The sequence below is a fragment of the Mesocricetus auratus genome, unplaced genomic scaffold (genome assembly GCF_017639785.1).
Source record: "Mesocricetus auratus isolate SY011 unplaced genomic scaffold, BCM_Maur_2.0 Super-Scaffold_6730, whole genome shotgun sequence".
Taxonomy (NCBI): Eukaryota; Metazoa; Chordata; class Mammalia; order Rodentia; family Cricetidae; genus Mesocricetus; species Mesocricetus auratus.
Genome location: NW_024429184.1, coordinates 74,162,139 through 74,306,317, shown reverse-complemented (window position 1 = coordinate 74,306,317; position 144,179 = coordinate 74,162,139). Strand labels below are relative to the sequence as shown.

Sequence of the window (144,179 nt, the reverse complement as noted above, 5' to 3'; positions counted from 1 at the left end):
CCAGAGACTACTGCAGAAAGGAGCCCACATCAGGTTCAGGGAGCTGAAGGCCATTCAGCCTGGGATGTGCTTGTTTTCAGTGATCTGTTCAGACTACAATCATCAGACATGCAGGAGCAGGGGAGGTCATTTAACTATGAGAACAAACACGTACACACACACACACACACACACACACACACACACACACACACACATGAACCCACCATGAGAGAGTAAACTTTTGTAAGGATAGGAAGATCATCACTGTCCTTCACTAACTAAAGAATTTTAGAAGGACATGGGCATCTCAGAAAGCAGTCTTTGGCCTGTTTAGAACACTGATGCTGGAGCCAGGGACTAGTAGGAGACCAGCAATCCCTGCACATGTACATGACCCAAATGTTGTGATATTTGATCACACTGTGGGAAGATGTGTCTCTGTCCTTCCTTGCCTGCCTAAGGCACCTTTTTTGGATTAACAAAGAGCTGACTGTCCAATACCTAAGCAGGAGAGGTTAGATGGGACTTCCTGGCAGAGAGAGGAACTCGGGGATAGAATCTGGTGTGAGGGTTTCAACAACCAAACAGGGGTGAAGTTGGATATACAGTACTGAGGAGAGGTAACAAGCCACAAGGCAGAACATAGGTTAATGAAAACACATTAATTTAAGTGTTAAGAATTAGCTGGGAACAAGCCTAAGCTAAGGTCAAGCTTTCATAATTAGTAAGTCTTTGTGTCATTGTTTGAGAGCTAGTGGTCCAAAGAAAGTCTGAGTATACCCAGACTCTGGGCTAACTCTTCCTCTCTGCTGGTCTTATCCACCCCTGCCAACAGCCTATGAAGTAAGCATCAGTGTAACAATGGGACAAATGAAGCCACTGTCATCACAAGCAACAATCAGAGATTTTCCACAGAATACTGCTCACTTCAATGGAAATTTACACGTCATAATCAACTATGGCACCTCAAGGTGGCTGAGGCAAGCGATGTTTTGGGGAACACAAAGAGATTTACTTAATCTTCTAGGATACATATTCACTGGTTTCAGACACTTGAAACAGGAAATACAATCACACCATGGGCAAAGGTGACCCTACTCAGACAACAGTTCTGTTAGAGAAGAATTGTGACAATCCTGGGAGGTGTACAGACTCTGTGTTTCACATAGAACAATGAGAAATGTCCTTGGAGCCTTTGAGAAGTCCTTGAGAAAGTATTTATCTCAGACAAGTAGACTTGAACCTGCAGCTTTTATTACCAGCTCCAGTTTTGTCTTATTTCGACAAGAACAATTTTGTTTTTAATCATCAGCATCCTGGAAACAAAGCTGAAAAGCAAGGGTTTCAGTCTCTCTCACTTCCACAGTCAGGGCTTAGATTTTTAATTTTCATTTTTAGAAGTATCTAACTATTTCACCATGCATATTTAGCTATGAAACTCGAACATTGGCTGAGAGTGATGAAGGTACACTCCCATAACAGGCAGCTGAGACAACAGCACTGCCACAAGTTTAAGGACAATATAAGCTACACAACAAGCACCAGCCAGGCTTGCATAGCAAGTCCCCATCTCAGAAAGAAAACAAAAGACTCTTTAAAGCTAAGTGACACTTTTTCCCTCCTTCTAAACAAAACAAGGACTTCAGAATATTAACTCAGAATCCATCCTCAAAGATCACACTCAAATTGCTGTCCACTATTCTTGTTCTTTCTTGTTTTTGTTATCTTCCCAATCAAGTTATGCCACCTGCTGTAGGAAGTTCAAGTGAATACTGCTAGTGGAACAGATGAGACGTACTGCTCAGGGCTGTGTGGAGCTTTGTTCAGGAGCAGCCAGTTCTGGACACTGGCCACAGTGAAAACGGAGTCAGAGTGGAATGAAGTCAGTCTGTATGCTGAATAAGCAGAAAGACAGGATGCTGTCAAGAGCATCAGGTGCAAGCCTTAGAGGGGTGGTACCCTCAGAATGAACCCGATGCTACTTAACAGAAAGTAGGCTTAAGCATTAAGGGATGTATGAGCTAGTTACTTGATTTTTATCCAATTTTGCCCCCAAAGAGAAAGCTTTGGGGGTATGTTCTTCAACTTCTAGATAGGAAAGGAAGTGATAGTGGAGATGGAAACATTGATCAAAGAGTCCTCACCTGTAAATAGGTCACAGTGAGGCTGGGCTTGAGCCTCACTTGTTAGGCATTTGAAGAATCTTACTTGGGATGCTTCTTAGAATCGGGAAGATAGTTCTTTTTGCAGGTAGTGCAGTTAGTTCTTGAAATTCCTAACTGTCTGTCAGACAGAAATGGCAATCATCATTTGGAGAATGAGGGACCTCCTCCTTTCTTCTGTCCACTTGGTTCCTAACTAGTTCTCTGTCCTTGATGGCATTCACTAAGCTTAGTCCAAGAAGCTCATCTTCTGGTGTCCTTTCTGATTACTGGTTTATGTGTTGATCTTTATGTCCTTTCTGTACTGGCTTCTCTGCCTCAATCCAGGCTCCACCAGTCATTCAACACAGTTCATTCATTAGTGCTTTGGTTCTTCTAGGGTTTGACATGTCCATTTTTAAATTGGTTTGCCAGTTTCCTCCAAATATCCAAATAGCCTTTCTGGTAGGGTTGCAATGAATCTAAGAACTGATAGGAAGTCACAATTACACACCATCTGACCCATGAACATTCTTTAATGTGTTCCACTAGGGCTGTGAGGTTTTACTTCATACCATACAGTGTGTCCAATTTTGTCAAATATTTCATATTTTATGGCAAATTTTAGTTTCTGGTTAGCAGTTGCTACAGAAGACTGTATTTTCTTCTTTCTATTGACTCACTTACTAGTCCTAAAGTGTTTATGTATTTCTATTTCCTACATATGTGAGCAAATGAACTTTCACATTTTTCTTTCTATTCTAAAACCTTCCTCTGTCAGTATCATATGTAACCTAGGATTCATGCAAACTGCAATGCTGAATATAACAAATACCACTGACTAATTTCTAGGAAAAACAACTTTCTACCATTTGGTCAAATGTCATCTCTAAGTTCTCAGTAGGTGCTCCTCATGATATTGAAAAATTACCTTGTGTCCATAGTTTGTAAGGAGTTTTTAGGGTTAATATAGACAGAATTTTGAGTCCCCAGTTCATGAAGAGACTAACCTAATGACAAAATATTAAGCTACACAAAATAAGGATGTCCTATGATATTTTATTGAGGGAAAAATCACTTAGGTGAGAAGCCAAGAAAGCCAAGAATCAAAGGTCCACACACTGCTCTCCGGGATGCAACCAGAACCCAAAAAGAGAGCATCTTCTTCCCCCCAGCTCTTTTATTCCCCATAATTCCTACATACCCATGACCATGCCCGAATAGGCATGGTCAGCACTATGGGTACATAAGATCTCTCCCTACACTAACTGCTCTACCAGAGGCCACGATGACTACCAGAAGTCAATGTAGGCCACCTGTCCTCGTACCTCCCTCACTCCATCCTCTCGCCGCAGTACCATATTCCCAATCCCCATCCCTTCTGATTCATCATGTCCCAGCCCCCAACTCAAGCAGAGACTCCCTGTGCAACAAAGGCCTATGCAGGATGCCAGAAGTTCAGGTAGGCTGACTGCCTACTGACATCCTCCACTCTTTCAGTGACCCCCACCCTTTCCCCAGGTCCTCTTCATATCCATGTCCATGCCTCCTGCTTGGGTGGAGACTCCCTGTTCTACCAGAGACCACAATGACTTCCAGAAATCCAGGAATGCTGTCTGCCTGCAGTTCACCCCTAATCTCATAGTGCCACAAGACCCTATCCCCAGGCTCCACCCCATGTGAATCACCATGCCCTGGACCCAACTTTAGCATACTCCCTGCTCAAGTACAGGCCACACTTGCCAGAAAACCAGAGAGGAAGAGAAACCAAAGAACAAAATACCCATCCAACAAAAACCAACTCAGAAATCAGCAATTAGAGCTATAAATGCCCCAAACCCAGAGGCCTAGACACCAGCATTAGCATAAGAACACAATCAATAACAGCAAGGGGCAATTAGTCCCCAGAGGAACCCAGCTATCCTAATTCAGTAAGCCCTGAATATACCATAACAACTGGAGCATAACAAACAGACCTTTAAAAACTTTATGAAGATGATTGAAGTCATTAAAGAAGAAATGAAAATATTCCTTAAAGAAATCAAGGAAATAGCCTCCGAAACAATACAAAGAAACCCTGTCTCGTAAAAACCAAAAAAAAAAAAAAAATCAAGGAAAAGACAAGCAAAAAGAAATGTATGAAATAAATAAATCCCTCAAGAAAGCAAAGAAAAATCAAACAGTTGAGGGAAACAAATAAAAGTGTGCATGACCTGAAAATGGAAACAGAATCAATAAAGAAAACACAAACTGAGGGAAACCTAGAAACAGAAAATCTAAGGAGGTAAACAGGAAGTACCGAATATAAGAGAGAGAACAGAGAATCTCAGGCATTGAAGGTATGAAAGAAGAAATAGATACATTAGTCAAGAAAAATGCCAACTCTAAAAAATTCCTGAAATGAAATATCAAGGAAATACCACACACTATGAAAAAGCCAAACATAAAAATAAGAGGACTAGAAGAATAATTGTAGCTAAAAGTTGTAGAAAATATTTTCAACAAGATCATGGAAGAAAAGTTCCCTAGCCTAAAGAAGAAGATGACTATAAAGTATAAGAAGCTTACAGAACACCAAATAGATTGAACCAGAAAAGAATGTCCCCTCTCCACATAATAATCAAAACACTAAACATACGAACTAGGGAAGACTATTAAAAGCTGCAAGGAAAAAGACCAAGTAACATATAAAGGCAGACCTATTATAATTAGACCTGACTTCTCTAAAATCCAGAAGAGTCTGAAGACTAAGAGACCACAGCTACTAGCCCAGACTACTATGCCCAGCAAAACTGTCAATCACCATAGATGGAGAAAACGAAATATTCCATAATGTCAATTTTAAATGATATATATTTACCAATCTAGTCCTTGAAGATACTAGAAAAAAACTCCAAACCAAGTATATTAACTACAACCATGAAAACACAGCAAACAAATAATCTCACATCAGCAAAAGCAAAAAAAAAAAAAAAAAAAAGGAAACACATACCACCACCAACAACAGCAGCAATGAAATAACAGGAATTAACAATCATTGGTCATTTCTATCTCTCAGTATCAATGGACTCAATTCCTCAATAAAAAGACACAGATTAACAGAATGAATTTCAAAACAGGATCCATCCTTCTGTTGCATACAAAAAACAACACCTCAAGGTCAAAGATAGATATTACCTTAGAATAAAGAATTGGAAAAGGATTTCTCAAGCAAATGAGTCTAAGAAGCAGGCTTGTGTAGTCATTCTAGTATCTGACAAAATAGACTTCAAACCAAAATTAATCAAAAGAGACAGAGAAGAACATTCCATGCTCATCAACAGAAAACTTCACCAAGATGACATTTCAATTCTGAACATCTATGCCCCAAACACAAGGGCACTCACATTTGCAAAAGGAACATTACTAAAGCTTAAATCACACATCGACCTTTCAGATATTAATAGTGGGAGATTTCAACAACTCACTCTTACCAATGGACAGGTCATCCAGACAAAAACCAAAGGGAGAGAAACTGGAACTAACAGACATCATGACTCAAATGGACCTAACAAATCTATGGTACAGTTCATCCAAAAAACAGAATATACAGGTTATACCTTATTCTCATAACTTCATGGAATTTTTTTCCAAAATTGATCATATACTCAGTTATAAAGCAAGATACAAGAAAATTGAAATAACCCCCTATGTCCAATCAAACTACCACAGATTAATGTTGGATTTCAGAAACAACAGAACAAACTACAAACTCTTGGAAACTGAACAACTACTGAATTACCAATAGGTCTAGATAGAAATGAAGAAATTAAAGACTTCCTAGAATTCAATGAAAATGAATTCACAATATACACAAACTTATGGGAAACAAAGAAAGTGGGGCTAAGAGGAAAATTCATAGCACTAAATGGTATATAAAGAAATTGGGGCAATCTAATATTAGCGACTTAACAGCACGCCTAGCAGCTCTAGAAGAAAAAAAAACACAAACACACCCAAGAGGAGTAAACTGCAGGAAATAACCAAACTGAGAGCTAAAATCAATAAAATTAGAAACAAAGAGAACAACAGAAACCATCAGTGAAACAATGAGTTAATTCTTTGAGAAAACCAGTAAGATACCCAAACTTTTATCTAAAATAACTAAAAGACAAAGATAGTATCCAAATTAATAAAAATGGACATGACAGGGAGACATAACAACAGACACAGATACCAAAGAAATTTTTTATTACTTTAATTTTAAATAGCTTGCTTCACATATCAATCCCAGTTCCCTCTCCCTCCTCTCCTCCTGCACCCCCTCAAGGTTCCCCCAAGCCTCCCACCCTATCCCCACTTCCTTCTACATAGGAGATATCTAGAATCTATCATTTCACTTAGGGCAGGGTCCAGGCACTCCCCTAAGAGTCCATGCTGAGAGTGCATCCCTCTTTGTGTTATGAACACACAAAGTCCGTTTGTATGCCAGGGATAAACACTGATCTACTGCCCAGAGCCCCATAGGTTGCCCAGGCCTCCTCACTGACTCTCACACTCAGGGAGTCTGGATCAGTCCCATGCTGGCCTCCCCGCTGTCGGTCTGGGGTCCAAGAGTTCTTGCCTGTTCAGATCAGCTGTGTCTGCTGGTTTTGCCAGCCCATTCTTTGCCGATTTGCTCATTGCTCCTCTCTCTCTGTCACTGGGTTCCATGGGTTCAGTTCAGTGTTTAACTGTGGGTGTTTGCCTGTGCTTCCATCAGTCACTGGATGAAGGTTCTAGGATTGCTATAGACATCAAGTTCATTATCAGGAATGGGCATTTAAGGTGATCTCTCCATTATTGCTTAGCTTGCCAGTTGGTGTCATCCCTTTAGATCACTAGAGGTCTCACTGGTGCCACATCTGTCTTCTAACCTATGACAACCCCTCACTCAACCTTCCTGTTCCCCCATGAGATAATCTCTCTTTCTCTTCTCCCCCCTCACTTCTTCCCAGCTCCCAAGCCCCCCCCCACCCATCACCATGTTCCCAATCTGTTCAGAAGATCTTGCCTCATTCCTCTTCTCTGGGGTACCATGCATACCTCTCATAGGTCCTTTCCTGTTTCCCAGACTCTCTGTCAGTGGAAGTGCAGAATGGCACTATCCTGATCCATGTCTAAAATCCATATATGAGTGAGTACATACAATGTTTGTCTTTTTTAGACTGGGTTACCTCACTCAGGATGGTTTCTTCTAGGGCCATCCATTTACCTGCGAGTTTCAAGATTCCATTGTTTTTTTTTCTGCTGAATAGTACGCCATTGTGTAAATGTACCACATTTTCTCTATCCACTCTTCAGTTGAGTGGCATCTAGGCTGCTTCCAACTTCTGGCTATTACAAATAAAGCTTCTATGAACATAGTGGAGCATTGTGCTTGTTGTATGAATGTGCATCTTTTGGATATATGCCTAAGAGTGGAATTGCTGGGTCTTGTGGTAGAGACAGCCTGCAACTGGGGAGTTAGGAGGTGAGTAGGTGACGCCCCTCTGGTCTCCCACCAGGGGCATCTGTTGAGCTCCTATTGGGACTGGCTGCAATGGAGGCGGGTGATAGGGAGGGGGGTCATCAGAGAGCAAATCCATTAGGGGGGAGTTAGGATCCGGGGGAAGGACGGGTTTGGGAGATTGTTCCTGGGTGAGGGTAGGGTACAGGGATGAGAAATAAGAGGGAGTTGGGGGAGCATAAGGAGGAGAAGGAGGAGGTGCCGTAGGAACAGGGAGAGAAGGAGAGGGTGCCGGAGGAGCAGGGGGGGTGGGGGAGGAGTGGGTTTAGGAGAGACAAAGGGAGCGACCCATGGAGGTGGGTCGTAAGCCAAGTTCTCCCAGGTTATGATGCAGGTGACCTGGTCTGGGTGCCCATGGGATCCTTTGTCAAAAATCTTCTCTTTGACCTGCAGAATAGTATCAAGATTAAAGGTGCCATCCCTCGGCCAACCCACATTAAAAGTGGGCCATTCCGAGGAGCAAAAGGTCTGCCACTTCTTTTTCTTTACGTCGGCCGCCTGGTTGCGGGCGTGTTCTCGAACCTCAGACCAGTGTCTTAGAGTTAGGCTTAAGGGGGTGGTTAGGGGCTGTCCCATGACGACTTCAAACGCAAACAAGAGACAAACAGACAGACACAATACAACAAGACAGCCGGTGACCAGACACGCTGCACGGTACCAAAAACAAAAATTCAGATGGAGACTCAAGAACCAGAGGCCCTTGATTCTCCGATAGAGGGGCGTATCCCTGAGATATGCCACGGGCTCCAAAAAGTCAAGCCCCTACCTCTATGTCCCCTGGAACGTCTTCCAGGGTGGCAGGGGAGAAGTCTGAGCTCGTCAGCTCCTTCTCAAGCCGCCCAGATACCGAGTGACCCGGATCCGAGTCGTACGGACAACAAAGCAGACACAGTTACCAACAGGGAACACTGATGCTGGCCAGCTTACCTCCCGGTGGGCTTCTGGTCCAGTTGGGCAGGGGTCTTCTGATCTCGGTGGGACCTCCAATGAAAGCCCCCCCAAAGGGAATCTTCCCAGCAGGAGACCCTCACCCAAAAATCGAGACAGAGCCACTGGATGCAACAGCAAGAGGGTTCTTTATTGCTCACACAGGTGCCTGCGGATGCTGCAGCACTTCGGGAGGCTGAGCATCCCGGGCTGGATTTAGTACAGCTTATATTTATTTGCATATGAAGTCCTGCGGACCTTGCAAGAGCAGCTCTCAATCAGGTCCGGCAGGCTTGATATGCAAAATGAGGTAGAAGGCGAGAGCACCGCCGATAGGGTACTCGTCTTGGTGATGTCACAGCTTTTGAATTTCGCGCTCTTAGAAAGGGCGCGGTTTACATGAGTGTGGCAGGGGTCTTTCAACCCAGTCACAAAAAGAGAAACATGGCATGTACTCTCTCATATATGGATTTTAGACATAGATCTGGGGAGTGCCAGCCTACAATCCCATGGCCAGAGAGTCTGGGAAACAGAACTTTCATTCAGTGGCTGATGGAAGCAGAGGCAGACTCCCACAGCTAAACACTGAGCTGAATTCAAGGAATCCAGTGACAGAAAGGGAGGACTGATGAGCAAAGGGGTTAAGACTGGGCTGGTTTAACCCCCAGAAACAGCTGACCTGACAAGGGGTAGCTCTTGAATTCCAGACTGATGCCTGGGAATCCAGCATGGGACTGATCAAGACCCCCCTGAACATGGGTGTCAGTGAGGAGGCGTAGGTAATCTATTGGGCCTTGGGCAGTAGATCAGTATTTATCTCAGGTATACAAATGGACTTTAGACTCCCATCCAACAATGAGAGATGCACTCTGACCCTGAACTCTTGGGGAAGGGTCTAGGCCCTGCCCTGGATGAAATGACAGACTATGGACACCCCCATGGAGGGCCTCACCTTCGCTGGGGAAATGAGGGGATATTAGAGGGGTTGGTGAGAGGGCATGGGAGGCGGGGAGGGAAAGGGAGAAGGACCTGGAATTGATATGTGAAGCAACCTTGTTTCTAATTTAAATTTAAAAATTAAAATTAAAAAAAGAAAAGAACTCTCCCCTACATGGGACGACACATTCTCTCTAGGGAATGTGGTAAAACCCATCTCCAGCGGCCTCTCAGCCCCACTTGGATGATTGGTACCTCAGTCTCAGTCTGCTGTGTCCTTTCATGTTGATTTTTTCCCTTGGGATCTTGGATATTTGTTATGCTCTTTTTTCTGCTTGCTCCTTAGAGTTGACGAATATACACTTTTACAGTTTTCATCAAATACAGAAAAGTGGTAACCACTGTTTCTTTGTTTTCTGGTCCCTCTCCTCTCACCCTGCACTGTGATGTGTCCCACCCAGTGCTGTCTCCACTCTCTTCAGTCTTCGTTCCCTCGCATTGAGTCTTTTTCTACTGTCTTCAGCATTACCATTCTTTTGTGCATTGTCTAATATGCTCTTGATTCACTCAGCTACGTGTTCCATTTCTGAGAACATCTCTTTTACCTCCAAAAGCCACAGTAAGGTATTTCTTGATCATTTTATTTCTCACTATCATACTCAACTTTTCTCTGCATTCTTGAGCACTTGGAACATATTTTAAGTTTTAAATCTTGTTGCTTATAAATATATCATTTTGTCATTTCTAGGTTTGTTGATCTTGAGTCAATTTTCTTCCCATAGTGAAAATTTGGGGTGTGTGTGTGTGTTCTTCTATATACGGTTTATGATGTTTTAAAATTTGATGCTGAGGACCAGTAAGATGGCTCAGAGAATAAAGGTGTTAATTGCCAAATCTGATGATCTGAGTTAAATCTCTGGGTCCACAGGGTGGTTGAAGAGAACGAATTATCACAACTATCTGACGTCTACATGCCTGTGGTGGCATACACATGACTCTCCCATCACACACACACACAATAAATGAAATAATTTTAAAATTCTAAACCAGATACTAAACATTGTAACTTTTATACAAAATACAATTCAGTATAGAATGTAATTTAAATTTGTGGAAATTTATATGTGCATAAAGTAGTATGCAAGATGTGACAAATCTGAAGATCCCTCTTTAGATCTCTAAGTTAGTCTTGTGCAGTTCCCTCCTCTCCATTATTCTGCCCTGGAAATTCTGTTTTGGTCTCTTCCACTAGGTGGAATTACTACTATTCTTTGTAATGTGGCTTGGACACTGCTTCCTTCTCTCAAAAATTGCACTCCTACACTTCCTGGTAGTCAGCATCTGAATGTTTTATTTTTACTTGACTTTCTAGTTAATTTTTGCAGGGAATTATGACAGATTCTGGGACAGCCCAATCCTTATTATCATGCCAATGTATATTTTGTCCTCTTGAATGTAGACCAGATCTTCCTTCTAAACAATATGATATTGTTTGTCAAACTGGCAGAATGTAGAGTCACCTAGGAGATGGGCCTCTGGCCATGTCTGTGGGGGATTGCCTTGACTGCATTAATTGAACTGAGAAGAACTGCTCACTATGGGTGGCACCTCTCTCCACCAGGACATTGGGCTAACTATGTAAATAGAAAACGGAACTGATTGACAGTGTGGATCCATTCCTCTTTGCTTCCTGATTGTGGATGTGGTTTGGTTAGCTGCTTCAAGCTCCTGCTGCTGCCTTGACCTTGGAGCTGTGAGCTGAAATAAGTCTTTTCTCCCTTAAGTTGCTTTTGTCAGAGTACTTTTCACAGCAACAGGATAATAAAATAAATTATAATGAAATTCAGCTAAGTTGAAACACTGCTCAAATGATGATGCCCATTTTGAGAGGAGGTGTTCTCCCTTCCTGAATGACTTTGAAGAAACAAAGTATCACATGAGCTTATACGGCAGCCAGACAACCCAAGCCGAGTGTTCTCTCCTGTCCTTCTTACAAGTTATTAAAATGACTGACCACTTGATACTATTCTACAATGCACTGAATTTCTGATCAAAATTTGAAAGAAATGGAGTCAATAACTCAAGCCAGTCACTGGCAATAAGTCAGACTCTTCTAATAATTATGCGAGTGTAAAAGTAGATTCCACCCCAAACTTCAGATGAGACCACATGATGGGTAATATGTTGATTGTGACTGTTCTAACTCATGGAAAATCTTAAATTAAAAGCTGGCTGAGGTGTTCCAAGACATGAGGCTATAAGACATAAGAGGCCCAGCTTCAAACTCTTCTACCTCTGATATTCTTTTAACCTAAGCAACCCACACTTTTTCCTCTATTCATTTGTTCCATTGGCTTCCAAGTTTCTCCTGTGTACATGTCTTTAATAAAGTTACTATTTAATTTTCTACTTTTCTGTCTATTTTAATTATTTAAAAAAAAAAGCCTAGTCACCTGTCAACCTCATGATTAAATGGACTTGCTCTCTGTTACAAATCTTTAGTTAGAGAAGCCCCAGTGATCTGATGAGCAGCATGACGAGCACAGCCAACAATAATGTAACACACATTTCAAGATTGATGAAAGAGAATATTTTAAGCATTTCACCACAAAAGCAGTGAAAAGATGATGGCTCCTGTAGTACAGAGGCACAGGTGCCAACAACTGCTTTTCCTCTCGTGTAAGCCTCCCATCCCCTTGCTGCTAGAGAGAGGAAGAGCAGCAGACTTCCGCTTATGTTGAGCCTGCTTGGTCATAACTGCAAAACCATTACAGAAGCAAGAACATTGTGAGTGTGAGACTGTGGCTGTGTTTTATTGATTATAGCTGTCTGCAACTGATTGACTGTCCTTTACAAAATCCACTGCAACCAGATTCCAAGCACCCTGCCCCAGCCTTCCCCCCCACCCCACACACACACAAGCAGTGCACTGCAAGCTCTGGTGCATGTTTCAGCTGTGCCAGCAACCCCACAGCATCATGCAAGATATCCCAGGTATGTTCACCTACTTTCTCCATCCAGTGCTATCTCCAGCAAACCTGCAGCCCTGGGTCTCACCTTGGTCTGGTTCACTGGTGCTCACCCTGAGGGAGAACTCAGCTCACTTCCTACTTGTCCAGTAACCACTGCAACCTCCAGTACCTGATTTCTGTATTCAGGAACAAGTCTAGACCTCTTGTTGGGATTCACTTGTTTCAAAGAATCCCATCTAGTTCAGTAGGGCAAACAGCTTATGTGCCATTGCTCTACCTGTAGACCCTTCTTTGTGAGCAGGCTCGATGTCCCAAGATGCACTGTTCCAGCCTCCATTAATGAGAACAAGGAAAGCAGGAAGCCTTCATAGTCAGTGAAGTACTCTGCAGTTCCTGCCTACAGAGATGCAGCCTCAGGGCAGGTAAAACCAAGGCATGGTTGTTTCCTGAAGTCCCCATTAGAGGATCCTGTTACACTTTAAAAATCAAACAACAAAAAAGTTCTTTAATTTTCCTTAATCCGTGTTTTCTGTATCCTCCTGGAAATCTACCACCAGGGAGATAAATACTCTGTTGTGTCCCGAGCAGCTTAGAGTTTCCAGAGTGAACTGGGCACAGAAACCCACAGAGCCTTAGAGCAGGGGCACAGGACCCCACAGAGCCTTACAGCACATCTTTACAGTTACTGGGTAATCAGGGTTCCTTTTTGAGGACTCTTAATTTTGTTAATAAAATAATTTAAAAACAGACTTAGATGGAAGTTTGAGGTCCTAAGAGAAAAACAACAGAGCAAACAAGTTATAAATCTCAGAGGCTTATGGGAGGAAGGGTCAGGTTAGAAGAAGAAAGGCAATCATGCTGTTTGCATTAAGAACCAAGAAAACATGCAGCTTTAGCAATGGGGGGTGGCATGCAACTGCATCGGGAAGAGGAGGAGGGACTTCAGAGGAAGAGGAGAATGACTAAAGCACCAAGGCTACCATGCTTGGAATGTGAACCTGTATCCAGAGAAGAAACAGAAAGACGGAAAATGAAAAGTTACAGTTTTTAACTTAGAAGTCAGAAAAACAGACAGCTTCAGCAGTGAAGACGTGCGAGCAAATGTGAGGGAGATGCTTCTAGACGTTGCAAGCTCATTATCTCACTAAGGAGATAGATAACTGTGCCTCCATCTTCTTAGCATGACTTCAGATTGAAAAGCTTTCCTGCCAGGGGATCTCCCTGCCAGGAGACTGACAAGCCAAGTTGGACAAATTTTTAAGGGAGAGGACAATAGTATGCAATGTTTTAGACCATTTAGAATGTTCCTGCTAATGTTCATTCACCAAGGTCAGTGGCAGAACTCAGGTTCTATTGCTTTGACCAGAAGGAAACTCTCTCTTTATGGGCCTAAACAAAGCCCTCCCAAATGATGTTACAGATCTTTTTTTTTTGCTATCAAATAGGACTGGAAAGATGGCTCCGCAGGTAAAGACTCTTCCTTTGAAACCTGACAACATGGGTTTGATTCCCAGCACCCACATGGTAGAAGAGAACAGTCCCACACAAGTTGTCCTCTGACTTCTACACATGTGCTGTGACATACCCAAACTGATACAAATAATAGCACTTATCACTATAATGTAAAAATGTTTTAATAAGTTTTTTGAGATTATAACACAATTGCATCATTTCCCCCCTCCTATTCCTCTCTTCAAACCCTCCCATGTGTCCTTCTTGCCTCTTGTCTTTCAAATTCATGGCCTCTTTTCTTTTTTGTGGTAGCTTGAATGAGAATGGCTCCCATAGACTCATGTATTTAAAGGATTGCCCTAAGGTTGGAAACTGTTTGGAAAGGATGGAGAGGTGTGTCCTTGTTGGAGAAAGTATGTTACTGGAGGTGGGCTTTGAGGTTTCCCAGAAAGTCCTTTCTGCCTCATACCTGTTAATCAAGATAGAAGCTCTCAGCTACTGCTTCAGAGTCATGCCTGCCTGCCTGCCTACCACCATGCTCCTGGCTATAATAGGAATGGATTTACCCTCTGAACTATAAGCTCCCAACAAATTCTTCTATTTGTTAACTTGGTCATAATGTCTTATTATACACAGCAATAGAAAAGTAGCTAAGATAATAGTTACATTTGTGTGTGCAAATAAAACATAAAACCTGCTCATTTTTATGTATATGCTTTCATGACTGACCATTGATACTAGAAAATCAATTGGTGTTCTCTTCCCTGGGGAAAACCTCCTCTCATACCCTTAGCATTCCTTAATTGCTTATAGTTCTTTTTCTTTTCTTTTCTTTTCTGTATTATTTTGGAGGTTGTCCTGGAACTCACTCTGTAGACTAGGCTGGCCTCAAACTCACAGAGATCCATCTGCCTCTGCCTCCCGAGTGCTGAGATTAAAGGCTTGCACCACCAAAACCCGACTTGCTTATAGTTCTTTGCATAGGACTGAGGTCTCCAGAGCTTTGCCCCATCCACAGGTTTTCCCCATCCATTTTGGCATGGTGACTAGCATCCTTGATCAGCTCATATTTGGGCAGTCATGTTGGTGAGACTTTATGGGTAGAACTTCTGATGTTCCTAGGAGACGCAATCTCGAAGAAAACTCCCTGATCCTCTGGTTCTTATACTCTTTCTGGTCTTTCTTCTGCAATATTCCCTGAGCCTTTGGTGCAAGTGTTTTGTAGATGTATCCACTAGGACTGGGCTCCACAACTGTGCATTTGATCAATTATGGTTTTCTATAATGGTTTCTGTCTATAGGAAAGAGGAGTTATCTTAATGAGGAGTGAGGACTACACTATCTGTGGAAATAAAGACAGATGTTTCTAATATTAGTGATTATGCTGGTTTAGTAAAGTGAAGGTTATTGGTTCTCCTCCAAGATCTATAATGTTTTGTGGAGTGGGGATATTTTTGGTTTTTTGTTTGTTTTTTGAGACAGGGTTTCTCTGTATAACTTTGGCTGTCCTGGAACTCAATCTATAGACCAAGCTAGCCTCAAACTCACAGAGATCTGCCTGCCTCCACCTTCCAACTGCTGGGATTAAAGGCATGTGACAATGCCACCTGGCTAAGTTCTACGATTTACCTGCACTGGTTTTGTTTTTTTCTCTGTTTGTTACAAATATAATTCCATGAATAGGTTGCCCTTTATTCTAGTGCTCTGTTGTTTCAATTGTGACTTCTGTTTATCTTTGGCTAAAATCCTATTGAAGGCTGACTTCCTGGACCCATAGCTGAAATTAAAAATGCAATTTATGATTCAGCCTTTGTGATTTAAATGCAAAGGCAGCACTGGAAATATTCAGGAACATTTAGAGAAGAGGAAAAATTTAGAAGTTGAAAGAATGGGACACCACAGAACTTTAATAGTCAGTAACAGTTCTATGTTTCCACAATGAAGGTCAGGAACATCCAGTGCATACAATGCTTTCACAGATAGTAGGACAGGTTAATATAAACTCTTTATACCAAGCTACTCCAGAAAAGGACTTAATGTGATCTCAAATAAAAGTGTCTCTGTGATGAGATTTTAAAAGTACATTATTAAATCTACTTTTAAAGGGCAGCTACTAGTTTTAGATATTTTACATTGGGTTAGACTTCTGAATATTGTATACAAATATTGTATATTGATACAAATTTGAAATTAATTTGTTAAGACATAGTGTACATACATTTCTAATCTTGTTCAAGGTATTGTACCTATACAGCTCATTTATCAATGTAATTCAAATTTCTAGTTCTTGAAAGTTATTATTATCAACTGTATAAGATAATAGGAAATGTAGGTTAGTGATTAGTCACCTATTACAATCAAACTTGCAATCACATTAGGTATGTTTTCAAAGTCAAACAGAAATATATTTTAGATAGACAGGTTGTCTTCAAACCTTTCAGAGATCTTCACAATATAGCATTTAAAATGTTTTAATAACACTGCTACTTTTTTATGCAATGAGACATGTCTGCTCCTAACAGCACCAATCTACTTCAGATAAGATGATGAGCATTGAAGAAACTCCACATGGAGTTTACTCTCTTTGTGGCAAAGGTAAGCCACTGGACAACAAAGTGTCCTTGCCTTGGCTGGTGACAGTATGCTATTCAAAATGGACAAACAGGACACCAAAGAGAGTGATGCAAAACCTTGCCAAGACAAGGTAGGACAGACCTAAATTCTGCTTCACAGAAAAGTCTGTCAGAGATGCTAGACCTATAGGCCGAAGATGAATGCCCCAACATTGCAGAACCTTGACTGTCTATTGAGCCAGATGTTTTTATCATTTCTCACATTTTTTGGAAGTTGCTTGCTCAAATGATGGGGGAAGTCCCTCTGTGTATATGTTTGTCTTACTGGTTGATAAACAAAGCACTGTTGGCCAATAGAGAAGCAAGATAGGTGGGACTAAGAGTTGGGGGTGGATTCTGGGAAATGTTGTAAAGAGGAGTTGCCGTGTGATCCTGGGAAGAGAGGACACATGAAGCTGGTGTCCTCAATAAGATATTTTTATGTATGTGTATGGGGGGGTATAGTTATTGGTTAATACTTAAGACAGAACTATCCAATGAGAACATTGGCTGACAGCATTGTAACTAACAGAGTCTCTATATGTTATTTAGGGTTGACATGACAACAGGCTGAAGGGAAGAGTTATCGAAACACTCAAACTTCCTGCTTAATCAATTAATAATATGTCCTTCTTGGGTCTCTGAAGGAGTTGAAGATAGTACAGTTATAGTTTTTATTGTTTACTAGACTCAGAAAAGAAACTCACTAAAGATGTGTAAAGTATAAATGGTTTGAAAGATATTAAAAGATAATTTGACATGCTAATTAGAACAAAAAGTAAATTAGGTACAAGACTTTGAACTCTCCAATTTAGGCTAGATAATGAAGTATTTTCTCTGAATTTGTCAAATGAAAATGGACTGAATATTGTTGACAAACTTATTGCCTGTATGTACTGTATATACTTATTATACTTATTGTATATAGTTTTTCTTATGCAAGTTGTAGCCTTCTTCTTTTTTATTAGACAAAAATGGGGAAATGTAGTGATATATTATTTATGATTTAGTAAGGCTTGATTGAGGATTCAGAAAAGCAAAGTCAGTGACAAGCCATAGAAACCAGGAACAGACCTTTAATCCCAGTAGCCAGAAGCTAATGGGTGGTGGTACACACCTTTAAACCTAGGACTCAGGATTAAGAGATGGACAGATCTCTGTGAGTCCAAGGCCACCCATATCTACACAAGATTGAATCAGTCTAAAAGAGAATTATGGTTCATGCCTGTAATCCCAACATTAGGGATGTATGTAAGACAAAAGTAAGGTCTCAGAGAGGCATTCACTCCACAGCCACCCTGAGGAGAGGTTACAGTTGGAGGCCTGGTGAGAGCATGTGGAGACAATATCAGCCCATTTAGCTTGATGTAGAGGTAAGAAATTAGTGGCCAATTGCTTTATTTTTCTGATATTCAGCTTGGAGCTTGAATACCAATATCTGTCTCTGTGTCTTTTACTTATTTGTGTAACAATAAGGCCCTATTGCCAAAAACAATACATAGTTGAGTCTTATAACACACAGCAATCAAGACTTAATTGACCTGAAAGTTTCATCCTTACTAGTTTTCATAGTTCTAGAAGTTGCTATGTGTGCTACCACAGGAGAAAAGCAATCATCAATCTTATCTAGCTGGGAATCCTAGGAAGTACTATAACAACCTGCTTAGCACGACATACCTACTGGTAGAAGAGTGACACAAATATCACAGGCAAAACCAACTATTTTCTGATTAGATTTAAGGATTTTGCACAAGATGGAACTCATGTCTGACACAGTTATGAGGGCCAATATCTTCTACCTAGAAAGATAATATCATTTCAGAAGTGCTATTAATTCTCAAGTGTGAATATTCGCCAGTTTCTTGATGTGAGCACATAGTGCTATTAACTTTCCTCTTGGTACTGCTTTCCAAGTGTCCTATAAGATTGGGTATATTGTGTCTTCCTTTTCATTGAATTTTAGTAAGTCTTTAATTTCTTTCTTTATTACTTTCTTGATCCAGGAATGGTGCAATTGTGCATTGTTCAATTTCCATGAGTTTGTAGGTTTTCTGCAAATTTTGTTGTTGCTGAATTCTAACTTTAAAGCGTGGTGATCTCATAAGATATAGGGGATTATTCCAATTTTTTTGTACCTGTTGGGGTTTGCTATGTTGCCAAGTATGTGGTCCACTTTAGAGAAGGTCCCATGTGGCACTGAAAAGAAGGTATATTCTTTTGTGTTTGGATGGAATATTCTATATATGTCTATTAATCCCAACTGGGTCATAATTTCTGTTAGTTCCTTTGTCTATTTGCCAAGTTTCTGTCTGGTGGTCCAGTCTAGTGGTCAGAGTGTAGTGTTGAAGTCTCCCACTATAACTGTATGAGGTCTTATGTGTGATTTGAGTTTCAGTAATGTTTCTTTTACAAATGTGGATGCCTTTGTGTTTGGGGCATAGATGTTCAGAATTGAGACTTCTTTATAATGTATTTTTCCTGTGATGAATACAAAATGACTTTCTTCATCTCTTTTGATTGATTCTAGTTTGAAGTCTAATTTGTTCGATACTAGGATAGCTATACCAGCTTATTTCTTGGGTCCATTTGATTGTAAAATCTTACCCCAAACCTTTCCTCTGAGGTAATGTCTGTCTTTAAGGTTGAGGTGTGTTTCTTGTATCCAGCAGAGATATGGATTCTGTTTTTGTATCCATTTTGCTAGCCTGTGTCTATTTATATGCAAGTTAAGACCATTGATATTGAGGGAGATTAAAGATCACTGAGTGTTAATTCTTGTTTGTTTCTGAAAGCTCTAGAACAAATAGAAGCAAACTCACCCTGGAGGAGGAGACACCAGGAAATAATCAAACTGAGGGCTGAAATCAATAAAGTAGAAACAAAGAAAACTATACAAAGAACCAATGTAATAGTTGGTTTTTTGAGAAAATCAGCAAGATAGACAACCCTCTATCCAAACTAAACAAAAGGCAGAGGGAACATCCAAATTAACAAAATCAGAAGTGAAAAGGGGGACATAACAATGAACACTAGGGAAATTCAGAGAATCTTCAGGTCATACTTTGAAAACCTATACTCCACGAAATTCAAAAATTTAAAGGAAATGGACAATTTTCTGGATAGATGTCACTTACCAAAATTAAGAGTGACAGTCTGCACTTCCACTGACAGAGAGTCTGGGAAACAGGAAAGAACCTAAAAGATATACATGGTACCCAAGAGAAGAGAAATGAGGCAAGATCCTCTTAACAGATGGGGAACACGGCGAGGGGTGTGGGGGAGGGGGACCTGGGAAATAGAGAGGGGGAGAAGTGGAAGAGAGAGTAGGATGTGGAGGAACAGGAAGGTCGACTGGGGGAGGGGTAGGATGGGAGAAGAGGGAATCATAGGTTAGAAGACAGATCAGGCACCATTGTGACCTCTAGTGATCTAAATGGATGACACCAATTGGCAAGCTAAGCAATAGTGTAGAGACCACCTCAAATGCCTATTCCTCTATTCCTGTTAGTGAACTTGATGTCTATAACCATCCTGGAGCCTTCATCCAGTGACTGATGGAAGCAGAGGCAAACACCCACAGTTAAATACTGAACAGAACCCAAGGAACCCAGCGACAGAAAGAGAGGAGCAAAGAGCAAATTGGCAAAGAATGGGCTGGCAAAACCAGCAGAGACAGCTGATCTGAACAGGAGAGAGCTCTTGGACCCCAGACCAACAGCTGGGAGGCCAGCATGGAACCGATCCAGACCCCCTGAATGTGAGAGTCAATGAGGAGGCCTGGGCTACCTATGGGGTCCTGAGCAGTGGATCAGTGTTTATCCCTCGAATACTAACAGACTTCGTGTGTCCATAACACAAAGAGGGTTGCTCTCTCTGCCTGGACTCTTAGGGAAGTGCCTGGGCCCTACCCTGAATGAAATGATAGACTCTAGATATCCCCTATGCGGAAGGAATTGGCTATAGGGTAGGAGGATGGGGGGATGGTGGGGGGGTGCGGGAAGAGGGGAGGGAGAGGGAACTGGGATTGACATGTAAAACAAGCTATTTAAAAATTTTTTTAAAGTTAAAAAAAAGATAAGAAATTTAAAGAGACATATAACCCCTAATGAACCAAAAAAGGCCCTGGGCCAGATGGCTTCAGTGCATAATTCTACCTGAAATTCAAAGAAGAGGTAATACCAATCAATGCTCCTCAAATTGTTCCACATAATAGAAAAAGGATCATTACCAAACTTTTTTTACGAGGCTACAATTACCTTGGTAGCCAAACCAAACAAAGTAACAACAAATCTAGAGAACTACAGACCAAATTTCCTCATTAACATTGATGTAAAAATACGCAATAAAATACTGGCAAATCAAATCCAAGAACACATCAGAAAAACTATCCACCATGATCAGGTAGGCTTCATCCCAGGGATGCAGAGATGGTTCAACATATAAAAATCCTTCAATGTAATCCACCATATAAACAAACTGCAAGAGAAAAACCACATAATCATCTCATGAGATGCTGAAAATCCCTTTGGCAAAATCCAACACCCTTTTATGATAAAGGTCCTGGAGACGTCAGGGATAACAGTAACAAGCCTAAACATAATGAAAGCTATATGCAGCAAACCAACAGCCAACATCAAACTAAATGGAGAGAAACTCAAAGCAATTTCTCTAAAATCAGGAACAAGATAAGGCTATCCACTCTCTCTATACCTCTTCAATATTGTACTTGAAATTCTAGCCAGAGCAATAAGACAACAAAAGGAGATTGAGGGGATATAAATTTGAAAGGAATAGGGCAAACTTTATATACAGATGATAAATGGGCTGAGAAAGAATTCAGAGAAACATCACCCTTTACAATAGCCACAAACAACATAAAATATCTTGGGGTAACACTAACCAAACAAGTGAAATACCTGTATAGCAAGAACTTTGAGTCTTTAAAGAAATTAAAGAAGATACCAGAAAATGAAAACATCTCCCATGTTCTTGGACAGATAGGATGAATATAGTAAAAATGGCAATCTTGCCAAAAGCAATCTACATATTCAATGCAATCCTCATCAAAATATTGGCACAATTCTTCACAGACCTTGAAAGAACAATACTCAACTTTATATGGAAAAAGAAAATATCCAGGATAACCAAAACAACCCTGAACTATAAAGCAACTTCCAGAGGCATCACCACCCCTGACTTCAAGCTCTATTATAGAGCTATAGTCCTGAAAACAGTTTGGTATTGGCACAAAACTAGACAGGTAGAATTGAACTGAAGACCCTGATATTAACCCACACACCCATGAACACCTGAACACCAGAATTGGACTGAAACAAAGACGCTAAAATTATACATTGGAAAAAAGAAAGCATCTTCAACAAATGGTGCTGGCATAAATGGATCCTTATCTATCACCATGCACAAAAGTTACGTCCAAATGGATGAAAGACAGCAACATAAATTCAGCCACACTGAATCTCTTAGAAGAGAAAGCGGGAAGTACTCTTGAATGAATTGGCACAGGAGATCACTTCATGAATATAACTCCAATAGCATAGACACTGAGATCAACAATTAATAGATGGGACCTCCTGAAACTAAGAAGGACACAGTCAACAAGACAAAATGGCAGCCCACAGAATGGGCTAATTTCCAAAATATACAAAGAACTCAAGAAGCTAGTCACCAAAACATCAATAATCCAATTAAAACATGGGATACAGAGCTAAATAGAGAATTCTCAACCGAGGAATCCAAAATTGTCGAAAGACACTTAAGAAACTGTTCAACATCCTTAGCCATTGGTAAAATACAAATCAAAACAACTCTGAAATACCATCTTACTCCTGTCAGAATGGCTAAAATCAATAACGCCAATGGCAGTTTATGCTGGAGAGGATGTGGAGAAAGGGGAACACTCCTCAGCTGCTAGTGGGAGTGCCAACTCGTACAGCCACTTTGGAAATCAGTATGGCAGTTCCTCAGGAAAATGGGAATCAGGCTACCTCAAGATCCTGCAATTCTACTCTTGGGCATATACCCAAAGCATGCACATTCATTCAACTATGTTCATAGCATCATTGTTTGTAATAACCAGTATCTGGAAGCATCCTAGATGCCCCTCAACTGAAGAATGGATGTAGAAAATGTGATACATTTACACAAGGGAGTACTACTTGGGGAAAAAATTGGAATCTTCAAATTTGCAGGCAAATGGATAGAGCTGGAAGAAACCATCCTGAATGAGGTAACCAGTAACAGAAAGACAAGAATGAAATGTACTCTCTCATTTATGGATATTAGACATAGAGCAAAGGATTACCAGTCTACAATCCATACCTCCTAAGAAACTAGGAAACAAGGAGTACCTTAGGAGAGAAATACATGGTCCCCCGAAGAAGGGGAAAGGGGCAAGAACTCCTGAGCAAATTGGGAGCATGGGGGGAGAGGGGAGGTAGGAAGGAAAAAGATAAGGGGAGAAAAGGAGTGGGGAGGAGAACAAGAGGGATCAGGAAAACTGAGTCAGGGGAGGGGAGAGCAAGGAAAGAGATACCTTAATAGAGGGAGTCAGTGTAGGTTTAAAGAGAAATTGGGCACCAGGGAAATGTTCAGAGATCCACAAAGATGACCCCAACTAAGAATCTAGGCAGTGGTGGAAAGTCCACCTTTGATACTGTTCCCCTATAATGAGATTGATGACTACATTAATTGCCATCCTAGACCCTTCATCCAGTAGCTGATGAAAGCAGAAGCAGACACCCACAGCTAAGCACTGAGCCGTACTCCTGGAATCAAGTTGTTGAGGGGGAGGGGAGATGAGCAAAACAGTCAAGACCATGCTAGAGAAACCTACAAAAACAGTTGACCCAATCTAGTGAGAGCACATGGACCCTACTCAAAAAGCTGGGGAACCAGCATTGGACTGAAAGAAGCCCTCTGAATATGGGTGCCAGTTAGGAGGCCTGAGCAGTCTATGGGACCTCTAACAGTGAAACCAGTATTTATCCCTAGTGCACAAATGGACTTTGGGTGCCCATTCCCTATGGAGGGATACTCTCTCAGCCCAGATACATGGAGGAGGGCCTAGGCCTTCACCCAAATGATGTGACAGACTTTTATGATCCCCCATGGAAAGCCTCATTATCTTTGGGGAGTGGATGGAGGGTGGTGGGGGGTTTGGAGGGACATAGGAGAATGGGAGGTAGAAGGAATAGGGTGGATTGATATGTCAAATAAGATTATTTCTAAATAAAAATTATAAAAAGATAATTTATAGTTAAGGAGAGTGGGAGTTAATTTTCTTTAAGGGTGTGTTCTCTGCCATGTCTAACATGCTCCAGGGGATGGACTCGTGCCCAAGAGTATAGAGGCAGTACTAATGGATTAAATGTGTTCCTTTTTTAAGAATGAGGACTTACTAAAACAACTTAAGAGAAAGATAAGAAAAGGTATGATTTTTGTGTTAGAATTCAGAAAAGGAAGTAGACTGGGCCATGCTGTGTGGGGCAGGTGCACTGACAAGTAAGAACACATTATGTCTCCAATGCTGTCATAATTCCTCCCAGATCTTTTGTCTTCATATGTGTCAACTTGCCTGTGCATGGTCTCCTAGACAGGTGGCTGTCAGGCCCAGCTAAACCCAGTCTCACAAGAGAAAATAAAAATATGAAATGTTCTAATTTTTGGAGTTGATTAGAATGTCATGCCTCCGTGAGGCCAGAGGGAGAACTCAGTTTCCATTCTTATCATCAGGCTTCAGCAAAGACCTGATTGCTCCACCTTCTTATATGACATTTTAAATCCAACAGAGCAGTAGCACAGCTGTTTCTCTTTCTAGAATTACTGTAGAATTTGGAATGAGGGGTTCAGAAGCCAAACATGAGGAAGGGATTCATCTTCGATGTCTTCCAAGGCTACTAATCCCTACCTAGCAATCCAAGAACCAGGGTTGAGTATACAGATAAGTGAGTGATTAAGGCAAGCAAAGCACTCAAGCCCCATTCTGCAGCAGAAGGCATAGGGCTTTTATCAGCTAAGCACAGACTCATGAGAAAAGTGCCTCACCCAGAAATTACCTGAAAATTTGGACTGGATAATGCAATATGTCCATCATAACATATGTAGTTATCTGCTGAAACCTTGCTTCTCCTATGTTTATGATAAAAGCAAGATAATGCAAAGTCAGAACTTTGGATGCTACCAAAAATTTCCAAATTCAGAACGACCTTATTTAAGGGACTATATAAGTGAGCTAGCCTTTGGGGGTTAAGAAGTGGCAAGACACAAGCCTCAAAGCTGTTGAATTGACTCAGTCCTACAAGAAAGTGCTAATATAGGAAGTGGGGTTCACTTGTGGGTACTAAATAGATGAACCCCTTTTTACTCTGTACATGTGTGTAGACTGAGGTGGACTGCTCACTCTGAGTCTCATGCTGCATTTTGGGCCTGGATACCCAGCAGATGCTAGAGTATTCTGTTTATGTGGGACATCCCTACCTGTTCCAACACTGCAAGGGCAAAAGAGAAGCCTGTCTGATTGCCTACCTCCTCACAAGTAAGCAGCTATCCATGACGGGCCAGGTAGAGCAATTATTCCTTATGATTGGAAGTCCTAGAAACCAAATTTTGGCTGTAACTGCTGCCTCATATTTACCTCGTCTATTTCTTTCTCCATCACCTAGTTGCCAAAGACTCCACTGTTGCCTCTCAACCCCTTCTCTTAGTTCTGTGAGAATCTTTTCTCCCCAAAATGAATTTGACAAAGACAGCCTTGGTTGGCTCTTACTCTAGTTCTGCATTTCCCTGAGTCTCCTTCCTAGCTGCATCAGAGAAGCCACACTACCACCCTCCTCCAATTCTAGTGTCCAATGTAGACATCCCTGGGGAACACTGCTCAAAGCCTTAACACCCCCTTAACCAAACCATCTGGTCAACCCCAGTTCTGTAGGTTTTTTTCTTAGGTGTCTAAACAATGGATTAAATCAGCAGTTCTCAGCCTGTGGGTCATGATCCCTTTGGGCTTGAGTGATTTTTTTCACTGGGGTCACATATCAGATATTTACAGTAGCAGAATTACAGTTATGAAGTAGCAATGAAATGATTTTATGGTTGGGAGTCACCACACCATGAGGAACTGTATTAAAGGGTTGCAGCATTAGGAAGGGTGAGGACCACTGCTCTGAACTTATCTGTTTAGTAAGGACAAGAAAGGGAACAAGTAATTTATCTGACTGCCTTTCCTATATAAGAGATAAAGTTTTATATACAAGTTTACTGTGGAGAAGAGCTGAGTTACTAGGTGATGATTAATGTTGATGGGCAACTTGATGGATTTACAGTCACCAAGGAAATACAGCTCTGGGTGTGTCCATGAAACTATTTCCAGAGAGTTTTAACTGAGCAGGGAAGACCCAACCTGAATGTAGGTCACCCCATCCCATGGAATGAGGTCCCAGACTGAATTTTAAAAAAGACAAAATGAACAGAACTGAGCATTCATCTCACTGTTTCATGGCAGTAGATGTGACCATTATCTCCATCTCCTGTCACCATTTCCTTCCTATTTCCCAAGGGGCTTATAGTTCCCTTAAGAATCTCAACTGCTCTGTAAACTTTTTACCCTTCTTTTTTGACACAGTAAAATGTGTTTCTGATGCTAAGAACCTATTTCTAGGAATCACTGCAAATGCTGGAACTAACATCAAATATCAAAACACAGGATGGAGAAACAGTCCAGTCAAGAGTAGTTCACTATACTCACCCACCTTACCTGCAGGTGACTGGTGTAGGACAGCACCAGACTCAACATTCCCATCTTGGCTCCAGAGGCCAGCACTATGTAACTCCATGAACATGCCTGAACAAGTCAGCTCTGGCAGTAAGCCATCTAAATGGCAGCTGGTACTCACAAGGGGTGTCTTTTGTGAGCTCCTCCTGTACTGTGTGTGGGGGAGGGGAATGACAATCCTCTTTGGCAAAAGCTATGGTTTTATCTGCATATGAGAACTAAAGGTCATAGTTTCTTGTTTGGGTTTTACATTTCAGACTCAGTATGGTTTTTAGTAAGCCATAAGCTTTCATTCCTTGATTCCTTGATGATTGTGTTATTTAGCAGCAACTTGGAGGTCAGAGATAAAGAAAAGCTTAGGAACTTTATTTCTCAGTTTCAGATTGCAAATACTCCAAAAATGTAGTTAATTGAGTAATATTAATGTGTAGAATTATTTCAGCCATCTTCCCCTTACAAAGAACAATTTTTATTAGAACAGTATTTGATCTGAACATCTATATTCTGAGAGTATGTTAAAAAGACAAGGTTTCACTCATATCATCTGATAGGAAAGGCCAGAACACCTGAAATTAAGAGGATAGAGCCACTTTTGTTCCCATCTGCTGTCCGCTCTCCACATCTGAACATCTCAGGTCCAGACTGATGAAGGAGGGATGATTTCAAAATAGAAATCAAAATTGTATCCATCAAGGACATTAGACGTGCCTTTGCATTTGAAGATGCTAAGAACCCAAGTCCAAGAAAATGTCTTAACATTTATGAATTATACTATCCTACCCTGAAATGCACCATGAAGTTCCTTTCCAGAATAGATTTCCCCCAATATAAAAACACTGCATGAATAAAAGGTTTTAGAATCTGAAAATAATTAGATATAGGCACAGCCTCCAGCCTTGAAGCACACAGAACCCTGCCCTGACAGCAATAGGATGCCATGCGCTCTGCTGAGACCAGGAAATAGGAAGAGCAGGGTCTGTGGGTACGCACTTCCTGGGCTTGTTGGCAAAGGGTCTTCCCATGCTTATATAAGGACTCAGTGTTACAGAAGCCATGCTTGTGACATTGTCATCCTCAGCACCTCTTTCTGGGGCTGGATATGTGAGCACATCACTTTTCTCTGGGCAAGCCATCTAGGTAGAAAAGGAAGTCAGGAAATAAAAAAAAAGGGATGGGCTCTGGACAATTTGCTATGCCCATATATGATTTATCTACAGCCACAAGTATATATTAGCATAAGAAAAACATAGATTAATTTGAGTTCATCTTAGGGGGTCAGAGAAGTGGGTCAAACATGAAATGCTGTGCTGTCCTTCACATGGTAATAGGCCAACAGCTCTGCTGTACACAGAATAGCTCTAGAGAGCAAAGAATGTCCTACTAAAAAGAGAAATTTTCAATGGGTTCTGGCCAACAGAGGAATTAGTAAAGCATCTTGAGTGTTTATTACTTAGCTTTCCACTTCTGCATTTCAGGGGGTTTTTATCATGTTTCTATTTTATAAATAATGAAGCTGAAGTCCAAAGAAATTTGATAGTGACTGGTACACTAAGGCAGAATTTATACTTAACATCAATTTTTCCATTAATGACACAAAATTTTAAAAGTCTTCATACCTTTTGGAAGGAAGAAAATGGAAGTCTCATCACTTGAAGGGTATGTGATTGTGTATCAGGGAAAAGACCGAAAAAAACAAAAACTGTCCAACATAACATATACCCCAGATTTCATTCTGAAGTCCACACATCTTTAAAATATAACAGAAACTCAAAGCAATTCCTCTAAAATCAGGAACAAGAAAAGGTTATCCACTCTCTCCATACCTTTTCAATATTGTACTTGAAGTTCTAGCCAGAGCCATACGACAGCAAAAGGAGATCAAGGGGATGCAAATTGGGAAGGAAGAGGTCAAACTTTCACTGTTTGCAGATGATATGATATTTTGCATAAATGACCCAAAGAACTCTACCAGGGAACTCTTACAGCTAACTAACACCTTCAGCAAAGTGGCAGGTTACAAGAACAACTCAAGAAAATCAGTAGCCCTACTATATACAGATGATAAAAGGGCTGAGAAAGAAATAAGAGAAACATCACCCTTTACAATTGCCAAAAACAACATAAAATACCTGGGGGTAACGCTAACCAAACAAGTGAAAGACCTGTATTGCAAGAACTTTGAATCTTTAAAGAAAGAAATTAAAGAAGCCCTCAGAAAATGGAAAGATCTCCCATGCTCTTAGCTAGGTAGGATCAATGTAGGAAAAATGGCAATCCTGCCCAAAGCAATCTACAGATTCAATGCAATCTCCATTAAAATCTCAACACAATTCTTCACAGACCTTAAAGAACAATAATCAATTTTGTATGGAAAAACAAAAGACCCAGGATAGCCAAAACAACCCTGTTCAACAAGGCAATGCCCAGAGGCATCACCATCCATGACTTCAAGCTCTATTTTAGAGCTATAGTCCTGAAAACAGCTTGGTATTGGCACAAAAATAGACAGGTAGACCAATGGAATCGAATTGAAAACCCTGATATTAACCCACACATGTATGAACATCTGATCTTTGACAAAGAAGCTAAAAATATACAATGGAAAAAAGAAAGCATCTTCAACAAATGGTGCTGGCATAACTGGAGGCTGGCATGGAGAAGAATGCAGATCCATCCATGTCTATCACCGTGCACAAAACATAAGTCCAAATGGATCAAAGACTTCAACATAAATCCAGCCACACTGAACTTATTAGAAGAGAAAGTGGGCAGTACCCTTGAACAAATTGGTACAGGAGACAGCTTCCTGAACATAACACCGGTAGCACAAACAGTGAGATCAACAATTAATAAATGGGACCTCCTGAAACTGAGAAGCTTCTGTAAGGCAAAGGACACAATCAGCAAAGCAAAAAGGCAACCCACAGAATGGGAAAAGATATTCACTAACCCCACATCTGACAGAGGGCTGATCTCCAAAATTTACAAAGAACTGAAGAAGCAAGTCTCCAAAATACCAAAGGATCCAATTAAAAAGTAGGCTGCAGAACTAAATAGAGAATTTTCAATAGAGGAGTCTAAAATGGCTGAGAGGCACTTGAGAGAGTGCTCAACATCCTTAGCCATATGGGAAATGCAAATCAAAACAACTCTGAGATACCATCTCACTCCTGTCAGAATGGCTAAAATCAAAAACACCAACAACAATTTATGCTGGAGAGGATGTAGTGAAAGGGGAACACTCCTCCATTGCTGGTGGGAGTGCCAACTGGTTCAGCCACTTTGGAAATCAGTATGGAGATTCCTCAGAAAAATGGGAATAAACCTACCACAAGACCCAGCAACTCCACTCTTAGGCATATATCCAAATGATGCCCATTCATACAACAAGGATGTCTGTTCCACTATGTTCATAGCAGCATTATTTGTAATAGCCAGAACTTGGAAACAACCTAGATGCCCCTCAACCAAAGAGTGGATAGAGAAAATGTGGTACACTTACACAATGGAGTACTATTCAGCAGAAAAAAAAAAGAATGGAATCCTGAAATTTGCAGGCAAATGGATGGCACTAGAAGAAACCATCCTGAGTGAGGTAACCCAGTCACAAGAAGAGAAACATGGCATGTACTCTCTCATATATGGATTTTAGACATAGATCTGGGGAGTGCCAGCCTACAGTCCCATGGCCAGAGAGTCTGGGAAACCGAACCTTCATTCAGTGGCTGATGGAAGAAGAGGCAGACTCCCATGGATAAGCACTGAGTTGTACTCAAGAAATCCAGTGACAGAGAGGGAGGACTAATGATCAAAGGGATTAAGACTGGGCTGGTTTAACCCCCAGAAACAGCTGACCTGACAAGGATTAACTCTTGAATCCCAGACTGATGTCCGGGAATCCAGCATGGGACTGATCAAGACCCCCTGATCATGGGTGTCAGTGAGGAGGCCTAGGTAATCTATTGGGCCTTGGGCAGTAGATCAGTATTTATCCCGGGTATACAAATGGACTTTGGACTCCCATCCAACAATGAGAGACACACTCTCACCCTGAACTCTTGGGGGAGGGTCCAGGCCCTGCCCTGGATGAAATGACAGATTATGGACACTCCCAAGGAGGGACTCACCCTCCCTGGGGAAATGAGGGGATATTGGGGGGGGGGGTTGGTGTGAGGGCACGGGAGAAGGGCAGGGAAATGGAGAGGAACCTGGAATTGACATGTGAAGCAACCTTGTTTCTAATTTAATTCTAAAAATAATATATATTCTAACCCCTTGCCCTTTACTGCCTGCAACAGATGAGCAAACTGAGCCCCCCTTACCCTGTTGGCAAAGGCAAGGGTGAAATAGCCCTAAGGGTGTGAGAGTGGGATTGCTGGCCACACCTGCCTGGTCTGCCCGGTGCTGGTGAGGGCGAAGGAACAATACCCTCCCCTGGTTGACCCTGCCACCTGTGGTGGGCAAGGGAATTGACCCTCCCTTCATGAGCTGCAGCACTTGGGAAAGTGGGCCCTATACCTCACTTGAGCAGCATAGTAGAGCTGACCCTGTTGGTGGAGGTGTGGGTAAGCTAGCCCTGATCTTGTCAGCATGGGAGAGCTGTCCCAATTACTGTCTGTCATGTGGCAGCATGGACAGGGGAGCCATGTCCTCCATCCCTGCCCATCAATGCCTGAGACAGGTAAGAGAGCTGGCTAGCCCTGAGATCGTAGGCTGTCCCTAGTCTTCAGCAGCTGCAGCATTAAAGAGAGCAGGCCCTGCACCTCACCTGAGCAGCACAGCAGAGATGGCCCTGAAGGTGCAGGAGATCCGACCCTGAGGATGACAACCGTCCCTGCCCCTTGCTCTTCGATACAAGGGTGAACTCGCTGAGGCAATGCAGGAGAGCTCACCCTGGTGGTGAAGAGAGGGGAGAGCCGGCCAGTTGACCAACTCTGCAACTACCCAGGCCCAGAACAAAGGTTAAGTGTTGGCCCACCCCAATGTCCACCCCATCTGTAATCAGCTGCAGCATTGGGGTGGGGGTGGGTTGGTCCTGTGGACCTCGGGCTGCAGCATCTCCACAGCACAGAGCAGCAACAGGATGTCTAGGAAAAGTCCCAGTGAGGGTCCAGTGTCAATGGTGTAACAGAGACCAGGAGTCTCAAGCCAGATCAATGACTCTTTTTGATGAAAGCCTGCATGTAAAAATGTATGGATAAAGGGGTTTACTGTGTAACTCATTATATCACACCGAAGCCTCCATGATGAGAGTCTCCCCTTCTTCCCTTTTTCTCCATTTTCTCTTAAATTTTATTTATTTTTTTATTTTTATTTTTTTTGTAGGGGAGATGCGTGGGATTGGGAAACATGGTGTAAAAGACCATTTCTTTGGGTATCTTTTGAGTTACTTCCTGCAGGTAATAGAGTTTGGTTATACAAAGAACAAGTAGGACATTTTCTTATAATTTCCTTGGCTTGTTGCCAAGTGATAGAAAAATCTTTCTGCACTTTTTGCTGTTAACATGGTGTTTCTCACGAAATTCTGAGGCTTCTAGCACATTCCCTATTAACAGCTGATCAAGTTCATTATAACCTGTGTTAGAGAGCCTGGTAGACCTGTATGACATCTTCTGTGCTATATATAATGAATGATTTCAATTTCTGATTACTTGTTGTAGCTGAATAAATAGCAAAGTTAATTCTGAAGCCTCTAGAATAAGTTTCGCAGTTTCAACATGTAAAAAAACTCTTTCTGCCCACTGAGAGTCAGTAACCTATTAAGAGATTCAGAAATATCTAATAACATAAGAATGGTGTGTAGCTCTGATTTTTTTAGATGAATCATACGGGCTTTGAGCCACTTTACTTGTTTTTCCTGACTTACAGCCTAGCTTTCCTGATTTATTTGCATCACAGTAGAATGTGGGGGCTCCAGAAATTGATATTCCTCTTAATATATGAGGAAGAATCCAATTAGTTCTTTTTTATAAACTGAAGTTGCTTGATTTTGGGGTATTTGTTGTTAATCTCTCCCAAAAAAAATTACTGTAAGCTCTTTGCCAGTGTTCATTTTTCTACCCATAATGAGGCAATTTCAGCATTAGTAAAAGAATCTGTTCAGCTAGGTCTATTCTTGCTAAGGAAGTCTTGTTTTTCCTTTCAGAATTAATTCAGAAACCTTTTTTCTATACAGGTCTTTCATTTTTTTACTCTGTGTGCTAAAAATATCCATTGTAAGATACTATCCTGTGAAAGGAGTGTAGGTGCAAGAGGGCTTAAGGACCCCACAGGAAGACTAAGCCGACTAACTAACCTGGGCCAATGGGGGCTCACAGAGACTGAACCAATAACCAGGGAGCCTGCATGAGACTGACCTAGGCACTCTGCATATATGTTACAGGTGTGTAGCTTGGTCCTCTTATGGGACTTCTAACAATGGGGGCAGGGGCTGTCTCTGACTCTTTTACTAGTTTTTGGGACCCTGCTCATCATACTGGGTTGCCTTTCTCAGTCTTAAAACAGGGAGGTGCTCAGTCTTACTACAACTTGATACGCCATGTTTTATTGATACTCATGGGCGACCTGTCCTTTCCTAGATGGAAAGGGAAGAGGAGGGGTTTGGGATGTAGGAGGGGGAAATAGGGGAGAGAGACTCTGAGGGAAGGATGGAGGGAGACTGTGTCCGGCGTGTAAAATAGAAAAATTTTTTAAAAAACGTATTTTAGTATGATATCCATGTGATGAGATGAAGCCAGGATTTTAAAATATGAATTTCCCACAATCCTTTTTTGTGTTTACTATGCTACAATATTTGACTGGTGATCTTTGAACTTTGGCACTTGATCTTTGATTTTTGACCCTTAAATTTTAACCCTTGACATTTGGTCCTTGACCTTTGCCCCTGATTCTCAACCCTTGATACTTGGCATTGGCCCTTGAGCTTTGCCCCATGACCTTTGACATTTGACCTTTTAGTCCATGACATATGACACTTGACTCTTGATCTTTGACCCTCAGTTTTTGACCTTTGGTCCCTAATATTTGACTCTTGGTCTTGAACATTTCACCCTTGATCTTTGACCTTTGACTCCTGATTTTTTTACTTTTGACACCTGACCCTTGATTTTGACATTGACCTTTGACCACTGCCCCTTGAATTATGACCTATTGTTGCCTACTTTGAAGGCCTGCTCCACATGGTCTCCTTTAACCAAGATGGTGGTGTAGCCATATGACCTCTACCCTTTTCAACCTTAGCAAATATGGTGGTTAGCCATATGGCTGTCTAAAAGTAGTACCAATCCACATATTGCTTATATCCCCAATGAGAGTCATGCCACAGGGTTCCTTTAAGACTTCCTATCAATTCCCAGCATTACTTGCTTTATGCTAACTTTTTTCATAGATTTTAAACAAAATCCAATAAAATAAACATAAATCTTGAAGTGCCGAATGTTCACATAAACCATGTCTAATTTTTTGGCTCTTCTGTTTTGTGTTGTTTTTCCTGTCACAGTGCCATGATGGAGGAACTCCTGAGTATATGTCAATAAAGCACTGTTGGCCAATAGGGAAGCAAGATAGGAGTCGAGCAGAACTCTGGGAAGGAGGAACACAGGGAGTCACGATGTAGCCTGCCAGAGAAGTTAGATGTCCAGAATTTTTCTCCGGTAAGAGAAATACTTAGATTAACAATTATGGGATAAATACTTAAGTCAGAGCTAGCCAGTAAGAAACAAGCAAGGCCATCAGCTTCATAATTAATACAGCATCTTGTGTGTTATTTTGGAACTACAACGCGGCAGAGCCCAGGCGACTGGTGAGGATAAACCAAAGTGGCAGACAAGGAAAAGGCTTCTCTCTAAAATGCCAGGTGATTCAACTGACACAGGACATAGAGGAGACTTTTAAATATGCTTGAGCCTAGAGAAGGGAGAACCAAAACCCAACTCTAAAGCCAGAAGGAGAACGGCATAAAACAGCTTTATATGTATCCACACGCAAAAGACATGTGAACTCCTGCTAACCCAAATCCAGTGACCAGATAGCTCAGAGATAATTCTGAGGCCCAGCTATAAAACCAGCCATGGCAGTGGTGTGACTGATGGCTGTAAGCAGTAGAGACAGAAAAAAATATCTGACCCATATCTGTCTCAGCTCCATGCTTGCAACAAAACTTTTGGACACACCAGAAAACACAGACAAAGAAAACTTACCAACAAAATAGGCAGACACAACTTTCACAAGAAACAGGCAGATGGGCCAGGCGTTGGTGGCGCACGCCTTTAGTCCCAGCACTCTGGAGGCAGAGGCAGGTGGATCTCTGTGAGTTCAGAGACCAGCCTGGTCTACAAGAGCTAGTTCCAGGGCAGCCTCCAAAGTCACAGAGAAACCCTGTCTCGGAACACCCCCCCCCCCAAAAAAAAAGAGAAAGAAAAGAAACAGGCACACAAAACTTTCTGAGGAAAACAGACGAAATTTTCCAACAAACCAGAACCAGGAAGGTAGGAAACATCTTGCTATTTGCCTAGGACAGGAGAATATTGGGGTCCTGTTAAACAGCCTCCATATGCCAGGTAGGAATCCCACAAAATAGAACAAGTCTATGATGCACCACTAGACCTCTGTAGATGCTTGCTGTTTTGCTTAGCATGGAAATTCACCCCAATAGTCCTCGAACCAAAGGCAGCCTCAGAGCCTTGGAGCTTCTCAAGATATGTGCCTCTTGAACCAGCCCCTCAGCCCTGAAGGTCCAGTTTTAGAATCTAGATAGGGCCTCCAGAAATGTTAATCCCACAGGTTGAGAATAAGACCACCTCTACACTTTAAAACCAAATTTGAAGCAAGCTTTAACTAAATACTGGATGGGCTCTGACCAGGTTTCCCAGGAAATGGCCCTGAGTCATGTTTTTTAGGGGCTTAAAATGCTAAACCAACAATTCACATTTCCCATCAAGTCTACTCAGGGGAAATCATACATTCCTGACATATTTTCTGTCTGTGAACCTCGTGCCCACATGTGATCAAACATATCCAGTTCAGATGGGTCAAACAAATGTGTTTAGGGAGTGAAAACATGTGGTTTATTATCTCCTATAAACAATAACCTCCAGCAGTTCAGGAATCATCTGTCCTTGGGCAAGGAACTTGCTGATCAAAGGAATTTTTGTTACATGGATCTCTTAGACATAACAATTAAAACTTAAAATGTTAACTTTGGTTCTCACAGGAGACAGTAAGGGTTTGTGTTAGTTATTGTCTCATTTTTTGACAATACACCTGAAAAGCAGCTTAAGAAAGGGTTATACTTATTTTCAGACTCAGGAGATACACTTCACCACAACAGCAGGAATAGAGGGTAACTGATCACATTGCATCCTATCAGAAAGGAGACAGCAGCAAAGGCTGGTGCTCAATTAGTTTTCTCCTTGTCATGCAGCCTGCAACCCCCAGTTCATACAATGCTGTCTTGGGGTGAGTCTTCACAACTCAGTTAACCTAACCTAGGTAATCCTTCACAAATATGCCCAGAAGATAGTTCCCACAGAAAATCTATGTCCTATGAAGCTGATAATCAAGATTCAACATCACAAAGGAATGGAAATACTTAAGAATGAGAGAACTTCTGTCTCCTTTAGTTCTTATGTGGGATCTTTGACTAGATTGAAGATCTCAGTAAATACAAAAAGAGAAAACATAAAAGGCTTATTAATTTACACGTATATGTGTCTGGTTGGTTTTGTGGTTGTTTATTAACTTGACACGAGTGAAGAAAATGTCTCTATCAGATTGGGAAGCTGTGGAGCATTTTCTTGACTGGTAATTGATATGGGACCAACTCAGCATTAAGATGGGACATACCTTGGCAGGTGGTCCTGGGCTGTATAAGAAAGCAGTCTGAGCATACCATGAGGAATGAACAAGTAAGCAGCATTCCGCTATGGCCTCCCCATCAGCTCCTGCCTCCAGGTTCCTCTTTTGAGTTCATGCCCTGACTTCCCTTCATAAGTGTATGCAAGTAGCTTTTGGTAATGATGCACATCATAGCAATAGAAATCTAACTAGGCAGAGAGTAGATTGTGTCAGAGGCTGTGGAAGTATACAGCATATGGCAATTGATAATTAGGAATCCACCCACCATACTCTGACAGAGGTTAATCCTGTCTAGCAAGGCTTACAGGACCACTGTCTCTGAAAACCAATTGCCTGTATCTGTAATTTTTCTCAAGTCCCACTTCATTTCTTCTCTAAGAATAGCCTTGGGTGTCTTCCCACTGCTTACATGTTTAGCTCATGAGACTTCCATCTTAGGGGCATATATCTGTGGATAGTCAGGAAGATGACATTTCATTTATCTGTATAATTATGACATATAGAAAGCATACTAGGACACACTTCATAGCTAGATCTATTTGTCCCATGAGGACTGTAGACACTTAAAGCCTGATTTGTTCCTTTTACTCCTTTTACTAATATTAGAAAACAACAAATTTCTCTTCAGTCTAAGGCAAACTGCAAAATTAACTCATTTTTACCTCAGAGCAAGTTCAAACTAGACTAAAGGCTTTTGTATGTAAATCATAAGTTTAGGGAACAACAAGGTCAGAGTCACAGGTTCCTAGTCAAGGTTACTAAACAAAGCACCCTAAGAAAAGCACACCAATTCTTGATTTGCCAAATCTAGCTGACAAAAGACCTATGCCTTAAAGCTTATCTCATTGGGCACTGTGCTCCCACTCTGGTTGAAATCTTATTGCTGAAACCTTGAAACTCTGTTGCCATGGTAAAGGGCTCTGCCCTTATTGCTCACACAAAGGAATGTGCTTTTGACCAATGAGATATAACACTTGTAATTTTTTTTTTTATTATTGCTTCAGCCTCCTGAGAGAAAGAGTTTTTAGGATTGAAGAGAGGAAGGTAGGTAAGGAAACTAGGAGGAATTAAAATGAAGACAGAAGAATTATAGTAGAAACAGAATAAATTCGGAACAGCATGGTGTGTGGGAGAATTTATTCACCCTCAGATACAAGAAGTTCCTTTTGCTTACTGCAGCATCCTATCTGAACCTGGAAGGGCGCCTTGGACCCTAAGGGCCTTGACAGGATTGTTGCTATGACAGACCTGACCATGCTGCTATGGGATGATTGTGAAGAGTTTTGGAAGTTTGGGCTGCCAGAGCCATTGAATGCTCAAAGCTTAATGGTTACTTTCAGGAAAGCTTAAAAGATAATGCTGAAAACAATGCAGATGACGGAGGCCTGGCTAGGGAATTTTCAGAGGGAAGCAAAGACTCTACCAGTGCCATTTGAGTGATACTTTGTATTGATAACTTGTGGCTTCAGTTGGCTGGGGCAAAAGAATCAACAATAATTAACAAGAGATCAGCATCACTGAAGTAAAACCTTTGCTTTACATACTGCTGTCTCCAACACAATCCAGGCTTGATTCTTCCAGCTTCATGAAATGGTCTCTGTGCCTCCATGCAGAGACTTCCCTGCCACAGACCTGGCATCTATGGCTTTCTTTAACCATGGGGGAAGATCCCACAACATTGTACGAGTGTATCCTTGTTGTTTTAGTTTGGTGTTTTGTTTTTTTGAGACAAGGTTTTTCTGTGTAGTCCTGGCTGTCCTAGAACTCACTCTGGAGACCAGGCTAGCCTCCTGAGCACTGGAATTAAAGGCATGAATCATCACCACCTGGCTAATGCGTCCTTGACTTTCAAGGAGGAGGGAAGGCTGGTGCTGCTGAGTTCTGCTGCCTGCTTTGTATAGAGCCTGGGCCCTCTTCTTGAGTTACATTTTCATAAGCTTTAATTTATTGATGCTTTTCTTTGATGAATAAACTTTCATTTTCTTTAGGAGCAGCAGATTCCTTAGGCATTTCCTGTTTTTGCTTGTTTTTTTTTTTTTTTTTTTTTTGTTTCTTGAGACATGGTTTCTCTCTATAGCCCTGGCTGTCCTGGAACTCACTTTGTAGACCAGGATGGCTTCAAACTCACAAAGGTCTGACCACCTCTGCATCCTGAGTGCATGCACCACCATCACCTGGCAGGCATTTCCTTTTTATATGTTGGAAATTTATCTGGGGCACTAGTCCCTTTATTCCACTTCACAACAAGCCTCTCTCATCCCTTTAAGCACAAGACTTGGCTCCATCATTAAATTTCCTGGTGCTCTTTTTCTTTCTCCCCTCAAATTGTACATTTTTATTTTCTTTTTGACCTGCTTGATCTTTTTTATTGAAATTTGCATAAAAGTGATCACTAATAACCCTGTGACACAGTTAATACTAGGCTACTTAAAATTTCTACTAAAAACATTAGTCTAAAATATCTTCAATGTAGACTCAGGCAGATTTTTATGACAAACAAAAGATAAAAAGCAGTCATATTCTTTGCCAAAACATCACAGGAATAGTCTCTATCCTGATTGCTAATACTGCACCCTTCTCAAATCTATTTGAGCTAGGTCTTCATAGTTTACATTGCTCTCAGCACTATTGTCTTCCAAGCTCTTACTAGGATGTCCCATTAAGCCTCACCTACAGTATTCAACTGCTTTCCTAGTCCAAAGTCCCAAAGTCTTCTATATTCGTCCAAGAAGCTGCATGGTCAGGCCTGTCACAACAATAACACACTTCTGATAGCAACTTCTGTCTTAGTTGTTTTTCTATTGCTGTGAAAACACACCATGATGGAGATAAATTATCAAAGAGTTTCATGGGGATTTACAGCTTCAGAGGGTTAGTCTGTGGCTATCTGGTGGAGAATATAGCAGCAGGAATTCAGGCATGGGACTGAAGCGGTATATCTGAATGTACATGTTGAGACAACAACCATTAGGCAGGGAGAGAGTGCTACTTGAGAATGGTATGGGCTTTTGAAAGCTCAAAGCCACCGCCAATGGCACAACTTCTCCAACAAAAGCTCTTAATCCTGCCCAAACAGTTCAATCAACTGGAGACCACATATGCAAATATGTGAGACAATAGGAGACATTCTCATCCAAATCACCACAGTAACTTGTTTTTTTCTTTTATTTCACAAGAGCCTATAGTTAGGAGACTTTGGATTTTTAGAGATACTTGGGAACATTTTTATAGTTCAAGTAGCTTTTTCAGTATCACAGAGACTGAACTTTTAAAAGAGTTTGAATTGTTAAAGACACTGGGACTTTCAAAAGTCAAAACATGCCATAAATTGTACTACTGATATTAATATAAGAGCTTGGGGACAAACAAGATATGAAAAGTTATGGTTTAATAGTAATGTGTTAGTATGCCAAGATGACAAAGGGTCGATTGTCCTGAACATCTTTTTGTCAACTTGATATAAGCTGGAGTTATCTGGGAAAAGGAACCTAAGTTGAGAAAGTTCCTCTATCAGATTGGCCTGTTGGCAAGTCTTTGGGGCATTTTCTTGATTAGTGATTAATATGTGGGAGATGTCATCCCTGAGCAGGTGGTCCTGGATTATAAAAGAAAGCAGGTTAAACAAGCCATGAAAAGCCAGCCAACAAACAGCATTCCCCCATGGTCTCTACTTCAGCTCTGACCTTCAGGTTCCTGCCTTGACCTCCTGCCCTGACTTCTCATGGTAGACTACAACTGTAAACTAAAATAACCCTTTTTCTCTTCAAATTGCTTTCTGATGTTTTTCACATAAATAGAAGCACTAGGACAAACAACTTTCTTCTCAAGATAGTGAAGTCTGAGAAATGGTCATGACATGATGCTTTAATACTCTAGACAAAGAAAGTACATTTGTGAAGGAATAACATGACATGAGGCAAGAGGCCAAGTATATTTTCACAATGACCAAAATATCTCCCAAGATAAAAGCAATAAAAAACCATGATAAGGTAACCCAAACATACCTTCAAGGCACATTAACAAGGACAAATTACCTAGGTGGCCTTAAAGACTTAGAGCTCAGTCTACTCAGACTTTGGCAAGTTCCCTTACTTTCAACACCAGCCTGATCCCCCCTCTGCATGTGACCCATGTCTGGCATTCCCCAGACAAGCTTGTCCTTCTTCTACCTTACGAACTCAGTTCTGGAACTTTCTCATCCACCCAGTGGAGGCCCAGGCCACACAAGGTCAACCTGTGTCTTTCTACATGTTTCAGACTTCTTCAGGTGAACCCAGTCAGTGACAACAACCAAAATCAACTGAAGAAGTCAGGAGAACAAGAGAGGGCCTCTACAGAAACAGCCATCCCTGAGTCAGAGCCCACAAAGCAAAGGTGTGACTCTCAGCAGCTGTGGTGTTCTGAGACATGCTTCTGGCTTTCCACCAGACTTGTGACTTGATTCCTCTATACCCTCTACTGTTCCACTCTTCGCTTCTCCCTATCTTGTAGATTGCTGCTTATGGTTTTTATTGCTGTTCTGTTAATGGATCTCTTGTATCTCCTCTCATATCAGTCTCATTGCCTGCTGCTTTCAGCTAAGTCTCACATGCCAACGTCTCTGAAGAGAGGGCTGGTTAAGCTGTGACTGTTTACCTGCAGGGCCCTGACACGATGGTAGTTCTGTTTGTTGTCTGTGGATCAGTATCCATCCAGGACCTGTTGAGAGGTACCAGTGCAGAGGGTCATGGGAGAGTAAGAACAATGTCTCAGCACAGAGTCTTAACAGGGCTACTCCGAGGCAGTACAGGGCTAAAAACTTCACATGTGAAATAATTTCAGGAAAGAGCACAGAAAGAGGGTCACTGCATGGCTTGACTGACAGCACATGACATGCAGAATTGTCTCACCTTTTTATGTCCAAAGATGACCTAAACTAGTTCAAAAGTAGAAAATTTTCAAATGACAAAACCCACTTCAGAATAAATGTTTAAGAGGACAGCTGAGACTAGATAGAAACTTTTCTATTTTATTCCAAGGATAGACTTGAGTTCCCAAATTGAAAATCATAAGAAACTGACATAGGCTTGTGGAAGTTTGAATGTATTTGGCTCCCATAAGCTTATAGGGAGTGACACTATTAGGAAGTGTGTTAGAGGAGGCAGGATGACATACACCTTTAATCCAGACTTTGTGGCTGGAGGACACACCTTTGATCTGGGCCACTCCTTCTGTTGGATGTGTGTCACTGTGGGGGTGGGCTTTGAGGTCAGTTGACTTCCTATTGCCTGCAAGATATAGCACTTGGCTATTTCTCTAGCACCATGTGTGCCTACATGTCATCATCTTCCCTGCTATGATTAATTGAACCTCTGAACTGTAGGCAAGTCACCACAATTAAATGTTTCTTTTATAAGAGTTGCTGTGGTTATGGTGTCACTTTACAGAAATAAAAACCTAACTAAGACAAGGTTCTAAGCAAAGAGCTTCCTAAACAGAACTGTTGACAATAGAATAAGGTGCCTGGTGTAGGTCAACTAAAAGTACACTCCCCTGCCACACTGCAGGAAATAATCATTGTATCCACATCTTGTACAGATTAAATGTACTTTTTAACACATGCTGACTTCAATTCTTCTGACTCTAGAAGCTACACATTGAATGAATGTGTAGACATGACACCTTTCCAACTCTGCATCCATATACTCTGATACATCTGCCTCCTTGTCCCCAAATTTAAGCTAGTCTTATCCTCACCTAGACCTCACACGATAACATTGATCAAAAAGCCCACCTTTGAGACACGAGCTGAACACACATGCTTGTTTCTGCTCCTCAAAAACCTCACATGAATGACTAGAAGGGGTTAAAAGAATGCACATAAAATAGTAAGCACAAGAACAAAAATAGCAAAAATCTGAGAGTCCATGGACAATGATGACAGACAGGTTTCTGCTCTTCCTCTCTGTTAGTAGCCTGCAAAGAAGGGGAGAGTTTAGCAACTCAGTACCCCAGAACAGCTACAATCCTATTCTTGGGAGCTGGAAGGAATGAGTTTTATGGAGGTAGTCCCACTGTGGTTCTAGGTATGGGAGGCCTGGAGCTTATGTGCTACTGCTGCCATTGCTGTTGTGGGAGTCGGGTCCATATTTGCCTCTGGATTTCCTTTGTGTCTCCTCTTTTCTAGTCTTTGCCTTTAGTAGTTTTAGTATTCCTCTCTGTCAATTTAGAGGCTCTTCAGTTTCACTTCCAGGTTCAGGATCATTGTGTTAATGATGGATTCAAACATTAAGTATGTATCCTGAACTCGATGCACTCTATAGCAATGCTATACTACTTCTGGTAGAACACAGGCCTGTCCCTTTAAGACAGTGGTCACTCTTTAAAAAAGACTCTACAGCCTAAAGAAATCAGGATACACCCCCCTGTAGCTCCCTCCCTGGGACAAAGTTAAGAAGCTATGCTGTATGTAAAAGTTCCTAAATACTGCCCTAAGCAGTAGCTGGCTCACCCATGTGCTTTGTTATATTGGCTATGTTGAACCAAATGACAAACTGTTAAGTTTTCACTACCTACTGAAAGGTCAGATGCTGCCTTTGTTGAGAAGACATATCTGACCAACAGCACTTCTTTGTTGTTGGTTGTTTTATTACTCTTTACTTTTAGGCTCTTTTGGGGGGCACCACCCAGCTCCCAAATAATCACATATGGAGGCTATTCCTACTTATGAATGTCCAATCTTAGCTTAGCTTGTTTCTATCCAGCTTTTCTTAAATTATCCCACCTATCTTTTGCCTCTGGGCTTTTATCTTTCTCTATTCTATGTGCCTCTTACTTACTCCTTTGCTGTTTGTGTAGCTTGGTGGATGGCCCCCTCATATCCTTCTCTCCTTCTTTTCTTGTTCCTTGATCTCCTCTTCCAAGATTTCTCTTTCTCTGCCTGCCAACCCCACCTATCCTATCTCCTGCCTCACTATTGGCTGTTCTGGTCTTTCTTAGACCAATCAGGTGTTTTAGACAGGCAAAGTAACACAGCTTCAGAGAGTTAAACAAATGCAACATAAAAGAATGCCACACATCTTTGCATCATAAACAAATGTTCCATAGCATAAACAAATATAATGCATCTTTAATATTCTACAGCACTTTTCTGTGCTCCCCACTTCTCACTTATTGTTGTTCTCCTCATCCTATTCTTACTCTTAATGAAGCTCCTCTCCATGTCGGATGTTTTTATTGTGAATAAGAGAGAGAAAATATCCAGAGACATCTGGAAAGATCCAGAACAGAGAAAAAAAGTAGACTGGACATGGCCAGGGCTAGGGAAATGGGCGAGCTGGAGAAAATGGAGAGAGCAAGGGATAGGGAATAGCAAGAGAAGTTGGGTTATAAGGAGGGTTGGGTGGGAATGGACTTTGGACTTTGAAATGTATAAGAAGTACTTGTGAATAAGGAACCTGGAAACCAGCATGGGCTTTGATATGCTGATAGGTGCCTCAGGTAGCCATATGTTCCTTCTGCCAGAGGTAAGGGAAATGACTCTTTTAGGTAGATGCGAATTGTTTCTCACAAGTTCCCAAGGAATGTTGACTTTTATCTAACTGCAATAAATTTTCCTTTATAGTCCATCTTGAGTTCATGTCTGGATATAGACTGTCTGAGACCAAACATCTCTTTTATTCTGTTTTTGAAAGAATAATCCACATTCTTTGAAGAGCTGGAAGACAAGGTGAACCTGTTGTCATGTTTTTATACAATGTTAATGAACACAAAAGTATTCAGAGTGCTTTCATCTTTGCAGCTGACTTTGCCACTGGTAGCTGGTTTGGGCAGGTAAAGACCTCTTCATCAGAACAGAACATCTTATGCAGCAAATGTGTGAAATTTCAAACTACAAAGATCTCATCACACAGTTCAAGTAACTTTGCCACCTACTAACAATGATTTCATATTTTAGATTCAAATATTCTCTATCATCAAAGGCAAATGATGAAAACAGAGAACTTTTAAAGTAATTTTCACACAGATCAAATGCGTTAATAATTGGCACTGTACTTTCCAAGATTTGACAGCTGAGGTTACAAAATTATTGAAATTTTAATTATATGACAGTTCACACCAATAACTCAGAAGCAGATAAATAGGGAGGAAAGGAGACGATTTTAAGTGGAGACTTTCAAGTGGTCTAACCTCCATGACTGGCCAGGTACAACATGGGGTGGAAAGGCCACTTTGTGCATCTTTTAAAATAGGAAGGTCAAGCAGCTCCAACAGGGCCAAGGAAGCAAGACATGATTTCACTTTCCCTTCTATGTGAATGACTCACAAATTCTTAAATTCTGAGGTTTTCTTCCTGGAAAATGGTCCCTGCTCGGGAAAATTTCATTATAAATGATGGGTGACATTTTAGAAACTTGCTTGACTTAGGTTTCCTGTCAGACTTTAGAGAACCTATTATACCTTCAACAAGAAAAAATAAAATGTCTAAATAATTGTGTGCATGAGGTATATGTGTGCCAAGGCCAGAGGCTGGCATTAAGTATCTTCCTCTATTACAATCCATATTATTTTTATATCATTTTACTGTAATAATCTCCAGCTTCTTTTTAAGGCAGGATATCTCTTACTGAACTTGAGGCTCACTGTTTCAGCTAGACTATCTGTCTGACGAGCTCAGAACCACACCCCCATTGCTTCTCCACTTTCCTCCCCAAACTGCAGTGACTATAGGCCAAGCTCAGCAGTCAGCTGGCCATAGATTTAAGTCCTCCTGAACAGAAAGCACTTTACCCACTCACTCCACCAGCTCTCCAGCCTCCAAACACCTAATTCTATACTTGGTTTCGCTTGTTTGTTTTTGGGTTGAGTATCAGAAACACAAAGGGATTTTAGGATTCAAAGGGGAAAAAAGAAGAAAAGGCACACAGCACCTAATCCAGGGCTAAACATAATGGAAATGGATGGTCAATAACTTGAAAAAGCCCTCATATACTAGGTTGCAAAGGAGGGAAATTTAGGTTGTGATTAGAACACAACTATAAAGCATGAATTTTAAAATGCAGTTTTAAAGAGTGGAAAGTTGGGAAGAACTGGGGTAAAACCGTGCCTTCTGAACATAACTCACCCTCTACACCCATGAGCTAAAGGCAGCTGTGGCTGCCTACACAAGACCAAGCCAGTCACCATTTCACCATTCCAGCACTAGTGGGGGAGGGGCACATAAGCCCCCACTGGCTGAGGCGCTAGTGGCAGTGGATGGCCTTGGAAGAGACTCAATTTTATTTTGGGTGTGAACAAAATAGGACTAGCCACAATCGGGTATATGGCCCCACATTGTGCATACATGAGCAGCACTAATTGGACTGTTGCCTTTTTGTTTGTTTAAAGAGTTGGGAGGGTGGCATGGGCTCTAGAATCCAGAAGTTGGTGGTAGAAACGTTTGGGAAGTAAATATGATCAAAATACATTGTATATATCAATTTCTCAAAGATTAAAAGCAACAGTCAAAATAAAAATAAAATCTCATTTACGAACAAAAGAAAAAGGAAAAAAAAATTGGCTTGTCACAGAAAGAAGCCTGTTGGCGGCCGGATTGTCCAAGACTTCTGAGTCCATGTTTACTGAGAGGTTGGCCTCAGGCATTCACCAGTTTTGTGATTCTTGAAGAGTGTTCATCTGTAAAGGGAAGCCTTTTCCTTTGAGAGAAGCCTTTCCGCCAGCTTGGTTCTAGAGCTGCAACAGTCCCAAATAAACACACAGGAGGCTATATTAATTATGAAGCTGTTGGCCTTGCTTGTTTCTTACTGGCTAACTCTGACTTAAGTAATTACCACATAATTGTTAATCTAAGTGTTTCTTTTACCGGAGAGGTTTCCAGGCTTCCTACCCCATGGCATTACATCTCGACTATCTGTGTCCCACTTTTCTTGGTTCCCTATTGGCCCAACAGTGTTTTATTGACATAATCACAGGACTTGCCACATTATTCCTCTACTGACCTGAGCTAACCTGAAATACCAGGGACCCGGTTCTACTGGCTAGATGCATGTTCCTAAAAAGAGGCGGGAAAACAGAGATGTTGCAGCTGCCCTTGTTTGGGAGGTGAGAAACTGCTACAGTCCTTCACGTTCAGTTTCGTTCAACTTTAGGCTCTCCAAAGAGGTACAAAAGAATCAGTCTAAGCCAGCCAGAGCCACTCAGACCCTACTTATTGTAATGTTAAACTCTCTACCCTAGAGGCATATTTTTGCAAAGTTTTAATTTTTATTTATATGTATATGGTATGTGCTTGTGAGTACAGTGCCAATCAGGACTTACAGGTGGTTGCACCATCCTGAAGTGAGAGTGCTGCAACCCCAACCCTTTACTCTGAGGTAACATCTGTCTTTGATATTGAGATGTTTCTTGTATGCAGCAGAAGGATGGGTTCTGTCTTCCTATCCATTCTGCTAGTCTGTGTCTTTTTATAGGCAAGTTGAGGCCGTTGACATTGAGGGATATCAATGACCATTGATTGATGATTCTTGTTTGTGCTTGATTTATTGGTAGTGAAGTTATTTTGTGTAGTTTCTCCTCCCTTTTTCTTTTGGTGTTTGGTAAAGTGGGATTATCTATTGCCTGTGTCTTTGTGAGTGTAATTATCTTTGTTGGGTCTAGGTTTTCCTTCTAGCACTTTCTGTAGAGCTGGATTCATGGACACGTATTGTTTAAATCTGGCTTTGTCATGGAATATTTTTTCTCCATCTATGGTAATTGAAAGCTTTGCTGGATATAGTAGTCTGGGCTGACATCCTTGTTCCCTTAGCGTTTGTAGGACATGTGTCCAGGATCTTCTGGCTTTCATCGTTTCCATTGAGAAGTCAGGTGTAATTCGGATAGGTCTGCCTTTATATGTTACTTGGCCTTCTTCTTTAGCTGCTCTTAATATTTTCTCTTTATTCTGTAGGTTTAATGTTTTGATTATTATATGGCGAGGTGACTTCTTTTTCTGGTCCAGCCTACTTGGTTTTCTGTAAGATTCTTGTATTTTCATAGACAAATGCTTCTTTAGGTAAGGGAAGTTTTCTTCTATGATTTTGTTGAATATATTTTCTGTACCTTTGAGCTGTATTTCTTTGCCTTCTTCTATACCTATTATTCTCAGGTTTGGCTTCTTCATGGTGTCCCATATTTCCTGGATAGTTTGTGTTAGTATTTGTTGGTTTTGAGATTTTCTTTGGTTGATGACTGTATATCTTCTAATGAGTTTTCAACACCCAACATTCTCTCTTCTATCGCTTGTATTCTATTGGTGATACTTGCATCTGTAGTTCCTTATCCTTTACCCAGCTTTTCTATTTCCAGCATCCCCTTGTTCTGTTTTATTATTTCTATTTCAGTTTTCAATCCTTCAACTGTTTGAGTTGTTTCCTTCATTTGTTTTTTTCTTGATACTCTTTAGATTCTTTGAGAGATTTATTTCTTGAATTTTTCCCCCACTTCATGGATTTGTTTGTTTTTTCTTCTATTTCTTTAAGGGATTTCCTCATTTCCTCTTTGAGGTTCTCTATCATCTTCATAAAATAATTTTTAAGGTCTGTCTTCTCTGCTTCATCTATGAGATTGCCGGAGGTTGGGGTCTGGAAGGGCTGATGCTTTTCCTGAAGCTGGGATTGCCAGAGTTTGGGGCCTGGGAGGGCTGAAGTCTTTCCTGTGTGGGCGGGTCTTTATCATGAAGGGGTGCTGGATCATAAAATCAGGAACAAGCAATAAGATAACAAAGTGGCAGGATACAAGATCAACTCAAGAAAATTAGTAGCCCTACTATATACAAATGATAAAAGGGCTGAGAAAGAAATCAGAGAAACATCACCTTTTACAATTGCCACAAACAACATAAAATACCTGGGGGTAACGCTAACCAAACAAGTGAAAGACCTGTATCGAAAGAACTTTGAGTCTTTAAAGAAAGAAATTAAAGAAGACACAAGAAAATGGAAAGATCTCCCATGCTCTTGGATAGGTCGGTTCAATGTAGTAAAAATGGCAATCCTGCCAAAAGCAATCTACATATTCAATGCAATCCCACCAAAATCCCAGCAATCCCAGCACAATTCTTCACAGACCTTGAAAGAACAATTGTCAACTTTATATAGAAAAACAAAAAACCCAGGATAGCCAAGACAACCATGTTCAACAAAGCAACATCTGGAGGCATCGCTATCCCTGACTTCAAACTCTATTATAAAGCTATAGTCCTGAAAACAGCTTGGTATTGGCACAAAAATAGACAGGTAGACCAACAGAACTGAATTGAACACCCTGAGATTAATCCACAAATCTATGAACAGCTGATTTTCGAAAAAGAAGCTAAAATTATACAATGGAAAAAAGATAGCATCTTCACCAAACGGTGCTGTCATAACCGGATATTGGCATCTAGAAGACTGCAGATAGATCCATGTCTATTGCCATGCACAAAACTTAAGTCCAAATGGATCAAAGACCTCAACATAAATCCACCCACACTGAACCTGTTAGAAGAGCAAGTGGGAGGTACCCTTGAACCAATTGATACAGGAGACACCTTCCTCAACATTAACACCAGAAGCACAAACACTGAGATCGACAATTAATAAATGGGACCTCCTGAAACTGAGAAGCTTCTGTAAGGCAAAAGACACAGTTAGCAAGACAAAAAGGCACCTGACAGATTGGGAAAAGATATGTACTAACCCCACATCTGATCCCCAAAATTTACAAAGAACACAATAAGTCTCCAAAACACCAAAGGATCCAATTAAAAAGTGGGGGTCTGAACTAAATAGAGAATTCTCAATAGAAGAGTATAAAATGGCTGAGAGACACTTGAGAAAGTGCTCAACATCCCTAGCCATCAGGGAAATTCAAATCAAAGCAACTCTGAGATATCATCTTACTCCTATCAGGATGGCTAAAATAAAAAACACCAATGACAGTTTGTGCTGGAAAGGATGTGGAGAAAGGGGAACACTCCTCCACTGCTGGTGGGAGTGCCAACTCGTACAGCCACTATGGATATCAGTATGGCAGTTCCTCAGGAAAATGTGACTCAGTATACCACAAGACCCAGCAATTCCACTCTTAGACATATACCCAAAAGATGCCCATTCATACAACAAGGATGTCTGTTCCACTATGTTCATAGCAGCATTATATGTAATAGATAGATCCTGGAAGCAACCTAGATGCCCCACAACTGAAGAGTGGATAGAGAAAATGTCTTACATTTACACAATGAAGTACTACTCAGCGGAGAAAAACAATGGAATCTTGAAATTTGCAGGCAAATGGATGGCACTAGAGGAAACCATCCTGAGTGAGGTAACCTAGTCACAAAAAGACAAACATGGTATGTACTCACTCATATATGGATTTTAGATATGGATCAGGGGAGTGTCAGCCTACAATCCCAGTGACAGTGAGTCTGGGAAACAGGTTCCCAAGAGAGATGCATGATACCCCAGAGAAGTGGAATGAGGCAAGATCTCCTGAGCAGATTGGGAACATTGGGAGAGAGGAGAGGGATCTAGGAAAGGGAGGGAGATAAGAGGACATGAGAAGAAGGTACGGGGGAGCAGGAAGGTTGAGTCGAGGTAAGAACAGAAGAGAGCAGGATGAGCGATACCTTAATAGATTGAGTCATCATAGGAATGAGGAGAGAGTTAACACTAGTGAATCTCCAGAGATCTACAAGGATAACACCAACTGGCAAACTAAGCAATAGTGGAGAGAGTACATTTATAGCTCCTCCCTGATGATAAGGTTGATGGCTACCTTATATGCCATCCTAGAACCTTTATCCAGTGACTTATGGAAGCAGAGACAGATACCCACAGCTAAACACTGAATTGAGCTCCTGGAACCCAGTGACAGAGATGGAGGAGTAATGAGCAAATGGGTCAAGACCATGATGGTGAAACCCACAAAGATAGCTGACCAGATAAGGGAGAGCTCTTGAATCCCAGACTGATGGCTGAGAGGCCAACAGGGGACTGATCCAGACTCCATGAATGTAGTCTCAGTGAGGAGGCCACAGAAATCACTGGGGCCTTGGGTAGTAGATCAGTGTTTACCATGGTATATGAATAATATTTGGGAGCCCATTCCAAATAGAGGGATGCTCTCTCAGCCTGGACACATGGGGAAGGGCCTAGGTCCTGCCCTGGATGAAATGACAGACTTTGGAGATCCCCCCGAGGGCCTCACCCTTCCTGGAGAATGATGTGGGGATTGAGTGAGGGGCTTGGGGGGGCTGGTGGAGGGACAAGGAAGGAGGGCTGGGAGAGGGAGCCAGGATTGACATGTGAAGCATTCATGTTTCTAATTTAAATAAATACATATATTGAGGGAAAAAAGAAATAAAATATAATAAAAATTCACTCAGGGTTCTAAAATTTAGCCATTCACTATGTAATTTACTGCATATACATGATAATCCCATAAAATCAGAATGGAGTTAAAATGTCCTACACAAAGAGAGGTTATAGCTGTCTTGATTAATACAGCACACAGCTTTCCTAACCTATGATGCCCCACAAGAAGAGTGAAGTGCTGACCCATAGCAATGTAAAAACGCAACACAATTATGTACAGTACACAAAACTGACAGTGGTTAGCAAACAATCATGGTACCTATTTATTTGCTGTTTTTATCCTTATATTAAAGTGTATTCCTTCTACTTATCACCCCATCTTCACTGTCTCCATTGCGCTAAGGAGCCAGGTCAAGAGACTGATTTTGACCATGCTGGTGAAAATGTGATGTTTACACAATAACTAATTGCCTAAAGATGTAATTCTCAGGACATACATTTTATTACTTGATGAAATACCATGCAGGGGGAGAGGGAGAGAGGGGGAGAAGGGGAGGGCAGGAGGGAGGATCAGTGATCATTTCAAAACATTTACTTCCCATCATTACTTGGGAATAATTCTCCTAATTTTGATTTGAAATAGAATAAAAGACTTTTTTGAAAGTCCACATAAGGAATAACCAAAATGAAACAACATATTTGGAGTGAGAATCCTTTAATTATATTTATTTCCAGAGAACAATAAATACAGAAATTATAAGCAATGTATGTAACAATAATATTTTCCTAGATAGACAGCACCTACTTTTATACAACTTAACAAGCAAACACCTTTATTACCCCAGGAATTACCACTGCAAAAAGCTATACAACAGAAATTATCATTGAAATAAAAACTATTCATTTTTGACCCTAAGGACTGAGGTTCTCACTCCAGTGGTCCATCGGAGGTGCAGAAAAGCTGAAGAGGCCAGCTCAGCTCCGGGCGGCAGCAGTCTGAGGCTGCTCTGACTGGAGTTGTTTGCCAAGATATTCCCTAGAAAACAAGTACATGGTAGTATGACAAATTAGAACTTCAATACACAGAATCACTGTCAAGACTCAAAACTTACTAATGAAATAACCCCTGGAACATATACTTTCCCAGCTTTCAAAAGCTTATGTGCTACAGGAATGCTACCTATTTTCACATACAAAAAAGTTATGGTCCACACAGAAAGTTCTTCACAAAATGTCATTGGGACAGTAGACATCCCTGCTTACATGAAGAGCTTACTACTGCATCTGCAATCTGAGTTTAGCAAAAAACCTATGATTCCAAGGGGCTTCATACAGGAAAATAGTGTTAGAAAACATAGACATGTATAGCCTGGAGTGAACACAGGAACAATGAAAATAAAACCTGACAATAACATCAAGAATCAGAACTCTTAACAGGATCGAACTCCACTATGCATTAGTGCAGCCTTAAACCTACACAAAGACCAGAGAATTAAATCCACAGCTATCACAGGGGCTAAGGAACAGTTTTCTCTTTCTACAGATGGGACAAGTGACTTAGACTGATGGTCTCCAAACTGTTTAGATCCTTTAGGAATCTAACAGTTTGGACATGGAGGTACAAGCCTACAATCATAGCACTCAGTAAGCTGAAGCAGAAAGAAAGACTGAGTTCAAAACCTGCTTGAACAACATAAGTCATTTTTAGGTAGTATGAAGGAAAAGAAATTGAACATGTACCTACAATATGTGTATAGCTTAAAATCATACACAGAAACCACTGAGACAGAGTTGTTGGTCTGTTCTTTACCCCCCACAAAAACTGCCCCCAACCTTTTTTTATAATCAACTAATAAGGAAAAGAAATTATTTTCAAAGACCCCGTAGATTTATATTTCCACCAGTAAAAAAGAAAAGTTTGAGTTTAGAATCAGGAGATGACTTTGCACTTGAACTACCTCCCACCACAATCATGAGACTAGAGGGTACATCTTTCTGCAAGGACTAAAGCAGACACTGTGAGGCACATGGCCCAGCCAGGGAGTCCAGGGTCAGGATCAGAGACATCCTCCCCACTTTCTACTGCATCAATTGGTTACTCAATTACTTATTTTGTGAGCACCACCTGGAAACAATCTTTGGGTACCATATAAAAGTGCTCTGTTGGGATGCTAAAGAATGTATTATTCTTATCGTCAAAGAACTACTCTGACATAATGCTTACAATGAAGTTATTATTTCCAACAAAGAATAAGTAATGTCTAATGTACATAAAGGCCGACTCACAGACATGACTTTGTAAGACCTTTTGCTGAGGTCTTCACAATCACAAGTGCCATTGCAATTTCGATGATCCTATAATAATGTCCACCAAGGTCAGAGGGAAGGTACATCCTCTGATGAACAGTGTGGAGTCTATTGTAACTGGTACATTCAAGGAACAATGTCATAAAGGTATGAATAGTCTTTCATTTATTTGCACAGAAGTCTTCTCTGGTTGATACAAAACACCCTATATGGAAGCTGTTGGATCATTTTGGGAGCGGCACCTTCCTGAGCGACACTGGTAGTGCAATATTAGGCTCAATAATTCTCAAGTGACCTTCTGTCTGCTTTTGATCTCTTCAGTCATGTAAGCTTAGCTCCTGATACGACATGAAAGAAGGGAGCTGCAGCAGTAGACGTACTGTAATATTCTCTACAGTAGCCAGGTAATGGCCCAGAAGTGGCAAAAACAACTAAGAAAAGCAGAAGTAAACAGAAGGCAAGAGAGGCTTGAGCACTGAAGCTAAAGAACAGAAGGCTGTTAAGAGTGAAGGACAAGGAACTAAAGGCCCTGCCTGCTTCAAGAATTCTAAAGACTGCCTGGCCATAAAGGTCAAGGATCTATGACACCTGTGGCCCAGGAAGTGGGCTAGGGACTCTCACTTCTCTGACTGCACAAGATTTTAACACCACCATGGGGCTAAAGGTCCCACAGCCTAGTTCAAAGCTGTAAGCATGAGGTGTCCTGTGCTGTTGCTTGCAGCTATCTGCGATTGCCACCAACTGCTGCCAGAAACAAAGGATGACAAAAGCTTCTCCTCACCTGCCCCCAATTCCCATGTGGGGAGAGTAAAGGAGCCCAGTCAGCTGACTGTGACAAAGTGAGAGTACTGAAGTATAGCAAAGGCGAATTGTTCTGACAAACTCACACACAGCTTTCTCTTTGCTCCTTTCCTGTGTCCATATGGCGTCAGGCACAGACTTGGATGAGAAAGGTGTTCTGTCCCTACTTCTCTCATTTGTTCAAACATATGAAGTGCCTAAGAATCATTCACTGGGTTCATGACCTGGAAGTATGACACAGAGGTCAACTCCCTGAACACGGTGGTGCATACATTTAATCCCAGTACTTGAGAAGCAGAAACAGGAAGATCTTCAAGCATCTAAGGCAAGTCTTGTCTGTATATAGTTACACGCCAGCAAAGCTAGAGAGTAAAACCCTTTCTCAAAAGAAAAATAAATCTATCAATGTTCCCTTTCCTGTCTCCTGAGTTTTTGTTGTTCAGGATTTGGGGAGGATTGGAACATGGCAGGATCTCACGAAGGCATCTGAGCCTCTTGAGCAATACCTTCTACCCACACCCGTAAAAGAAAATGCTAATATGACTTCCCATGAGGGTGTCCAGCAGGTTGTTCATAGTTACTCTAATTCAAGAGAGCCATGCGCAACCCAGAGGAAACAAACTCAACACAATACAACTTATGCTCCATAAGACTTTATATCAGATAAGAAATACTGGAAACTTTTTGTTGTTGTTGCTCCTATAAGGCTGTGATTAACCATGGTGAGATGAGCTACTGGGGTTCTACTTTTGGAGCTTCAAGAAGCCCAGGTCATATGCCTTCACTATGTCACAATTATGTGTCATACCTTCACAGTATACCTAGCTGCTTAAAGGGATATTATTTTAAATAAAAAACAACAAATTTGAAGATACTATGACAGTTTTTAAAATGGATTCGAAATTTTAAAATATTTTTATTTTTCAGAGTATCATACAATGTATTTTGATCATATTCACCCTCCTACTCCTCCCCCAACTCCTCCCAGACCCACCTTTGTCTCACCACTCCCCCAACTTCCTGTTCTGTTTTCTTCAATAACCCATTGAGTCCAAGATGTGCTGCCTATATACTCCCAGGTTGGGGGGGGGCAGATCTGACCAGAGAGGGTGGTTGACCTACTAGGGCGCATATCCTGAAAAGATCCCAACACTACAGAAGCCATCGACTGGCCGTGGTTTCTCAGTTGGGGTGGAGGGTCAAGGTTCATGAAGAGCCTCACTCTGCCACCACATGCCACAACGTCGACTAGCAAGGAACAGTGTCTTCTGAAGACAACAGGAGCAGTGGCTGCTTCCACAAGAAACTTTCTAAATACAATTTTTAATTTTTAATTACAAGTATGTCCTCCCACCATACGTGCTGGAAACTGAACTTGAGTCCTCTCTGAGGGCAGCACATATTCTTGACTGTTCAGCTGTTCAGCCTGCTATGACAGTTTTGAACACACTAATTTCACCTACATAACTTGAAACACACAGAAACCTCAGCTACACAATTTAATGCCAGGGAAATAAAATTTTCTCTATAACTGAGCCATAATTATGTACTCCTCACCATTTACCTATCCTGTTTGGGGAATGAAGTTGAAATAAATATGTTAATAAAATGTTCTTCTCCGGGTGTATAAAAGGAAATTTTGGCTTAGACAACAATCTTTATAGATTGCTGTAATGCAGGTATTTTTAGTAAAAAGAAAAAATAAATTTAAAATGTTTTATATAGTCTTTTTATTGCTAGATTGCTATAAGTTAATCATAAATTGCATTTTTCTCAAGCTTTTATAATGATTTTTGTTTGTTTGTTTAGACAGAGTGCCATAACCTTACCTGTCCTCAGATTTGCTATGTAGACCAGGCTAACATCAAACTCAGAGATTTACCTGTTTCTTCCTCCTGCCCCCCTCAAAAAGACGTGCACTATAATGATGTTTTTCTTTATGTTTGTGGGTGTTTTGCCTATATGTAAGTCTGTATACCACACGTGTGCCTGGTGCCTGTGGAGGCCAGAAGAAGTTGTTGGATCCCTTGGAACTTAAGTTAGAGATGTTGTAAGTCACCATGTGGGTGTGGGAATCAAACCCAGGTCCTCTAGAAGAGCAGTCAGGTGCTCCAAATTGCTGAGCTATCTCTCCAGGAATATACCAATTTTAAACACTAAACACAAAGCAAAGGACTGTTTACATTCAAAAAGTAAGTATGGTATAGTCAAAAAACATTTCTATGATATTTTAAAGTCTCATCCCAGGAAAAGTAGTTTAAACATCACATCATCACCTGCTATATACTAAGTACTACCTTAATTGTGTAACACAAATTTTTCTCTTCTTTGGAGACAGTCTCATTATGTTGCCCAGGCTAACCTCTTGATCCTCCCAGCTGAAGGTAAAGATGCTCCCCCTCATCACCCAACCTGTCATACATTTTCTTTCTATTCACAGAAATATCCATAAAGGATGCAGGTAAGCCCCTATTTTTGGAGATGAGTATCTACTAAATAATGGCAATGAAAACTGTCATAAGCTTCAGATAACTAATTAGTGGTGAGAAGTGTCTGTACTAGATTCTGTTTCATTTTATCATTCACAGTTCTATTTCATGCTATAGTATTACATACAGCTCTCATGGGTAGAGACATATTAGTATAAAGCTATGAGAAGGAAGGGCTTAAGAACCTCTTAACACACAGCCTCACTATTTTCTCAAATATATTTCATAATCCATAGCTCCAACTTCAAAGATTATAGGATTAGCAGAATCCCAAAAAGGAGAACTGAAAAGCCAGTGAACTAAAAAGCCAGTGATTCTGAAAAAAAAAAAAAGCCTAATTATACTCTTCTGCTGGCTTTCTGGATCCTATTCCTCATACTGGGTCACCTTGCCCAGTCTTAATACAAGGGGAGATACTTAGTCTTACTGCAACTTGATATGCCATGTTTTGTTGATATCCATGAGAGGCCTGCCTTTTTCTGAATAGAAACAGATGGGGGTGCACAGGGAAGGTTGGGGTGAAGGGAATAGGAGGAGAGGGAGGGGAACTGTGGTCAGGATGTAAAATTAATAAATTTAAAGAAAAAAAATAAAGAACTAGTCCCTACATTTATCAGCACAAAAATTCTACCATTATACAGTAACGATTTTTAAAGTATATATTTAAGATTTGCTTTTTTTTGGGGGGGGGGGGCTTTTGAGACAGAGTTTCTCCGTGTAGCCCTGGGTGTCCTGGAACTCATGCTGTAGACCAGGCTGGCCAGAAACTCAAAGAGTTCTGCCTGCCTCTGCCTCCTGCGTGCTGGGATTAAAGGCATGTGCCACCATGCCCAGCAATATTTAAATCTAAAGTACTCAAAAATAAAACTTTAATCTATAATGATAGTAAGCCAGCAGTATTAAAGTAAAACCTGGCTATAATTCTGACCACTTCTTCATAATACCAGGGGAATTTTAAGGCAAGATACTGTGGAAGGAACAGACTGTATTAACCTTAAGTTATGCATTTTTCCAATGTCTTGACCAAGAGTAATACATGTGTGTATATATATGTTGTGGTGATCATTTGATGAAAGCAGTCAACTGTTTGAAAACCAACTTTTATAGCAAATAACCAATAGATGTTGAAAGTAACATATGGATATAAGTTGACAGTACCTGTTTACAGTTTTAAAAGCTGTTCTGGATCAGGTGGGTCAGTCAAATAAGTTCTTCCCTAGTAAAACTGTTAAAAATTTCTGTAAACAATCTCTCATCCCTTTCCCATACTATATTTTATAAGTTGTTCAAACGCTCTGTTCGGGACACGCATTGGACAGACTTTGGGCATACATACACAAACACTCATATGAGGATCATGCACAAATTCATATATCAGACATAGGCATAATTCACAGGCAGCAGGGATAGACAGACAACAGACTATAGACATATAAGACATTGAGAGGGAACCACAGAATTCGAGTTTGGATTCACTGTTGGTCAGGTTAATCCAGGAGGAAGTTGCTTGTTTTCAGACCTTATTGTGTTACTGATGACCCAGAGGCACAAACAAGTAAAATGTTCTACCATCAGCAAATAGCTTTTGCATACAGGATCTGTGAAGCACAAAAGGGCAAACTATAAGAGAAGTACAGAAACATTACTTCAAAGACATTGTCAATGACAAAAAGATGTTTCTGAAAAATGCATTATAATAAATAATGCAAATAATTTCAGGTACTTGGGGAAATTAAAAGGTCTTGAAGTTGCCAAGATAAAAATCGCTCCTTATAGGCCTGAGGATGAAGCTTAGTGGTAAGGTGCTTGCCTGTCAAGCTGGAGGCTTGAGAATCCATTCCCAGTGCTACAGACAAATTAAGTACATAAAATTCACCATTTGTATGACTTTAGAGAATGGATTGTTAAGATAGGCTTGGTATCATTTTAGAAAGATATTTTACCTATTTTTAATAAAGCTGTACAATTAGTTTTTATAACTCCAGTTAAATGTCATAGCAAAATGATTTAATAAGCAAGAAATCACCCTTACATTTGAAAAAGCCAAGATGCCCCCACAAAGTAAACATTACTAATTCAATATGCAAACTTGGAAGACCATGTTAAAAGCTATATTTATCTGACCAATGTACTCACATTTCATATCCTGCTTTACTTCTAAAAATATCTGGGAAGATACTTAGCTTAAGAGAGTCCTGCAGAGTTCAGATTTCCCTAGAAGTCATTTGTTTATCACAGAGATAAAGTTACTTTCTCTTTCAGAATCATTTTCCTATAGGAAATTGGGATGGAAAGGCATCTCTTTCCATCAACAAAGAATCAGGAACAGCTGGCTATGATTAAAAGGAGGCAAAAAGAAGAGAAGGCCAGGCAATCAACCTACTGGGGCTGACCCATTAGTTCCCATTAGTTCTCAAGCCTTGGGAAAGCAACTCTTGATTACTGAGCAAGATCTGCACACAGCCAACCTTCTGCACAAAAGCCAGGGTGTGTGAAGAACAAACAGAGGGAGGGGACAAAATAACAACACAACAGTAATGATGATGGTGATAAAAATCACTCAGAAGTTGCAGTCATAGTAGATGCAACTGCAATAAAAATGGCAAGGATTTGAGAAAGGGACTGGAGATCCAGGGTTATCATAGGAGAGTGATGACATCATGAGAGAGGAAGCACAAGTGGCCAGTTTCACAGTCACAACACGGGAACAAAAAGCACCTTATCTGGAAAAATCTGGGTAAGGGTGGGTACAAGCAACCATACACACAATATTCTAGGAATGCCTTACTAAAGAAGTGACAACACATCTGGAATTTGGGACACACAGACCTGGGTTATGCCCAGGCTTCTTGTCAATGACTGTGAGAAGGGAAGTCTGAGAATAAAGGATGACCTAGGCAGGTGTGTCTTGTTAATGGTAATCTTGCCCTTTCCAATGCCTGGAATAGGACTCCATCCTCACAGAGACAGGGACTGAGGAATGCTATCATTTCCAATCCTCAAACTGCAAGTTTGAACACACAAAGTTAAAATATTTAGTTATGAAGAAAACAATACTCAGTGTGAACTGGACAGTCCATCTAACCAACCCCAATTTACAGATACATTTTAATGAATATGTACTTTCTAAAAACTACTACAGACTGCAGATGCCGTCTATTAAAATTACTGGGAAACAATCTGCTCTTTTACTGGTAGAGAATCTCCACCTGGTTGCCCTTCCTGTATTAAGAATTCCATCTATACTTTCCTTTTATGAATTATCAACCCTTGAACTCTTCCATTTCTCCCATTCTAAATCACTTTTGCAACACTTAAAACTTCTATCTTAAGACAGATGATAACCCAAGTGCCCATTATCTATCAGAAGAGCCCTCCATCCCTACTTCCATGAAGCTCTTACGAATAGATACCCACCATAGCTTTCTTGAGTTTGATACTACCCCAACATGCTGCAATCATGACTGCCAAGGACCTTGGTCTAAGTCACCAGCAGCATTCATGCTTCCATGGCCCATGTAACTCCTGAGGCCCCCCACCCCTACCCCACCCTTTCATGTCTCCTCAGCTTTGTTTTAAATCTGCTGGCTTAAAAGTCCTTCTTCAAACAGACTTTTCTCTTGCTTCCCTAATATCACATTACTGCTTTTTCTCAAGACTCCCTGTCACTTCTCCTTAGAGTCTACCACTCTTCCAATGTAATACTGTCCTCGTCGGTCTCCCAACTTGGCACAAGCTAGATTTATCTGGGAAGAGGAACCTCAATTGAGAAAGTACCTCCATTACACTAACCTACATGTAAGTCTGTAGGGGAATTTTCTTGATTAATGATTGCTTTGGGAGGACCCAGCCCACTGTGGTGGTGCCTCCCCTAGGCAGGTGGTCCTGGATTGTGGGAGAAAGCAGCAAGCCACGAAGAGCAAGCCAGTAAGCAGCATTCCTCCATGGTCTCTGGTTTAGTCCCTGCCTCCAGATTTCTGGTCTGACTTCCCTCAGTCATGGAGCATGAACAACCTGAGAGTTAGAAGATAATAAACTCTTTCCTCCCCAAGTTGCTGGCTGGACAAGCCATGAAGAACAAACCAGTAAGCAGCACACTTCCATGTCCTCTGCATCAGCTCCTGTCTCCAGGTTCCTATCCTGACTTCCTTCCACGAGGAACAATGATGTGGAAGCCTAAGCCAAACAGACCCTCTCTCCTCCCCAAGTTACTTTTAGTCGTGATGTTTAATCACAACATCATAAACCCTAAAGCAGCCTTAAAAACCTGTCTGGTTCACCAGGGTGAATGACCATTACTTGGTCTATCATGGGTTCAATTCCTGGAGTACACCTGCCTCACAGGAGAAACACTGAAATGTCAGCTGAACAATTTTTATCTCCCCCCTCCCCAACTTCACAGCCCTGCACTTGCTTCCTGATCTCCTTAAGGTAAGTAATTTCCTTTACTGTGAACTGTGTTGACTCACTGTAAGGCCCCGGATAAGAACCAAATAATATGGACTAAAGGTCTCCAAGAATATAATCAAAACAGCCTTTCCTCCTTCAGGCTATGTCAGGTGTTCTGTCACAGCAGGGGATAGCTGGCATACACAGACTACCTTTCCATAGGGTAATGTAGATACTAGGCTAAACAAAATAGATTCACTTCACTATTTTTGTTTGTTTAAATGTGGTTTCTCAGAAGCTGTGAATTCCTCTGGTGGTTTGTACTAGTGGCCCAATTTCATTTCTTCTCTAAATCACGAAGTACACAACATTCTTCTGTTTTTCTCCTCTCATACCTACACTGCAGACATGGACCACCAGCAGGCAGAAGGCAAGAAAGCATGGAGACCCAGCTCAAGCAGCCTTTCCTTGTGGTTTATCTACTCTTAACATGTCAGTCGCTGCTTAAGGCTTTGCACAGACATGCCTCCTCAGGAATTCTGCCCCATAAAGTGCAGTGCTGTCTAACACCTAACACTGCAGTATAATTTTTATGCCTGCCAATTCTCCCCCAAGTCTCTAAGGTCTCTCAGGGAAGAAATATGTAGTTAATAGTTTAGAGAGCCCAACTTCTTAAGCTGTGGATGGGGTCTTGTTGCAGAATATGGGGTCATGTTACAGAATGTGGAGGTCATGAAAAACTTGTTAACACTAATAGGATTCTGAATGCCCAAATATCAAAGTGAACTCAAAATCGAACGCATGATGTGCCAGTGTTTCTGGCTATGCTACACTGGGCACTTTACTGCAGCCTGGTTCTGCACACAGAGCATCATACTGCACTGTCACCAATGAAATGCAAGGAACACTGCATCTCAAATTTGAAACTGTTGTACATTATGAACTGTGGGGTTTCACTATACATACAAAATTTACTATCTTATAGAAACATAACAGTTTAATTATGGAACACAAAGGCTGTTAATATTTTCCTATTATTCCTCAGCATGTAACCATCAAATTAATGAATCTTTGAATATACTTTTGGGGCAAAAGGCACTACTAAGTGAAAGTGTTTAAGAAGCCCTGGTCTAGAACAAGGCTTGATACAAAACAACCAAGCCGACACGTCTCAGAGGTCAGAAAACCTACCTAGGACAGAGTCTCAACTATGTCTGTATATGTCTGTATAATCCCATCCACAGCTGAGGGAGCCAGAGTACAGCCACACTGTTATAATGTTTCTTTTAAAAAACAGCTATTTGGGTTGCTGGCTAAAGTTTTACACAAAAATAAATAAGTAATAATTAAAATGAATTGTGGCTTGTGATTAAAACAGTATTTCCAACAGTTCCTGAAGTGTTTCTAAACATAAACCTGTCATTTTGTGTATTTGTGGGAAGTGGTGATCTCAGCACTGATGTTTATAAAATCAAATACTCATCAATTCTGAAAAATGTTGAACAACCTATATGTCCCACAGTACCAAATACTCAGCCAAGATTTAATCATTTTATGTAAAAAATTTAAAAGCATATCCATCTCTTTAGTATGCAAATGTTCATCTTTAATAAATGGTAAGACCATATGCATACAAAAGACTTGTTTTAAAACAAACATCTTTATAGTTTATTATCAATAAATATTTGATCGTATACCTACTTCATAAGCTGCTTAAGCAAAACAGTGCCATCAATGGGCAGTTTAAGAAGCTGTGGTCTATAGAAGGAAGCTGACATAACAAGTGTTCAATGCACTGTTAGTTAACAATTCACAATTCTTTGCTAGTAGTTATGGTTCTATTTTCATTATGAACCACTAGAACTTTGAGAGTATGGGCAGAGAAGGTGCCCCCTTCAATCCCCTCCCCACACAGAAGCAGACATAGACAACACAAGTTTATAGTATGTATCTTTACCATGATTACAAGTAGAGAGGCACAGGGATGTTTCAGGAAACAGAAGAAGGAACTTGTGAGCCACTGGTCACTGGGTGCTGAATTAGTTAAGGGGAGTGGGAACTTCCCCATTCTCAGAATTACATGAAGCAGGTTTATTACTCACAGACAGGAAGAGGGAACAACAGAAGCATAGAATTTGCAACAAACATCTCCAAGGTTTAGGAAGGATGCCTGGGCAGTCTCAACCACATATGTCTATGTGTCTTATTTGTACCACAGCTGAAGGAGTAGGGATATAGCCTCCCTCTGTCTGACACTAACCAATGACCAGCCCAGGCTGGAAGCAAAGGTGCTTCTCCAGGAATTTTGAGAGGCACAAGCAAATGGAGTCAACTCAATGTGAAAAGCTAAACTAGAAAATTATGAAGATTCTGGGGGCTGTTAGCTTGCTACTCTGTAGGAACTAAGTAGGTCTGCAGTAGAAAGGCCAGTCTACATGTACAGAAAGGAAGAAAGATGACGGCTATCCCTGGGAGAAACCTGTGGCCCAGAGGGAAGAGGAAGCAGAACATTATCATTGGTCATGAACATGAACCTCGAAGAATTTTAATCATTTGTTTCTAAACATTAAAGAAAGCAAAGACCTGTGGGGAGAGCTGAATGAAGGAGCACTTGCCTAAATACCCAAACTACTGGATTTTAACTTCACAACTACCAAGCCAAACTAAGCCATCCACCCCAATGAACAACAACAAAGGGGGTGGTGTACACATTAATCTATATGCCTTATAACTTACTTTTATTAAACTGTCTTCTCATGGGAAAATAATCTCTAACTTCAGTTAAAAAGGTTAACAAGTTTTCTAATTGCTTTATAATGCCCAACACATGAACAGACTATAAAGGTCAACAGAATTTTCAGAAAAATCATAACTGTGACAGGAAGCTGACATTAAGCCACATTTTTCTCAATATAACTACTAGAAATGAACAAAACAAGAATTTCACCTTGTTTCTATTCCTCCCTTTCTTCTAACATGGATACTCCATTTACTAGGCAGTGGAAGGGAAGTAAGATAAAATTCTCCCTATGAATGTCAATTTGCTGGCCATTCTTGCTGCCTTCACAGTCGAGATTCTTACTGAGCCATCACACTGTCTAGGCTAGAATTCAGTTTCCTGTGTGTTGAAGACAAACTACTGACTATATTAATAAAAACTAAAATCCCAATGGATATTTCCAACCTTTAAAGAAAAAAATTCACTCAGGTAAAAATAAAAAATCAATGTATGCCAAAATAAATGAGCAAGAGCCCATTGCTGTCAATCTCAAAGCAGCTTCTAAAAGGTCACTTCCTCATTACAAGGGGGCAAATCTAACAGATTAACATGACTAAAGTAACAACCTCAGCAGCAGGGTAAAGTGAGGCAGGTGCTTCTTCCTTCAAAGCCCTCCAATGGGGTTCATGTCAAAGGGTCACAACCAGAATCCAATAGAGAAGACACCTCAAAGAACTCACACCGGGAGCCCTCAGTAAAGTGGTTACTTCCAGTCTTTGCTTCAATGTGAAGAATGCCTAAGAACTTAGGCTCTGGGTACAGCTAAGTTGATGGAGGACTAACCTAACACACATCGAGTCCTGTTTTCAATGCCCAGGTTTCTATAAATTAGTTCAAAGGTACGCACCTCTAATCCCAACACCTGAGTGGTACAGATAAGAGGACAGAGAATTCAAAGTCATCCTTGCAATATAGTAAGCTCAAGGCCAGCCTGGGATATATAAGATTCTGTCTCAAAACACAAAGAAAAAGGAACAAAGAAACATGCAAACAAAATGCAATGTATGATTCTGAACTAATTAAAAAAAATTCTTGCCAGTACATAGCAGACAAGGGAATTTTAATATTGTTTACATGTTACATCACCATGTTACAGTATTAAAGAGAATATCTGAGTATTCAACCTTAAGTGTTTAGGGTTGGCAGATCATACTGAGGTGTGCTTCTCTCAAAACTACTTCCCAAAAGAGGACACACAAATACAGTCAAATTGTTACAACTGGTAGCTTTAGATGAAAAGTATTTTAGTTCACTGGACCATTTCTGCTGAAATTATTTCCAATTAAGAGGACTTGGTCTCATAAGGAAACTTTTCTCTTTCACACTCTTTGCCACTGTAATCAACAACATGGAAGCTCCGCCTTGCAAAAAGTTGAGAGCAGGCACACTGAAGGACTTTGGTTCTTTCAAGGGCTCACTAAACTGTAGGAGCTCAAGATTTGACATACCAAGCTCATTATACAAAAAAGAGAAATCTCTCACTTATTAAAAATGTGCTAAACAGTGAAATTCAGGTGACTGCAAATGCATTCAATCTTTCTGACCTAAGACAATGTCCATGATGTCATAGGTGGCCCTTAGCTGGGAGACAGCTATTCCCATTCTCCTAAAGTTTTGCTGTGGTGACATTCCTGTGACTTCTTATGTACAGCAGACTCAGAGTGTGTCTGCCTGATATCCTCCCTATACTCACCCCATCATCCCTCCCACTCATACCATATCCCACAGGACTTGGTCCAAGTACTGCCTCCTCCAGCATGATTCCAACATTCCTGTGACACCAGAACATCTGTCACAGAAATCATTGCATTGTCTTGTGTGACTTCTTATTTTCTATTGCATATTTTTCTGCATAAACAAACATTTCTGCCCATGTCTAAAATAAAGAACCAATTAGAGGCAAATGTAAATTCTCCCTCAGTTCTTTAACTGAGAAAGGAACTAAATACAAATGGGCAGAATGGCATGCAAACTAAACACTAAAATGTTTCATAAGCCATTTATGGGATATTTAGCACGGGGGGTGGGGGGAGGAGAATGGCCTCATTCGACAGCTGGCATTTCTGACATGCACCTTCTCTTTGTTTAAGCCTATACAGAAAGTAAGACTAGTATGATTTCCAGTGGCCCAAGCTTGAACTGCAAGCATCTTCCTTTTCCACCCAAATATATTTTCTTTTTCTAGTTCTCAGTATGGAACCCAAGAGTCTGTTCATGCTCAACAAGTGTGCTGTTCCTACACTAGAAAACCTCTGACCCTTATGGTAACACTTACATCATGTTACTTAATTCATCCTCTCAAATATAAGGGCAGATATTAAACTATTTCAAATATGTAAAGCAAGTTGTTTCTCTTTCCTTCTTCATACCAGACATGCTTTTTTCTTTTGTCTAAGTTTCACTGATTCTTCCAAACACAGATCCAAAATCTACTGGCTAATAAGCAGATCTTAATCAAAACACAAGCCAGACCTTATTCCTTAAGTTGCAAGGACCCATGTGTAAAAATCTGTTTTCAATTTTGTTTAATTATAAAATGCACACAGGCTCCTATCCTTCAGGACTGTGTCTGTACAATGCTCCCTATTTACTTCTTGTATTACAGGAGCTGGTATTTCAGGGAAAAAAATCTAAGATATATGTTACATTGGCATTGCCAATCAACTGTAACTTGTCATGTACAGTGTTAGAGAAACTGTAAAGAATCAAGAAAAACTTCTTGTTTGTATGAGACAGTGTGTGGTCTACTGTCATAATAAAGTCTAAGAATGAAGTCATGTGAGAGTGCTTATGGGAAAACCCCAAGAAAACAAGACAAACCTCAATTTCTTCAAAACACAGAATTGTTCTTGGAATGTATTTTCATGCTCCTCCCAGGTGTAGCAGGTAGGAGTAAGTTTACTTCAGCTGTTGTTATTCATATGCATGGAAAAACATGTTCTTGCCATGTATGGCTTGTCCTTATGATTGCACATTACTTATGTGATTCTTCTTACCTTTCAAGAATATAAATTATTAGATGGTCTGAATAAATTGGCTATTGCATGAAACTTCAGACCATTTCATTTTTAGACCCCATTCTCCCAGATTCATGCCACCAACTAGAGTAATAAACAGTCTATGCATTTATATGTATCTGTGTGTCTGGACATACATGCATATAAGGACACATGCAAGCGGAGGCGAAGGTTTAATGGTTGTCTTCCTCAATCATGTCTGCATCTCAGTTTTTGACACAGGATCTTTCATTGAACCTGGAAGTCACCAATTTGGTTAGGCTAGCAGGCTAGCAAACCCTAGGATCCACCACCATAGCCCTGGAGTTACAGGTTTCCATTCCCAGCTTTTACCTGAGTTCTAGGCATCCAAACTTAGGTCCTTGTGTTTATGTGACAAGCATTATCAAGTAAGCCATCTCTCTAGTCTTTATTCTTTAAATCACAAAATATATGATACTGAAGATATTTCAAGTTTCCACCCCTGAAAATGTCACAAAGATAACAAAGAAAACTCTACGTACCCATAAAGAGACCATAGTTTTTAAATATATTCTAAAAACTAAGTGGTTCAGTAAGTTATATGGATGAGTTGAGGAAAAGACATGTTCCAGAAGTGGGAGGGAGATCAGAAAGGAGAATGCAAGGATGAATATGATCAAAATGTGTTAAATACATATATCAAATTGTTACAGAATAAAATTAATTTCTAAAAATATCCCATGGAGTTCTTTGGTAATGTGATTATTAATGTTTAAATATCTAAGGGCTTTTCCCTTTTCAGTTCATAACCATTTAACCACTGTCTTAATGGCTATCCACTTACATAATAACTAAAATGTTTTATGCCAATATAATCATAGAACAAAGTCCTTAGCTTGGTAAATTTGTTATATTAATTTTCCTACATATATAAAAGATCTAAAGAGGAAAATGCTCAGAATTTGCTTGAGGAAATGCTAGAAGATAACCTAGAAACACAAACAGAATTCTACAGGAGATCCTCTACCTACAAAATTCAGTGTTTCTTTCCTGAAGTCCTGAGCTGTCCATACGCACACACTGTTGCTTCTGAATTAGAGGATTACATCTAAAATCATTCTGTAGGAGAAAAATGGTGACATTTTATGATGTTAAACTGGAAGTATGAACAACAGTACAAGCTAAAGTTCTCTAGAATCAATGTTCATTCTTATATATTTTTGGCAAATCTATGTAACTCACTACTACTGAAAAGAACCAAGCATGCATCAAGAGAGTAGCTGTGGAGTAGGATCTGAGGTGCTGGTGTCAGTTATAAGGACTGACTGCACCATACCTCCTGAGTTAAGGGGCTCCCTGTGTACCAACCATCTTCTTGCCCTCAGCCAAGGACATATTCCTCCTTACCCCTATGTACACTTGGGGATCTTGTAATCCACCACTTCACTCCATATAGATGTCAAAGAAAGGGGGAAAATTAGCTTTTCTAAGACTTTCAAAGAGGTAATTTCAAAATCAACCAAAACACCGAAAAAATTAATTCTATATTCTATATTCCATGTATTATAAACTCAAATCTAAATCTATATTATTAAGAAACTTAAGCTTTAACTTCTTAAAATGGACTCTAAATCAAGATTCGTGGCTGGTCTATCCCATGATTTTATAAATATCTAATTTATACTTTAAAGGAAAGTTTGAAGTTATTTTAATATTTTATTATTTTAATATTACAGAAATAAAGTGTTTACTTGGTGTAAATATAAACAATTTCAAGAGAACTTCACAATTTAAAATTAGTAAACATATGTAAAACACCAGAGCCTATTTTAGTTTAAAAAAACAAAAGGAAAGGAAGACAGGTAGACAGACAGATATACAGATAAACAATACACCCCCCCCAAAAAGAAACCCTACCAAGCAAGAGAGCTTGTACCTACAATCCCAGAACTTGGGAGTAGAATCAGAATTACACTAAGTTCATGGCCAGCCAGTATGGACTACATGCTAAGTTCCACACTATCCTATGTTACAGAACAAAATCCTGTCTCAGAAAGCAAAGCAAAGCAAATCTCTTCCAGGTAAATAGAATGGCAGTCTATACCAGCAGTTATAACCATGATGCATATGGACACTAAACCAAGACATGTATCCAGTCTGCTCTTCCACAGGAGAAAGCCTTTTGCAGAAGGTTTACTTTCCATGTGACCCTCTAGTACATTAATCTGAAAAATAAAGTGTCATTACTTGAGTAACTTTTATTTTCTGATACAGACATCCAAGAAAATGTGAAAGCTCAGCCAGGCGGTGCTATCACACGCCTTTGATCCCAGCACTTGGAAAGCAGAGGTAGGTGAGTTCAAGGCCAGCCTGGCCTAAATAGTGAGTACCAGGCCAGAGCTGTTTTTACACAGAAAACCCTGTCTCAAAAAACAAAAAAACAAAACAAAACAAATCAACAACAACAAAAAAGTAAACAATGCATAAAAATGTAAGGGTCACAACTGAATTCTAAACTTCCTATAAAAATCTTTTTATAAAGAAAGTACAGAAAATACTAGCACTAAGCTCCAAATCATCAGCATAAAAGCATATTGTCACATGCTGGAGGAGGAAAAAAGGATATTCTCATCAACTAGTCAATGAGATACAAACCAGTGTCTATCTATAGAGTCACAACATAATTCAGTCATGAACAATATACCTATCATACACAAGGGAAAAAAATCTTCTCAATGTATGCTCATTTAACAAAATTCCTCAACCAAAACTTTTTTTCAAGTCAGCATTCTATTGTATATACTTTTTTTTTTATGTCAGGAGAGAACATTTAAACAAACAGCACCCCTTCCCCAAAGAAAAGCAAGAAAAGAAAAACACTATGCCTGAGGACATTTAATAAGAGAACAATTAAAAGTAATTTTTTAAATTACTAAATAACAATTCTACTATGGCATCTATGTTTTTTGTTTTTTTAAGGTGGGAAATTAAACTTAGTTTTATAGAAACTTTATAACTTTATAAAAATATCTAGGAAATATATAAGTTCATAGTCACAGTAGCCTCCAACTGTGAACACTTGTCAAACTAATTCCTTAAGACATATAAACTAGCCACAAGACATTCAATTCCCAATGTTGGAAACCCTAACTCAGAAAACAGTGACAAAGGAGAGGAACCCAGTGAAGCAGTCGTGTTTAGTGACACCCAAGGCTTTATCTACCCACTGAGTTGAGCCGAGGATACTCCGGAGGGCCTCTACTTTGCTCACGCTCTCCTTGCACAAAAGACAGGAAAGAGTAGAAGCATTTCAGCCCACCATAATACAGCTAGCACCACTCTAGCATCTAAAGTAACCCAAACATCCTTCTTGTTTTCATACTTAATCTAGCAAGTTCCATTCTCCACAGAGGAGTCAATGAGATTTTCTTTTCTTCTTTTTTTTGAAATATAAACCCAATGTCCCCCTTCACCAATTAAAAAAAAAACACACACACAAAAAAAATCAATAGGATTAACATGCCGTTAATCCCAGCACTTGTGAGGAAGAGGCAGGTAGATCTCTAAATCTGGTTTACAAAATGAGTGTCAGGCCAGCCAGGCCTACTTAATGAGACCTGTCTCAAAAAAACCAAACAGGCTGGAGAGATGGTTGGGTTCCCAGGACCCACATGGCAGCTCACAACCCACAGAACTACAGTTAGAAGGATCTGACACTCTCTTCTGACCCAGTGGGTACTGCATGTACATACATGCTGGTAAAACTCAAACACATAAAATAAAAATGAATAAATTTTTAAAGAAAAAAAAAAGACCTTTTCAACGGTTTTCAATTCTCCTAAGCCTCAAACATCAGCACAGAAGACATGCTGCAATTGTCACCTAGTTGATGCTTACTCTGTACCTTCAAGTTATATCCTTAGACTCAGTAAAAACACATAGCACCCCAGTTTTCTATTGGGGAAGCTGTCTGTGTCCTGAAGAGTATTTCCAGCACCCAGTTTCTCCCTGCAGTACCCCAGTACCAATAGGTGCTGAAACTTTCTCCACGCATTGCTCTAAACAAGCATGCTCAGTGCGCTTCCTGCATTTCCTGTCTTATTCCTTAGACCTGAAATACTAATTAGCCCCAAAAATTAGGCCGCACAGCTGGCTCCTTACCACTGTCCCCTCAGCATAAGTTGGCTTATTCAAAGAAGCTCACCTAACTGCCCTGCAAAAGTTGCACCACTTCCAGTCTATCTTCATAAAGACACTGTTGTATGCATGCACAGATGCCAGTGTTTATGGGGAAGCTGCTTATTGGCAGGACTGTGGAATTTAATACACAAAGCCGTAGCAGCACAACTAACTAGATATTCTTCTGTACTGTATGTGACTGGCCTGTTCTAATGTACCATTAATTTTTTCCTCTGGAAACACTGATCACACTTCTGTCAGTTATAGAGATCTACATTTGCTCCCTGTACTTTTAACAGGAAAAGTCTCAATCTAGAATACTCTTCAGTGTGATACAATTACATGATCTATTCCAAGAGTTTAACAGCCAACCAACAGTTAAACTAGCTGTTCAAAAAAGGAATCACCACTTGCTCTATCTAGTACACCAAGGGATTACCATTATGTTCACTTTTTAGAGGGAATACAAAAAGATAATAATCTCAGTCTTAAAAATAAAAGGACAGGAAAAACATATGACTCTGGATACTTCAAAAGCAAGACACTTATAATGAACAAACTTGACCATGGAATTTGAGTTAATCAATATGTTTCTAGTGTCTTCTTGTGAACAGATACAATGAAGTCTGGTTAACCTTACACTTTAGACATCTTGCAGAACTGGAGAGGAATCTGCAGTCCAGCTGTGTCCACTCAACTCCAAGAAACCTACATTTGTTTTTGTCACAAGGACCTTTTCAGTTACAGCTGAAGCAATTTGTGATATCAGTAGTTTAAACCTTTTTTAAGACCATGAGTGCAGATCATCTCTTTAAAGTTACTGAGTCTTTGCTCTATATTAGCAATGTGTGTGTAGACCTTTGTCTAAAATCACCAATAGCTCAATAGAATATTTGCATAAGAGCCCTTAGGATAAAAATGTGAGAGCTAGCAGAGCAATGCCCAGGTGAGAGATTCCAAGGCATACCAGTTGTGCACCATGAGCTTCTGCACGGCCAGCAGAGCATTGTAGCGGACCTGCTGGTCTTCATGGTGCATGTGGTTCATCACCAGCTGCTTTCCACCGAGCTGCTCAATAACCCTGCAGAACAGAAAAGACTTGTGAGGATGTCATTTCTTTCAAATTGATGCTAGTCACAAGTGAAGAGTCCAAGTATCAAATGCCCAAATGATTTCCAAAACCAAAGTTACAACTAACTGAAGTAAGCTAGGATTACATCTCACGTCACTCTTATTGAACTGCAGACTGTGGTGGTTGAAGGTGATCAGTCTGTCTGTACAGGTTTATGAATCTGCAGCTGATGAAACTATTTGGGTAAGAATAAGAAGTATATCGCTGGGGGCAGGATTGAGATTTCAAAAGACTTGTGCCATTCCCAGTATACTCTCTCTGCCTACAGCCTGTAGTTTGGGGACGTGAGGTCTCACCTGTGTCTTCCCTATACCATCATGGGACTCTAAACCTCTGAAATAGTGAGTCCAATTAAACGCTTTCTTTTATAAGATCATGATGTTGTATCACAACAACAGACATGTAAGAGACACAAAGACCTAAAGATTTGAATGTTTTCCTTAAATTCCTAGTGTTCAATCCGACTGATAACTCATTTTTTAATCTATCATCTACCTGGGTACAACCCTCAATTCTAGGTAGCTGAGTATTACTTTACAACCAGTATTTCTAGCATGCAGTCAGTACTGAATTCCAATTAAGTTAACAAGATCAATATCAAGTCCATCAGTGATTACATTATCTCATAAATACAGGTTTAGACTCAGATAACAAAGGACAGAGGATAAAGAGCACTCAAGTTAATTTCCTGGTTAGACTTAATTTGAATAAAGCTGCTCGTTTCTCATAATGATAGAATATGTCACATGCTATAAACGAAAAAGTCAATCTTCAGGAGCATGAAGACAGTTGACAATCACACTACTTTCTCTTCTAACACCATATCCCTAACAACCAAGTCCACTTAGTACAGACACAAATATTATATGAAAGTGGTCACTTGCTTCAAGAATCTGTTCTCTACAACAATATCAATACAAATAGAGCTTTGCAATTTCCTAACTCCAGCCCAGGTGTATGGATTTTCCTGTCCATTCTTCATCCATCAGTACTGTCCAGTGTCATGCCTGCTACTTATCAATGTCATATGACATCCTAATGCCATAGGGCATTTGGTGCTTTAAGACAACCTCACAGGCTTCCTGAACCAGTCAGGAATGGAAGGGTGGAAGTACATCAAAACATTAAACATCTAGTGCCTACAATATGTCAGGCATTATATTTTGAAATAGTATCTGTTATGTCAGCTCAGCTCCGCTACTAGCCAGACATATTATTACATTCAGCAGATCATTTACAATAATTGCCAAATATGGAGAATAAGCATAAATCCATTACAGAGTTACTGTGATGATCCAAAGACACAAAATCTATGACCTTTAGTGCAGTAAGCCCTGCTGCTTGGCCAATAATGGTAGGGGCTGTTCCTGCTCAATCCAGTCTCCTCCCTGTCATCAAAGCAACAATTGCAAAACCCTAAATATCATTTCCACCACTCAAGCCAGTTAAGTGACTCCCCTCTTTAACAAAGGTCCTCTGGGCCCTGAGCTCATGATCAGCAGTAAGTACAATTAGTCTAGCCTGAAAGCGGCTTACCTAACACGTGACCCAGTGTCATTCCCTTAAACTTGGAACCCTACACAGCATTTCAGCACCATACTGATGAGCTATTTTAAACAGCAAAATTCAAAAACAAAAAAGGAGACACAAGATGCAAGCACGGCACTGAACAGACCATGGAAATAACACTTCTTTGTAGTAGAAGAGTGAGAACAAGAAGGCAGAACCCAGCTGTGTTCTACCATAGCTGTCAATGTGTCCATCAAGGATTCAATGTTTTCATTGATTCTAGACATGTTCATGAATTATTTGCATGAGCTTTAAAATGGTGTAATTTTAGCAAGTAAGCAAATTCACTAGTTTGGAATCCACAATGAAAATCAGCATACTTCAGGAAGTTGTCACATTATAGGTACAATATAACTGATGATCATAATACTAATGCAGGCACTTCTATTATATAGGGCACTGCATTGACAGTCAATTGAATCTTCTATAATCCTCACAATAAACACACTTTTGAGGATTAATCTGTTTCTCTTATAAAGAAAAGCAACATTACATTTAAAAACTTAAAACTTTTGAACAAGTCTCTAACCAGAAAGTTTTTTTTCTCAGCACAAAAGTAGTAGAAGGAAGCACTTCGTGTAGGTTTCAGTGAAGGGCTCAGTGAAACAGTGTTCAGAGAATGCCCAGGACAAACGCAACTCAAGAGAGTACTCATGATTTAACACTTTCACTATTACTGACTGATGGATGATAAAAACTATAATTGTAATGTTTGATATAATGTAAATATCAGGCTTTAATGATGTTTGTTTTCAATGCAACAGTTGACATTCCTAAACTATGTTAAATACCAAAATATAAGTTAAAGACAGCCGTTGCCATGTTTTCCTTCCTATGTGGATTAAAAAGAAAGGGTGATGCTTCCTGCTACTGCAGGAGGGGGTTATGAAAATTATATTCTCACACACCACTGGTTGGAAGTCTGAATTAGTTTGTATATAATAATGTCTTTAAAACCTCATGAAAACTCACATTTTAGCTCCTTATGTCTATTTCAAGGGATGGCAGAAAGTAATCAGAATGTGAAGTGATTCACTCTGTTTTCACAACAATGAAAACTCAGAACCAAACAAATGCCAGTTTAAAAAAAATGTAAAAGAAAGTGATAAAGCATGAGCTATGCCGTGCAGGTTTCCACAGGACACAGATACATGTGAGGAAGTCACTGGCTGTGTCTATGGTGTTAAAGGCACTGCTGCTGCAACTCTGCAGTTTTCATGCTTTCTATAACGAGCATCTATACTGGCCAAACTATAATGTATAAGAAAAATCGGGTTTGCTGTATAAAAATTGTGTGCAACTATGAAAATAATTTATTTGCATGTGCTATGCTAAACTTTGTATGAAGAGCTGTTTGCCTGATGTAAATTCTATTTCTTAAGAGAGCAAGCATGAGTTCTCTGGATAAGGTTCTTGGGTTGAATTATGCTCTACTGCCTGGTGAACACTGGTCCTCATCAGATACTCATTTTCACAAGTTTCAATCCTATAAGGAACAGAACCAGGTCATCACTGCTATACAATGAAGATATATACCAAGGACCTGGACATTAGTGTTTCACTTTCCAGGCAGTATATGGTGATTTACCAGATTTTTAAAATAATCTTATATATCCACAGCTATTTCTATTCACTCTAGCTCTGAGCAACAGCAGAATGCCCAAGATGGAAAACTTCCAGTTTTTTATTTGAGCATCCTTGAAAATTCCAGGACTGGCAGAGCAGTGAGCAGCCGGTTAAAGCTTGTGCAGGCCCTGCCCCAGAAAGCAATGCCCAGACCTGGCTCTGAGTAATGGCAGGATGTCTAAGATGGAGAATGGTTCATTTTCTGGATTGGACCTCCTTGAAAAATGTTTATGGTCCATGCTGCTGCCAGAGGCCATGTTGCTATATGTGGTCCATATTACTGCCAGGGCCAGTTGCTACCAAAAGTCTATTGGTGCTGCACGCTAGAGGCCATGTCGATGTCCATGATCTCCATTTTCCTGCCAGAGGCCATGTTAATATTCATGGTCCAGGTTCATGTCTGTGGTTTGTGTTCCTCCTGGAGGCCATGTTAATGTTTGACGCCATATTGGTTTCTCTGGTCTGGGGGCCAAGTTAATTTTGTCTGTGATACTTTTTCTGAAGCCATACTAACACCTTGTCAAGAGCCTGAAAGGGTGCACAAATTGATGGCACACTTTTCCATTAAACAGACAATACTCACTACGCCACTATGATTGGAGGACTAGTTATGTGCAACGGCTACTGCTGTGTGGATGAAGGGATTCCTAGTATTGAAAGGGTCACAAGTGTAAATATGACCAATCTACTATTTGAATGTCTTGAGGACATTCTACAGGAGGTGGAAGCCAGAGATGGAAATGGGCCTTGCTAAGCACATGCTCTGCCACTAAATCCCACAGCCCAATGACAATTATTAAATTTGTAATTTGAGATCAATAACTGCCTGCTATGCTTTCTATATAAATTCACAAAACAGGCTACTGATTTAAAAGTATACCTTTTAACTACAAAAGCAGCTATGAAAATAGCATACATATACCGAGAACACCAAGAAAACAAGCCCCTCTAAATCAACATGATCAAAGCTCATATGAACTCACAGAGACCAAGGCAGCATGCATAGGTCTGCACCAGGTCTTTTGTGTATATATGATGGCTTCCAGTTTAGTGTTTTCATAGGATTCCCGGGTGTACCAAAGAGTGAGTCTCTGTTTCTGTGCTTTGTCTTGGGCTCTCTTCCTTCTGTTTGCTTGTGTTGTCCAATTACAGTATGTTAGTTTCTGTTTTATCTTATTATACTTTATTATTATCCTTCAGAAGCCTGCTAGCTTTCTAGTGACAGAAAAGGAATAGACCCAAGTGGGAGGAAAAATGAGGAAGAACAGGGAGGAATACAGGGACAGGAAACTGTCATCAGGATATATTGTGTGAGAAAGTAATCTATTTTCAATAAAAGGGAAAAAATTCTTAAAGAAAATATCCATCATATAAAACAGGAGTAAACAGCAATCTGTGCTGGCACCTCTTAGGAACACTGAAGGCTGCTTGAAGGGTTAGGAAGCATGAAGCTGGATCTTTCCAATCAGACATATGATTGAGTCCCTCTCTCTCCTTCTTTTTGTCTTTTTCTGAATTGAGACTCTCAAAAATTCAAGATCTTTTATGGTATTCTTTTCACTGAACCAGCAAAAAATGTCCACTGCTTGTCTTTTATGGGTATCTAATACATGAGATAGCATTATTTTTGGTAATAACTACTGTTGTTTCATGGTTGTGATTTTAGCAGTTCTGATTACCTTAATAAGTTAAGCCTATCATCCAAATATCATCATCAAATATGAGATACCAAAGCAATTTTCTAAGATTGCAGTAAAATGGATATAATATGAAAGACTATTCTACATCTTAAAAGATTATTTGTAAGGAAAAGAATGAGGACAAGAGAAAAAAGATACAGAGACTTCGTCTGACATAAGGAAGTGCTCTGCATTGCTGAATGCAAATAGAAAGTTAGAGAACTTTCTGCCAACGTTCTTCACCAGGAGACATTGGGCACATGCCAGTCCACTGTGTGACTAATAAGGTACTAAAAACGTTCAGACTCTACTTTGCCAAATAATTATATCCACTGTTCTGGTCAATATGTCTAAGTACATTTATTATATAACCACACCTCAATGTTTTGAAATGTGAATTATATTAGTACATATCTACTATAACTTCTGTGCTTTATAATTTGCCAGTGTCAACCTCTAATTCATTTCCATAATTATGAGTAATAGGGAAAACACAGTGTTCATAAAATGGCTATAGAATTAAATTTTGCAAACAAAGGAAACTTTTAATGAGAAATCTCTAATACTCTCACTGACAATTATACCAAAGTACTAATGCAAGTGTATTTATATTTTTATAGTACTCATTTTTAATTGAGCTCATTTACTTGATTAGCTTCTCTACTAAACTACTCTGATTTGGAAAAGAACTTTGGATTGTTTCAAGAAACCAAAATGAAACATAGGTTTAACTTTCTCTTTTACCGTTTGCCCCGAGGATAATGTCGAACATATTCTCCAACATCATGAGCAGCAACAGCTAAGACTTGTGGATCATCTGATACCTCTAGAAGTTTTGTCAAGATTCTGAAATAAATTTAATCCAGAAATATCAAGCTGTGTTTTCTTCTACAGAGTACAATATAACATACATATAATACAGATATCTTACTCAAAGCAGATTCTAGGGATTTCACCAATATATCAACATTAGCGCTTTTCAAACCTTTGTATATAAAGGTTACCCACAGCTTTATAAGCAATGCCATTAACATACAAGTCCCCAAACATAACCTGAGACTAGATAGGCCATGGGCCTAGGGAAAAAACTACTACTATTACTCTAAGGGAAGATAGCAATAAAATGAGTCCTAGTAACACACTGCTATACTAGTACATCAGTGCCTCACACGACCGCATCAGAGACGCTTCTTTCAGCAGTAGATGGAAATTAATACAGAGACCCACAACTGGACAGTGTGCAGAGAGTGAGAGACTTTGGAGCATGCAGCCCTAAGTGGGATGTCTTCATCAAACCCCTCTCCTCAAGGCTCAGGAATCTATGGGGAAGAGGTGGCTGAAAGATTGAAAGAAACAGAGGTGACGTGACTCCAATCATGTATTCCAGACACAGCAGGACTAAAGTCCATGTGAACTCACATAGACTGTAGCAACGTAAGACCTGTACAGTTATAAGTCAGACAGGGTACCAGCAATGAGAGGTAGGAGTATACAAGGAGTCCCACCCCTAACCAAGAAGCTAACTGAAACTCTTGGCAAAGGGAAAAATTAGTTTTCTCCCCAACATGTTCTAGGTCATGTCTTTATCACAACAATAGAACATAGCTAAGATAGACAGACTGACACACACACACTTTTTAAAGTCTTCTATTTTTTTTAAGATGCTCAAGTATTATTATCCCTAAATTGTTTGTTTTTGGTTTCTCGAGACAGTGTTTCTCTGCATTGTTTTGGAATACCAGGCTGGCCTTGAACTCACAGAGATCCACCTGCCTCTGCCTCCCGAGTGCTGGGATTAAAGGCGTGTGCCACCAACACCCAGCTAAGGAAGAATACATTAATTGGTTGTCCAATGCCAAACAGTCAACCATGAAAATATACATGCAAGTAACATTATAAAGACTGAACAGGTTATATTTAGAAATATATATCTATATACTTATAGGCTTGCATAACAATTATTGTTATAACTAATACAATTATATTATATGTTATATTATAATATATATTAAAGAGGTCATGAATTTGAAAGAGAGTGGGAGTTGTATATGGGAGGATTTGAAGAGAGGAGTAGAGGGATGCAATTATATCATAATCCAAATAAAATAACATGTTTTTTAAAGAGATGGCTCAGTGGTTAAGAGCACTTACTGCTCTTGCAGATGACTGGGATTTGGTTCCCAGCTCTCACCCACATAGTGACTCACAAGTGTCTGTAATTCTAGTTTCAGGGGATCTGAACCTAACCTCCACAGGGTCCTGAATGCACATGACTATATAAGCACACACTCAGGCACACAAACATACAAATAAATGAATAAGTATTTTAAAAATAAAATATTTAATAGAAAACAGTTAAAACCATTTAGTTTTTTATTGCATATAAACCACTTGCTCACAAAATATAAGCCTTCTAAAAATTGCTAAATCCATTCTTAAAAAATAGTATGCATGGAACAAATTGTCAGCAAGCAGTTAACCATGGCAGTTGTACAACTGCTGCTATGTCTAATGAAACATGCAACTGAGGATGGTGTGAAGGAATTGCAATGGAAAAACATATACGCTATCATCCTCCACTTCATCCTCTGATTTGGTAGGTAAAATGGATAAAAGAGGATGAGATAGAGGCACTATCTTACCATTTCCTAGAGCTGAAGACTACTGGGAAACCAAAAAGGAAAGGGTACCCATTAGATATGTGCTCAAGAACTCCCAGGCTAAAATCCAAAAAACATGGAACCCACTGGAAGAATTGAATACAGAAGGGGAGAAAATAAAGTAGAAGTGACAGAAGATAGCCTTCAGGTATAACCTTTAATACAGAAAGGAAAACCCATGATTCTCCTTGCAGGTGAAGACTTAACAATGGCCCAGTACAGGAAACCATGACGGAAAATTTTTGCCTCTAAAGTGCTTGATTTGGCAAAGTCTGTAAAACAAGAATGAACAGAACCTAAGGCTAGCTAGTAAAACCATGGGACAGGGGAAGAAATGATAGTTTTTATCTGTGCACTGTGAAAGCAGAGAAAATAAGCATTGTAACTATTCATCCTTTCCTGAGACCACGGTTCACTGACCATAATAAATATACCACACTGATGTAAATAGGAAATTAGTTGGATGAGGTGGCATATACCTGTATCCTAGCACTTGTGAGGCTAAAAGAGGCTCTCAAGTTCAAGGTTGGTCAGAACTATACAAGACCCTGTATTAAAAATACAGAACATGCTAGCATAAGATGTGTGCTGAGAGTGAAGAAACCATATGAGGACATTCTCATTAAAAAGGTTACAGAAAATTAAGCACAAAGAGTGTCCGCATGTACTCTCTTCACCCTCAGTACACATCTTATACTAGAAGGGGAAGGGAGAAGTAGAAGGAACGAGAGGAAAAGATTTGGGTACATCTTCATAACCTGAGTTTGACAATAAATTCTTTGTTATGGAACCAAAAGTAGAAGGAACTGCAGAAAAGTTAAAAGTGGACTTGATCTTAAAATTTTAAAAGGACAGTATCGAGACAATCAGAAGGCAGCATACAAAATTAGACAAATATTTCCAACCCAGTCTGATGCAGATTTGCATCCACAAAGCACAGATGCCCCCAACTCCAAGGACCAACTCACATTTGAGCTTTTAATTACAGCCTTTGTCAGGCCATCAACTTGCACTATGGTTTCCCATGTGAGATGGGACAGACAGCCGTAGCATTCAGATCATCACAGGGTAACCATCTGGCAGTCAACAGTACACTGTGTTACTAAGCTATGTTGCCTTAGGTTAAGTGTATTAAATGAATTTTCACCATGCAATGTGCTGTCAATATGTAATCCCAGTGTAAGGTAAGGAGAACCTGTATAAAAAAACCCTTACAACTAAATACCAAAAAGGCAACTCAAACAAACAACAACCAAAAACAAAAACAAAAAACCCCAGGAGCCAAGAGGTAAATAGGTGTATTTACTTAAAAGATAGACAAAAGATCAGTAAGAATAAGACAAGATATTTGAGATAATTAACCATCAGGAAATACAACAATAAAACCCAGTGTGTGGGGGTGGGGGGTGGGGAGTAACAGTGGAATATCATTACCTACCCTAAGATAATTAAAGTCAAAAGGCACAAATCCTAGTAATTATGTCTTGTACAGCAGTACAGAGTTTGCCTAGTGTGGATGATGCCATGGTTCAATCCCCAATCTTGGCTAAAAGGCACAGAAATTAAAACCATACAGCCACTTTGAAAACTAGCTTGGCAAAGAGTTAAACACAGTTACCATGGCTCAGCATTCCAATAGTAGGCTAGAATGCTGACCACATAAGAAGAGAGTGGGCTGAACATAGCATTCATGCCTCTTTGCTTCTCTGCCTGTTTTGTCTACATGCATGCTGGTGCCTACCAGAAGAAGGCAGTGAGTTCTCCTGAACTGGAGTTACAGACGGTGCTTCCATGTAGGTGCTGGGAATCAATTCTGGGTCCTCTGGAAGAGTAGCAAGTGCTCTTAACCACTGAACCAGCTCCAAGCTCCCAGTCGCGCCCCCCTCTTACTTCTAGACTGCAGATGCAGTATGACTACCTCAAGCAAAAGATACAAAAAATACGATGCTCCCCCATCAACTTATACAGTAAGGATTATTGGTGGGATCACTGTTCATAATCAAAGGCGGAAAGAACTCAACTGTCTATGAATTTGTGAGTCATAACAGCACATGTTCTTATATGTACACTGGAGTACTACTATTCATCCATATGAAGCAAAACAGTACTCATAAACACTGCAACATGGATGAACTATGGATACAGGGTAAGTGAAAGATACCAGTGTCAAACGGACAAAAACAATGTGAATGTGGGAAAGAGAGCTGTACAAAGGTGGTCGATGAGGTAGAGATGAGATGGGAAAAAAAAAAAGGGTGAGGGTGACAGCAACCACAATGCACTATCTATGTACAAAATTGGTCATAAATTAATAAATGAAATTTTGTTTGCTTTTTTGAGACAGGGTTCTCTGTGCAGCCCTGGCTATCGTGAACTTCCTTCAGAGACCAAGGTGGTCTCCAACTCCTAGATGCTGGGATTAAAGGTATGAACTACTATCACTGGATTAAAAAAACATTTTAAGACAAATGCATTATTACATTTAAATAGAGAATTTCTTTAAAATGGGAAAATTCATAGAACATAAAGCAGATGAAAGACTTTAAATTCAAACAAATGAGTTGGGATTTCTTTTTGAAATGATGAAAATGTTGCAAAATTAGCAGTTTTGGTAGTTGTACACAATTGTAAATACACTAAAAATTACTGAAGTGTATATTTTAAATAGATTAAGTATGTGGTACATAAATATCTCACTACAAAAGGAAGGTGTACACATTTAGTCATCTTATCATGACAAGAAAGAACTGCAGAACCCAAAAGGAAATGCTATTTTTGTTTTTTAATTTTGTGTACATACATGCACAGAGGCCAGAGAAGGCCGTCAAGTGTCTTTATCATTCTCTGTCTTAGGCCCTTGAGACAAAGACTCTCACTGAACATGGAACTTGCCAATTTTTGTTGTTGTTGTTGTTGTTGCTGTTAGGGTAGCTGGTAGTAAGCCTTGGGGATCGTCCTGTCTCTGATCCACTGCACTGGAGATTACAGGAGCATTAACACCATACCCAGCTTTTTATGTAAGGGCTAGGAATCCTAATGATTGTGCAGCAAGCATCACTCTTACCCACTGAGCCATATCCCAAACCTAGGAGTGCTATTTTCAATTAAATACCCTGTAAAGAGAGGAAGAATGAATTTGACTCCTACTTCACAGTTAAACCCCAGACAGACTACAGATCTAAATATAAAGTTAAACAAGAAAATTTCTATAAATAGAATATAAAGATAACTTCATAGTGTATATAGCATCTAATAGTTGTTTCAATGTAGAAACTGTTACATATTTGAGATTTATTCATTGCCATAGCAGACTTGGAAACACTATTTAGTAAGGCTCTTCCAAAGAAGAAAGGAAGAGCAGGCAGACAGAAAATAACATACACCTGTAATCCCAGCATGTGGGAGGCCAAGTCAGAGGATTGCCAGGAGTTCCAGGTCAAATCTGGGCTACAAAGTGAGTTCCCACATCAAATTTATATACATATGAAAGGAGGTAAAAAAAAAAAAAGAAAGAAAACTTAACAAATAAAAGATGGAATACAGCCTAGTGAGTACAGCATTTGCCTGGTTTGTCTATGACCTAGGTTTAATCTCAGTACCACAAAAAAAAAGATCAAAATTAAAAAATACAAGGATATCCTTGGTTAGGCAAAATCTTAACCAAGACATAGAAAAGCACTAGCCATAAACAGAAATATTAGTAGCTTGAGTCTCTTAAAGTTAAAAAGCTTATGCTATCAAGGACACGAATAAAGAGTAAAATGGCATCAAACAAAATGGGATAGAATAGTCTCAATGAATAATTTTTAAAAAAATCATGTTCAAAATACCAAATTCCCAGAAAATAAAAGAACTCACCAAATTAAGTATGCCCTTTCCAAGAGAAGATGACATCTAATTGATCAAAAGCATAAAAGGCATTCAACACATAATTCAACAAGAAAACAGACTAAAACCACAGAAGACCTAATTCTTGGCGAGTAACAAAGCCAAATGTTGATGAGGATCTGAATAATTAAACAGCACAATATTCAATCCAAACTTACTTCAAGAGTTCATAGTTCTTCTCATTCAACCTCACAGCATTCTCTCTCCAGAATTTCTCAGACTTGTGTACAGGACTCCATTCCAACCTTCCAGATTTAAGCTCTGAACTGTATTCATCAAATGAACTATAAAATTATAAAAATAAATTCCAGTTGTAAGAATTTGAGAGTTACTCCAAAATTAAACGAATTAAAATGTGACTTAATATCAAAGACTGAAGCTAGCTTGATGACACACACCTCTGAGCCCAGTACTCAGGAGGCAGAGGAAGACAGATCTCTGTTAATTCAAGATCAGCCTGATCTACATATCCAATTCTAGGTCAACCAAGACTACATATCGAGACTATCTCAAAAAATAACAAAAATAACAACTATAAACAGTGACTGTCCTCTATATATTAACTACTACTATAAGTTTAATAAGTTTAATCTCCTACAAATCATAGGAACTAAGACCCAACACTGCCAAAATTGAATGGTGTGATTAAAATCATTATTTGTTCCCAAAATCTTTATTCCCAATAAAAATATGAATGTGTATTAGTGGGAAAAATGACAATTTCTACCATGATAGTCAAAGCAATGTAATTTGCCAGGTCAGTAGATATTATTGTTGAACATAGGTAAAAAGCAGACTCTTAAAGTAAAACAGCATACCCTACTAGATCACAAAAACAAAACTTTTGTATATCCACATAAATTTTAAGTATGACTACTAACAATATAATTTATTTTAAAAATATCTTTCAAAATTAAGAGCAAAAATCTATATATATTAGCAAACTCAATATTTCAACAATCAGTAACTATATGTACAGTAGCTTGGTTGTTTTAAATGTGGTTTAGTTACTGTGAGTTGATCTGCCAACTTGATGAAATCTAGAATAAACTGAGACATGCCTCTGGCCATGGCTTATCTCGATTGGGTTCATTGAAGTCTGTGGTTTGAATGTGAAATGGCCCGTGGAGGCTCATTTTTGAAAACTTGGTCCCTAGATGATGGTGCTGTTTGAGATGACTGTGGAATGTTTAGGAGGTGAGTCTTGTTGGAGGAAGTGGGTTACTAAGGATGACAGACTCAATTTCCTGTACACTCTCTTCTTTCTGAGTGAAGATGTAATGTGACAAGCCAGACTCCTGCTGCAGCCACCACAGCTGTAAGCTAACATAAATACTTTTTCCCTTAAGCTGCTTTTTGTCAGGCTATTTTATTATTTTACCATAGCAACAAAAAGCAATGAAGACAAGGCACAAAGACGTACCCATTTTAAATAAGTGGCACTATTCCCTAGGCTGGGATCCTGGAGTGTGTAAGAAGATGACCTGAGCACAAGCACCCATCCTTCCCTATTTCCTGACTGCAGATGCAGTATGACAGCTGTCACAACTCCTGTCACTGTGGTTCCCCCCCCCCCAATAGAAGGCACACACTCTGGAACTGAATCAACATAAACCTTTCTCCCTTAAGTTACTTGCGAGGGGACTCCAACACAGGAACTGACAGGACAGCCTGACTCCATCTTAAGCATGGAAGCCATTTATTATAAGGTCAGAATAAGTTCAGTTTGTTTGCTGCAGAATTCAAATTGACCATGCTTTACCCTCTTTCTAGAATCTGACATGCTCCCCATCCTATGGAGTTTGATTCACACCTTGAACATACCCTGATAAGATGTTCTGCCAAATAATTTTGAAATGTTCAGACAACTTCCTATGTAACCAAAATTCTCTGGAAATCCCCCAGCACTTGAAAATACCTAGCCTTGCTGGTTTGTTTGTTTGTTTTGTTTTTTGTTTTTTATATAAGCCTCACTTTTTCCTATGTTCAAAGTTATTTTTTTCAAACCCTTCTTTAGGGAGATAGCCCTGTCTATCAGAAAATAAGCTTGCTTCATTTGACCAGAGAATTTGGTTGATGATCTCTATCTCATTTGGTGGGATTCACTTTACTTTCATCCAGTGTGATTAACAGAATGAGAAAAAAACTAATAGAGTCACTTAACAGACAGTATCAATACATGCTTGGGCTTACTTTGAAGAACAGTTTTAAAAGATGTAAACATTAATGCTGACTAACAATTCAGCGTAATGAGGATATACAGGGTAAGTTGACCAGAAAATGTCCTGTTTAAAGTTACTTAATGTAGACAAGTAAACAAACATTTTTCATATTCATCCTAAACCTAATAATAAAAACAAATATAAGCCAGCTATATTCACCACCCAACTAGTGTTATGTAAAGAAAATGGTGGGAATCTCTCCAAATGCTCTAACCTATGGTTAACAATGTAGAATGTTTCATCAGAAAACAGCATATTGTTGGGAAATATGACTTCCATACTTTGTAATCAATTCAAATTTACTTTAAAAGAGATATAATACACTGTGAACATCTATAAATCCAGTCACTCAGGAGACTAAGGCAGGATCCCTTTGCCCAAGGTCAAACAAATCTCAATATATTCGGTATGTAGCAATTTTAAAAGGAGCATTAATGACAGACATGGTGGTATACACCTTTAATCCCAACAGAAGTGGGAAGAACTTGAGTTTGAGGCCAGTCTGGTCTACACAGTGAGTTCCAGGACAGCCAGGGCTACATAGTAAGACCCTATCTCAAATAATAATGATAATGATGATAACACACCTAAGGTCCTGGACACTCTCACCAAGTTTTTCCAAAAGAAATTTGATGTCTTCACTGATGTCTTCATCATCATACTTCTGCTGCTCCAAGTTCTCCAACTGTTTCAGGACTTTGCACTGAATCATAGCCAGAGCATATTCTTGGCGAGTTTCTCTTTCAGTTGATTTTTCTAGGAAATTCTGGGTTGGACAGAAACATAAAGAAAGTACATGATTTTTTTCAGACATCCACAGCTTTCTACACCTTCCAATACTTTTAAGTGGTGACTCTGTCTAGAATCCTTCTTTCCTGAGTTCTAATCAGAAGCCTATTTCTGAGTATGAAATACCTCTAGTTTAAATCTGGAATGTCCTCCAAAAGGTCAGTATTATAAAAGCTTAGCTGCTAGCCTGTAGTGTTTTTGTGATGTAGTAGAACTTTTAAGACATGAAATCTCCTTAAAGAAGTCAGACAAGTCACTGTCTCCAATACTCCACACTTCCCATATCCTCCTCTAGATCAACCCCGGTGAGTATCCTTGACCTCCCCATACATGCCTTTTCTTCAACCAGCTAGATCTAGCCAAGTCTAACTACCTGTGTACCAGGCTAGTCTGATGTCCCTAGCCTGTACCACAGCCGATCAGTAGGCTTCTACCACAATGCATCCTACCTGTACTCACTCACAGATCCCTTCAGCATTGCCACCAACCACCACTCAGTAGCTAGACTTCTCATGTCTTCCTCCCTTGCCTGCACAGCAAGTAAGCTCTAGGCTTTAGCCAGGATCCTCTCATACCCAGCCCCAAGCCACAGACATTCCCAAATTACACTCCACATTCCACGCTTGGAACAGGAGCACATTCCAATACCCCATCACCTGACTTCATTCTAATCAATCCATTTCCAGCCTCTAGACACAACCCACCAAAATATTTCTCTTCTGCCCCACCCAACCTGCTCTGTCCATAATAATTCAGAACTAGCAAAAGAGGTCCACATGCACAGAGTCAAGCTCTACAACTATAAACAATATAAAAGAGTAAGCAAATATCTTCTCTCCAAAGCCTACCAGTCTTGTAGAAATGCTTGCCAATGGTAATTATCTGGATGAATTCAAGGACACATAGTTAAAAGAACAATCATAAATCTTCCCAAAGATTTCAAAGAGTTTAAAGGCAACACAAAGGAACAGTTCAATGAAATCAAAGAGATAGAACTTGAGACTAAATATCTGAGTGATGCCCAAGAAAACACAAACATAAGTTTGACAAAAATAACAAAGACTAATCAAAGACTTGAGAATGGAATTCAGTTGGGAGACAGAAACACTAAAGATGGTTCAAGCTGAAATGAGGATGGAATTGAAAAACCCAACAGTTTAACTAGAAAGCTCAAAGTAAAATGAATCATGAGAAGATGGAATATCAGGACTAGAAAATAAAGTAGAGGATCTAAAACAAATTGGCAAGAAATGTAAAAAAGCCTAAAAACACAGGAAAGGACAGACAGGAAATGCAGGGCACCATGAGAAAAGCAAACTTTAGAAATATAGACATAGATAAAGAAGAAGAATCCCACGTTAGTAGCATAAATCTTCAAGAAGATTATAGAGGAAAACTTTCCAAAAGTAAGGAAAAACATACCCACACAAAAGAAGCACAGGGAACACCAAATACATAAGACCAAAAAAGAAAATCCCCAGAGCATATCACAGTTAAAACACTTCTCCTTTAATCATGGTGGATAGTTTTGCTGGCTCTATTAGTCTAGGTAAGCCATCATAGTCTTTTGGGACTTGGAATGCGTTGTTCCAGGATCTTCTGGATTTCCAAGTTTCTACTGAAAAATCAGCTCTTAATTCTGATGGGTTTTCCTTTATTTATGACTTGTGTATTGAAAACTACAAGAGAAAAAACACAAGTCATATATAAAGGAAAACCCTTGAAGAGTAGATCAGTATTTATTGCTGGCATACAAATAAGACTCTGGGAGCCCATTCCACATGGAGGGATGCTCTCTCAGCCTGGACACATGAGGAAGGACCTAGGCCCTGCCCAGGATGATATGACAGACTCTGATAATCCCTCATGGAAGCCCTTACCTTCTCTGGAGAGCAGAGGGGGGATAGAGTGGGGTGGGGCATTGGGAAGATGGGGAGCCACGGGGGAAGAAGAGAGGGAGAGGGAACTGAGAGTAACATGTGTAAAACGTTAAATAAAAAAAAAGATATCAAGAAAGAAAAAAAAAAAACCTTCCTAGAACTAAATGAAAATGAAAACACAAGAAACTCTCTGGGACATATCATGAACAGTCCTACAAGGAAAATTTACAGTTCTAAGTGTCTACATTAAAAAACAAAAAACAGAAAAAGAACAAATAAATAGCTTAATGATATAACTCAAAAAGTTGGGTGAGAAAAAAACAACCCCTAAATCCAAACTCAGTCAATGGCAAGAATTATTAAAATCAAAGAAAAAACAAAATCAATGACTCTAAGAACTGGTTCTTTGAAAAGATAAACAAGACAGACCCTTTGCCTAGCCAGAAGAAAAAAAGGACCCCAAATTAACAGAATCAGAAATGAACAGGAAAACACTACAACAAACCAAAGAAATTCAGACTATTATAAAGGAACATGTTTTAAAACCTATATTTCATTAATCTGAAAAACATAAAAGAAATGGATAAAATTAAACTAAGAACAAGTTAACAACTAAAATAGACCCATAAAACAGGAGGAAACTGAAATAGGAATAAAAGCCCTCCAGCAAAAAAAAAAAAAAAAAAGAAAAAGAAAAAGGACCAGGAGTAGATGAATTCACAGCATACTTCTATCAGACAGTTAAAAAAGATCTACACGAAATCCTTCTTAAGCTATTCAAAAAACAATAGAAACAGGAGTTGTCCTAACTCCTTCTACAATAAGTTATTTATAGATTCAATACAATCCTAACCAAAAACCCATTTTATTCTTCATTAAAAAAAAAAAACTATCCTAAAACTCAAAAGATCTCAGATAGCCAAACAAGCCTGAACAAAAAGAACATTTTGGAGAAATCAGCAGTCCAGACCTTAGCATATAAATAGTAATTAAAAACAATATGGTACTGGCACACAAACAGACATATAGACTAATAGAACAAAATAAAAGACCCAAACATGAATTTGTGTAACTTCAGCCATTTATTATTTGACAAAGATGTCAAAAACATAAGCTGGGAAAAAGAAAGCATCTTCAATAAATGCTGGTGGGAATGAAACTACTAGAAACAACCCTGTACGACACAAGTGCACAAAAGGACTTCCTGAACAGGATTACATCTGCCTAAGAATTAAGGCCAATATATGAAAAGCAGTACTTAAAACTGAAAAGCTTCTGCACAGCTAATTTAACAGTCACTCAAGTGGAGAGGCCCACAGAATGGAAATCTTTGTTAGATATACATCTGACAGAAGATTAATATCCAGAATATACAAAGAGCTCAAAAGATAAAGAATAACAAATGGCCCTTTCAAAAATGGGCTTGGGACATCAACAGCGAATTCTCAAAAGAAAGAAAAAAGGCTAATAAATACCTCAAAAAATGTTCATAGTCCTTACCAATTAGGGAAATGCAAATCAAATAACTTTTAGATTTCAGTCAGAATGGCAAAAATCAAAATGCTGGAGGGCATATGGGGAGAAGAGAATCTTCTGTTGGTAAGATTTGCAAAGTGAAACAGCACTATGGAAGACAGTATGGAAAATTTTCAAAGAAACTAGCAAACAAAAAAAAAATCTGCCATATGACTCAGTGCTTGGCACAAGACTAACGGACTCAACATTCTACTCCACAGATACTGCTCAGCCATGTTCAATCCTTCTCTATTCACAATAGCTAGGTTATGGAAACAACCTAAATGCCCTTCACTAAAGAATGAAATACTATTCAGCTATGAGGAAAAAATCATGAACTTTGCAAGTAAATTGAACTAGAAAAGAGGTCATGTTCCCTCTCATGGGATGCTCCAAGTTCCAATAATCAGACATGAGAACATAGCCCGAAGTAACTACAGAAACCAGGAAAGTAAAGCAAGACTACTGCCATGAAGCAGGGTTTAAGGAGCAATAGAGACTGGAACAGTACTGTGCAAGTGGTCAGATCAAGGGGAAAAGGAAAGGGAACTTTTTAGGGAGGAGGGGGAGTTAAATATAGAAAAAAGGGTAACGGGGAATAATGGTATAAGTGATCTGCTAGGGGAGTGGGAAAAGGTGGCTCTTTAGGGAGGGGAGAGAGAGAAATACAGAATGTGGAGAGAAGAGGAAAAATAACAATAAGAATGTCTGAAAATCCCCAAAGGAATCATATTATTAACTATTTACCCCCATAAAATTAATTCTGTTTATAAATACACTCCATTTTTTCTTTAGAATTGTTATATTAGTTACCATTATTAACATTATTAATACAAGTTATTTAATCTTAGTAAAAGATATTATATAGCTTACCACAACACAATAAATTAGTACACACACACACACACACACACACACACACACACACACACACACACACACACACCCTTTCTCCCTAGCATCAATCACAGCAGTATTTTCACACCAGAATTGCTCCCACTCTGGCTAAGACAGAAATTGTTTATCGGGGATGTTGAGTACACAGTACAAACCCACTTCCACAGCCTTGGCTGATGCTGCACCTTTGGGTCCAATCTGCTGGGATCTTTTCCTACTTGTTTTTAAGACAACCCTGGAATTTTAAGCAGCTGATAGTGGCATAAAGGTAATCTAACTGTGCTGATTATTTTTGTCAACTCAAACCTAGACATTTCTGAGAAGAGGAAATCTTTTCTGAAAAAGAAAATGCCTCCATAAGACTGGCCTATAGGCAAGTCCGTAGGTTATTTTCTTGATTAGTGATTGCTATGGAGGACCCCACCCATTGTGGGTGGTACCATCCCTGGGCAGTCCTGAGTGGTAGAATAAAGAAACTTGAACCTGGCAAGGCAGTATACATCTATAATTACAGCACTTGAAAGGCAGAGGCAGGTAGATTTCTGTGAGCCCAATACCAGCCCTGTCTACTTATTGAGTTCCAAACCAGCCAGAGCTACACACAGAAACCCTATCTCAACTTGCCCCCTAAAATAAACAAGCTGAGAAGGCCATGAGGAGCAGACCATTAAGCAGCCTTCCTCCATGGCCTCTGCTTCAGTTCCTGCTTCCAGGTTCCTGCCTTGGTTGAGTTCCTGCCTTGACTTCTCTCAGTGCTGGGATGTGGCCTGAGAGTTGTAAGCTGAAATAAACCCTGTACTCCCCATATTTTTTCAGTCTGGTGTTTTATCACAGTAACAGAAACCCTGACCAAGACACAGGCTGACTAATAAACTCAATCCTTTTGTTCAAGGCAATTTGGTCATAAGAGCTCAGGAGCTGCTACACAGGGAGTCACACTGCCCTACCTCCAATGTCTGCTTATTTACAGGACAATAAATATCAGAAGGGACACTTCCAATAAGAAATTGATAACTTAACATTCATAATAACAGCAACTTTAACAGGCTTAACACCTTCCCAGTGCCCAGGAGAGCAGGTACTTGCCTGAGTAACATTTAGAATTTTGAAATTTACTAATGAACTCAAAGTGGAACAGAGATAGAGAAGTCAGTAAAGATGATGATGATGATAAAACAGAAGAATTTATGCAATTCCAGACAGTTCCCCCCAAAATAAAAACTGACAATTACAGAACACTACTCACCCCTAAAAAGTATGCATTATTTTTAAAGTATGTATAACACAATCTCCATGATAAACTACAAAATGAAAACAAGTTTCAAATTTCAAAGGGTTAAAATCTTCCCTTCTTCCCTTTTGTGAGGTTTATTTGTGCTTCTAGTGAATATCTACCCTTCCTGTGACTTTTCCTACTATCTTCTCCTAACTTCAGAAACGTATGTTCTTTTGTTCTTACAGTTAATTCCCTTGCCTACTTGTTTAAGTGCTAATATTCTAATTACTGGTGTCAACTATGACCATGACACATCCGGTGTAACTAAGATGGCCCAACTCAACTCTCAATTCTCAATATAATGAACACCTAGAAGTTACACCATCTCTCCGATCCATCCTTTTTCTTCAAGTCAGTTATTAAGCTTTATCTAGCTTTCTGTAAAAGCTAGTTTCACTTAATGTCTCCACCTAAAAGCAACAAAAAGGAAGAATGAGTTTTGGATATGGCAGTACAAGCATGAGCATTGGGCTGCATAGTGAGACCCAGTAAAAAGAAGGGAGAATCATGGGGATATGAAAAATAAAATTTAAGAAACTGAGTCTACTAGGAATAACTTAAGTAATCTGATAGTAATACATTTTTGTTTTGTTTTGTTTTTCTAAACAGGGTTTCTCTGTGTAACAGCTCTGGCTATCCCAAAACTCACAGAGATCTGCCTCTGTCTCTGCCTCCCAAGTGCTGGGAGGTATGTGCCACCAGCAATAAAATTTTATAAAACACTAAAACTGGGCCAACAAATGGCTCAGCAAGTAGAGTTTACCATACAAATCTGACCTAATGGAGGCATTTTCTCAATTGAAGCTCCCTCTTCCCAGGTGACTGTAGTTTGAGTTGAATTGACATAAAACTAGCCAGCACACGCATATAGCTATCACTTCGGCATTTGAAAATGTGGTGCAAGGGATATTGACCTTAACTTCACTAAAAACAAGGAGAAACAAATCCCTATGGACAAAACTGCAGTGTAAGCAACATAAAATATAGGTTATAGGTTAAAGAAAATCAAGAGTTAGGATCAGTTCTGCCTTTTAGTCTCAAATCAGTCATCAATTAATATATTTACTTCTTTTAAATGGCTTTTGGAGCAGGTATCATGTGCACAATTTTAATCCTAGCACTCTTGGAAAAACTGCAGTTTAAACAGCCATGGTTTTTAACAGATAAGACACGTGGCCAGAAAAACATAAAGATTTACAGTAAAGTCAGATTCAGATGAAGAAAAACCTCTAAAGGTTTACAGTATGTTTAAAAATATACATAGGATTGAGAGAGAAAAAGAAACGGCATAGTGGTAAATAGAGAAGCCGGCTGTGGTGGCGCACGCCAGTAGGATTTGCTACAGAAGCAGAGGCAAGCAGATTTCCAGACAAACCCTGTCTGGGCGAAATAAATTAAATAAATAAATAAATGTAAAAGAAATGGAATAATAATAATAAATAAGCCATGTAAAGATGGAAAATACACAGAGAATCTGGATACTGTATGCTATTGTGTTTTTCAGTTTTTTGATTGCTAAAGAAGAAAAAACTACTAAAGTATACTTGATTATAAATGCTGCTGAACTAATCCAACTTATATATTTCAAAAATGCTTTGATTTATAACTTTAAATATAAGGACCAGTTACTTAGGAAAAACTGTGGATTCCTTTCAGGCTTCTGTGGTTTGATGAACCAAGACCCCCAGAAGCAGTGGACCAGGTGTTCCAACAATTAAGACAGCTAAGATGATGCAGCCTTACAGACCAAGAAAATAAGGACTTATACAGGTTTCTGTGTTTTGTCATGATCCCCATGGTATGAACAGCGCCCCCATCCAGCAGAAAGCATCTTGGAATGAGCTACATCCAAATTCCCATATTGTTTATAAATCTTTGTTGTCATTTGAATGAGGTTGCTTATAATTGGTTAATGCTCACAACCAATCTCTTTTTGAAGGTAAAAGGGGAATTATGGTATGGAAATGAATACTTTGTATTGGTATGGTTTTTCATTTATTGATACAAATTCAAGGTCAATTTTGTGATGTGTATATTTCTCCCCTTGATTAAGTATTGTGCTTATACTGATCTTTTAAAACAAAATGCATAATTAAATACAGATTATAGTTAACTATAATAGTCAGAACTTAGATAAATTAGGTTTTCTAGATATACAGAGATATATTTTAGATAGATAGTCTTCAAACCTTTCAAAGACCTTCAAAAAATGGCATTTAAATGGGTTTTTCTTGACAATGAGAAATGTCTGCTCCTGGCAGGACCAATTATGTCTCAGTGGAAGATGTGTATCAAAGAAACTCGTTATAGAGTTTGCTTTCAACATGGCAAGATTAGCAATTTGGGCAAGAAATGCTCTTGCCTGGACTGCTTGACTGTTGCTGTATAAACTGGACATGCAGGACCCACAGGAAAGTGACTGCTGAACTCAAACAGTCCTACAGGGTTCCTGCTTCATGGAGGAGTCTGCAGACTTTCCACAGGATACAGAAAATGACTGACAAACTGCCATTCCAGATGGACAGCTTAAAATTTCCTGCTTTGCTGAGAAGTCTTCCAGACACAATGTGGCCCCTATGGGCTGAAGATAGATGCCCCAACGTTACAGATGAACTTTGGATGACTGTCCAGATAGCGAGATATCTCTGTCAATTCTAGTGTTTACATATTATCATTCTCTGGTCTTTGATGGAGTTGAAGACAGATAGTTATAATCATAGTTTTCCTTAGTTATGATAAAAGATAAGCTACATATAAGACTTTGACTCACAAAGATAGGATAGATGGTATCTTCTTTAAATCTTACTGTTAATGGACAAAATATTGTAACTATGTTCTTACTTGATAACTGTTCTGTTATATATAATTTGACTATGTTAAAGTTAAAACCTTTCTTTTTATTTAGACAGAAAGGAGGAGATGATGGGAAGGTCCTGTGTATATGTCAATAAAACACTGTTGGCCAATAGGGAAGCAAGAAAGGTGGGACTAGGAGTTGAGGAGAATTCTGGGAAAGAGAGACACAGGCAGACATCATGTAGCCGCCATAGGAGTAAAAGGTCCGGACCCTTTCTCCGGTAAGAGAAATACTTAGATTAACAATTATGGATTAAATACTTAAGTCAGAGATAGCCAGTAAAGAAACAAGCAAATGGCCCACAGCTTCATAATAAATATAGTGTCCTGTGTGTTCATTTGAGACTGATGCGGCTCTGGAACCAGGCTGGCAGGAAGGATTCACTCTACAATTGAGGATGATTTTTACATTCTCCCAACTATTTGAGGCCACAAATCAATGACTTCATCATATCCTACCAGAGAAATGTAAACAAATTTTCTGAAGAAGAGACAGACCTGCCTGAAAACATGGATGTCTAAAGATATTGCTTTGAGATTTGATCCTCAGTTTATTTGCAGTTATTACTGCATTAACCCAAGTTTAGCAAAGAGACCCAAAAATAGTATTTCTTTCAATTTCTTTAAATAATCTGATACCCAAAATTATATATGTTAACACCCAAAAAATATAATAAATTACATGCATTAAGGGTAAAAGTGAAACTATAAATATAATTTTGTTTTGTTTTGTTTGATACAGGGACTTGCAATGTATCACAAGCTGAATTTCAACTGTGAATTCTCCTATCTCCTCCTAAGTTCTGGGATTGCAGACATGTCTTCAATGCCCAGACCTTAGAAAGATTTGGAAGTAGGTGGTTGTGTTGTTTTGAGGCTGGGTTTCATGTAACCTGGGTATATTAGTCAGAGTTCTCTAAAGGAACATAAAGGAGATTTATTAGAGTGGTTTACAGGCAGAAGCCCAGATAGTTCAATAATGGTTGTCTACCAACAGAAAAGGCCAAGATCCCAGTAGCTGTTCATTCCACAAAGCTGTATGGTCTCAGCTGGTATTCAATATAGGCCCAAATCCTTAAGAAGCAGGCTCTAATGCAGGCTCTAATGCCAGTGAAGGAAACAATGTGCCAGTAAGAGCAAAGGCAAACAGGAAGAACAAAAGCTTTCCTTCTTCCATGTCCTGAATATAGGGCTGCCACCAGAAGAGGTGGCCCAGATTATTAAAGGTGGAATTTCCTACTTCAAAGTATTTAATCAAGAAAAAACTCCACAGGTACACCCAGCCAGGGGCTTTGCTTAATATCAGATGTAGTGAAGTTGACAACTAAGAAAAGCCAACACACCAGGCTAGCCACAAATTCATTAGAGTCAAAAATAACCTTAAACATCTGCTACTCCTACCTCTGCTTCTGACATTCTGGGATTACAGGTGTAAGCCAAAATACCCAGCTTAAATAAGATGTTTACATCTTACAAGACATTAGTAAAATAGTTATGGCGCTTCTTACAAATCACAAAAATCACTGTTCTTACTTGATGTTAATTTAGTAAGAGCACAACATTAAGAGAAGAGAGTTTTCCGAAACTGGCAAATTGCTATGATTTGATGAGGAAACTACCAGAATTTAATTTCAAAAAATAATGGGCTCCCCCTCCCAAAAAAATAATGGGGCCCAGTGATGCAGGCCTATAATCAACCAACTCAGGAAAACTAGGACAGGAAAGTAACAGTTCAAGGCCAGCCTGCAATATGGAGTGAGTTCAAGGCCAATCTGGACAACTTATTGAGATACTAAATCAAAATAGAAAGTAAAAATAAGGCTGGGACATCTCAATGGTAGAGTATTTTCCTATCACATCTGAAGCCACAGGTTCATAGCACCATAAAACAATAAACACAAAAAAAAAAAACAACATTAAAGGCAAACTAAAAAAATTCCTATTCAGTTAGTTCTATGCTACTTAAACTATTAATCTCAGAAGTAAATGCTATAAAATAACAATTCAAAGAAGGAAGAAAAAGCAAAAAAAAAAAAGAAAGAAGTATCTTGAAGGATAACCTGATCACAAATACATTGAGTCACAGATGACTATTATCTTAATGGCCCAGTGATTCTAAATTAATAGCCTCCAAATTTAAAAAAGACAAAATCCACACACTAATAGAAACAGGGTATCTACTACTCTAGTCTTACTTTCTATGGTATGTTCAAGTAGACTATTACAATAAGCCTCCATTATACTAGAAATATTAACATAATTGTGAAAAACAGTCATGGAGATATGGTAGCAAGTTGACTACCATTGGGGCAGGAGCTTCAAGCAACAGACAAAACATACAATTTTATTACCACAATGCTAAATCACAACAAATTTTTAAAAAATCTAGCCAAGTATTAAAAGGAATTAAAATTGGTCAATAATTGGTTTTTAAAAATTAATAAAGTTGGGCTGGAGAGATGGCTCAGATGTTAAGACCACTGGCTACTCTTCCAGAAGTTCTGAGTTCAATTCCCAGCAACATGGTGGCTCACAACCATCTATGAGGAGATCTGGGGCCCTCTTCTAGAGGGCAGGCATACATGCAGACAGAACACTGCATTCATTATAAATAAATACATCTTTAAAAAATTTTTTTTAAATTTAAAAGTCAACTCCTCTAGAAAGCTTTTCTAATTTATTTTTTCTAGGTTTTGTTGAGTCCTTTGTACAGTCACAAACAGATATGGGGCCTATGATGTGCCAGGGATTCAATATAGTTACAAATTTAAGAGATGACAGTCCTCTTACTAGATACATGAAACAGTTGCAACATCAAGAGGCCAAGCAAATGAGAGGCATGGAGGTCATCACCAGAACCAAGGAAATTCCTCTGTTCACAAAGCTGCACTCAGCACCAACCCACATGCACTCTGCTGTCATCAATACTAACTACATCCTATGACCATAACTCAGACTCTGCCAGCTATGGAATCCTCAACTTTCCAGTAGCAACTGTGATATATCCAGACTCAATACCATTAATCTTACCCAGGTATGAACCCTATGAGCTACAATCAGCCTTCCAAGGTATGCTCACAGATATAATAGTGGCATAAATATCAGAATAACAATTAGCTTTCTGGTTGGATTTAAGGTCTACCCCACAAGATGAAACCCATACTTGGCACCAAGCCAAGAATCTCTGGCTAGACAGAACATGGGACTTACAGGAGAACATACTACTATATTCTACTAAATGGACATAGCATCAAACCAACTCCTAATGGCCTATCATTATACCCATAGATTATGGCATTTTTTAATCCTGCTGACAGCAGATGATAATCAACATAAAGACTCACAACTAGCCGAGGTGCAGAGAAGACTGCAGAAGGCTCAAGCCTAAACTGAACATATGTACTGTACTCCCTCCTCCAAAGAGAATGGAAGAGAGCACTGTGGAAGAGAGAGCAAATCCCACTAGCTAAAGAGCTATTAACAACTGTGAGCTGCTGGGGAGAGAAAGGATCAGCTTCCTCAACAGTGTAGCCCCTGATAAGTTGATCATGCTCCAGTGGAAAGCCACACATCTAAGAATATTCAGTCAACACAAATTGGCCTTCATGGGAAAAGAAAACACAAAAAAGGACACAAAATTGGTTGGGAAGGGAGGAGCAGGTGGATCTTGGAAGAGCTGAACAAGGATAAATATAATCGAAACACTTGTATGCAATTCTCAATCAAAGAAAATAAACAAAAGATGCTTCGCATCCAGCATCTCTCACCATGGCCATCCCAGTCTTGGACCAGAACACACAGGAGGAGGTGAGTGCCCAGCCATTTCCTGCCCAGCATTCACTGTTTGAGTCCCCAGTCCCGTCCCACCACGGAACCAGCCATCCAGCATCTGCCTCCATCATCATCCCAGTCTTGGACCAGCACACACAGGAAGAGAGGGCCATATAACATCTGCTGCTATTGGAGTCTTAGACCCACATGTACCTACCTGGAGAGAGCCTAGGACCTATAACCACTAGAAGAGGGAGAGACCCTACCTGCACCCACTGGAAGAAGTGATGGAAAGACAACATTATAAGAACACAGTCAACAACAGAAAGATAAACATGACACCCCATGTACGTAGGCTGAGGAAGTATCTCTCCATGGAGGAATAGGCTCCCAAAGTTCATTCGTGTACTAGAAATAAACACTGACTCCACTGCAAGAGGCCCCATAGACTGCCTAGGCCTCCTAACTGTCACCCAAGTTCAGGAGGCATGGTTCAGTTCTATGCTGGTTTCCCAGCTGTCTGGCTGGGGTCCATGAGCTACCCATTGCTCAGGTCAGCTGTTTCTGTGGGTTTCCCCAGCATGGTCTTCACCCCTTTGCTATCTCTACTACTGGATACCAGGAGTTCGGCCAAAAGCCAGAAGATCCTAAACAGATGTTCTACAAACACTAAGAGACCATGGATGCCAGCCCAGACTACTATACCCAAAAAGCTTTCAATCACTTTAGATGGAGAAAACAAGATATTCCATGACAAAGCCAGATTTAAACAATACATGTCTACAAATCCAGCCCTACAGAAAGTACTGGAAGGAAAACTCCAACCCCACCCCAAATGGTATGACAGACTTTGATGATCCCCCATGGAAGGTCTCACTCTCCCTGGGAAGTGGATAGGGAGTGAGATGGGGGTGAGGTGATTGGTGGGAGTCATGGGAGGATGGGAGGGTAGGAGGGAGAGGGAACTGGTATTAATATGCAAAATAAGATGGTTCCTAATCTAAATTTAAAAAATATCAAATGGAAAACAAAACAAAAAGCTATTTAAAAGTGATAAAAAATATGCTTCACTTTATTATTAACAGAAGGAAAATTTAAAACAATGGTTTCACTCTTCACAGAAGATTCTATAAAAACCAAGAGTTATAATGTTAAGTATTAGTAAGACAAAAGAATAACAAACTCAATACAGAGCAGATGGAAATGTAAGCTGGTACATTTTCTGAAAGATCAGTTGGCAATAACTATTAAAAATGTTTTTAAAAGAAGTGTATTCCTTTGGTTCACCAATTAGATACCCAAAACCATATATAAAATTATTCAGGGAAGTAAAAATAAACTACAAATACCTCATGCCCCCACCCATAAAGCATGAGGTATTTGTAGTTTATTTTACAGTGGTTAATACTCTACTTAATACAGTAGAATACTATATGACTAAAAGAATATAAGATCTACAGAGAAATTAAAGCATACATATTATATGCTGTTGAGAATAAAGCTGTAGAGGCTGCCGAGATGGATGAGGTTAAAAGCAGTTACTGTGGGCTGGAGAGATGACTCAGAGTTTAAGAGTACTGACTGCTCTTTCAAAGGTCTTGAGTTCAATTCCCAGCAACCACATGGTGACTCACAACCATCTATAATTCAATCTGGTGCCCTCTTCTGGTATGTAGGCAGAACATTGTATATGTAATAAATAAATAAATTTTTTTTAAAAAAAGAGCAGTTGCTGCTCTTCTAGAGGACCCAGGTTCAGTTCTGAGAAATGACACTGGACATTTCTATCAGCCTGTAACTCTAGCCCTAGGGGCTCCAATGCCCAATTCTGGCTTCTCATGGCACCCAGACATGTACAACTCCTCTCACATATACACATAATTACAATTTTTTATTTTTAAAAGAATAAAGTTATAGAATCCTATATGATATCAACTTTATAAGTATAAATCAAAATCATATACCTACTTATATATATCTATATTACTAGAAATGTCTGAGAGATATTAGTGAATATTATTTGAAAAATCTGATATTAAATTTTCAAAGCACAACTGTACTTCATTTTGCTTTTGACTCCTTGTTGTTTAAGTAAATACAAAAACAAATGGTTCAAAGCAGATTTTGAAGCAACCTTCCTGGATTTGCAAATCAGATGCTTACTTGGAATGCCACCTGTCTTCAGCATTCCCATTTGCAAAGCAAAGACCAATCCAAATACCAAGGATCCTCATATGTTAACAATAACAACAGCTACTATAATAGGGCTCTAGTGACAACCAGTTAACAAATGGAATCCCTGAGAACGACACCTGCCACAGAGTAATAAGCAGCATATGAAACATGTTCAGTGATATCACTTAGGTAGACATCTCCCAGAAACACATCTGAATCCTTAGGCAACCAACAAAATGACCAAGCAGACAACTGATTCACGAAGACAATGGCTTTGAGGAAACACTCAACAATGCTTTATGTGATACAACAAAGCTACTTCCTTGTCCTCAAGCTTCCTCATCTTTAAGTCCATCTTTATAACTGACAAAATTCCAGTATCCTGACAGCATAACTGTAATGTTATATATTGAATGAAGTCTTTACAGTTGACTCAGAAGCATGCTGCTAGTCAGGAGACCCAAGGTCTGAAACATAACTCCAGACTAAAATACAGGCTTTGAAACAAAAACTCCTTTAATAGTCCTGCAGCAGGCCCTGAAACAAAAAGAGACTTTCACCATCTGAATATAGCCAAAGTACACTTCTACAAGTCAAACATTGCATTCAGTTACACAGCTTACTTCTCACCTTTCAAACATGCATCACAGCAAACTAATGCTATACCCATACACACAACAACAATTATCTCCCTCTCTAAGTACTTACACGGAATGCTGCAAGAATGATTCTTGTTACTTTCTCTTTGACAGATTCTTGAAGGATGTCTGAGAGAACAGGAATGATATTGTAGCGGCGAAGGTGTTCACACATTTGAGGACTGAATGCCAGGAGCCATATTGAAAAAATCATTTGATATTGCAGTTGAAAGCCACACTTGTTACTCAAAACGCCCATTATACTGAAAAAGAACAGAGGGAGGGGACATTTTATATGACAGTACAACAAAAAGCAAAATGCGTGTACACTGAAAGAGCAAGTCTCTGAACTGTCTTCAACTTCCTTTCTAGCAGCTATAGCACTCACATAGCACTCAACTAACTCATAGCTAGACTACAACTCACTAGGACCATCATCCAGGAAGCAGGAGTACTGCTGCAGGGAAACAATGAGAAAGGGAACCAAGATTTGAAGAGAGAATGCTACAAGGAAGTATCAGACAATTAAAATCAACAGGGAGTGGTGACAAAAAGAATGTACATCTTTCAAGTAATTTTTATATCAAGGTTTTGAGGTTAGACAACTAAGAGAAGAATTTTAAAATAGGTAAGAAACCCAGAAAAAAATGAGGCAATGAGTTTGGGGAAAGAAATGCAACCTGTCACAGAATTTGGGAACCAGAAAATGTCATGAGATTCTAGAAAACTAGGAAACTGAGAACATTCCTTTGAAGTGAAAGGTGTTTTCTTGTTGTCCTGAAAGAGATAATATTAAAAAAAAATCTAAGGCTAAATCTCTGAGGAGTATCTACATTCAGCAAAGGACAGAAATTGTCAAATATGGCAAACGAAATGACCAGCTGAACTGGCACAAAACCTGCAGAATGTTCAACAAAGTGTCTCCCAATATAAGCTATTGCTTTTAACAAATACATCAATATTGACTCATCAATTTGAAAAAGCATTATCATACTAACCCAAGATGTTAAAAACAAATGGTAAGGGGAAGCCATCTTTCTGTTAAAGTTGCTCTAATAAAATTCTCAAGTCTTTAAAATCTAACAACTATTAACTTAGTAGGAGATGCATATCTGTATCAATTCTACATTTCTGTGATTTGTATATACTTCTGTCTTTATCGGACTATTCCTAATTTTCTCATGCATTATTTCTTCTGCCTGGAGGCGTTCTTTTCAGGTTAGGCTGTTATATAAAAATTGCTATTATTAAATACTATCAGTATCTCAACTGATATAAAATTATGTGTTTTTACAGTATCAACATCCTAATGCTTGATTCCTTTGCTCTCTTCCAGCAACTAAGTCAAGCCTTCTATACTCTGCCCTAGACACCAGCTGGGTTAGATACTAGTCTCAGTCTGGGGAGCTAGAGGTTGACTAGAAAGGCAGACAAAAGGTACCTGCTATTAGCATCACCTAGGCAAATACTTCCTCACCGGGTAGCACATCTTTCCAATGGCAGTGGCCAATTCTGTTACAGTTGTTCCAGGTCTAACAGAATAACCCTCACTGCACAACCTCAGAGAGACCACCACCAGGCATTGGTGCTCCCACCCAAGAAGCCTCGACCCTAAATAAGGATCTTCTTCAGAAATCACTGATACCAACGTGAGAGGACAGTCTCCTCCTCAAAGGTCTAAATTTCAAATTTCAGCTTTACTCGGTCTTCCAAGCATGTTAATTTCTGTGATCCTAACCCAAGACCTAGAGGTAGTGATCATCCTTTGCTTTACTTTCGGGGGGGGGAGAGAATTAGCAAATATATATCTAGTTAACTCTTCATATCGAATTAGCTTCTATTTTTTTTTAATTGTCACCAAAGGACTTGTGGGGAGCACAGAAAAAGGACACAGTTGTTGAAACCAAAGAGTATCAAAGTTTCCAAGGAGGTAGGCATCAACAATGATGGCTCCTTCTGAGGAACTGGAAAGAGCTTAAAATTGATAGATTAAAAAAAAATCAGTGCTAGCCCATCAGATAGCCAGTATAGTCAATATAATACACAGCACAATGAAAAGGATAGTTCTCCTATATGAATATTAGGAAAATACTGTATCTTTTATATAATAGGTTTCTAACCAAACAGCTCTTCAAATAGGCAACACTTGAAATTCTTTCTCCTCACATCCTTCCTGGTTATAATTTGAAAACCATCAAGAAATAAATAGAAACTTTCATTGTAAAAGAAAAAATTAAAAAGTATATGTCCTTTCTGAGAAAAGGAAAGCTACCAGATACTTAACATTGTCAACTGTTCTTTAAAGTTGCCTAACACTAATAATGACAATAGCAAGATCTGATCTACCTCTATATGCCAAGAGGATCCAAAGCAACAAGTTTTAGCATTTTATTTTTTGGAAATAAAAACTATATACCAACTGCAAACAGGCTGTTATTTGGTAACTTTAATTCACTCTTACAGATACCCTGATTTGAGATAAAGGGTATCTGCTTTCAGCTCAGTAAAATAAAATTCACTGTATCTTTCAATAACCATCTGGGCTAGCTAGATCTTTTATAAACCTATAACATACTATGGTACTATAGGAATTTTGTGCTATTACACCTTAATAAATATTACCTCACTAGTTATATTACTATTTTATTAATTAGAACTAATTTGCAGTTATAATAAAAACTACAGTCATACAAAATTCCTTAGGAAGATATAATGAAATCATTATTCTTTCTAATTACACTGCCCCAAATACTGCAGCATCTTTTAGGAAAGTCAAAGATGGAATGACATCTATCTTTGGGCTTCTGCTAAGAAAAGAGTGTCAGACCCATGAAACTGCTAGTCTTAAATAAAGCTCACAGTACCTATCCAGTTTGCACAAACCATATTGTTTACGATAGTTAGCTACAGCTATGGTTTGAAAGTCTGTGTCCCTCCAAATCTGTAGGTTAAAATCATAAGCCCCAAATTGACAGTGTAGTGTGATGGGGAAGTCCTGTGTATATGTAAATAAAGCACTGTTGGCCAATAGGTAAACAAGATAGGTGGGACTAGGAGTCTAGGAGGATTCTGGGAAATGTAGTGAACTGAGCTGTTGCCATATGATTCCCAGGAAGAGGGGACGCAAGTCAGCCATGTCTTTGTGCTTCATGATCCAGCTGTGTATCTTTAGCAATCCCTATAATAAATCTTAGTTATGAGTACCAATACCATGCTAATGAATCCTCCAACACATTGTCAACATACCTGAGAACTCAGACTCTCTTATTTTCCATCCACAATAGCAACTAACAGGAGAAGGCATTTTAATCAGTGAAAGCAAAGAGAATAATAATTCTATCTTATTCTCTATCAATGATGGAACTGACTGTATAAGCACACACTTAAAACTATGAGAATGTAGAAGTTTTCATCATAAATGAATTTTTCCAAACTCAAGAACATAAAAGAATTTAAATAGAGCTACCCTGTAATAGGGTACACACAGAAGACTAACAACTAAAACCCAGTTCAGGAATGGGTTCCTTTGTTTGAGTTGTTACCCAGTGAGGTCCCATGGGCCCTCAACATTACAGGATATTGTCAATACTCTTGGTAACCCTCCAAAACTTGACGGTAAGAGCGTATTACTGAAGACACCACATACCTGAATCATACAACATAGTAACATCAAGCCAGTACAAACCTGGAAGCTTCATCCATATTGGCTAGTTTTCATAGTGCTGAAGGTACTATGCAGACTACCAGAGAATCATCAACCATACTGAGTTGTGAACGCTGGAAGCCACAACAATGACTGGCCTTGCAAGATATGTCCACTGATGGCATGAATGTTGTGGGAGTAAACAATCACTTTCTGATTGGACTTCCCTAAAATCCCACTCCACAAAATCAAATCTATACCTAGCACCAACATGAGACTAGACAGGACATAGGTCCTAAAGAAAAAAAACTACTACTATTATTCTGCAAAGTGGACATATTATCATTATTATTAAGCTACCCCTAATGATTTGTTATATCCACAGATAATACATCTCTCAACCCTCATCCAAGAAGCTTCTATTTGCAATATATAGTAATTAACATACAGACCCACAATTGGTCAAAGTGAAAGTAGTAAAAGAACACAGAATTCTCAGCCCCAAAAAGATCAATCTCTCTCTCTCTCTCTCTCTCTCTCTCTCTCTCTCTCTCTCTCTCTCTCTCTCTCTCTCTGTCTCTCTGTCTCTCTCTCTCTCCCCCTCCCTCTCTCCCCCTCCCTCTCTCTCACACACACACACAAATTAAACAAAAAACTGATCTAAGGAAAAAAGGAAACACAGTATCTTCGCCCAGTCAACAGTTGACATGAAAGACTTCTCAGTAATATTATTCAGCAAGAACCTAGGGTCAGCAAGATGGAGCTCAGCAGGTAAAACACTGGTTCCCAAGCCTGACCTTCTGAGTTCAATCCCCAGAAAGAAAGAACTAACTCCCATAGGTTATCTTCTGACCTCTGTACATGTTCTATGATGCACATGAACACACACAATAACTAAGTTTAAATGTGATAAAATTGTAAATAATATTGTATTAATTCTTTGAGAAACTCATACAATGGGACTTTGATCATATCCATAGTCCCAACTCCTCCCAGATCCACTCTCAGCTCCCTACCCACCAAACTTTGAGTTTCCTTTAAAAAAAAAAAAAAAACAAAACACCAAGTCCAATTTGCTTTGCCCAACTATTCTTGGGAGTAGGGCCTGCCCTGGAGTGTGGTCAATCTACCTGGGGTCACACCACTGAAGAAAGCTGACTCTATCTCACCCACTAGTTATCAAATGCCAATAGTGCCTTAGTTAGTGATGAGACTTCACACCCATCTCCCCACTCCACGCTGAAATTGTATCTGTCTTGAGCTGATACAGATTTCTGTGCATGTTGTCACAATTACTGTGAGTTAGTAGTATAACTACCCTACTGTGTCTAGCAAACACTGTTTCCTTGAAGTTATTCATCACCTCTGGTCTCAGAAGACAAAGGGCTAAATAAAAATAGTAAGAAAAAGATTGAAACAGGGTCTTACTATATCTGTGGCTGGCCCTGAATTCACAGAAATCTGCCTACCTCTTCCCATTAAGTACTGAGATCAATAAATGCCACCATGCCAGCTCAACAGATTAAAATTTTGTGAACTAATATAGGAATAACTATTCTAACTTATTCAGTCAATCAATGAAGATTAAATAATGTGTGAAAGCAATGCTCTACAAAACTGCATGTACCTGTTTGCTGTGAGGATTTAGAATAATGGTCTGATAACATATCATTCAATCAAGCTCACTTTAAATCATCCCTTACCAAACTCTATTGTTGATTTTGAGCATCCCATATAAACTTTACAAGAGAAGCAATGCTCTTGTCATAGCTGAAGAGTAACTGCCTTAAATATACTTAGACGCTCATTAAGTATGAAATTGGCTTTCTAATGGTGACAAAGAAATATCATTCCTTGATTTTATTTTCCTTATTGATTTCTGCCTGCATCTGCCACAAAATACTTTCATAAATATCTTATACTCTCAGTGCCAGGGTTTGTTTTGTCCAGCATTAGGGTTTTGGCTTTCATTTTACATACTGGCCACAGTTTCCCCTTCCTGCTCTCCTCCCAGCCCCTCCCCTTAACCCCTTTGTTTCCACTCCCCAATTCACTCCTCCTCCATTTCTGTTCAGGAACAGGCAGGTCTCCCATGAATATCAGCAAACCATGGCATATCAAGTTGCAGTCTTGAACTTGTCTTGTATTAAGGCTGGGCAATGCAGCCCAGTGTGAGGAGTAGGGTTCCAAAAGGCAGCAAAAGAATAAGAGATGACCCTGTTCCCACTCTTAGGAATCCTACAAGAAGACCAGCAGTAGGTTCTTAAGAGGCCTTAACCTCTTACAAAACATAGGCCAAGCCAGAGAAGAGGACAGATGTTCAGTTCAATAGATACTGATTTTTAAGAAGGTTAATATATCCATTGTTAAGCAAGCATGAAAATAATAAAATGTTTCTTTTAAATGATTAAATGTATTAATTTACTTTAAAATGTCAAGGAGAAATGTTTTTGAATGTCATTCTATAATAAAAGTAAAGGACATTCACTCACCAGTTCACCCCATCTGCTTCCACCCAGGCAAAACGGTACTCATTGACCCGGAGCATCAGCTGCAGACAGCCAGCAACACACTGCACATACTGAGAACTCTACACAGGAAAAGTGTACAGTGTGAGGCTAAAAAGCATTCTAGTCATGAGACCAAGCACATACATTTCTATAAGGAAAGTCTTCGTTTTTACTACAATTTGTTAGTTTTAGAGCACCCAAAGTCTCCTAATATCCTTTGAAAAGTCTATCCTCATGTCTGTTTTTAACTTTGCCTCTGAGAAATTAAGGTGATTACTATCTCCAAAATTAAATATACACAATTCAAGATGACATAACACATTAACATAATACATTAACAAATTAATTAACAAATCTTTGATGCAGTTTAATAAATAAATAGTTCACCTTGCCATTTATCCTAGAGAGAGGCTCTACAAACATAATTGCAATATGAAAAAAACTAAAACAAAGAGATAGGCCTATACTGGAGTGATTTTAATCACATTATAACCCTTTACTGCAGTCCTTGGTTTCTTCACTCCTGGTGAGGACAAAACTATCAAAGAGAACACCTGCAGGCGCACTGTGGCGGCTGAAGGCAGTAATCCATTCAGCACACAACTACAACTATGCAGAAACTCTGCCTCTGGCTGGCTTATAAAATATCTAATTAAAGCTGGGGAAGGTGGTGCATGCCTTTAATCTCAGCACTCAGGAATCAGAGGCTAGCCTGGTTTACAGAGCAAAATCCAGGACACCCAGGGCTACACAGAAAAACCCTATCTCGAAAAACAATCTAATTAACATTTGGTAAAGACAACCCAGATTTTTAAAACTTAGTTGAATAGCTGCATGTCATAAAAATCGTACTTAAATCTGTAACTTGAAGTAAACGAAAATCCTATCTATCTCTTAGAAGTTATAAACCCTTCCACTTTACCACAGCTGGTAAAAACTTCAGCTGCAAGCTCTTGACTAAATATTTACCATGAGAGATATGTGTTTAAAAGGTGAAGAAACAAAAGGAAAATTTGAGTTCTATCCTTCATAATGAACAAATAAAAAATGTAAAAGGAATCATAGATGTCATAAAAATTCATAAAACCTAAAATTTGATACTATTAAGGTTAGTGTTTTAATTTAGATAAATATGAGCTGGAACACTCCAAAAAAATTTACAGCACTCAAATACAAAAACACATGAAGTGAGTATGTAAGGTACAAACAGACAAATGCTATAAAGAAAAGGGACCTTATTTCTACCTAGATAGTAGTGACCATACAATGTGCACTACTATTTAACATCTTACATTAGCAAAAGCTAAACATTATAGCTTATGCCATTAAGCCCGGAACCTGGAAGGCTGAAGCAAGGATTGCCACAAGTTTAAGATCAGGTCAACCTGGGCTATAGAGTGACTCCTTGTCACAAAAACCAAACACAAGCAAAATTATGTTAGCAGAAGTTAATAACAAAATCATGAATTTCCATCTCGAACTTTTCTGCAATGGAAAAAACATGAATTTTTCCAATTAATTCAGAAATTAGAAGCTTCTACTAAAAAATACAAATCCCATCTTTCTTGTTTGGAGAAAACCTGGGAGACATTTCTATATACAAATGAGTAAAAGGGCAACAAAGGCATCTTTACTCTTCTACTGTCACATTTTGTCTCAATACAAAAATGTCTTGGTTCACCTCGGTCTCTTTTGTGTTCATTCATTATGCTATGCTAAAATAGCACACACAGCACAATATAGGCATGGGCTCAGCACAGTCCCTTACAACTTCAGTGTAAACAGCATGAGCATAGCTAAGGCGCTGGTCCTACAGCTCACAGGGATCTTTCCTACTGAGTGCTATACACATGGTTCATTCCATGCCAGTGATGACAGAGAGTACAGCAAGTGGATAAACTCTACTTTGTGTTTTGTTTTGAGACAGTGTCTCTCTGTGTAGCTCTTGCTATCCTTGGACTTGCTATGTAGACTAGTCTGGCCTCAACCCACCTGCCTCTGCTTTCTAAACGCTGAGATTAAAGGTATGTACCACTACACTCAGCTGAGCTCTTACCTTCAATTAAAATGGACAGCATCTGTTTATTTTCCCTTAAATTGCTGATTAGTGTCCTATATAAATAATTTAATGATTGTTTAAAAGAAGATAATTAGCCTTAGTTAAATCCATCCAACAATTCTTACCTTTAATCCTACAAAAGACAATTCAATAAATACTACTAAAGAAAAATCACACAACCATGAAAAATCATAAGCAATCTAATCTGTTCTCTCCGTCATTCTCCACAGGAGCTCTCCTCCTGTCCTACTCTTCCTCTCAACAGGTCAAAGAAAAATAGAAACTACTCCTTAGAGACACATTCCACTACAAATACTTCACCCATAAGCTGACCCACATTTGTAGCCATTCTTCCCTGTCCTTTACCTACACACACACCTTTTTGTCCCATTATGCTCCACCACTCAGAATCCTTTCCTACAAGCTTACCCTCATCTTTCTCATACTTTTGTAGGGCAGCTTAAGTAAACTAAACTTCTGCAAGTGATTGTTTATTGCCCTGGAAAAGGACCTATTCCTGTCCCTTATAGCAGGGCTACTGAAATAATTAACTGTAAAATTCCTGTGTAATGCTGACCTAATCAAATAAAATATAATCTTCTGAAGCCAAAACCACACCATCTTGCTGAGAACTTTCAGAATTGATAGGGGGATGTCCTTTTCTATGTTTCTCTTATTGGTTGATGAATAAAACACTGATGGGCCAATGAGGCAGTAAGATAGGCGGGACAAGGAGATGAGGAGAATTCTGGGACAGGTAGGGAGGAGCCTGCCAGAGTCACGATGCTGCCAGAGGAGTAACACCATGCCAGTTATTACCAGGTAAGCCACAGCCTCATGGCAATACACAGATTGACAGAAATGGGTTAATAATTAAGACGGAGCTAGCCAACAAGAAGCCCAAGCTATTGGCTAACAGTTTCATACTAATATAGCACCATGTGTTTATTTGGTGCTCAAGGGCCATGGAACCTGGGAGAACAAAGAACTTTTCATAACACAGAATCATCCTACAGGGGTACTCAATAAATACCTCTTAAATAAACAAACATAAGGTGATGCAAATCTCTTGCACTAATTCCAAATAAATGGTGTCATAACAGAGATGTTTAAATAGTCTAAAATTTTAATAAGACAACTTTTCTAAGTGAATATTATTTGGAGCTAGAGAATCAGAATTTCAAGGATATAGAATAACTTCTCAAGTCCACACAAGTAGATGGTAAAGACCTAAGAAAGCCTGTTATAGCTCCTTTCATTGCAGCTTCTAATCTTTGAAGGGAAGACTTCTAATGCTCACTATTGAGCCATTTCCAATTACTTCCACTGTGCTGCTGATGCGACCTCACAATTCTGTGACATCAAGATTGTCATGCTGTAAATACATTTCCTACATGTAGACACAGAATTTATAGAAAAAGACATATTTCTAAGAAACAAGTTTCAAGTTCTCAAAATTAAGGAATCTTCAATAAACCCTTAGGGTGCAGTAGTGGCAGGCATACTTTGTCAGTAATCAACAGCTCTCTAATTGTCTTAAGACCCACTCAACAAGAAGGGAGTGAGTGAAGTCATGGGTCTTGGAAGTAAACATACAATTGTCACTTTACTAAACCAGCATAACTCTTAGCCACACTCTAAACATTTGTTGCCACGCCCACAGATAAATAGTAGTCCTCACCCCTCACCATGGAAACTTCTCTTTGCAACACATGAAGACCATTACAGAAAAACCACAGTCAACCAAAGTTGTAGAGCCCATTCCCAACAGATACATCTACAAAATACTCCTGCACCTAAGGCTCAGGGAACATTGCCCAAGAGGGTATGGAAAAGATTTTATGAACAAGAGGAACGGAAAGTTTGTTGTAAGACAGGGACCCCCAGAAATGTCACAAGCTACATCCATGAAGTCTCACCAACATAGCTGCTCAAACATGAGCTGAACAAGAACAGCAAGAGACATCACAAAGAACAAGGGAGAATGACCATGAGAACTCAGTCCTACACAAATAACTTCAGGCAAATAAGGAATGCTGAGAAAGTCTTCCCCAAGGAACAGCATACCAAATGGCTACCCAATACAAAATGGCCAACCCTGAAAACATACAAGTAAGTTATATGGACTGAGAGGGCTATATTCAAGAAATATACATGTACATTCATATACATACATGTATATTATAACAATAAATGAAAAACAGATGCCATAGATTTGAAAGAGAGAAAGGAAGGGTATATAGGAAGGTTTGGAAGGAGAAAATGATATAATTATAAACCTAAAAGACAAAACAATGAAAAACATTAAGGTATCTTTCCTCTTTTTAAATCCTGTCTTTTAAAATATAGCTTGTCTTGCTTGAGCCTATTTTTAACATGAAACTTCAAAGTTAGTAATTATTTATTATTCTTGTTAAAAAGCAAAAGACACTGAGTTTGTCTTTAGTTGGCAATGGAGAGCAACTCGATGTTCTTTGTCCTGCACACAAAACAGGCTGAGAACCTGCCATACCTTGAGTATGCTATAAGGAAAACTTCAGGGGTAAAATATCTTTGTAAAAATACCTTTTTTAACGGAACTAATGCCTGGGACCGCCATTGAGCCTTCCCTCCTGGTGGGAGCTTATGAACCCCAGTTTCCTGGTCTTCTTCTCAACCCACAGGACCAGTTAAACTGGGTCCCATATCCAGGGCTGCATTCCAATGCCTGGAGACTGCCACTGAGCCTCCCCTCCCAGCGGGAGCCTAGGAACCCCAGATTCCTGGTCTTCTCCACAAATGGGACCAGGACTAGGACCAGGAAGAGGAGAACTGCCAGAGTATTGGAATTGCTTGTACCCACCGAAAGGAAACTCTTGTCCCCTAACCACGAGGCCAGGAAGAGGCTCTTTATGCACCCATTAGAAGAAGGGATGAGGAAGGAGACAATACAAAAACACACTCAGCAGCAGAAAAACAAAAATCACACTGCCAGATTCTAGAGACTATACACAAGCAAGACTCCAACATTCCAATGCAAATGAAGCAGAAGATAATGACCTTAAAGACAACTTTATGAAAATGACAGAGGCCCTCAAAGAGGATATAGGAAAATCCCTTAAAGAAATGGAAGAAAAAACAAACCAAAAAATGAAAGAAATGGAAGAAAAAACAAACCAAAATATACTAAAAATGGAACAAATGGAGGAAAAGATATAGCAAAAATTGCAAGAAACAATTCAAACAGTGCAAGGGTTGAAAACTGAAATAGAGACAATGAAAAAACACAGTCTGAAGGAGGCCTGGAAATAGAAAAGCTGTGCAAATGGTCAGGTATTACAGATGCAAGCACAACCAACAGAATACAAGAGATGGAAGAGAGAATCTCAGGTATTGAAGATATACTAGGAGAAATAGATTCATCGATGGAAGAAAATCTTAAGTCCAACAAATCCCTAACACAAAATATCCAGGAAATATGGACACCGTGAAAAGACCAAACCTAAGATAGTAGGTATAGAAGAAGGTAAAGAAAACCACCTCAGGGGGGCAGAAAACATATATTCAACAAAATCATAGAAGAAAGCTTTCCCAACCCAAAGAAAGACATGCCAATGAAAGTACAAGAAGCCTACAGAACACCAAATAGAGTGGACCACAAAAGGAAGTCCCCTTGCCACATAATAGTAAAACCCCCAAACATACAGAATAAAGAAAGAATATTAAGAGCAAAGGAAAAAGGCCAAGTAACATACAAAGGCCAACCTATGAGAATCACACCTGACTTCTCCATGGAAACTCTAAAATCCAAGAAGGTCCTGGATAGATATTCTACCAACACTCAGAAACCACAGATGCCAGCCCAGAGTGCTATACCCAACCAAACCTTTCAATAGCTATAGATGGAGAAAACAAGATATTCCAAGACAAAACCATATTTAAACAATACGTATCCATTAACCCAGCCGTACAGAAAGTTCTGGAAGGAAAACTCCAACCCAAGGAAGTTAACTACAACCAGAAAAACATAGGCAATAGATAATCCCACCTTACCAACAGCCAAAAGAAAAAGGGGTGGAAATCCATATATAATTCCACCACCAACAACCATTCCAAAAACAAACAAGAATTAGCAATCAATGGTCATCAATATCCCTCAATATTGATGGTCTTAACTCGCCCATAAAAAGAGACAGGGTAACAGAATGAATTCAAAGACAGAACCCATCCTTCGCTGCATACAAGAAACACACTTCAGCCTCAAAGACAAATTACCTCAGAGTTAAAGGTTAGGAAAAGATTTTCCAATCAAATGTACCCATGAAACAAGCGGAGGCAGCAATCCTAACATCTAAGAAACTAGACTTTAAAATAAAATCAATCAAAAGAGATGAAGGAGGTCACTTCATACTCATCATAGGAGAAATCCACTAAGTGCCCACATGAATAAACTGGAGAACAGTTACATTAGAGAATTAACAGCACAGCTGAAAGCTCTAGAACACAAAGAAGCAAACTCACCCAGGAGGAGGAGACACCAGGAAATAATCAAACTGAGGGATGAAATCAATAAAGTAGAAACTAGGAAAACAATACAAAAAAAAAAAATCAATGAAACAAAGAGCTGGTTCTTTGAGAAAAATCAACAAGATAGACAAATCTCCATCCAAACTTACAAAATGGCAGAGTATGAACATGCAAATTGACAAAATCAGAAATTAAAAGGGGGACATAACAATGGACACTGAGGAAATCCAGAGAATCATCAGGTCATACTTTGAAAACCTGTACTCCACAAAATTCAAAAATTTAAATGAAATGGACAATTTTCTGGATAGATATCACTTGCCAAAATTAAATCAAGAACAGATAAGCAATTTAAATAGACCTATAACCCCTATGGAAATAGAAGCAGTCATCGAAAGTCTCCCAACCAAAAAAAGCCCAGGTCCAGATGGCCTCATGCAGAATTCTACCAGAAATTCAAAGGACAGGTTATACCAATTCTCCTGAAAGTTTTCCATGAAATAGAAACAGAAGGGTCTTTGCCAAACTCTTTCTATGAGGCTTCAATAACCTTTATTCCCAAGCCACCCAAAAACACAACTAAGAAAGAGAACTACAGACCAATATCCCTCATGAACATTGATGCAAAAATACTCAATAAAATACTGGCAAATCGGATCCAAGAACACATCAAAACAATCATTCACCACGATCAAGTAGGTTTCATCCCAGGGATGCAGGGATGGTTCGACATATGAAAATCCATCAATGTAATGACCACATAAACAAGCTGAGAAACAAAAATCACATGATCATCTCTGCCTTTGACAAAATCCAACACCCCTTCATGATAAAGGTCTTGGAGAGGTCCCGGATAATGAGAACATAGCTAAACATAATAAAAGCTATACACATCAAACCAACAGCCAGCATCAAACTAAATGGACAGGAACTCAACGCGATTCCTCTAAAATCAGGAACAAGACAAGGCTGTAACTCTCTCCATACCTCTTCAATATTGTACTTCAAGTTCTAGCTAGAGCAAAAAGACAACAAAAGGAGATCAAGGGGATAAAAATTGGAAAGGAAGAGGTAAAACTTTCAATATTTGCAGATGATATGATAGTTTACATGATTGATCCAAAAAACTCCTACAGCTGATAAATAATTTCAGCAAAGTGGCAGGACGCAAGATCAACTCAGGAAAATCAGTAGCCCTACTATATACAGACGATAAAAGGGCTGAGAAAGAAATCAGAGAAACATTGCCCTATACAATTGCCACAAACAACATAAAATACCTTGTGGTAATTCTAACCAAACAAGTGAAAGACCTATATGGCAAAAACGTTGAGTCTTTAAAGAAAGAAATTAAAGAAGACACCAGAAAATGGAAAGATCTCCCATGTTCTTGGATAGGTAGGATCAATGTAGTAAAAATGGCAATCCTGCCAAAAGCAATCTACAGATTCAATACAATCCCCATTAAAATGCCAGCACAATTCTTCACAGACCTTGAAAGAACAATAATCAACTTTGTATGGAAAAACAACCCTATTCAGCAAAGCAACATCTGGAGGCATCACCGTCCCTGATTTCAAGCTCTATTATAGAGCCATAGTCCTGAAAACAGCTTGGTATTAGCACAAAAAATAGACAGGTAGACCAATGGAATCTAATTGAACACAAGATATTAACCCATACATGTATGAACATCTGATCTTCAACAAAGAAGCTAAAAATATACAATGAAAAAAAGAAGCATCTTTAACAAATGGTGCTGGCAGAACTGGATGCTGGCATGTAGAAGACTGCAGATAGATACAAGTGTATGGCCATGCACAAAACTTAAGTCCAAATGGATCAAAGACCGCAACATAAATCCAGCCACACTGAACCTCTTAGAAGAGAAAGTGGATGGTACCCTTGAACAAATTGGTACAGGAGTCTTCTTCCTGAACATAACACCAGTAGCACAGACACTGAGGTTACCTATTAATACATGGACACTCCTCCATTACTGGTGGGAGTGCCAACTTTGGAAATCAGTATGGAAATTCCTCAGGAAAATGGGAATCAGCCTACCACAAGACTCAGCAATTCCACTCTTAGGCATATATCCAAAAGATGCTTATTCATACAAGAAGGACATCTGTTCCACTATGTTCATAGCAGCATTATTTGTAATAGCCAGAACCTGGAAGCAATCTAGATGCCCCACAACTGAAGAGTGGATAGAGAAAATGTGGTACATTTCCACAGTGGAGTACTATTCAGTGGAAAAAAACAATGGAATCTTGAAATTTGCAGGCAAATGGATGGCACTAGAAGAAACCCTCCTGTGTGAGGCAACACAGTCACAAAAAGAAACAAACATAGTATGTTTTCACTCATATATGGATTTTAGAAATGGAGCAGGGGAGTGCCAGCCTACAATCCTACTGCCAGAGAGTCTGGGAAACAGAAGCTTCAACCAATGACTGATGGAAGCAGAGGCAGACAACCACAGCTAAACACTGAGCTGAATTCAAGGAATCTAGTGACAGAGAGGGAGGACTGATGAGCAAAGGGGCCAAGACTGGGCTTGTGCAACCCACAGAAACAGCTGACCTGAACAAGGGGGAGCTCTTGAACCCCAAACTGATGGCTGGTAATCCAGCATGGGATTGGTCATAGAGGCCTAGGCAATCAATGGGGCTTTGGGTAGTAGATCAGTATTTATCCCTGGCATACAAATGGACATTGGGTGCCCATCCCACAATGAGAGATGCTCATTCAGCCTGGACTCTTGGGGGAGGCCCTAGACCCTGCCCTGAATGAAATGACTATGGATACCTCCCATGGAGGGCCTCAACCTCCCTGGGGAAAGGAGGAGTTTGGGGATTGGTGGAAGGGCATGGGAGTAGGAGGAGGAGGAGGAGGAGAGGGAGAGGGACCTGGGATTGACATGTGAAGCAACCTTGTTTCTAATTTAAATTTAAAAATTAAAAAAAAAGCAATTCCTTAAAAAATACCTTTTTTAATTCTCAACATATTTAGGATGATATCACTAAAATAAATTTCCAATAGTCCTAAAAACATAAACTCTTGCATTACAACAGAATCATCACAGCCTACAGAAACAACTGCTGACATAATTCATCTTCCTGGTGAATACAGGCTCAGAGATTCACTTCTGAAAACTTTCAAAGTAATTCAAGAATTAAAGAACAAATATACAAACATAAATACAAATATATAAACACATATATATTTATCATTGAGATGAACACCAATGCTTCAAAATCATAGACAATGTCCAATAGTCACTTTGATAATGCTATGACTTAAGTGCAAGCCACACTTTTAAAGGAATCAAAGATGATGGCATTCTCTACACTTAGAGGTTGTACCCTCTAGGGAAAACAAATCTGCATTGCAGTACAAGCCTCCCAAGAATTCAGCACAAAAATGTTCTGTACACTGTATCAGTGAAGCACAAAGGTGGATTTTAGAAACATAACTAAAATAAGCCCCAGGAACCAGTTTTGTAAGAAACAGAATGCTAATCAAAAAGGCCCAGAAGTTACTTGCTTAGCATATATGAGACTCTAGTTTCATCCCAAACAACAAAATGGGAGAGGGGATAAATACTGAACAGGAATGAGAGGTATTATCTCAGTATCTTGAGGAAATCATTTAATTTCTTCAAAACTGTTTTATTCTCAATGAAGGAAAATAGTGGCAGCTGTACCAAAATTAAAAAATCTATCAACTGCAGTCAGTTTCTGTAAAACACTAGATAATTTTAAGGTACACTATTATTGTCACTAGATATTCACAAACTAAAATGAATATACCCAAGAATTTCTTAAAATAGTGTTAGGGGAAATAATCCCTTAGTCAATATCCAAAAAATATGAGTTAAGATACAGATTTCCATACTGGTACACAGAGAAACCCTGTCTTGGAAAAAATTTACTCACAATTTAAGATCTTCAAAAAATGCTTTCAATATAATTTGCTTAACCATACAGTGTGCTTACACGAACATTAGGGATCTCTATTACAAGGAAAAAGTATTATTGCTGCAGCTAAGAAATCATAATTTGTTTTATAAATTAATGCTTTACATACAATTCCAAAAGCATATTTAACTCATAGTAATAGTTTACCTTATTATTGTTACTGGTACTACACTTTCAAAGACAAATGAGAAGAAGTCTTGTACTACTCAAATACCTTATTTCATTTTCTTTTATAATGCCACAATATTTTGGAAGGTAACACTTCCAAAAACCTGATAAAATAAACAAATCTGAATACTGTATCTGTATTCAATACATACACACACACACACACACACACGTACATATATATATATATGTCAACAATCCTAATACTCAAAAGTGTTAACTTTGTGATAAGAACTTAAAAGAATGAAAAGCCATTCATAACTGCTCTGGATAAAAACAATGCTCTTTCAGCCTACACAGTAAGGCAAGTATAGTGGTCCCTATTCCATCACACTCCCAGACCCCTGACAGACCTTAAAACTACACAGCACTGAACCCTATGGATATGAGTTTTATTTCTTCCTATATACAAATGTCTATGGTAATTTCATTTATAATTCAGGCACAGAAAGCAACTAACAAATGAAATACAACAATTATCACAATAAAGAGAAGTTATTTAAAACATGAGTTATTTGTATCTGAATTTTCCATTTAATATGTTTAGACTACAGTCATCTCCTAATAACCACTGGCTGCAAATTGCTCTGGGTTCCAGTGGGCCACCAGTCAGGGCAGCCTACAATTAAGAGCAAGCCTGTGCTGTGTAAATAACTGAGGCAGCCCACACATCTGCTTCATGTGCAGAACTTCTGATAAAGAACTACATCAAAGCACCCTCCCCTCTCCCTGCAAGACAGCAGGGACCATAGCATTCAATCAAAGAGTGAAAGCAGCAAAATTGGTCACCTGAAGCAAAGACATTAGAACTGCCATAGGAATCACTGAAGAAATGTCAAATAACAAGGAAACTCAACTTTCTGGATTTTTCTGTTTCTCATTCTAAAATGCTGCATGCTCAAACATACTGCACTAGATAAAGGGGTTCTATCACACACACACACACACACACACACACACACACACACACACACACACACACACACACAAACAAGTCATAGAGCTATACTACCATCACAATCCAAAAGAGGTGAGTGCAGAGCCAGAAAGTGGAGTAGTGGCTGCCAGGGGGTGAACAAAGAGAGTGGGGATGGAGAAAGGGTAGCTCTCTTGGTTTCTGGAGTACTGAAAATACTATAAACTGTAGTAATAGCTCACAATCCATAAATACAAACCACTGAACTGCAAGGGCATGATTTTTACAGTACGTGAAGTGAATTTCAGGAAGGATTCTTCATTCTCCCTAGTCACACATGGCTAGTGGCAACCTCCATGGGCAGGCTAGACACACAGAAGGCTTACACTACAGTAAGTCCTGCTAGACAGAACTGCTCCAGCACACCAAGAATCAAGTGAGAACAAGCAGGAAGAAAAATCTAGCAACTCTACCCAAGAAACAACCTATATCTTGGAACTAATAGTGGATTGGGTCCACAACAAACCCAGGTGTGAGGAGCTGTCTTCTACACTCAGGCAGCAGTGAAAGGGCAAGGAAAAAGGAAAATGAGAAGGAATCAAACAGAAATTCCCAGTCTTTCTCAGTCTTCCAAAGCTTGGAAAGGTCACAACCCTCCTTGGTCAGGGCTTCAGCCCAGGCGTCCATTTCCAAGACAACAGTGTTCCTCAGAAAAGATGATCTATCATTTGCATTGAGATCAGCAAAGAACTTAGCAAAGTAAAGAAACAATCAGATTTTCATAACTGTGAAAACAATGTCCCACATTTTTAAGTAAAGTGAAAATGTCTGTAACAAACAACCCCTTACTTATTGAAGACGATGGTTCTGCGAGGTCTCTGAAACTTAAGACTTGAGTCATGGATCTCGTTTTGCAGTGTCAACTGCCCTCAAGTGGCAACATTACATACTGCAGCTTATCAAACTGCTTTTCCCACTGACAATTGAAAACCTATTCAAAGGCATAATATGGATATAACAAAAGTCATTGTGGGGATCGGGTTGGAGCAAAACCTAAATAATCAATTCCAGTTCAGGTGTCTCTAGAAAAATTCCATAAATAAACAATTTATTGAATTAGTGTTTCTGATACTTATCAGCTACATAAACTTTGGCAAGATTTTTTTTCAGTCTCATTATTTTTGCATAAGATGTATAACCTACACCAAACACACACACACACACACACCGCAATGCAAATGTAAAGTATTTGCCCATTAGCATGATCTAGGTTTACTGACACCACAGCAAGTCAGTCTCTAGGGCCGCTGAAACATGCTATCTCTCTTATTGGTCATCTAAACAAACTTATTTTTGTATGTGTTAATTTTCTCTTTCAGATACAAAAACTTCAGACTCATAGAGGTAAAGTATCAGTCAAAAGTCACACTACTAGTGTTAAGTGATGGAGCCAGGATTCTCACTTGGCTTTTCTGAGAACTGGGATCTTTGTAACATACTGTGTTCAATTCTTTGCCATATACTTTTATAAGCCCAATATATAACTTTATTAAATATATATATTGCTTATATGATTGTAGATAGATTGATTGATAGAAAATTCTTTATCAACCAATTTGCTAGTCACATAGTATTTTGTTTCCACAACAACATACAAGAGATATTCAACTCATACAGAGGTAACAATTGTTTGGGTTCACATTTCTGCTTGTTCCAGCCCAGGGTTGGTTAACCCTACTGTTTTTAGGCTTGTGGTAGGAAAAACCATCTTACCAGCAGTACATGGATAAACTTACAGGTACATATAGAAAGGAAAGGCAAAGCCTAAGAGTCCCACATCTGTCTCTGAGAACAAGCACCAACAACAAAATCTCTCACTAGGCTTTGCTATTTGGAGATTCCACGACCTCCCAGCAGTGCTGTGGACTTGGGAACAAGCTTTTAACACTTGGGCCTTTAAGGGACATTCCAAGCCCCAATCACAGAGGCCAAAAACAACAAAAGCTTTACCATGTCAGAGGGTGAAATATTAGAGACTTTCCCACTGAAGACAGGAAAAAGACAGACAAACATTATCAGTCATATTACTCAACATTCGTCAGGAGATTTGGATGAAAGACAGTAACAAAAGAAAAACAAGTCAACATATGGAAAGAAAAGACCAGTTACTTTCCTATTGCCTGTGTACATCAAGGAAATGTACAAGGCATGATTACTGATTTTCAAAAATTACTATTCATGCTTAAGATCACTATGCTTGAATATGATTTATTTCTGTTAATATCAACAATAGCTGTCTACTTGATGCCATAAATTGGAAATTTTATACTCTCAAAATAAATTGGCTATAACAAAGGCATTACAAAAAAATAAAATACTAACGCAAAAAAAATATTTGCCCATTAGAATAGGATCAAAGAAGAGGATGGCAATATTCTCAACCTGAGGTCTGCTTTTGAAATCAGTATCTATCTGGAAAAGAAAATTCCTCAGAAAAAGCCATGAGAGTATGCCCATGGCCGAGGGCTCTAAAAACAAGATGTGAAATCTAACAATTACTATTTAGAGTACGTGTGTATACACATCTACCAGATAAATCATTTACACTAATCCAATACTAGCTCAACCAATTCTACCTTTCTAATACAATGAACAAAAAATAAAATAGCAAACTGGAATCTTACACAGCTCAGCCTCCTCTCCTTGTAAAGGGTTTTAAGAATTACAAATATTAAAATAAGTTTACAAAACAAACTATTCTAAAAATACAACCCAATGAGCTTTTCCAAACTTCATACTAGCAGAAACTCCACAATAAATAAAGATGCCAGGGGAGGAGGATGGTGGTAAATGACTTGGTAGTTAAGAGCACTGGCTACTCTTCCAGAATACTGGGCTTCGATTTGCAGCACCCACATGGTAGCTAACAAGGGTCTGTGACTCCAGTTCCAGGAGAGCTGATGGCCTTTTCTGGTCTCCCTTGCATAGACAGGGTTATATAGCCACACATGAGGGGAAAAACTGTCATACACATAGTAAAATAAAATTTTAAAGAAGAAATAAAGATGCCAATTTGTATATTTGTTTAATTTAACAACTAAACCTAGCTGGAGAGATGGCTCAGTGGTTAAGAGCACTGGCTGCTCTTTCAGAGGCAGAGGACACAGCTTCAATTCCCCGCACCCATACAACAGCTCACTGTAACATCAGCTCCAAGGGAACCAATGCCCTCTATTGGACTTAGTGGGCACCAGATCTGCATACACGCACACATGTAGGTAAAATACCTATACATAAAATAAAGATAAACAACTAAACATTTGATGTGGGATGTCCTTCTGTATGCTGCAAATATGGATTGCTTTTATTGGCTTATGAATAAAGCTGTTTCAGCCAATGGTCAGGAGAAATAGAGCTGGGGGGAAATCAAAACAAAGATACAGAAAGAAGAAGGTGGTGTCAGGGAGACACCATGTGGCCACCTGTGATGCTATATTGCTTATGATCTAATAAAGCTTGCCTGGAGATCAGAATGCAAAGCTAGCCACAGCCATAGAAGCAGGGCACTAGTGGCACCCACCTTTAATTGCAAGACTGAGAAGACAGAAGCAGATGGATCTCTGTGAGTTCAAGGCCACCCTTGGCTACTTGAGAGTGATTCAGTCTAAAAGAGAAACAGAGCTCATGCCTTTAATCCCAACACTAGAGTGAATATAAGGAATTCAGTGCAGTCTCAGGAGCAGTCTGAGATTTGGTAAAGAGCAATGCAGTCTGGAGATGCAATCTGAGGTTCAGTGAATCACCCCTTTGGTCTGAGCACTGGTAGAGGTGAGAGCTCTCTAGTGGCAGCTGCTTTGCTTCTCTGATCTTCAGCTTCAATCTCAATATCTGTCTCTGGGTTTTTATTATTCGTGTTACAGCCGCCAAAGGAATAACATCCTGGAGCATTACCAGTAAGCCACAGCCTCATGGCAGTACCCAGATAAGTAGAAATGGGTTTATTTATAAGAGAAAACTAACCAGTACAAAGCCTGAGCCATTGGCCAAACAGTTATATTTAATATTAACCCTCAGAGTGTTATTTCATAAGTGGCTGCAGGGACCAGAGTGGAAAGAAACTGGTCCAGCAGGACCAGACAAAACAAAAAAACATTCAACTTTCTACCTGTTTTCTCTCCTCACTCTGGCCCCAAGGATGCTCATCTACCTCTATACCTTGCTCTGATTATTGGACTCCCTTTTCTGCTTCACACAATATCCACCACATTTCTCAATCCATGCCCCAAATGGAAGATTGTCTACTATCTTTCCTGTAGATTCTAAGGTGACTTCCATTCTTAGACAAGCAGACTGGTATATTACATTCAGATTATGGAAGTTACAATGATCAATACAGCTGTTATAGGGTTTATACAAAGCTTCATTTACATCTACCTTTTCAGCCTTCCAGAATCCCATAAGCATTTCCATACACTTCCTGCTTATCTCCTTTGTCCTGATGTTTCTGTCCCCTGGCTCCAACCATACCCAGCCTTATCTGTACTCAAATATAGCAAAGTTAAACCATTCCCAAAAAGAGAAGATGATGTTAGCTAAGAACCGAAGGCCCATAGTTAGAATTGACCTTTAACCACTTAAAAGTGGGAAGAGACTGGTTGAAGAAGGAGTGAGTAGGTCCATACTGGGCCACCACACAGTTCACAGAGACTTGAGCAGGCCAGCACAAGCATTTTGTGCCATCAGTCAACCGATGCATTGTGTACACCTAGGCTAAACAGATATCAGACAGTTCACATACTACTGAATTGTGACTCAAATGATATGATTAGTCTCTTGTGCTATGTACTGCAATTCCAACCTTTGCATTGATTTGGAGACCTCAAGTAGGATGTCCTGCAAGTCAGCAACAAAGAAGGGCAGGATTTATATCTCCCATTAAAAAGGCAAAAGAATTAGCCTCACTGTGGGTGGCTGACACTTCAGATCCAAGGATTTACATTTGGGGAACTAGTAAGCACCTCACATGTAAGTCAAAACAATTTTCAGAGTGTTAAGCCAGTCAATTAGGAAGGAACATACTTACATCAATTGAAGAGATTGTTCCTGTTTCAACAGCAACACCGCTACCACGAAGTTTCTATTACAAAATAAATGACTTATTACTTAGTTTTGTTTTTTACTTTATCCTAACTTATCAGCTCACAAAAGCAACTGGATGAATTTTATTATCATTTTCCCTACTCCTACTTTATGAAGAACATGAAGATGATTTAGAAGTTATTATCCTCCTCCAGATAATGGACAGACTACTAAAAGCCAAACAGTAGGCCTATAAGCACAAGATAAGTTTCATAGGTGAAGCTATCAAAAATTTCTGCTTCAATATTTGCTAACAGGATGGTGTTTTCAATCAATGACAGCTTGTACTATCACTGCAATAGTTTTGGCACAGCTTTTTAAAATGGTTGCATAACAACAGGAAAAGAGCAATGTCATCAAGTAATCTCAATATTCAACATCACAAATGTTACATAGAAATTAACAAACGAAATGTAATGAAAGATATCAAGAGAAAATTGGTAACGAATTGGGGGGGGCTTTTTCTTATCCATACCTATTAAGTATAAGGTAAAAATTGCCATTGTAAAGTCAAAAAACAAAACAATGTAGCAACTGACTTGGGCATTTAAAAATGTTTTTTCACTAGAAGCATGAAATTATGAACCTTTTATGAAGGAAAAAATATTTTCAGTGGGAAAAGACTTTTCACATATAGTACTAGTCAAGACATTTGAGAAAGACAGCAAATAAACTTTCAAATAATCCTACCTTTCTTTATACAAGAGATTTACAATTTAATCCTGATAAAAGGCTATGGAAGAATTTTCTGCCTATAGCAAGAAAGCCAAGAGTGATCAGAACCAAGCAGCGGCAATACCCAGACTCTGAGAAGCAAGCCAGACTGTGCTTGGGACCTTCAGTAGGCGCCCTACAGCAGAAGAACAAGCAGAGGATAGGTATTAAGCCACACCGACAAAGACAGCATACTAGAAAGATACAGAAAGGTCTTAAAGAACACCCACTCAACACTAAGAAGTACAACTCGAATGAAAACTGTTCTAGTCTCTGAAATACTTCATCCACTAGTGATGAGTGACGATTTCCCCCCAGTTGCAGGACACAGTTACAACTGTGTAAGCATTAAATAGATGTTAATCACGTCAGGAGTGTCAATTCATCTCTGAGGCGCAAAATAAATGGTACTGCACAAGTAGTTAGAAACTGCAGTTCTTCCATATCAGGCTCCACTTTGTGAACTCAGCTGCAGCTGCATCTGCACCTTACAAGAAAGCTAGTGTTACAAGAAAGAGCCACAGCCAAACATTAGCTGGAGCTTGGGAATCCTGCAGGGGTACAGGGAGGAAGAACTGGAAGAGCCACAGGGGTCAAGGACACAGTCCCATAGAATCAACTAACCAGGCTCTCAAAGGGGATGACAGAGACTCAGCTGACATCAGGGAGCTTGTATGGGTCTGACCTAGGTCCTCTACATACACATTATGATTGTGTAGCTTGGTGTTTCTGTGGGACTCCTAACCACGGGATCAGGGGCTATTTATATTTCCTTTGCCTGCCTTTGGGACTCTTCCTCCTACTGGGTTGCCTTGTCCAGCCTTGATATGAGGGAATGTGCCTAGTCTTGTTGTAACTTGTTATGCCAGGTTAATTGATATCCATGAGAGGTCTGTTCTCTTCTGAAGGGAAACAGAGGAATGGATCTTGGGAGTGGTGAAAAGGTGGGAGGATAAGGAGGTAGGAGGGGGGACTGGGAGGAGTGGAGAAGGGGAAAACTGCAGTCAAGATATAAAAATATATGAAAGAATAACTAGAAAAAGAAAAAAGCTAGCATTAAGGTATAATGAGATTCATTTAAAAGGACACTTAATTTTAAAATGAAAAATGGGAGTATTTTAGCCTGCTTTTAGCAATCAGCCTGGTAAGTTTTTTAGTGTGTGTGTTGGGAGGGGGACAGAGTGGGGGAGGTGGGCAGGGCCCCTTTAGAAGGGAACATAGTGAACAGGCACAGGTAGTGCTCTTAGTGGCAGCAGCTGAGGGCGTGTCCTGTCAGAACTTCAAAGGCAGGCCAGTACAAATGCCTGAATACTAACACAGTTAAACAAGCTAGTCTAGTTATACAACCAAAGGGGCATAAAAGACCCCACTAGAAAATCTCCAGAGATCTCCTCCCCGAAATCTGTATTTCAGATACAAATGTTGGTGGTTCAAATCCACAGGCCAAGGCAAACGTGGATGTCTCTGACCCCAGAGCCTGTGCACATGCTGTCTCCCCATGTGCCATGTTTTCCTGCATGGATGCTTTCTGTGAACACTCACTGATTGTTTCCTGCTGGTCCTTTCGGCTCTCCAAGTTGCATAATCCTGGCAGCTGCCTAGAAGGAAGGTAAGTCCCTGACTGTTCAAAAGCAAGGGCAGAAAAGCACAAATGGCAGGGAAGACAGAGGTTTGAGTTGTAGTTAGTTAAAGAACAAACAGTAAAGCATGTCATCACATCAGCAATAGGTAGGCCTACTTAACAAGTACAAAGTGGAGTTACTTTAATAAAACATCTTTTGTAATTTAACATATTTACCATAAATAACATATGAGAACATAGATTCTAATACTATATTTCTTTTAGAAACTTTAGTTACCTGTGAACTCAGCTGAGTTTTTATCCAGTTAAAATAGTAATTTAAGTCACTGCCTTCCATCAATTCTTTGCCCCAAGCTGCTAACTTGGCAATAATTCTTGCTGCCTGAAAATGAATAAGAAACATATCTGAATGCCAATCACATCCTATACCTTAAGAGCCCCCCTTCCCAAGTGGTTTTCATAACATTTCATTACTCCTGGGAGGGGGGGGACACAAGAGACTCATTTCTTAAAACTTAATTTAAAACAAAAACATCAAACTATATTTTAAAATATTTCTTTTAAAATGAACAAAAATTAACTGTGCTTTAAGAAACCACATAGCATTCCTCAGATTATTTTGCATTTCAGAATAAGGTTTGGAGCCAAGGAGGTGGCCCACGCATCTACAATCCCTGCACTTCAGTACTAGAGAGTCTAAGACAGGAGATTCAACCATTTGAGATCAGTGTGGGCTGCACAGTTAAGAACCTGTCATCTAAAAGAAAAAATATAAGATTGGGGAGTCACTTTAATACCAGCAAAACTTTCCTAAAACACAGCTGAAGGCTGGCAAGGTTTCTAAGAAGGTAAGGGTGCTTACTAACAAGCCTTACAATCTGAATCCAATCCCCAAGTCTCATAGCTGCCAGACGTTCTCCCCTGACCTTGTGCACTGTGGCACAGGAGCCACACACAAATAAAGTCACAGTCAACTGACTTAAAAGGATTTCCATTTGGAACCCAGGGACTGAAATGTATTAGCTGCACATGCATAAGCAAAAGGGAAATAACTGGGTATGATACCTGACATGTATACCTCAGCATAAGCTGGGAGTAACCACAACAATCAATAATACAACAGCCTGACTCTCCATTTGAAAACTTAACCAAAAGCAATTTAAGAAGATATTAGGGACCCCAGAAATATAGTTCAATTCCTAAGAGTATTTGCCTAGCATTCAGGAAGCCCTGTGTCTTGCATCACAAAATGGGTATGGGGAGCCAGGCGGTGGTGATGCACACCTTTAATCCCAGCACTCAGGAGTCAGAGGTAGGCAGATCTCTGTGAGTTTGAGGCCAGCCTGGTCTATAGAGCAAGTTCCAGAACAAGCTCCAAAACAATACAGAGAAACCCTGTCTTGAAACATACACACACACACACACACACACACACACACACACACACACACACACACACACACAAAATGGATGGGTGTGGGAGCAGACTCCCAGACTGGGGAGATGGGGGCAGGAGGACTAGTTGCTCGAGATCATTTGCAGCTATTTAGATAGTTGGAGGGCTTAAAAAAAAAAAAAAGCTATCTGGGGTCTGGGAACATAGCTCAATGGTAGAGGACTTGCCTAATGTGTTCAAGATCCCAGAAATGCAACGTCAAAAAAGTTGATCTGGCTATATCTTTATTATTAATAATGATGCTTTAACTATGTATATATCAACTTATGATACTATACGGAATTAGACAACAAGACAATGGAAACAAGCCTCTCCAACCGGAAAGAGAAAAATAATGTTTTTTTAAGCATTATTCCTAAAAATTGTAGCTTTCTTTTGACTTTGCTTTTTGGAACTTTTTGTTCTGTTTTATTTTGTTTTTTGTTTTTCAAGACAGGGTTTCTCTGTGTAATAGCCCAGGCTGCCCTGGAACTTACTTTGTAGACCAGTCTGGCCTCAACCTCACAGAGATCCACCTGCCTCTGCCTCCTGAGTGCTGGGATTAAAGGCCTGCACCGCCACCACCTGGTGGAACTTTTTAAAAATGTCTATAACATATAAGGTATGAGTAGAAAAACATGCAAATCTAGCTGCACATAGAAGTGGGTAGGAAAAACCACACTTGCATGGAAAAATTTCACTGACAGTGGTCCTTCACTTTACAAGGGAAGATGTTTACTGAGGCTCCAGCAGCCCACTCTACACTGGAAACAGGAAACTTGCTTGTGTAAAGACCCATTCTCTCAGCCTCTTTCTCATCTTTTCAATAATAGCATGAAAGATTCTTCAGTTGGGGTTCCAACTATACCTCTTAAAAGCTAAGTTTAAAACAAGAGTTTCAAGATAATAAGAATAATCAATTAAAATAAAACACAGTAGTTATTTCAAATCAAAACTTAAGTTCTACATAGTCAAATGTGATTTTCTTGCTGTAGGCAATCTTAAGCTGTTTGCACATGTACACTCACCGTGTACACTGAAGCTAAGGAACGCATTCATCTATAAAATTTCATAACTGCATCAGACCAACACTTGCTCCATCACTCCAACAGCTTCGTTACTCAGCACCAGTAAGGAAAGTAGCTATTCCTCTGTGGAAAGGCAAGTTAGCAAGCCAAAACCAACCCAGGTTTATTTCTTGTGTACGCCAGTGTAAAGGAATAAACTCCCTTCTTATATACTGCATGTGCACTATGGACTGATTATGAAATGTCCCCCACAGGCTCATGTGTCCGGTCTGTCCCAGCTGGATGAACCATTTGGGGGTGTTCTATAACCTCAGGAATGTCACTTGGAGGGAGTGGAAAGTCACTGAGGGTGGGCTTCAAGTTTTATGACCTGGCCCTGCTTTCTCTGCTACTGCCATAGAGCCACTCACCACTAATATGGGTTACGATGCCTTAGAACTCTGAGCTGAAATAAACCCCTTCTCTCTGACCTGCTTCTTGTCAGTTATTTTGTCATAGTAACAAGAAAAGAATAAAATATACATAAAGCCATGTGATCAACTCAAAATTTACCATATGAACAGTAAAGGGATCCTGGCGATTCAACATTGGCAGAAAGTACGGCCAGGCAGTGCTCTTGCATCGTTTTGCATAGTCAAAGAAAATGCTGACACGCTGGTGATTTTCCTAAAAGAAAGACAAGAACATAATAATTGTATACTGCTTCTCATCTGCTTATTGTATATCGTATTAGTATGTATGTCCAGCTAAACTCCTACATAGCCAAAATTCCTCTGGAAATCCCTCAACCCTTGAAAATCCCCTCCCTAGTCTTGCAGTTTGGGGGCTATATAAACACCACTATCTCCTATGTTCCATATTATTTTCTCACACCCCACTTTAGGGAGATACTCTGACAAAAAATAAAGCTTGCATAATTTGAACAAAGAATTTGGGTAATGGTTTTTACTCTCATTCAGTAGAATTAACAGAATCACAAGGAGTATAATCTATATTTTTTCTTAGCTCTCAACACTGTCTTGATACTTCTACCTCCATCAAAGTAAGAACAATCTGGCTTCTAAATAAAATAAACAGAAAGTGGGAAGAGGATGATATTAACACCCAAAGTGAAGTGCAGACTTAGAAATTCAAGACAGGCTTAGGCAACACAGTCTAAGATGCTATCTAAAAAAATAAGCCACACCTGATAGTACACACCTACAATCCCCCAGGGGGATAAAGCTGGGAGAACACAGGTTTCAGACTAACCTGGGCTACGAGGCCAGCCTGGCCTCCACAGCAAGGCCCCAATGGAAGGGAGGAAAGGAAAGAGAAAGAAAAAGACATAGAAAGAGGAGGAAGGAAAAAAGTAGAGGAGGAAGGGGAAGGGAGAAAGGGAAGAAAGGAAAACAGAAAAGCAAGGGCTGAGAGTATAGATCCATTGTCGAGACCATGCTTAGCATACATGAAGCCCTGGGTTCAATCACCAGCCACATAAAAAATAAAAGTAAGTTATAAGGTGCTTATCAGAGTCTAGATGAAAATTATAAATGAAGACTGCTTAATACATCTACTAAAAGAAACACATTAAGTGAGTGTACATAGCTCAATAGCTTGGTGACAGAGTAATTAATTAACATTTATGAGACCTGAAGAAGAAAGGGAAAAGAAAACATGTCCAATTTGCAAACCAAGGCCCAAGTTCATAGTGCACACAAGAGATGGACCTAAAATAAAACTGTTTACCTGAAGTAGTGATAGGCAAAAATATACAGGCAAGTAGAAACAGTAAGAAACCACAAAAGTGCAAGACAAGAAGAAGTGACTAGAGACAGTTCATAAAAACCTAGATTCAATTTCTCAGCACCCACATGGTGACTCACAATTATAATTCCAGTTCTAGGATATACAATGGTTCCCCCAGGCCCCAGGCTTTGTGAGCAATAGGCATGAAAGTGGTGCACAGAAAGTATAACATGCAGACAAACTCATATGCATGTAAAATAAAGAAACCACAGGTTTGAGCATAGTGACAAATGCATACTATGCCAGCACTGGAGAACCTAAAGACAGATGATTTTTAGCTTGAGGCCAGTCTGGACTACATAGGCAAACCTCGAGTCAAAAGCGAGAGAAAGGAAAGGGTGGGGTGTGTACAAAGAAGGGGAAGAAAAACAGGAGGGGAAGCCACCCCTCCACACCATTACCATAGGTTACTATCCCAAAGACCAGCAAATACTGAACTCCTGGAAACAAGCTCGAGTTTCAATGTATACAGGAATCGGTAGCTCTGACATTACTTTCTGAGTATTATGGGGCATTAACAAGTAAGTTCATAAACTGAGAAGAGAAGCACAATGTTGTTGTGTCACTAAAGCTACAAACAGGAGTAAAAACCTAGTGCTGGTATGAAAATAAAGAGGCATCTATAAATGATAAACTGTGAGTTCACACTGGCATTTGTGTAACAACTAAGAGCACAGGTGTTTCGTATGTATTCATGTACCTAACAGCACAGTCTACACACCACATGCTTCCTGTGCCACATTCACTCCCGCACAATAACCAAGGCAGATCATAACACTCTTACTTTGCTTAAGCTTGCTGTTGTGAAGGACTAAGTGTGCAGAGAATTACCAGACAGGCCTAACCCAATGTCCATTTTGAATTTCACTAGCAGCATGTGAGACCAGTGTTTCTCTGCAGCCTTATTGACAGGATGTTGTCAAGTGTTTACTTGTTTCCTATTTGAAATGATACCTGAGGTTGAATACTTTCTGTTTTCTTTCTTTCTTTTTCTCTCTCTTTCTCTTGCGCATGCATGCGTGCGTGCGTGCATGTATGTGTGTGTTTCATGACCGGATTTCTCTGTGTGACAGCCCTGGCTATCTGGGAACTTGCTTTGTAGACCAGGTTGGCCTCAAACTCAAAGATCCATCTGCACCTGCCTCCACTGCCCAGCCCTTCTGATGTTTTAGGGAATTTTTATATCCCATCCTTTAATTATTTGACTTCGACAATTTTATTTTTCTGTAAGGATTATTTAATTTTGTGTGTGGGGGGGTGCTTTACTTGCATGCATGTCTGTGTGTCACTTGTATGACTGGTGCCTGAAGAGGCCGGAAAAGTGTATTGGATCCCATGGAACTGGAACGGCCATATGGGTTGTAAGCTATCATCTCTCCAGCCCTAACTCTTTTTTTCTTCAATTTGAAGAGTTCATTATAAACACTTGGAAGGTATATATATATATATATATATATATATATATATATATATATATTACAGTTTTTCCCTATTTTTATTTTAATTTTATCTTTGCTTAAGTCTCTTGACACACAGGCACTATCTTAAACAGCTGCAGGACCCATCTCATAAACCCTGCTCTGCATATTAAGCCAAGATTATACTATAGCTTAAAATTCAAAATTATTACTATGCTCCTCTGAATTCATAAGCAATTAAAGCAGTAATCAGGATTTTATGCAACTGAAAGTTTCAGATTACATATAAAACTGTCTCAAGGGAACTAAAGCACTTTGCTGTTCCCAGCCTAGAACAAACAGCATCAAAAGCTGGTGACAGAAGTAGAAGGAGCCTCGGGTCTTAATAGATTGTGTTGGTGTTCAATTAAGAGGTTAGGCCTGGGCTATATGTAGATCACAGGAGGTCTTGCCTTGCATGCATGAGGCTCTAGGTTCAATCCCCAGTTCAACCAAGAAGAAGGAGAAAAAACTCTGAGCTAATTTCAGGAAAATACAAGTATAGTTACTTGGTATTTGAAAATGGAAATCAGCTTCATCTAAGTACTTCCACCGTAAGCACTACTAGTAAAGCAAGAAATGTGTCATGTTCTAGAAGAGAATCACTAAGTGAAACCTTCCAGAACTGCTGTTACTATAAAGTATAAAATATCAAAGTCCAAAAAGTATTAGGAATAACTTACCTGTGGTAGAATATTATTTTATGATGTATGACTTTCGTTTATGATGTATTTGTTTAACTCTGTGAAGCTGTAACTCTTTGCCTGTCTAAAACACCCGATGGTCTAACAAAGTGATGAACGCAATAGTGAGGCAGTAGCAGGGATAGGCAGGGATGGCAGGCAGAGTATAAACAGAAGGAGAAATGAGGGAGGAGGAGCAATAAAAGAACAAGGAGAGGAGGACATCAAGGGCCAGCCACCCACCCAGCCACCCACCCGCCAGCCATGAAGTAAAAAGGAAAGCCAAGAAAAACAGAAGTAAAAAAATTAAAAGCCCAGAGGAAGAAAGTAGACGGGTTAATTTAAGATAAGAAAAGCTGGCTAGAAACCAGCCAAGCTAAGGCAGGGCATTCATAACTAAGAATAAGCTTCTCTATGTGATTTACTGGGTGCTGAGTGGCACCCCCAAAAAAAGTCAATAGAGCAAAAACATCACACCACACCTACCTGCAGCATATCATCAACCATGGTTAGTATGTACTGCACAGTCTGTTCTTTGGAGATGTGTGTCATCAGATTTATAAATGTTTTAGCACACTGCAAGACAAAAAATTAATGTTATTGTTCTTTTTTTTTATTTTGAAAACAGGGTCTTGCCGGGCAGTGGTGGTGCATGCCTTTAATCCCAGCACTCAGGAGGCAGAGGCAGGCAGATTCTGAGAGTTAAAGACCAGCCTGGCCTACAAGAGCTAGTTCCAGGACAGCCTCCAGAGCCGCAGAGAAACCCTGCCTCGAAAAACCAAAAAAAGAGAAAAGAAAACAGGGTCTTACCATGTAGCCCTTGCCATCCTGGTACTCACTCTGTAGGACAGACTGGCCACAAGCTCACGGAGATTTCCCTGCTTCTGCCTCCCAAGTACTGGGATTAAAGGTGTGTACCACCACACCAGCACATTATTTCATTTGTTCATAATTTTAGTGGAACTTCTATAAGTTACTATGTCTCTTTCACAGAACAAGATAGAAATGCTATTTATAAGGTAACAAATAGAAAATGTATACGTTTTATAAATATCATTATGATGAGACCTAAGAACTTTACCATGACTTATATCAGATTTTTGACTATTGCTAGACATAAGTTTTTAAAAGTTACTATTTTTAAATATACACACCTAGCAATTATTACTCTTGATTACTCAGGACAGTATAATGCATTATAGACAATTAAAAAGTAAAAGTGATTTTTAAGTTTCATTTATTCATTTATTTATTCATTATTTTTTAGACTAGCTTAGATATAGCTCACTGGTAACATACTTGCCTGGCAAGCAAAAAATCCGTAGGTTTTATCCCTACCATGGCAAAAAGTGCTATTATAATATTAATGTGAATAACATATGTAGAACATAATATTACGCAGTCATTAAAGGTTTTCTACCATTTCAATTTTATGTTGCAGTCTGAGGCTGGAGGTTGAATCCATGCATGCTGACTAGGGACTCTACCACTTGAGCTACGCCCCAGTCCTTTCCAGACTTTGTGCCAATAAGGAAATAAGTGTTCCTTATAAAATAAACGTAAGGATCACCTGGCTGCCTTCAGCCTGAAGCATCTCTTGCTTCTCCTCGCAACTTCTTTTCATTTCAAACCTTTGAATAAATTCACAATCTTCAGCAGAAATCATCTGCCCCCTACAAAGCAAGAACAAATATTCTGTTTAATAAGTCCAAAGCAGCCACAGTGAGCAACACAGAAATTATTAATACTTTTCCTTTTTCCTTAATAAGTTCAAGAAAATTACAGGCCACTGTTTTGTACTAGGTTCCTATACCTGGGCCCCAAAGAACTAGCTAAAGAGTCCCTAATAACCAGAAAAGATAGCAGAGTAATTTCCCCAACAGTGTAACTTCAATAGGCATAATAGAGAGCATCCTGTGCTGAAATCCTAACCAAAAAGACAACCTGACTAACCTAATCATAACCAAATCTACTATTCTGGCTTTCAATCCCCACCTTAGGACAGTAACCCAGAATGAGGACTGAACTTTCTGACCTTCCTTTCTGTTTTTCTTGCCTTTATATTAGCTAGCCTCCTCTGCTCAGCCCATCCATTTCTACTGACTGTAGAAACACAAAGGAAACTAATTAACAGCTTTAAATTTGTTAAAAATTGTCTTTTGATAGTTATAAATGATAGTGCTGCAAGACTTGTCATCGCACAATAGTTTAGCTCTACCATATTTTACCTAAGCAAAATAGGAACAATAACGACATGACTTTCAAAGAGCTTATATAGAGGACAGAGCTACATAATCCAAGACACAGTTAATACAGCACCTTACCCACTGTAAGGATTCAATTAAATGTCACCTCCGTCACCTTAATTTCTTCCTACCCCAAGGCCAACATACTTACTTGGCCTTCAAATTCATTATACCCAAGGCCACTTAACAATGACATTCTACAGTCATTTCCTGACATACTTTGTCTTCAAATTCAGAATACAGTCATCCTCCCTCTTTGAAAACTAACCTCTCCTTAGCCAAGCATAGTGACACATGCCTTTAATCCCAGCACTGGGAGACAGAGGCAGAGCCAGCCTGGTCTATATAGTGAGCCACAGTGAGACCCTGTTTTGAAAAAGAACCAAAAAAAAAAAAGAAAAAGAAGAAGAGAGGAGAAAGAAGAACAGGAGGAGGAAGAGGGAGGAAGGAAGGAAGGAAGGAAGGAAGGAAGGAAGGAAGGAAGGAAGGAAGGAAGGAAGGAAGGAAGGAAGGCGGGAAGGCGGGAAGGAAGGAAGATGATCTCTTCACTCTGATCTCTATCCTCCCCCAAAGTCATCCCACTTCCTGTTTTCCTCCCAGGAATCCTTCACCACTGACTTTTTTGTTCTTCAGTTTGTACCCAAGATTAATCCTTGAAATTTTGCTTTTCTTCCTGAACTCCTTTCTTCTAGAGACTTAAGTCAAGAGAGTTCAATCTTCCTCTCTCCACCAAATCATCTCCAGCTATCTCTTATTTTCAAGCAGAAACAAATTCAGCATCGTCACCATCTGCAACTCCAAGCTGGCATAACCTTTCAGTTGCTCCACTCATCAAGGACTCAGCATGAAACAATTACCACCACCCTCCAATCCTAAGGTCTAAATCCAGACCCTCCTTGATAAGACACGACAGCAGAACAGCCCTCAAATGTTCATATGACTTACTTCAGGACATAAATGTCCCATAAAAGAGACTGAACCACAGCAAGCTACTTTAACCCTTCAAGCACTGTGCATCCAATCCTGAGCTCTCAAACCAGGGCTCCCTGCACTGCAGTCCCCATTTCTCCGGTTTAGGTAACTGCTGTGAGACTCTTCACCGCTCTGTGAAGACTTCCCCATGCTTAGACAGCTGCTTCTTCCTTCTTTGTTATATAACTCCTTTTGCTTTGTATCTATGTGTGTGTCATATTTCTTCCTTTAATACTTATCACAGTTTATTATTTAGTTCATCAAAAGTCTGTTTCTTCACTAGAAGTTCAAAAGCAAGGTTACAGTATTGTGATTCTTGTATTCTCAACATAGACTTTTGCTGGATTCCTGTTTGAGTAGCACATAAACCCATTTCCACTTATCTTTTTTGTACTGCCTAGTTAAGTAAAAGCTTACTCAAATACAAATACATTTTTGAATATTGTATTTTCACAGCATGCTAATTCATGAGGGCAAGTGCATACTGATTGACCTTTTGGTACAAGGTAACTCTTCCACGGGTTTCTATGTCATCAGTAGAAGTCTGATCCACTGGTGAGAACCACTGATTATGTGTGGCATTGCTATGATAAAGCACAAGAGGAACCCTGGTGGATTCCAAGGGCAGGCAAGGGTGACCAAGGTGGGGGACAAACATGCCAGGCAGACAGAGCTTACGTGAGAGTCTTATTAGAAAGGGAAAAGAGTTTTGTAAAGAGACACGGAGACAAGAAAAGTCCTGTCTACCTCAGGAAAGAGAGCACAAATGGGCAGGGGTCTTTCTCTTAAAGGGGTCCTTTGCACCTTCCTGCAGACTATGTAGTCATGTAACCCTGGGCTGACTAGGGTACTGCCTGAGTACATTCTACCAGATGACAGGGGCAGGCCAGCATAATACCTGAATCCTTAACAGTCATGTCCCTTCTGTAACTGTTCTTTCAGGAAAGACATTTTATACACACTAGTGTTCTATAGAATAGACATCTCGTTATATATAATGAGCATTTTCATATAAACACGCAGACAACAAAATAAAGGTCAGAACTAGAAAAAAGGAAAGTAAGATGTAGCACCATGGTCTCGAGACTGGAAAAGCACACAACTGAAAACTCTCCACAAGACTATACACTCCCAACCCAAGCCAGAGAAAGCTCCGTGGCTCCGCTCCACTAGTGCTTTCCCAGCAACACGCTTCTGTTTGCAATACAAACAGTCAGGCTCTGCAAACATGCAAACTCCTGTCCTCAACCTAAAGTCTTTCTGGACTAAACAAGTCAGGAGCTCAGAGGATTTAAATAATTAGACAACAACAGGGAAACACCAGCAAATCTTTCCTCCACCAGTCCTTTGGAGACTGACCCCACATTAACCCAGGTCCTTAAAAAAGGAATCTAGATGTCAGTCTAGACATCTTTCACCCACACACATTAAACTGAGCACTCACTTTCTCAAACGTGTCCATGTCTGACCGCTCCAACAGCCTTAACATTACCACTACAGACTCTCCCTAAGTCTAAGCTACTCCCCACCAAGCAGAGAACTGGGTCCTCTCCTGCAGGCCAAGAACCTCAGCAGCTTTAGCAGTGACCTTCAGAATGGGCACTGGGTTCTTGTGGTGGTGCAGTGCATCCCACATTCACACTCACTGTGCAAGCACTGTACAGCTAATCACCTCCAGCTCCAAGAGTAAATGTTAAACTCTTCCCCTGTAAGCCCCAGGAGGATAGTGACTGTTTTGAAAAAGGCAACTCTGGAACCCAAACTGCCACCTACAATCCCTTTCATGAGTTGTACATATTAACCTTCTTACACTTCAAATATATTGATTGTGGGTTCATGACTTAAAGAATCATCTTAAAAAGCACCAAATGGCAGGAACAGGCTGACTCCTTCCAAGGGCACATAGGTGCCCCTGACATGCTGTGAACCTCAGTTCCTCTTGACTGCTTGCCTCTGAACTATAGCTTCCAGCATAATCATTGCCCTTATGACAGTGTCTGTTGTATCTGGACAGGTCCTCTTTTTGCCACACAATCAAATAGCATCCACCCTTGAAAATGAAGCTGAAGGATCACCACTTTCAGGTAACTTCTGATGGTAGAATTAGCTATCCTTTTCTGTACACTCACAAGCCCCTGAACAGCTTCCTACCGACCATCACAGCTAACTCTGTTCTGACACTGAGTTCCTTTTGAGATGCTACTCTGTATAACCTTTGTGTAGGCAAGAGAAATAAATTAGCAACAGATTTCTCAATTGATTTTTCCATGTGCATAACCAAATATGATCCTCAGAAATTCAGTTATAAATGCCTAAATAAGCCCACATGAGATAAAAGGCAATAATGAAATATTATCACGAATAAACGAGGGCCAGTGAGATGGCGCAGGCCTGGAAACCTGAGTTTGATCTCGAGTACCGAATGGCAGGAGAGAAGGAGCTCTCCCACAGTTATTCTCTGACCTGCAAAGGTCAGCACACACATGGTACTTTACAGCCATCTGTAACTCCAGTCCCTTCTTCTAAGCTCTCAGGGCACCAGCATGCATGTGCTACACATATGTACATGCAGGCAAAACAGTCACGCATACAAAGTAAAATATCCATCATCACCTGCTCTGCTTCCCCAAGCTGTTCCTACCACACCCAGGTCCCTAAGACAGCCATCCGCAGAGAGGATTCGCTTCTTCCACAATCATCAGTCTTTTTCCAGTACTCTCTCATAGAAGCATGACCGCGAAAAGGTCTGATGTAAAAGCACATGACACCCATGATTCACAGCAAACCAGTACTTACTGAAGATAGGACTGCCAGTTTACTTTATTGGCACGAACTTCGGCAGCCTTAGCTGCAATGATGTTAGTTGGGACTGCGGCATCCACGGCACCTCGAATGTCCATTTTGGTCATCTAATATGATAGTGAGTGTTTCTCCACAGACCTTCAAGTTAGGGTCAAGATAAAAGCAGAACAGCAGGCACTATATTTTTAGACTACTAGTATTAATATAACCACATTAATTTCATTTAACTTAAATATTAAATATACTAAGACTATACAGCATTAACATATTTCAAATCTTGTCTACAAGCCCATAAAAGGGCATTCTACTGGCTTTTTCTTTTCCAGGGAAGAGCGTTTAATTATTAGCCTTAATATACAGTGAGACTTTCTAAATGACCATTTAAGAAACTGACAGCAAAATTGGAATTAAATAGAATATTAAACAGGACGCTTTGACCACCTAGGGTGCAATAATACCCAGTGCTTTGAATATGCTAACAACCCAAAAATCTACTACTTGAAATCTATTAAATCACCTTCCAATCTCTTCTACAGAAAATAATATTAAATACAGGAAAAAGGCCAATTATGGTATTTTATTGGCATCTATTATACTTTATTTTGAAGAGCCATATTAATTCCTTTCTTTAAAATTACTGGTTCAAAATCAAATACACCAAGCGGCATGGTAAATTTTCAGAAACCATTGCCTTCCTTTCCAACAAAAATTGACATTTTCAAAATCAACACTGAGAAAATGTTCTCGAACAAACTGGTTGCGGCCAACAACAGGAGTCTAGTCTAACAAGAAAAGTGTACGATAATGAGCTTCTAAAAACATCCTCAGTCGTCAAAACTAACAGGGAAAAAAAAAAGCTTACGCCACATTTTACCACGATACAAAAACCTAGCTTCCCACTCCCCAAAATGTATGCTCTCACCCTAAGGAAGTAGAAACCATAACCCCAATTCTATTCCGCGTTCCCACCGTGCTTAGTCAGTGAGGAACTTAATTTCTCTGTGCGGGAACTTGCTGCCTAAACAAGCAAGGTCAGCGCAGACTGTCGGTCCCGGGCAGAACCGGCTTCGTCTGGGAGAGGCTGGAACCGCGAGCACGGAGCGGCCTTCCCGGCTCGCCCCCGAGCCTGCGGGTCCCGCCGCCCAGCCTGCCCGCACGCCCCCACCCGCAGCTCCCCGTCCTCTCTGCGGGGAAGGCCCTGCGGTTCCGCAGAGCTACGGGGCCCGCAGGGGAGCGACCCGCCCTTGGGAGCCGGAGGGACCCGGACAGCCTCACCTGGACTGCCGCGGGGACGCGAGGGCCGCACGGGCGGGCAGGCGCCGGTCGAGCTCCGAGGCTCGGTGGCCACGGGAGACCCGGAGCGAAGCGAGGGCGACTCCGCGGGAGACGTTACGAGCCTCACACGGAGGAAGCCGGAACAGCTGCAAAGTGACAGCAGGCACTGGCACGTGAGCACGGGCACGTGACCGCAGGGGAAGGCGGAAGCCGAGAGGGCCCAAAACAGTTGGGCCGGCGCGCTGAAACTAGGTTGTGCGGGGCCACCTCCCTGGGTGTTCCCGAGCTAGCGACCCCGCAGGCCACCTGTGCCAAAGAGCCCAAAACTCCTCACGTTAGTCTTCTCTTCGGAGAAGTTTAATTTACAGCCTTTCAGTGTTTTGACTGAGAAATGAGTCATAGACCCAGGGTTCCAGACTTAACCAATAATATATGTTTCAGAAAAACATGATTCATTGTTTATCTAACTTCAGTTTCTCTCTCTCTCGGCTTGTGGTGTTTTATCCCACAACCTGTCCTAAGCCCAAATTTTCTCCTAGGAAGGCCTGAGCTGCCCTTGATCTTCAGTCTATATAGTAGCGTTTGGAGTGAGGGTAAAACACAAAAAGGAATGTGTAAAATTAACGAGTATGTTTCTACCAAAAAAAAAGTCAAGTTTTAAAGAAAACCATCAAAAGTCAAAATCATATATGGCTATAAAGAATAATAGTGTAGAATATTATTATTGATCTATCAATACTGCAACAAATTATAATTTTGGTGACTTAAATCAAGCATAAATTCATCATCTTATAGTTTGTGACTCAGAAGTCCAAAAGACTAGGTCTCTCCTGGCTGAACAGGTTTAGGCTGGAATGTGTTTATGCTTCAGGCTCAGGAAAGTCTGCTCTCCTGCCCTCTCCAGTCCGTAGAGGCTCATAAAACCCTTCTGGGTGTTGTAAGTCACCAGCGTCAAGCCTACCGTTCTCTGACCACAGCTCAAAGAGGTATCCAAGTTTCCCCTGGGTAATCCAAACAACTCTCTCTATCTTTAACCTATTCAAATCTTCAGCCTATGGCTCATCTTTGCCAAATAAATTGATATTTTCATGGGTTCATTAGGTTAGGACGTGGGCCCATTATTTTGTCAGAAATTGAAGGAGACAGTAACAGTACAAAAGGCCTATATCTTATACTTTACATAGTATGCCTTATTTTTCCGAAGGGAAACTTTTACTTTTGCTGGGCTGTGGTGACACACGCCTTTAATACCAGCACTGAGAAGGCAGAGGCAAGTGGATCTCTGTGAGTTCCAGCCTGGTCTACAAAGCTAGTTCCAGGACAGCCAGGGCCACACCAAGAAACCCTGTCTCGAAAAACAAAAATAAATAAATAAATAAAATAAAAAGAAAGAAAGAAAAGAAAACTTTAATGTAATTTTCTTAACTGAGCAGTGAAGCCTACATGCCTGTAGTCCTGATACTGAGGCAGAAATGGGAAATTGGGCAGGTGAAGACTACCCTGGGCTTCACAATACAGACCTGACTCAAAGAAACAAATAGCAAGTGCTTAGAAGATAATCCTTACACTGCTTTCTTGAAACTTTTCTTTCAAAATGAAAGTTCCTTTTTCAAAAAGGTTGTTGAGAGATCGAAACAATGCCAAATATTCACTCTACCCCTGAGCTACACCCTCAGCCCAAAGGAACTCCAGAAATTATAGCCTACATTGAAGATTTGCTTATTGAGAAAATGCTAGATTTGACCCAAAAATCACTTGGTTAAAATTCACTGTTAGCAAAACCACAGGTGTCAAAGCTGTTTACATTAACTGTCTTGAAAATGCAGCACGTGTTTTTAGAGGGTCTAAGAGTGGGGAAACCAGCTTTCAAGGTTGAACTGGGACTTCGTGGGGTTGCTACTACTGTAACAAGAGGGTGTGGTGATATATTATTTAATGATGTATTAAAGAATGCCTGAGGATTCAGAAAAACAAAGTCAGCCACAAGCCATAGAAGCCAGGCACACACCTTAAATCCTAACAGTCAGAAGCTAGGAGGTGGTAGCACACACCTTTAATCCTAGGACTCAGGATTAAGAGATAGGCAGATCTCTGTGAGTCCAAGGCCACCCAGTGATACAAGAGATTGAATCAGTCTAAAGGAGTAACAGATCACACACCTTTAATCCCAGCACCAGAGGGATATAAATGATAGAAGCAGGGTCTTCAGTATTCAGTAGGAGGCGTTCATTCTCCAGCCCCACTGAAGATAGGACATTCATTCTCTAGCCACCTTGAGGACAGGAGGACACTGAAGTCTTAGGATTCTTCAGTCACACTGAGAAGAGGCAGCAGGATCACCCCATTCAGCCTGAGGCAGTGATGAGAGCTAGTGGCTGGCTACTTTATGTTCTTCAGCTTGAAGTTTGAGTCTCAAGATCAGTCTCTGGGTTGTGGTGATACATTCTTTATTTGTTAAAGTTTGCCTGAGGATTCAGAAAGCAAAGCCAGCCACAAGCAGTAGTAGCAAACACCTTTAATCCCAGGACTCAGAAGAGGTATTTAAGACGGGATCAGACTCAGTATAGGGCATTCATTCTCCAGCCATACTGAGGAGAGACAGCAGTTTGAGACTTGGTGAAGAACTCAAGCTCTTTCAGCTTGAGGTAGAGGTAAGAGCTAGTGGCCTGCTGCTTTGCTTCTCTGATCTTCAGCTTGAACCCCAATATCTGTCTCTGGTCCTTTTATTTTTCGTGTTACACTGGGTCTTTTTATTAATTTGTATTACAAGAGTGCTTCTGATATTTGATACCCAAGAACCACTAATGATAAGTGGAAAGCATGTCAATGGTATGGCATGTAGAAAATGATTCCTGTCCTCAGGTGTCAGCAGAAAGCCTGGAGGTAAAGCAAGTCAGTAATGCTTTTCATCTATCACTACACATAGGAAAGCAAATTCTAAGCTGTGCAGGGGACACAGCCTCGCTATTGCAAAATAGCATCATTGTGAAGTGAATCCTAGTACTTCCAGATGTATCTACCCAGATTTTCAGTGTGTGTGGTCCACAGCCCAACAGTCAGACCATGAGGATTCACTTCTGCGGAAACATTTAGCATCAGTGTGTGAAGGTGAATGTATAGGAATTTCAGCGCAATTTCTTGTTTTGTTTTATTGAAAATAGATTGTTCTCATAAAATATGTTCTGATTCAGTTTCCCCTCTCCCAAACCCTCCCAGTTATCTCCCTCCCACTCATACAAATCCACATCCTTTCTTTATCTCATTAGGAAACAAAAGGACTCTAAAAATAATATACTAATAATAAAATAAGATAAAATAAAAACAAACCTAACAGGGCAAAACAAATAAATCAACAGAGAAAAAAAGAAAGGAGCCAAGGGAAAAGCACGAGAAACAAAAGATGCAGAGACACACATGGAAATCCATTAAAAACAAAAAATATCAGAGACCATAATATATATAAGTAAAAAACTTATAGGGGAAAAAACCAAAGCATTATGAGAGAAAAAAAGTCCCAAGATACCACTGAGTTCATTTTGTGTTGGCCAGCTGCTGCTTGGCATGGGGCTTTATTGAAGAAAATTAATTTTTCCTTGGTGAGTAGTAATGAAATGGAGGTAGTCTCTGGGTTAGGGATAGGGCCTTGTATCCACCTTTTCCTCTCATCACTGGACACCTGTTGGCTTAGACCCGTGCATGCTGCCAGTCTCTGTGAGTTCATGTGTACATCAGTCCTGCCGAGTCTAAAAGGCCTTGTTTCTTTGATGTCTTCCATCCAAACTGGGTCTTAACAATATTTCTGCCTTCTTTTCTGCAGAGTTCCCTGAGCCCTGAGGGGACATATTTGATGTAGGACTGGATATTCCAAGGTTTCTCAATCTCTGTACTTTGTGTAAGTCTCTGTCTTAGTTGGGGTTTCTATTGCTGTGACAAAACAACATGACCAAAAATCAGGTTGGGGAGGGAAGGGTTTGTTCAGCTTACACTTCCACATTGCTGTTCATCACCAAAAGGAGTCAGGATAAGAACTCAAACAGGGCAGGAACCTACAGGCAGGAGTTGGTGCAGAAGTCATGGAGGAGCACTGCTTACTGGCTTGCTCCCCTGGCTTTCTCAGCCTGCTTTCTTATAGAACCCAGGAATACCAGCCCAGGAATAGCACTACCCACAATAGGCTGGGCCCTCCACCATTGATCACTAGTTGAGAAAATGCCTTACAGCTGGGTCTCATGGAGGTATCTCCTCAACTGAGGATCCTTCCTCTCTGACAAT

The 144,179-nt window shown here is 39.7% G+C and overlaps 1 protein-coding gene and 1 long non-coding RNA gene across 4 annotated transcripts; one reads left to right on the top strand and one right to left on the bottom strand.

The window, feature by feature from the left end:
- Positions 1 to 51,201: 51,201 nt before the first annotated feature.
- Positions 51,202 to 140,073, bottom strand: Atp6v1h (ATPase H+ transporting V1 subunit H). Of its 3 annotated transcripts, XR_002381394.2 has the most exons (15): positions 139,908 to 140,073; positions 138,627 to 138,770; positions 134,183 to 134,285; positions 133,099 to 133,188; positions 129,237 to 129,350; positions 126,499 to 126,603; positions 123,870 to 123,923; positions 107,134 to 107,231; positions 101,069 to 101,261; positions 85,789 to 85,967; positions 83,138 to 83,263; positions 77,176 to 77,277; positions 71,393 to 71,506; positions 67,278 to 67,365; positions 51,202 to 51,539 (listed from the first exon to the last, which is right to left on the bottom strand). XR_002381394.2 is itself a non-coding variant. In XM_005085931.4 (14 exons), the coding sequence occupies exons 2-14, from the start codon at positions 138,737 to 138,739 to the stop codon at positions 51,479 to 51,481; spliced, it is 1,452 nt and encodes a 483-aa protein (XP_005085988.1). In that variant the 5' UTR covers positions 138,740 to 138,770; positions 139,908 to 140,072; the 3' UTR covers positions 51,202 to 51,478. The 3 variants fall into 3 exon arrangements, 2 of the variants coding, with proteins under 2 accessions (XP_005085988.1, XP_012980580.1); XM_005085931.4 differs by lacking the exon at positions 67,278 to 67,365 and having other exon boundaries at positions 139,908 to 140,072; XM_013125126.3 differs by lacking the exons at positions 67,278 to 67,365; positions 123,870 to 123,923 and having other exon boundaries at positions 139,908 to 140,071.
- LOC121138799 lies at positions 122,370 to 129,123 on the top strand. Its single transcript, XR_005875661.1, has 3 exons — positions 122,370 to 122,408; positions 126,082 to 126,248; positions 128,939 to 129,123. It is a non-coding gene; the product is annotated as an uncharacterized LOC121138799 (long non-coding RNA).
- Positions 140,074 to 144,179: the final 4,106 nt, after the last annotated feature.

What these genes read in the sequence shown, in the direction of transcription:
- Atp6v1h (XM_005085931.4), bottom strand. Translation starts at nt 138,739, where the DNA reads ATGACCAAAATGGACATTCGAGGTGCCGTGGATGCCGCAGTCCCAACT. An exon ending in ATCCCTTTACTGTTCATATG is followed by an intron (nt 126,604 to 129,236) that starts GTAAATTTTGAG and finishes ATTCATTTTCAG; the next exon opens with GCAGCAAGAATTATTGCCAA. An exon ending in AAACTCAGCTGAGTTCACAG is followed by an intron (nt 123,924 to 126,498) that starts GTAACTAAAGTT and finishes ATTTTGTAATAG; the next exon opens with AAACTTCGTGGTAGCGGTGT.